We start from the raw sequence: 144,179 nt of genomic DNA, 5'->3' as shown, positions 1-144,179 counted from the left end.
CAAACATTAGGGCAGGAATTTTACAGTTCGCTAACCTTGGTGAGTCTATATCTTTTCTAGCCAGCAGAGTCTCAATTAGGCCATTTAAAAAGAGGGAGAACAGGGTCGGCGCAAGTACACAGCCCTGTCTCACCCCTTTCTCTACTGGAAAGGGGGCTGTCAATTCCCCTTTCTTGCCAAATCTAATTCTTGCATATGTATACTGGTGCAGGCGCTTCAGCATATAGCATAAATACATTGGACTCCCGTATCATGGAGAATGTCCCATAGCTGGTCACACTGCACCATATCAAATGCAGATTTAAGATCCACAAAGGTTAGATACAAACTGCCACCCTCCAAGATCACTGTTTTCCAGTGAATCATTTGCAATCTAAAAATCTGGTCAATAGTTGAGATTCTACTTCTAAAGCCAGCTTGTAAAGGTGTTAAGATGTTTTCATCAATCCATGATTGCAAGCGTCCCAGGACAACATTTGCAAATAGCTTTTGGGTAATATCAATTAAGCTTATAGGGCGATAATTCGCCGGATTAAGGGGGGAGCCCTTCTTGTAAATCGGGATGATTTCTGCACCTGCCCAGGTCATTGGTAAAGCCATCGGTTATAGGATGGCGTTACATAATACGCAAAAATAGGGTGCCCACACAGAACCTGTTATTGAATAATTTGCGCCAGGACGCTCCTTCGCTGTAGCAGCTGTGCGCACAACAAATATCGATAACATAACGATAACATAACATAATGGTTCCCCAATCCTCCCGACTATTCAGGCCATTTAGTATCAAACTTAACCATAAACCATTGTTCCTGTTGTTTTCTACGCTGTGTGCAGTTCACTACTCTCCTTTGTTCTACAATTTTCTCCAAGACTACCCATTTAATGTCTGCTGCATTGTGGCCCTTTTCATTCCAATGGTTCACAAGGAGTGCGTTTTCCTTATTGGTATTGATTGCTGATCTATGTTCACATATCCTGAGGCGCATCTCTCTCCCTGTCTCACCTATATATCCTTGCCCACATAGGCACAGGATACGGTCTATAAGGTTTTTGCTTCTGCAGTTATTTAATGTTTTAATTTCATATTCTACCGAATTCAAAGTTATACATTTCGTAACATGACAGAGACTGCAGATACTGCAATTACCACATTTGTGGTTCCCAGTGGCTTTACCGCCAGAGAGTGTTAATTGTTTCCTCATCTTATCTTCTCTATAGGTGTGTACTAGAGTGTTGCGTAGATTTAAGTTTTTTCTATATGCAAACATTGGTTTTGGTAAATTTGTAACTTCTCCATCGTTAAGGATTTTCCAATTGTGGTTAATAATGTTCTTAACTCTATTACTTATATTGGAAAATTGGCTGACCATCACAATTTTATCCCTAGAATACCTTAGTTGGGCATGCAATCTGCACAGCAGAGTAGTAGTACTAGTAGTTGTACTAGTATTAGTAAAGGTCGGACCAATGTATTCTCTGATTCTTACAGTACCACCACCACTAGGAAGTCCACAAAATATAAGGGGAGAGGGAAAGCTGACAGAAAAACCAGAATAAATTATAAAGCAAGCTACAGACAGACTAATAGTAGTACTAAGTCAGAGGCAGTAAGATTGGTGTAAAAAAAAAGACAGACACTAGAAATATAAATAACTAAGTTGGAAGGTGATGCAGAGATAACAAGAATTTAGAAACAGATAGATCGAAGACGAATTGGTAAAAAATAGAATTAGGAAACGGAAATAATAGTTAAAAAAAATAAGGTGCAGTAAAAGTTAGGGAAATATAATTATTAATATTAACAACAGGAGGATTAACTGGGGCCAGCAGCAGAGCCATCTGTAGTAGAGGAACGATCCTGAGAGGCACCTCCAGGTACCACCTCGGCAGTTCCCGTCATCTTCTTGCCCCTGGATGCTGATCATGTAAGAAATAATAATAAAGAGACAAAAATTGATTGGTGTTTAACAATTAATAAATATGAAAAAAATCGATCCAAAAAGATTTTTGGACAGGAAACGGCAATTGCAATAAAATTGACCTATCTAATCAGATCGACTAGTAGTAGTAGACTACTATCGCAGTCACAGACCGTCCTATCTATTTATTATTCCACTGTTCCATTTGGATTCCAGAATTCTAAACTTAACTAACACCTATCCAGTCTATTCCAAAGATTTTGGAATGAATTGCCAAAAATTATATTTGCTTCTTTTAAGTTCCGATCTCATTCGCAATCATCAGTGAATCAACCTCCTTTGACAGGCCAATTCACTAACTCTGCATTTATTTTAGTCCTCAGAAATGCATAGATAGACGCATGCATATTGTATACACCAAATTGTTGGTTGGTTGCTGATGCTGAGTTGCTATATTATTCAGTCACTAACAAACTACAAAAGGTTCTACTAAGGTGTAAGCAGCACATGACGGAGGATGCGTCACGCGGATGGCTAAAAAATGACCAACTTATGCTAAGTAACTACCTAGAACTACCTACCTACCACTATCTTAGTGCCAAGACAAAGGAAAGGAGTCTTTCTAGTCCGCATTACCTAACTTAAGTTCTCTAACCTCTCTTGCATAATCAGCCCAAGCGAGCGCAAAGTTGCAAACAAGTAAGATTAGTAGCGCTGAGCACCTGTCTAGAAGAATAAATTAACAATCACATAATATGTTATAAGAGACTTATAACGTGCACAATTACTCAGGAGTATCCTGGTGCGATACGGACTCAGACGTGCGGAAGGAGAAAGATTAAAAAGCTTGATTAAAAAGGTGGATTTTAAGAAGTCTCTTAAAGACACAGAAGTCCTGGGTGTGGCGCAAAGCGACGGGAAGACTGTTCCAGAGCATGGCTATCTTAACCGAGAGTGACTGACCCCCCAGTCTGGAATGCCGGAAGCAGGGGGTGGCCATCAGACGGTGTGGGGCAGAGCGTAAGGATCGGTGAGGAGTATAAAAGGCCACACGTTTCCTAATGTAAGAGTGTCCTGAATCATGCAGAGCTCTATGAGCTAAGGTGAGGGTCTTCAACTGCACCCGCTGGGCCATAGGCAGCCAGTGAAGGTCGTGCAGGTGTGTCCTTATACTGGATCTCTTAGAGATGTTGAATAAGAGTCTGGTCACCGCATTTTGAATCAATTGGAGTTTATTCACCAAATATCCAGAGATGCCAATAAAGAGCGCATTGGCATAGTCCAAACGGGACAAAATAAGTGCCCGAGCCACCATTTCCTTCGCTGGCTGAGGGAGCAAAGGGAAGAATCTACTAAGTAACTTGAGTGTGCCAAAACAGACACCCCTTAGTCTCTTGATGTGATCGGAGAACCTGAGATCCTCCCCGAACCAAACTACCAAGTTTTTAGCCGGACCTCCCTCAGAAAGTGGACGGGGAAAATCAGAGGGCCACAGGGCATCCACAAAGTGTGGCGGAAATTGGCCGTACAGCAGAACTTCCGATTTCCCCTCATTGCACTTTAGCTTAGCCTGTGCTAGCCATGTAAACACGGCGGCAAGGCAGCTCTGAGCAGCCCCAGTGCACAGGTCGGGTCCATTCCAAGTGAATAAAAGCTGGGTGTCATCGGCATAAGCCATGATTTTGGCCCCCAGCTCTTCAGCCAGGGAGATCAATGGAGTCAGATAGATGTTGAAAAGCAAAGGGCTCAAAGTTGACCCCTGGGGGACTCCAGTCGAGACTTCCCTGGCCGAGGATGAGAAAGGAGGTATCCAGACCTGCTGAGTGCGGGCATCCAAAAAGGACTCCAGCCAGGTCCACACTGCCCCCGAGATGCCAATGGCAGACAGGCGGGAAAGAAGAAGCTGGTGAGGAACCGTATCGAAGGCGGCAGAGAGGTCCAATAAAATCAGAGCCGCTCTGCCGCCTCCATCTAGGCACTCCCTGATTGCCTCTGCCATTTCCACCAGCGCTGTCTCTGTACTATAATATGTTCTGAAGCCTGACTGGGCCGGGTGTAGAGCCCCAGAAGATTCCACAAAGGCTTCTAGTTGGCGGAAAGCCACTTTTTTCGCAGACTTTAGCCAATGCTGGTAGTAGAGATATCGGGCAATAGTTGGCTGGTATAGCGGGATCCGCCGTCGGCTTCTTGAGGAGAGGAAGAAGCTTGGCTTACTTCCACTTTCCCGGTACAATCGCCGACTGAAGTGACCAGTTGACAATGGTCGTTACTTCAGTGCATACAATATCAGCCACTCCTGGTAGGACTCTGGCCGGACACGGGTCAGAGGGAGAGCCTGACTTAAGAGATTTAAGAATAGAAAGAATGTCAGACTTCTCAGCCAGAGCAAACTACAAGAGTAATGTGTTGGAGGGGATACAGAGAGGGGGTATTGGGGGAAGAGTTCAGAAGTGGCACTGATAGACCCAGGCTTTCTTGAATTAATTGTATCTTATGAATAAAAAATACTGACAGCTCCTCACACCATCCTGAGGAGACTGGAGTGGTCTTATGCTCCGCACAAGGTGACATAAAGCTTCTAACAATAGAGAAAATCTCTTTACCGTTGTTGTTGGCTTTCATTATTCTATCAGTATAAAAATCGCTTTTAGCTTTCTTGACAGCTGTATAGTAAAATCTCTGTGCTGTACGCAAATCGGACTTAGCTACTGGACAGTAGGCAACCCTCCACTGACGTTCCAACTTCTTGCAGCCCATTTTCATCTCCCTTAGGATAAGGGAGTACCAGGGCTTAGAGGGAGAAGGCCGGTGAGCCTTGGTAGGTAGAGGTTTGCCTGTGGATTCGACCCCCCGGCTAACCCAGGTGTTGAACCGGTCAACCGCCCCCTCCAGGTCAGCAGCAGGGTCAACCTGAGAGTGACTAAAGGCCTCTTTTAACCCCGAAATATTAATCTTACGGGTAGGGGGGCCAGATGGCAAAGATGTCCTGCGAGAAGATTTCCCCATATCCCAAGAGAAGGTAATCAGGGAATGGTCAGACCAGGAAACAGGCAATGGATCTTCCGTATGCAGTTAGAAATTAGAACATACCAGATCAATCAGATGGCCCCTAGAATGGGTAGGCTTGGAGACCCACTGGGTCAGCTGTGTCTTAGACAGAAGGTCCAGTAGAGCCGTGGCGTCAGGGGCCTCCGGGTTATCTAAATGGATGTTGAAATCGCCCAAAAGGAGGAATTTTGGGAAGCGCAGAACCCGTACAGCAATGGTCTCCCCCAGAGTCTTTAGGAAAGCACCAATCTGGCCTGGGGGGCGGTAAATCAGCATGCCCCCCAGCGTGAAATGGGGCGATAGGGTGAATGAAAAATCCAGAGCCTCACCCTCCAACACCTCGGCAGAGGATTCGCATGTAAAGGCCCAGTTTTCCCTGAACACCACAGCAGTTCCCCCCCCTCTCCCCGTCGTGCGGTCCGCCCGAGCTATACCCCCGGGGGACAGCGAGTTCAACCACGGGTTCACACGACTCCCTGAGCCATGTTTCGGTAATAAACAGTACATCGAGCTTATAGTCTACAATTAAATCAAAAATATTTTGATATAAGATTTTTAAACATAACTTACCTGCCTGTAAGCAGCAGCAGCACACTTGCCATTTGGGAAAAAATTTATATTCGCATGAACACTGAACAGAACACACAATAGTAATAAAAATTAGCTACTCACCAAGCCCCACCATCTTAACACCTAGCAGGTCCAGCAGGTCCTGCTCCTTGTCCAGGGTGTTGGACCACCGGTGAGTCAGTTGGTTGTGGGTGCTCCGGACCCCAGAGCAACAAAACACTGCCCGGCGCATCCTCACCCACTGGTGGTGACGCTCCTGGATCCCACAGCCTGAACCAGGCCTGCTGCCAAGGTTAAGGGGAGGTGGCGCTGCACAAAAAAACTAGGGCAGCCACCTCTATCTCCGAGAATAAAGGCCCCTTCTGGGCGCTTCCTTCCGGTGGCTCCTGGTTGCACTCTTAGGCTTAGAACTACTCTTAGCCTTGGTTCTGGTGGCCTGGGGCGGAAAATAACATTTTGAAATAAAAAATAAATTTAGGAGAAGAAGTAGGGAAGTAAAAAATAAATAAAAAGCAAGTAATACAAAAACAATACAAAAACATAGTAAAAGGAGAAAAAAACGCAAAATATACACTTAGGAAGAGAGAGGGATAGATAATAAATAAAAAAGATCAGAAAAAAGTTTCAGAAACAAACAATTGAAACGATATTGAGAGGATTCAAAACGGGCCCCAGAACTATAACAAAGAGTGGAAAAACAAGATGACCAGGCCCATTGGCGACCGCGTGGTGAAGTTTGCACTATGTTTCTCCCCAAACACGCAATCCGTGTTGCCGAACATCAGAAACGTCTCGTGAGCATGTAGAACAAGCAACTCCGCATGCTTGCGGAACTCCGTAGTGTTGTAGGGTTTTTTTACCACTTCGCAAAGTTCTACATTGGCAACTACGTGAACTATGCTCAGGTTTGATAAAAAGCACACTATCTGCTTGACATGCACAGAAACGTTAAAGCGTTTAGAAGTGAGTTCCATAAGATCATGGAACTCACTGATATCTGCAGGTGCAGAGTCGGCTGGACGGGAAGTAGGAGAAGGTGGAGTAGGAGTAACATAGTCGTCCCACTAATCATGGATATCCTGGCCCAAATGCAGTTCCCTCTTCTCTAGTTGCTGGTCGTTGTCATCCTGACTTTGCGCAGAAACGCGGTAACGCGGTAATTTCCACAGGTGTCGGAACGGTCTTGCTCTTCTGCAATGGGGGTACAGCCAGCGATACAGGAGTGGGGGCCTCCTGACCGGGAGGCAGCTGTGAAACAGAATTCGCTTCAGGAAATCTCATATAATAATCGTTCAGCATTAACCGAAGATCAGTTTCTAATGACACAGGGATCTTTTTGGAGGGTTCTTGAGCTTATTCTTCCTGTTCCTCATAAGGAAATGCATCCAAACGTTGACAACAGAAACGCCCCCTATCTGAGAAAGAATAGTCCCCCTCTGTTAGAACCGGGAGTCTCTGGTTGGCAGAGGTAAGTACCTTAGCCCAAGTAGGGACCCCTGGTTCCGGTCAGGGCGACGGAATAACCCTCTGAGATAACCCCTGCTCACCCTCTAGGTAGCATGGCGCGAGCAGTCTAGGCTAAACAGAGGCAATGTGGATAACATTTGCACTTAACACAACAATAATCCCCAATCCACCACAAACTGAGACCACACAGGTACGTATATTTTATAAAAATATATAGCTTTATCTAGTTTCAGCATGTAAATGAAGCAGTTGCATGATAATCACTTCTTTAGACAACTTAGCATTTCATCTTACAGGTTGCACTTAATTTCTAGGATGGTACTTGTAAATAGGCAGTTCTTGTCATTTAAAACAATAGTCTCAGGTTCCAAACAAAAATTAGTCTCTAGTCTCTCAGATCAGGAGTCTAAAAATAATGCTCCTGATTCCTATTCATTCCACTCTCCAAAACGAGCATTAAAAAAAAAACAGTGCCAAAGCGAAGTTATCCACCACCAACCTTCGTAGGCGCTTAGCCCCCCAAGCGCGGCAAGCGCGCCTCCCCCGGTATCCGGGGGACTTCTTTTCTGCGGTGTGGGGGCTTCCGCGTGCACCGGATGGTCTCAGGCGCCTCGCGCCTAGAAGCGCACACTCGCTCCTTGCCCCGGCCGGTCCCCTGGTGCTCTCCCGCCCGCTCTCGACAATCCAACGAGCGGCGGGGGATGCAGCACCTCGGGGGACGACAGGCCCGGGGCGGGGAACGCACGCAGACTCACTCCCTCGGCGAGGATGGGTCAGCCAGCTGCTCCGGCGGTCGGCTCCTCGCTGGGGGGGGTAATCCGGTCGCGATTCCCTCGGCGGCTTCCAGGCTGCTCCACGCTGCGGCCAATCAGGTCGCGGCCCTCTGGTCGAGCCCCTTCAGTGCCCGGGAGTCAGCCAATGGCAGAGCGGCTCCCGGGGCAGGCTGGCAGTGACGCTCCGCTACTTCGGCCAATCACGGCCCACTACAGTTGATGACGCTGCGCCGCACGGGCCAATCCCGTCGCGGCGTTAGTGAGGGGGCTCGGCTCCCTCCACCAATGGGAGCACGGCGCCTTCGTTCTTTGGCGCTTCAGCTCCCCTTTGCTGGGAAATCCACGGAGGGTGTTTTCTGGCCCCGGGCCGCGTCGGTGATTTGGCGGCAAGGTTCCCTTGGGTCCTGGGATCGCTGCAGGACGTCTCTGTGGCCCCCCCAAGCATTCCACAAACCCAGGCACACAGAAAGGTTTAGACAAGAGAACAGCCACTTTCTAAAAGTGCTATTCTCCAACACAGGATTTAAAAACACCCTTCACTAAAAGATGTGTCATTAAATTCTGAGTTCAGGGATATCTTTCACTTATGTCCCATCTTGTTCCTATGGGAAGATAGGCTGGTATCACATGGGCCCAGCCTCCTCCATGTTACTCTATGGAGCAAGATAGCCTTACAGCAGTGAGCACATAGAATGGCTGCAGCCCACTACCAGAGCATGTGACCTGCACTAGTACATGCTCTACCTTATCCATACACTGCACCCTGCCCAGGGGGGTACCTTGAGCCTTCCATAGGGGTGACTGATGTGCACAGACAGGGAAGGGTTAGGCCTAGCCAGTGGGGACACTGGCCAGGCTGACATGGCAGTCACTGACTGCACACAGGCTCTGCGCTGGCAGGCCTGAGTCACCATTTTAAAGCTACTCATGTGGGTGGCGCAATCTGCGCTGCAGGCCCACTAGTAGCATTTGTCATCACCAGCCCTGGCACACACAGTGCACTTTACTAGGGACTTCGTGGTGATACAAATATGCCAATCAGGTATATTCCATCAATATCACAATTTACAGAGGGAGCACTTACACTCTGGCACTGATCAGCAGTGGCAGAGTGTCCAAAGCATCTAAATCAGCAAAAACGAAATCCAGCACAGCATCAAAACACATGAGTCAGAGGCAAAAAGATGGGGGAAGAACCACGCCAAAAGGTGTCAGGTCTAACACGTGTCCCCTCCAGCTGAAAGTGGGGAGAACTACCCAACCTCTTGGGAGTCCTCATCACTAAGGCGGAAGAATCTGGACAGACCGTCAGCATTGGCGTGTTCTGTACCAGGGCGGTGCTCCACCGTAAAGTCCATCCCCTGTAGGGAAATGGACCACCTCAACAATTTTGGATTCTCACCCCTCATCTGCATTAACCATCTGAGGGGCCTGTGGTCGGTCTGAACACGGAAGTGAGTCCCAAACAGGTAGGGCCTCAGCTTCTTCAGAGCCCAGACCACAGCGAAAGCTTCTCTTTCAATGGCACTCCATTTCTGTTCCCTGGGGATTAGCCTGCGGCTAATGAAAGCCACTGGTTGGTCTCCGCCCTCATCATTAATCTGTGAGAGCACTGCTCCCACGCCTTGCTCTGAAGCGTCAGTTTGCACAATGAACTCACTGGAAAAGTCAGGTGCCTTAAGCACCGGTGCTGTGCACATGGCAGTTTTGAGGGTGTCAAAAGCAGTTTGACAGGCCTCCGTCCAATTCACTTTCCTGGGCTGATTCCTAGATGTCAGCTCTGTCAAAGGGGCCACGATGGTGCCATAGCCTTTGACAAACCGTCTGTAATACCCGGTGAGACCTAAAAAGGCTCTCACCTCAGTCTGGGTCTTGGGGGGTTCCCAAGCCAGAATGGTATCAATTTTTGCCCGTAGGGGCGCCACCTTGCCGCTCCCCACCTGGTGTCCCAAGTACACCACAGATCCCTGCCCTATCTGGCATTTACTGGCCTTGATAGTGAGGCCTGCCTTCTGCAGAGCCTTCAACACTTCAGTGAGGTGTTGCAGGTGTTCCTCCCAAGTGGAGCTGAACACCGCAATGTCATCCAGGTAGGCTGCGCTGAATTGCTCCAGCCCTGCCAGTACCTGGTTGACCAATCTCTGAAATGTGGCGGGGGCATTTTTCAACCCAAAGGGCATGACACGAAACTGGAAGTGTCCTTCTGGCGTTGAAAATGCTGACCTCTCCTTTGCCCCGTCAGTTAAGGCAATCTGCCAGTACCCTGAAGTCAAATCAAAAGTACTCAGGTACTGGGCAGCTCCCAACCGATCCACCAGCTCATCAGCTCTGGGGATGGGGTGCGCGTCAGTCTTGGTGACCGCATTGAGCCCACGGTAGTCCACGCAGAACCGAAGTTCTGGGGTGCCACCGGGGGTAGCAGCTTTCTTAGGCACTAAGACCACTGGGCTAGCCCAGGGGCTGCTGGAGGGCTCAATAACCCCAAGTGCCAACATCTTGGAAACTTCTTCCTTGATGCTAGCCCTGACCTTGTCAGCCACTCTGTAAAACTTCTGTTTCACAGGCAGACTGTCTCCAGCGTCCACGTCGTGGACGCACCATTTGGTGACACCTGGGGTCAGGGAGAACAGTGGGGCGAACTGACCCAAGACTTGGCGACAGTCATCCTGCTGCTCTGGAGTCAGGGTGGGGGAGAGGACCACACCATCCACTGACCCATCTTGCTCTTTGACTGCCAGGAGGTCAGGGAGAGGATCACTATCCTCCTCCCCTCCAGCATCTGTAGCCATGAGCATAGTCACTTCCGTTCTCTCAAAGTGGGGTTTGAGGCGGTTCACATGCAGCACTCTCAGGGGCTGCCTGGGAGTCTTCAGGTTAACCAAATAGGTAACCTCGCTCTTGCGCTCCACCACCTCATATGGCCCAGACCACTTGTCGTGGAGCGCACAAGGCTCCACTGGTGCCATCACCCACACTTTCTGACCAGGTTGGAACTCAACCAAAGAAGTGTTCTGGTCATACCACCTCTTCATTTCCTCCTGGCTAGCCTCCAGGTTCTCTTGAGCGAGCTTCCTGAAGCGCTTGGTCTGGTTGCGGATGGCCAGCACATAGCTGAACACATCCTGAGGGGTTTTCCCACGGGATTTCTCCCACCCCTCCTTCACCAGAGTAAGAGGCCCTCGGACAGGGTGGCCATACAGCAACTCAAAGGGACTGAACCCTAAGGATTTCTGAGGCACCTCCCTGTAGGCAAACAACAGGCATGGCAACAAGACATCCCATTTCCGCCTCATGGGCTCCTCCAGGCCCATGATCATGCCCTTCAATGTGCGGTTGAATCTCTCAACCAAACCATTTCCTTGAGGGTGGTAAGGAGTGGTGAATTTGTATGTCACCCCACACTCACTCCACAGGGACTTCATATACTTAGAAATGAAGTTTGTCCCTCGGTCCGAAATGACCTCCTTCGGAAATCCCACCCGGGAAAAGATCCCCATCAGGGCACGGCCCACCACTGGGGCGGTGACGGTCCTGAGCGGAAGGGCTTCCGGGTACCGAGTGGCATGGTCCACCAAGACCAGGATAAACCTGTTGCCTAGGGCTGTCTTGGGATCCAGGGGCCCCACGATGTCAATGCCCACCCGCTCAAAAAGGGTGCTCACCACGGGAAAGGGTTGGAGGGGGGCCACGCGCTTCCCTCCACTCTTTCCACTGGCCTGACAAGTCTGGCAAGATTTACAGAAGGCAGAGACGTGCGTCTTCATCTGGGGCCAGTAAAAATGGGTGACAAGCCTGTGATAGGTCTTGTCTTGCCCCATATGTCCTGCGAGAGGCACATCATGAGCCAGACCCAGTAGGAAGTTCCTGAAGCGCTCCGGTACCACCAGCACACGGGCTGCACCGGGCTCAGCGAACTTAGGCTCACTCTAAAGTAAGTCATCCTCCCAGTAGATCAAATGCTCCTTGGACCCCAGGCCTGCGGCCTGGCCGGCAGCCTGCTGCCGCACACCAATGAGAGAAGGGCACTCCTTCTGAGCCTGGCAGAATTCCTCCCTGGAGGGGCCACCCTCTTGCTGCCACTGGGACAGCTCAGGTAATTCCCCTAGTTCAGCCACCTGCTCCCCTGTAGGTTCCAGGGCATCCCCTTCCGGGTCTGCCTCCTCCTGGACCGTGGGAACAGTGGGGGCCGGTTTCCCGCACCCTCTACCCCTTCCTCTCTTGGCAGGTCCCTGGGCCATTGTTCCAGGCTCCAGTTCTGCTAGACCGCCCTCTCTGGCTGTCATTGCACGGGTGGACACACAGATCCACGCAGGCAAACCCAACATCTCCAAGTGAGTCCTGTGCTCCACCTCCTTCCATGGGGAGCTCTCCAGGTCATTACCTAATAGACAATCTACAGGCAAGGCGTCACTCACAACAATCTCCAAAATACCGGAGACTCCTCCCCATTTAAATGGAACTTTTGCCAACTTGCAGTAGCGCACTGAACTGTCAGCTGCCACCACAGGCCGGAGTACCTGGGGAATAATTTGCTCTTCAGACACCCACCGACACCTGACAGATGTCACGCTGGCCCCTGTGTCTCTCAGAGCCTCCACCTCCTGTCCATTGATGGTCACCTTCTGCCCGTATTTCTTAGTGTTTTGGGGCAGCAAGGTTTCCTGGGCCATCTCTTGGTCTCCTAGAGAGACAAGGGTCATCAATGCTAACCCCTTCTCCCCACTAGAAATCAAATCCCCTCCCAAAGCTACACTGGCTAACGCCGGAGCTGGAGCTGGAGCACCAGTGGGTGCAGATTTCTTCTTTGGACAGTTTGGAGCAATGTGCCCCACCTCCCTACATGCATAGCAAGTGAGGGTCTTCTTGTCCTGCGGGCCCTTATGGGGCCAGGACTTCTTAGGCTTGGGGGGTTGAGACACCTTCTCCTGGGAACTACTTTGGGGCCCTTTAGAAGACTCCTTTTGATTACCCGTGTCCCCCCCACTCTTCTGCTGGGGACCCTGTCCACCTTTGGCTGGGGTACTTACCACCCCCTTGTGGACCCTGGTGCTAGTCCACCGGTCCGCCTCTTTAGCAAGCTCACTGGGATCAGTTAACTTACTATCCAAAAGATGCTGGCGCAGCTCTGGGACACATAAACTACTTAAGTGCTCCCTACTAATCAAGTGACACAACCCCACATAATCAGTAACCTTGCTGCCCTTCATCCAACCTTCCAGTGCACGCGTGTACATGCTCAAACACTCCACCCAAGTACTTGAATCAAGCTTCTTGAAGTTCCTAAACTTCTGGCGGTACTGTTCAGCAGTGAGCCCATACCTGAGGCACAAAGCCTCCTTCATGGCGGAGTAGGATAAAGCATCTTTTGCTTCTAAGGGTGCCAAAACATCCCTCCCTGAGGCCTCAAAATGCTTCCACAATCCTGCTCCCCAATTCTTCTCAGGCACCTCATTCATCTTTAAGGCAAGTTCATACGCTCTGAACCATGCATAAATATCCTCACCCCTCTGATAATTCTGTACCAGATCCTTTGGTATGTATACCTTACCCGCCTGTACTGGTTGTGCGCTGCCACCATTAGAACTGGACACCCTCTCTTTATATTTGAAGTCCAACTCCTTCATGCTCCTCTCATGAGCCAATTGGAGCTTCTTTTCCTCCAAGGCGAGAGTATGTCTTCTCTCCTGCGCCGCTCTGTCCTGCGCCTCTTTCTCAACTTCTAGGCGCAGTCTCTTCTCATCGGCTTCCGCTCTGAGCTTCAAAAGCTCAATCTCATGGGCCCTAACTCGCTGATTCTCCTCTATTTCCTCTGGAGACATACCCCTACTGGAGTGGTCGCTGCCGGTCCTAGACCCTGGCTTCCTCACTGGCAATTCACTGGGCAAAAACCCATTCTCCTGTGTCTCCCTCTCCAGTAGCCGCTTCCGGGGCACCATGTTTGGCCTCCCACCAGGCCCTCAGAGCTGTCCGTAGCTCTTCCTTGTTTGCGCCGCCCCTTACTGGGCATTCAAGCTGTCTGCAGACTTTTCTCAGTTGCTCCTTGTTATAGGTGAGCAACTCCTTGATGTCAAATTCCACTTCCACTTCTACATTCACGCTTTGCGCGTTCTGAGACATGGTACTTCCTACCCTTTTTCGACTAAAAAGGTTTCACCAAAAAAGAAAAAATCTTGCGCAACCTGTTCTGCTAAACTAGACTAGTGATGTACAAGAAATCACTGCAGGTCAAGTGCAATTATTAGTTCAAAATCTGCACCGCGAGCCACCAATGTTAGAACCGGGAGTCTCTGGTTGGCAGAGGTAAGTACCTTAGCCCAAGTAGGGACCCCTGGTTCCGGTCAGGGCGACGGAATAACCCTCTGAGATAATCCCTGCTCACCCTCTAGGTAGCATGGCGCGAGCAGTCTAGGCTAAACAGAGGCAATGTGGATAACATTTGCACTTAACACAACAATAATCCCCAATCCACCACAAACTGAGACCACACAGGTACGTATATTTTATAAAAATATATAGCTTTATCTAGTTTCAGCATGTAAATGAAGCAGTTGCATGATAATCACTTCTTTAGACAACTTAGCATTTCATCTTACAGGTTGCACTTAATTTCTAGGATGGTACTTGTAAATAGGCAGTTCTTGTCATTTAAAACAATAGTCTCAGGTTCCAAACAAAAATTAGTCTCTAGTCTCTCAGATCAGGAGTCTAAAAATAATGCTCCTGATTCCTATTCATTCCACTCTCCAAAACGAGCATTAAAAAAAAAACAGTGCCAAAGCGAAGTTATCCACCACCAACCTTCGTAGGCGCTTAGCCCCCCAAGCGCGGCAAGCGCGCCTCCCCCGGTATCCGGGGGACTTCTTTTCTGCGGTGTGGGGGCTTCCGCGTGCACCGGATGGTCTCAGGCGCCTCGCGCCTAGAAGCGCACACTCGCTCCTTGCCCCGGCCGGTCCCCTGGTGCTCTCCCGCCCGCTCTCGACAATCCAACGAGCGGCGGGGGATGCAGCACCTCGGGGGACGACAGGCCCGGGGCGGGGAACGCACGCAGACTCACTCCCTCGGCGAGGACGGGTCAGCCAGCTGCTCCGGCGGTCGGCTCCTCGCTGGGGGGGGTAATCCGGTCGCGATTCCCTCGGCGGCTTCCAGGCTGCTCCACGCTGTGGCCAATCAGGTCGCGGCCCTCTGGTCGAGCCCCTTCAGTGCCCGGGAGTCAGCCAATGGCAGAGCGGCTCCCGGGGCAGGCTGGCAGTGACGCTCTGCTACTTCGGCCAATCACGGCCCACCACAGTTGATGACGCTGCGCCGCACGGGCCAATCCCGTCGCGGCGTTAGTGAGGGGGCTCGGCTCCCTCCACCAATGGGAGCACGGCGCCTTCGTTCTTTGGCGTTTCAGCTCCCCTTTGCTGGGAAATCCACGGAGGGTGTTTTCTGGCCCCGGGCCGCGCCGGTGATTTGGCGGCAAGGTTCCCTTGGGTCCTGGGATCGCTGCAGGACGTCTCTGTGGCCCCCCCAATCAGCAGGAGGGGAAGAATCCTCGTTAAAGGACCACACCATGGTCTCTCCTCGCTCCTGGAATCTGTGCCGATGAGCACAGCGAGCTCCAGACAGCTGGCAATTGGGACCCACGGGTTGGGGCCGCTCCCCACGCGATCTTTCTGTAGTTTATGGCAAAGCTTCAGGAACCTTTAGCCCTGGGTTCCAAGAAGGAGGCCAGCTCTTCTCAGGCCCTTGGAGATTCAAGTTGCAGACACAGCACACAGCAAAGTCTTGGCAGTTTCAAGTAGGCAGGGTCACAGCACACAGCAAAGCCCCTTTCTTCTCCTCAGCTTCCAGGTAGACAGTAGAACAGGTCAGCCCTTAGAGCACACAGCAAGGCAATCTTCCTTTGGTTCTCTAGCCGTCCTCCTTCCAGCCGAGGTTCCTTCTTGGTTGCATAATTTCAGAATCTAACTTCTGTAGTCAGGGGTCCTTTCCTTATACCCCTCAATGTCATTGAAGTTCTTTGAAGTCTTTGTGCATGGAGGCCCTTGGTCCAGTCTAAACCAGTTCTGGGGGTTGCGGAGCACTGAGGTGTCTCTGGTTTTCTTCTTCCTGTCAGCTTCAGGGCCAGAGGTGTCCGTTGACCATCAGGAGGGAGCTAGCATGGGGGAGGTGGCCGGCACAGCCCAGTACTTATCAGGCATTCCTTCCTCCCACCTCCCAGGCAGGCAGATGTGCCCTTTCATCCCCGGGCTGGCTCCGACCCTCTCCCCCGGGGCTCTGCAGCCCCCCTGTCACACCCAAGCATTCCACAAACCCAGGCACACAGAAAGGTTTAGACAAGAGAACAGCCACTTTCTAAAAGTGCTATTCTCCAACACAGGATTTAAAAACACCCTTCACTAAAAGATGTGTCATTAAATTCTGAGTTCAGGGATATCTTTCACTTATGTCCCATCTTGTTCCTATGGGAAGATAGGCTGGTATCACATGGGCCCAGCCTCCTCCATGTTACTCTATGGAGCAAGATAGCCTTACAGCAGTGAGCACATAGAATGGCTGCAGCCCACTACCAGAGCATGTGACCTGCACTAGTACATGCTCTACCTTATCCATACACTGCACCCTGCCCAGGGGGGTACCTTGAGCCTTCCATAGGGGTGACTGATGTGCACAGACAGGGAAGGGTTAGGCCTAGCCAGTGGGGACACTGGCCAGGCTGACATGGCAGTCACTGACTGCACACAGGCTCTGCGCTGGCAGGCCTGAGTCACCATTTTAAAGCTACTCATGTGGGTGGCGCAATCATCGCTGCAGGCCCACTAGTAGCATTTGTCATCACCAGCCCTGGCACACACAGTGCACTTTACTAGGGACTTCGTGGTGATACAAATATGCCAATCAGGTATATTCCATCAATATCACAATTTACAGAGGGAGCACTTACACTCTGGCACTGATCAGCAGTGGCAGAGTGTCCAAAGCATCTAAATCAGCAAAAACGAAATCCAGCACAACATCAAAACACATGAGTCAGAGGCAAAAAGATGGGGGAAGAACCACGCCAAAAGGTGTCAGGTCTAACACCCTCCAAATAAGTAAACGGATCATCCATTGTCTCTTCTTCCGCCGAGTCCTGGCACTTAACCCTGAGTTGTGAAGGACTGTAAGCAGGACCACGAGGCCCATTATCTTTAGACTCCTGAAAATCCAGAAGACGAGTAGGTGGTAGAGGAGAAATGTTTAAAAAGTGCTGCTGAAGGGCAGGCATTGGTTTTAAAAGTAGACATACTTTTTCCCTTGTCGACAGGATGTCGATGGGACAACCGACTGTGGCGGTTGAAGAGTCGTCGACGGTGAATGAACCTGCTGAACTGTTGACGGAGAACCTCGCCAGCGGAGATGGTCTAAAAGCAGCCGACGACGGTGACCCCACCACTGCCGTCATCAACGTGGCTGCTGTCGTCTTGACCATTGGCGTAGTAGGCATCGCTGACGAAACCAGTTGCAGTGGAGAAGGAGGCCGTAGACGGTTATTTCTTCGCCAATAGGGCTGTCGACAAGTGTTTTCTGTCAGCTGAAGAGTCTCTGGAAGGAGTATGAGGCGTCGACAGAGGAGCAGTACCCGACCTCTAGTGAGAAGAAGAGGGACCGAGCTGGGCTTTCTTGGCTCTTTTCTCCTCAGTCCTCTCCTTACTCTGAGATCTGGATTTTTTTGTGGTCCATAAGCAATGAGTAAGACCTTTCTTCTTTTCTCTTCCTAGAGGAGGTATGGGGCTACTCCTCAGCCTCAGAGTATTTTGCTGCTTTTTTCTTTTGTAGCCAGGGAAGCAGCTTACCCTCATGGTTCTTGAGAGTTTGTGAGGAGAAAGTAGGACAATACTTGCATTCTCTGGGCTGGTGGTCTGGATGCAGACAGTAAAGACACTCCTTAGGTGGGTACCCTGAATAAAGTCTAGAATTTCCATGAATCTTACAGGGAGTAAACAAGCCTTTTTTAGATTTTGACATTATAAATGAAAATAGGTCCTCAGACTCCTGGCCTGAACCTCAGAAGAAATATGAAGTGAAGAGATGAACAGCGAGCTGGAGTTCAAAAGGGCAACAGTAGAAGCACTGACTGAGCAGACCTCAGGAAGACTCCCTAACAAACGACGTGCGGTAAGAAATCTGAGCTATAGAGGCCCTGCAGGGGAAGGAGACTCTATGGTCTATACTCTGATTGGCTAGAGTTTGGATGTTTTATAACAATGGTAACAGATTTCTAAAAGCTAGTAAATTCTTATTGGCATTTGAATGTTAACGTTGTAATACTGCTATTTTACTGATACCGTGGGACTCCCACCATGACAACGGGAAAGATTCAAGCATGTGAATCTATAAAAGATACAATACAGGAGAAATACATAACATCACGAATAAGGAGCAGACCCAAAGTCTACTCTGTATTTTATTGCTGATAATGACTACACACGTACCCAGACGTGGGTCCCTGCTCACATGCTAGCCTGGCTGAAGAGGGGTGTTACCCCGAAACCGATCCCAGGATGCTTGATTCTGGTCCAGGGAAGACATGACTTGGCAGTTCTGGCTGGACTGTTCCCATGAGGCACAGGGCCAAGACTGATTTGCATATAGCTGTGTCTGAACTGGGGTGGCATAGTGAGCTAAAGAATGATGATGGATTCAACCCAGATCTGTGATGGGGAGTGAGTGCCTGAAAAGTTCTCGCGCTCCGTCCATCATCTCCTTGTGTTTGCTTTGTATACCCTAAGTTGGCAGGGTATGACCAGACGTGGGTCCCTGGCTCACTTCGCCACTGCACTCAAGCAAGCCTGGCTGAAGAGAGGTGTTACCCCGAAACCGGTCTCAGGATGCTTGATTCCAGTCCAGGGAAGACATAGCTGGCAGTTCGAGCTGGACTGTTCCCATGAGGCACAGGGCCAAGACTGATTTGCATATAGCTGTGTCTGAACTGGGGTGGCGAATTAGGCTAAAGAATGATGATGGATTCAACCCAGATCTGTGACTGGGGTGAGTGTCTGAAAAGTTTCAGCGCTCCGTCCATCATCTCCTCGTGTTTGCTTTATTTGCCCTAAGTTGGCAGGTATGCCCAGATGTGGGTCCCTTGCTCACTCTGCCACTGGACTCAAGCTAGTCTGGCTGAAGAGGGGTGTTACCCCAAAACCGGTCCCAGGATGCTTGATTCTGGTCCAGGGAAGACATGGCTTGGCAGTTTTGGCTGGACTGTTCCCATGAGGCACAGGGCCAAGACTGATTTGCATATAGCTGTGTCTGAACCTGGGTGGCGAATTGAGCTAAAGAATGATGATGGATTAAACCCAGATCTGTGACTCGAGGGGAGTGTCTGAAAAGTTTCAGCGCTCCGACCATCATCTCCATGTGTTTGCTCAATGACTACATACGGCCTGAGCTGCTAGTAGGCCAGACCTAAAAAGGGTGGTAGAGGACATGAAATTAAAACAAACTGTAACGAAAACCTCCACCATTTTATCAGTAGCAGTTCACCAGCCTCAGGTCCTTAATTACTCTTGTGCTTGGAATAACCTGATCTACTTTATAGTGAATTCACACGAGAATTGGAGGTCGAACATCATAGTCAATGTCCCTCGCACACAAGACATATCCCTCTGAAATGTTTCCTTTCATGCTAATGCTACAGGTGTGCCTGGTAGGTGATCCCCTTCATGGCATGAACTGCCATCGGATCTTTCCACAGTGTGCAAAAGTAACTTTCACTAACAACAGCTTTCTCATCAGCACCGCAAGCCCCCCTTCAGCTTACCATCTGGACATCATCTGACAGAATGCTAGCATTGGGTAGCAACCCAATATGCACAAACATCCCCTTTAGTCACACTAGCAGTTCCTCCAGAAAGAACATCTATGGGAAAGAGTAAACGTCTTTGTACTGATGTAGCTCCTCAGTCGGTCTGACAATTCCAGTAGTGTGCAATCCTTGCATACATCAGTCGTGTTGGTCCTGTTACACATTTATTTATTTATTTAGTTTGAGTTTTATAAAGTGAAAACATTACCTGAAGTTATCAGAGCGCTGTACAGGATAAAGCATGGAACTATAAAGAAACGAGTTACCCAGAGAGTGGTTGGGCCTAGAAAAACACACACACCAGAATAGATTACAGTAGCATAGCATAAAATAACTTGAAATTTCACCTTCACTCAAGGGTATTGTGGTACTGAAGAAAAGATGTTTGTTACCCACACAATGGTACTCATTGTACCGACCTCAGAAGGATGAAAGACTGTGCGAACCCTCAGGGATTTGAACCTGTGACCATATGGCCGAACACAGGCCCCAGTGGCTTAATTAGTCTACTAAACCTCCACCCCCGGCATGGGTGCAGCTGGTATAGCAGAATTCAAGATTGCTATGGTAGTCCATACCTGCTCCATTTTTATGTTCAAAACATAGATTAATGTAGTATTTTCCAATCAGTAGTGCTTTCACACGCTTCTTGAAAACCAGATTGGATGTGCTTGTGCATATCACCGGTGGCAAAGAGTTCTATACCCTGGGTGCGCTACCAGTGAAGAAGCAAAAGTAGGATCCTTCTTTCTTAACACCTTAAGAGCATTGTAAATCCCTCCCCAGTGCTGCGCTGTCCATTGGAACTAGTGCTGAATGGACGTCCAACGGTCGCACGCAGCACTGGGGAGGTAGTGGCCGTGACGACCGTTGGCCGACGGCAGCAATTAAGGGGTTAAATTGAGGTGGCTATAGGTGTATGGAGTATTTCAGTGTTCCATGGTGTAACACTGAGTATGATATTGTAGTGTAGTTCCTATATCCCTAATAGGCTCTGAGCATTGGAATAATATACACTATAGATTTGACATAGGACTGAGGTCAGTATGTCTCTATCGAGTACATTAAACTTAATTGAGTGTGCCAGCTAACTCAGAGGTCACTAGAAACTTTCTTGAATAAACAAGAAGGGATTAGTCTCTGACAACCGCATAAACATGACAACTTTCTCTTAGAGTCTGAATAATATCTTCAGCGTCGTGGAAACATCTGGCCTAAAACTTGACACCCTACTAGCTCAGATTGACAATGTTGCTTCTTGCAGAGTTCCTCTGCCCACTATCAGTGACCACTAGAACTGCTGCATCATATAGATGATCAGTGGATTGCAAAGTAACAAGCCGGAATAGTTTGGCTTATATGTTCATGATAATGGCCATCCAGGGCATGCCCCTCCTAGTGTTTGCTACAATTCTGATGAATTGTTCTTCTTTTAGAGCCTGGATATTGTTCCAGGAGGCATGGTTATGAGGGTTCAGTGACGTTTCTGTAAGGTCTTCTATGTTGCTTGTATTGGCTGCATGACTGGCTTTGAGGGTGCGGATGAGCAAGGAAGGTTATCCATGTGCATGTTAGTAAGAGAGCGTTTTTAATAAGTGGAATGTGGTTATCTCTTAATCGAGACTTTATGTCAGTCCCATGATGTAGGATTGAGTCCACTATTTCCGTCCTGTGTTTGGCTAGTGATCGGCAGTTGCGTAGCTACATTTTAAGTTGAATTTTGAAGGTACTGTAATATAGTCTGATTCATCTGAAGCAATGGGTATGCTGATGCAATAGCTAAAAGATCTGCTCTATAGTTTCCCTTGCTTGTGATTATTGGATCTCATGAACACTGAAATGCTGTAAGAGTTCAGGTGGGGGAGTTTGGTGTCACTGGGCTCGTATAAGATGAGGAGAGAGTCAATGTTTCCCTGTGTGAAGTTATTGGCAGATTTCTTGGGTCTGGTACTTCTTTGCATAAAGGTGTGTTGAGCATGGATGATCTTAGGATGCAGAATGTTCTTTTTGGGCTCAATGATAGTGTTTCCAGTAGATTATTGCTATTAGATAGTGTGTTTGTTCGAATACATGTTGTTGCATATCATTTTTCTCTTCTTTTTGTTAATGCATTAGCTTTTTAATTATTTTTAAGAAGGAATAGTTGTGATGCGGAGGAGGTTGCGTTGTATTGTTCCGTGTGACCCTTCAGAGGGACACAGGATAGAATGGGTCTGCGGAAAGGAGGCAATGACTATGTTCTGTTATGCCTAGTATGGGTACATGTGTCTTGTGACATTGGGTGATACCTGGAAGGTTAGTGAGGGCAAGATCAGGAGGGTGGGACCAGGTGAGCTAGAGTGGAAGGCCTCTTTATCATGGTGTCTGCCATTGTGTAATGAAGTGTATGTGAGAGGGCTGCTGATATGTAGGAGTGGAAGGGTTGGGGTGGAGTGTACCCTTTTGTGGATCAAGACTGAAGAACGTCAGGTGTTAGGGGTGTTCTGGTTTAGTGGTCAGTCTGGATTATGGGGAGCTATGGGTGGTCTAGACTTGTGGTTCCCAGTCGTGCTTGGTGTGGGCAGTATTGTCTGGCTCTTATCATGTTGATAAGGTGTGTGGGATGTTTGGGAGAGGGCGGAGCCAGCAGTGGGCTGGTTCACAGTTGTAGGACAACTGATTAGGGTTGGATCTCCGGTGGGGGTGTATTTGGTGTGGCTTAGTGAGAGCTAGGGATTTGGGTAGTTGTAGGTCTAGAGAAGATGTTGGGGTGAAGGCATGTTGAGTATATCTGGCATGGATAATGCAATAATTGTGTAAGGGGGAGAGGCCTCTGAGATGGTGATCATTGAAGGGTTTAGCGATATGGTGGCCAGGTTACTGCACTGGCTGTTGCTTAAGGAATTCATTAAGGTGGAGAAGTGTAGGTAAGATTTTGAGGCTGTGGTCTGAGGCTTGGATTATGATGTTGCCTTTCTTTATAAAAAGAGGCTGTAATATCTGCATTGAAATTGGGCGAGGGTGAGATAGTGAGTTTGAGGTTTTAGGGCTTTTTGGTTGAGTTCGACACAGTGATTCTTGAGCACCTCTTTCCATTGCCTACAGCCTCATGAGTAGAAAACGAGAGCCGTTTTTTGCATCTTCTTCATCGCAGACGTGGATATCAGTGAATAAGTTCTTTGGGAGGTCTTTTAAAAGTTGGTGTTTTGTAGTTGTTTTTTTTAAACTTTATTTAATGCTTTTTTCCATTAACAGTCAGTCAAGCAGTACAATATCTATTCAGTGTGTCATTACAGTTTCGGAAGCACACATATAGTAAATCATGTATTCTGGAAAGAATTACCCTCACTGGACCCAATTACCCCCCCCCCCCAACATCCTGCCTGCCATGGCCTGCTCTTTGCACTTTATACATTTTGCCATTTTAACATTATAGCACCACATTTAAGTTCTTTGATCCCTAAAATTTACATTGGTCATGCTCTCTTCTTCATCGTTCAATCCTGCTGCCTCTGGGTCTACTGAGCTCTCTTGTTCCGCTGCCCTTTTTACCATATATTCCCTGTATGGACCCCATACGTCCTTAGGCCTACTTCTTTCTGGGATGAGGGCATTATAATTATATATATGTGTGGAGCAGTGTGCTAAGTCAGCAAGCCAGTCTGTGGCCTTCGGTGGTGGTCCTCGCAGCCATCTCATTGCGATTCTCCGTTTTGCCAGGAGAATCAGTTAGCCACCAATCTACATCCTGATTTATGTATGTCCTTGTCATACCCCAGCAGTGCGACCAGTGGTGTCTCTGGGATCGCAAGTTCAAGTATCTGCGTTAGTATACCATATACATCTTTCTAGAAGTCCCGTATCCCTGGGTATTTCCACGCCAAATGTATGAATCCCGCATTCGCCATCCTGCACCTCTGGCACCTATCATTATCTAGTAAGCCATATTTGTGTAATCTAGCAGGTGTATAGTGTACCCTATGTAGATATTTATAATGTATAAGTTTATGTCTCCCATTTTGTGAAATAGACTTTGTGTTAGCATAGCATCTAGCCCATTGTCCATCTGTGTTTTTGATAGGAAAGCTACATGGGTAGCACGGTTCAGTGCATATAGTGCTGTGACGCCTCTCTGTGGGAAAGTAGCCTGCATTAAGTAAGTTAGTGTCTTCCATTCCGGTGGTCCTGCCAGCCCGTCCCCCAGTAACTCGCGCATAGCCTGCCGCAGTCTATGATAATTGTATGCATCTAGGGTATTGGCTTGGGCTGTACCAGTGCTTGTTCCTACTTCTTTACCCCCTCATGAAAAAGATCCCCAATTTGTTCGATTTTTAATTTGTGAAGTGTTTGCTTAACCACCCTTTCCTCTCCCTTAAGCAACCAGCCACACCATTATAAAGGCCATTTAGGTGTATACATGAGTTCTATCCTCTGTGACTTAGCCATATTTTGCAGTTGAGTCCTGGTACAGGCTTTCAGATCTATTATATGCGGGGTGCCCCTGACGCCCTCCGTCAACACTCTGCAGTGGGCTGGGTTTAACAGAGTTTCTTTCAATGTACAATTGAGGTAAATCCCAGGTTCCATGTATCCAATAGTGGGCATGCAACACCTGGGCTGCCCTGTAATACCTTTCTAGATCCGGAGTGTTTAGTCTCCCCCATCCGCATATGGTTTAATAAGAGTATCTTATTAAACTCTCTCTGGTTTTTCCCTGCCCAGGCCAAGGGTATCATGTGGGTTCTAATTTTTTGAAAAATGGACTTTGATAATATAATGGGGATATTAGCAAACAAGAACATAAATCGCAATAGTACGATTATTTTCATTATGGCTATGCGACCCAGTAGGGACAATGGCAGGCTTATCCATTTGTCGATGGACTCTTTTAGTTTCTCGGTTGCACGGCCATAGTTTTCCCGAACTATTATGTCAGGGTCTGTGTGTACCTGTATCCGCAAATATCGCACCGCTTCTGTAGTCCAATCAATGGGGTAGTCTGTAGACACTTGTGTAGTTGACGGGTGAGGGGGAACATTATAGATTTATGCCAATTGATCTTTAGACCAGAGTGTTGTCCAAATAGTGTCACTTCCTTTAACAGTGGGCGCAGATTTTGTTCTGGGTTACGTGTATATATAACAACATGTCATCTGCATAGGCAGCTATGACTAAGTTATACTGTGGGGACCGAATCCCTCTATGTGCATGGTATTTTTGGAAGAGGTGTGGCGCAGCGGCTAGGGTGCCTGACTCCGCACCACGGGGTTCACGGTTCGATCCCCGGCGCCAGGTTAGCCAGCACCATGTAACTCTGTGTAATAGCTCGCTTAATCTTCCCGATGGCCCCCAGCACCGGGACACCTCTCCGGAGGAAGCTGTGCGCTTTACAAATGCTGGTATTTTATTTCATTTTATTCACACATGGCGCACATCAGTGGCTCCGCCACTAAGGCATACAACAATGATGAGAGCGGGCAGCCCTGCCTGGTGCCTCTTGTGATTACAACCTTCGAAGAAAGAACTCCATTTATCTGGACACGCGCTATGGGATTTGCATGTAGCACTTGAATAAGTTTGAGGAAGACGTCTCCCACCCCACTCCGTTACGGACTGCATAGAAAAAACACCACTCTACAGAATCAAATGCCTTCTCTATATCTATAAATAATGCTGCTGCCTTAATCTTTTTATCAATGCGAGCTATGGAGTCAAAGAAGGTTCTCATGTTACATGTAGTCGGTGTTTTGTAGTTTTTAAAGGCATTTTTGATTGGTTGGGTGGCTAGATCTTGAGGGAGTTACAACCGGCTTTTTGGAGCCTGTCCTTCTAGGAGATATCCACAGGAGATCTGTTGTTGTTCAGAGTGGGGTAACTTATTTAGGTGGCCTGGGATAATGGCCTAAACAACTGCTTTGTTGGAACTTTGTGACTATTGCCATGTGGCTGGAATAGATTAATTTCCTCTGCCGTCATCAGGGCGTTCAGAACCATGAGAGTAACCCTAAGTGTTAAATTGGGTAAGTGGTGGCATAGGAGTATACTAATTTATGATCTATGTGGCTAAGTGACTGTAGTTCTGGAATACAAAATAGCTTCGGCCCTGGTGTGTGCTTGCTCTTTAGCCCCTGCTTGTAAGCATAACGTCCGTCACCCAACTGCATTAGGGCACATAAACACTAGTTTGCCCAATAGTGAGGCTTCTGTCTTGGTACTGAGGCCTCCATGGGCTCAGCTCCAGTCAGGAATCCACCACGTGAGGAGCATGTTAGTCACAACTATCTGAAGACCAGGTCAATTGGGGCTACCCAACAGGATAATCGCGTCAGCACTGCGTCAGCCACTAGTTTGGGGCACCCTAGTTTGACTTCTCTGGTCTCTGAGTTGGCTAAGGGCCACCTAGGGTGCAAGCTGAAGTCCAATCAAACCGTAATCAACTTACCACCCGCAGCGTGTCCATACCTGGCTGTGCTAATCGGGGTTCTTCTTTCGAGCAAGAACCAATCTGAAGTTTATGAGGAACTATACAATAAAACACTGGACTGGCTAGTTCGGTGCAAAGGGTTCCGGTTAATTATTGCCAAAGATATATTAATGGTCCACAGGCGTGCTTGGGTTGGACCCGACCTTGAAGACTCCACCAGTGACTGCGTAATCATCAATTTTAGATTCCCGTTTTTAGAGTATAATTTATTGTTTGGCTTTCGCCCGCTCAATGCCCCAAGGAGCGCTGTTACCCTGGTCCTATTGGGCTTCATTTACAAACTGCTAACCTTATATCACCTGAACAGATTTCGCCTTATGGGTCCTCCTTCCAATCAACTTAGAGTTGCTGAAGATTTTCAGGACTTGCTCTCTCCTGGTCATCCCCGCACACTTTTGGAATACTATCGGAGCTCCCTCTCAAGGCCCTGCAATCTCCTCGCAGTGGTCCACTGCACCTTTTAAAATTGCCACAGCGAATAGTTTTGACGTCCTTGCAGACAATGATTGACTTCCACCCGCAGCAAACTTGCCAATTAATATTAGTAATGACCTGATCACTGCCCCTCCTGATGAAGTCTTAGTGGACCACAACGATGTGTGCTCTTATTCACTTTTAGGCTGGAATGTTGAAGGATTCAGAGGGAAAGTAGACAATCCGGATTGTTGGACTTTTATTAGCACACTTGATATTATTGCTCTGCAGGAGATCTGGGTGACTGTTTCCATTTTATTTGATGGCTATTTATGTTATTCGTGCCAAGCAACTGCCTCTCCTTGTGGCAGGGGTATAGGTGGGCTGGCAATTTGAGTCCGTGTAAATCTCTAGTTGGACGTGACACCTATCATCACTGGATCCCCAGCTTTTCAAATTATAAAGGTCCAGGATAGAGCCTCTCGTTTCAGTTATAACATAATTAATTTGTACAACGACTTTGTTAACTCTCTCTATTTATTTTGTTCAGTTCTTAATTGTTTTGTCCCATTTTAAATCATAAAAGGTTAATGTCCAGTCGCAGCAGCCATATATTTTGAGTGGTGATTTTAATGCAAAAATAGCTGGGGAGGACTCCTGGAGGGGAGATCCCAAAGAAAGGGGTATTGAGATGTTAACATGCTCATACTCACACGATCTTATTGATTTAGTTGATCATTTAAATGAAGATAAGAGCCTTCGGCTAACTTAAAGGGGCCACAGCCGCCAATCGACCATTGATTTATTTTTTGTAACCAGAAATGTAATGGATCATTTCTCTAAAGGGGAAATCATACTAACGGAATGGGGTCAAGAAATATCCCTGATAACTCTCTGCTACAATGTAATATTATTGGTTCTGAGTGGGTGGCTCATTTCTCTGATATTTACCATCTAGAAGAAGATGAAGATGTAGTGGACCTTTTACTCAGCAGATTAATCCATTCCCCCCCTTTGATAATATATTTTCCAGAAGTTGAATTGGCTATACTTGAGCATGCAGGGGGGAAGGTCCCTGGCCCAGATGGGACCCCCAATCGATTTAATAAGATGCAATGTTGCTTTTTGGGGTCCCTTGATTACTAATATTTGTAATGGTTCATTGAAAATCCTGATCCCTTAATCAGTAAAACTGGCAACAATCGTACCCATTTTCAAGGAAGGCGATCGGACCCTTAGGCCCATTTCTTTACTAGATAGTACTGTCAAAATTATTGGCAGGGTTATATACAACTTCCTTGCTGCATGGGCCCAGGAACCGCTCATCCTCTCCTTATTCCAATTTGGATTCTGCACATGGCTGGGAACAACTGAACAGTGTTTAATACGATCCTAATAATTATTAAGCGCATCTCAGTCAAACTCTGTCCTCTATATTTGGCCCTTATGGACATTTCAACAGTGTTTGACTCTGTGATTAGGTCCAAGTTGTGACTGGGGCGTCTGGATATGGGCGTTGAAGCATAACCTGCAAGCTGACCAGGTGGCAAAAGTGCATTAAAGCCCAGAAGGTGAAATGTTCCCCGTATTCAGCCTCAAGCGCGCTGTGCGCCAGATGTATTTTGGCCCCCATACTTTTTATTCTATATATTACCAACCTTTGTCCACACTTGACCTCTGTTCAGGTCGCTACCGCTAGAGTCGCTGATACCCAGATGCCTGCACTTTTATATGCATACGATGCGGTCCAACTGGCTCGGACCTCAAAAGCACTGCGTGTACTAGTGGACCACTTTGTCCAGTTTATGGATTGCATTGAACTGCGGCCTATTCCTCATCATGGCCTGCTGACCAAGTAGAATTAATACCCATAGAATTATTATAACTGGATAGCCATTGCATAGATTAAAAGATTTTTGTTATCTGGGTGCAACCTTTAATTCCTCTGGTTCGTGGCAGTCCCACCTGACCAGTTCATGCCTCAAACTTAGCAGGGCAGCCGGAGCCCAATGTGTCCCGGCTGCTAACTGCAGGGTGGGGATATAGAGGTTCCATGAATGTTCCCCCTTCAGCTTGAGGAAAATCACTTATGCAGAAGGTTTTTACAGCTTCCCCTGCCACGACCAGTTTTATCTTACATGCAGAGTTAAAGCAACTCTAAATTAAGAAAAGTGTCCAACTGGCTCCTTTGTTACTCTGTGTGAATATATGGATAAATCTTAAAGCGTAGTTCTGTAGGGATGTCATTTCAGATTGCCTTAGACTGGATAATTAGGGCTCTATTTCCTGGCTGAAATATGGGAGTGTCTTTTTAGGTCTCGCCTAGCAGCGCGCATGCGCTACATAGGCAAAAAGACCTATTGAAATCGCTTTGGCTTTTCAGCCAAAAACGTTCCCCCTTTCCACTGCCTTCAATGGCAAGGCGTGCATTTGTGGCATTTCACTTGCGGGAGCGCGCAGCACAATATGGAAGCAATTATCACTCCTGGCGCTGCACGCTCCCGCAAGTGAAACACTTTCACTCGCCCCCTCCTCTCGCCCCTCCCCTGCTGCCTCATTTTAGCGCGAGGTACGTGCTTTTTTTAATCCTGCAGATAGCGCGGCCGATATTGAATTTAGACACTAGGGGAATGCATAGGGCCTACTCACGGGGTGCGTTGCACATACAAGTCCATAAACAAAATGTATGCAATAAAATGCAAGGAGATTAATTCAGGGAGAGACGTGCGCCATCCAGGGACTCAGGAACACAACGAATACAGATCTTCTTCTGGGTAGGGGATTCTGTGCTTGCGCACTATATTGGCATTTCGAAACAAGCGGTCATCCCTCAACTTCAACTTTTGTCAACAACTCCATTGAGTTCACTCTTGCAGAATGTGACGACTTGACTTCTGCGCGGCTTCTCGTGGATTAGGCGCTTGTTGATTTCTCTCTGGTGAGCAACTATAAAAGGTGGACTTTCAGTCCGTTACACGGTCCGACTGCGGATAAACCAGCACCCTGTACTGCGCGGGTTGGAGAGCCACTCCATCCCTTCCTCGGCTCTCCACGTCACCTTCCCCGCGTCGCCTTTCCCCACCCTCTCCAAAACACTCGCCTCCGCTGCCCTTCCTTCCCCAGTCCCATTATTCCCCCACCTACTTTTGCTTAAAGCAGGTATATTTGTGATATGAAGAGACGAGTAAGCGCCCACGGGTGAGCAGCGCTGGTTTCACCAAAGCTCGTAATTGCCAAAAGAGCAGGGACGCACCTCCGCTTCACGAGAGGACCTGGACCAGTCCTCTGAACTTCCCTCTCATCGTCTAATACTCCCTGTCAGATTGCCATTCGGTTTGCATTTCAGAATATATTGATGGGGCGTTGAGTGGCATATTTATACAATGCGCCTGAAGACTGTTGGATACCACATAATAATTCACACACAGCCTTCCAGCCATAACGCATCTAGAAATAACTGAAAATTCAGCACCCTGTGCATACAAAGCTAGTGAAACCGGTGAAGAGTTCGGCTGACCGATAGCTCCTGATTTTGAATAACCACCTGCAGCAAATATGAAGAAAGACAACCCAAAGTGAATAATTATCAGAGTTAATGTATGTCACCTTAATCTCACATCCTCACTCTTCAGGAATATGACGTAACTCTTCTCTAAAAGTTTGTAATAATAATAATTGTAATAGTAACAACAAAAGCAACAATAATAAAATAATAGAAACAGCAACAATATGTACTTTTAATACAGACTTTCTGCAGCAGTTCTTTCGTTTCTTACGTCTGTAAATGATTACAAAATTGAAAGGTACTTATTTTAAGGGCCTTCAGCCAGATATAAACTCACAGACGTAGGCTTAAAAATACTCTAGCCACACCACTCGCCGCACAGCCGCCTGACTTTTCAATGAATCCAATATTTTTTAAAAAGTCCCTTTGTAATATAAATCTCTAAGGAAACTGAGCTCCGGGTGGGGTTGTTAAAAAGAGCAAATACATTCTTAGTACTTCAACTACCAAGTGGGTGCTAGTATTAAAACACTTTCGTTGAGCTGGCAGCCATTGGAAGTGAGACTACAAAGCCATCCTAATGACAAATTGTCGATTGTTTTTATATAGCGCTAACGTCCCGTGATGAGGCGTTGAAGCGGTTCAGATAATAAATCTAAAGGGGGGCAGGCAGGACACTCTCTATTACCACCAAGTAATTAAGCCAGGAAGTGCTTCGAAGCGCTTTGTGTAACACGTGCACGTCATGCAGACTCTCCCTGGTAGTGTGCAACTGCCAAGTGGTGCGCCTTAGAAAAGCGGATGCCCAGAGCACACTATAACCACCGGTCAAATGCAGCTTATGTACCCGTGGTCAGGGTTTCAACCCGCTGAGCTGTTGCAGCGGCTTCATCCCGTCAATCCTTTTCTAGTGCTAAGCGTTCATAAGGTAGAGTTCGTTATTGTGTTTGAGCCGAGTGAATGGATGTTGTGCAACTTGTGTACCAGCGGTCGGGGTGTTAACTCGCTGAGTTGTCACGGTGGCGTCATCCCACCTGGCCTCTTCTAGCGCTAGGATGGCCTGGCGACCTTCTGTATGCACACCTCCTCCAGGGCCCGCCCCTGCAGTGAGCCACCGGATCAATGTGGGTGTACAAGTCAAGAGGCGCTCGTGAATGTCACGGGCTACACCGTGTTTCTATCAGCCCGAGATGCAAACCCTCCAGTGCCTTTGTATTTTTTTATTTTCACGAAAGCAAAATGTGGATAATTAGTTTGTGCTCCTTGGACCTCCACCTCCTGGCATCCTACATATATAAGATAAAACGAGCCCTGTTACCTTGTATATCTCACCCGAGGGGGCGCAACGAGGTGGCGGAGAGCGAGCCCCCCTTCCGTAGGGTTTGGTCCGAAGGAAGCAAATATCCCAGTCTTGGACGGTAAACTCGTTTCTTCCTTATTACTTTTGGTGGGCGGGTGGGGTGCAGCAGCTCCATTCCTTTGAGATGGTCAGATAGTGCCAAGAGGCGAACCACTCTTCCCCACCTTAGCTCGTGGTAAGATGCTTCTAGGCGCTGATGCCTCTATGGATAGAGCTATGCAGAGGAGGATTGGTGCGGACACGGAAGGCGAACACATGAAGGAGGCCTTCGTTGAGTGAGGGCGTGTGGGTGCCGGCACTCCCGGTGAAGTCCATGCAGCAGCCTCGTGTGATGGGACAGTCTTTAGGTGGGCCGGGTACAAGCCAGTGACACGCATGGGCCAAGCGTTTACAGGCTGGTTCTTGAGCACAGGGAAGGCCGCAATGATGTACCTTGTCTAACACTGGGTGCGTTTTTCATACCGGTGCATGCGTGGTTTCACCACCGCACACATTTTCAAGTGCCATCTTCCGCTAATACGGAGCAGGCCAGGGCCTCAGACTCTCACTGTGCACTCCTCGAAGCCTCAGGCAGGATTAAATATATTCAGGAAAAGAACTGAAGACCAAATGGTTTAAAAGAAGGACCCCTTCTCAAAACTACCGGGCCGCCCTGTCCAGTGCCCCTCGATCAGTCCGACCAGAAAGCTTCGCATGAGGCTCATGTACTCCCTGTATGGGCAGGGGGTGGTGAAACCAGACCCGACCTGTGCCACCACAGTGCCTTCAGAGATCTTTTTGTTTTTTCCCCAGGTCTCGGTCTGGTGGCTCATTGGATTGATGCCCCCACTATTGCCTAAGTCCTATGTTTGACCTCATGGTCATAGGTTTAAATTTGTGCGTATCCACTCAGCTTTTCATTCTTCTGATGCCGTTAAAATAAGTACCATTGAGCTGGGTAACGAACAAGTTACTTACCTTCGGTAACGCTTTTTCTGGTGGATACAGTATCTGCCTGTGGATTCCTCACCTTGTGAATATCCCTTGCGCCAGCAGCATTCGGAAATTTTTTGTAGCTCTTCACGCCGACGACGTCACAGAAGACCGACACAAATATGTACAGTATACATAGTACATAGGATTTGAAACAATACGCACAGTGTAAAAACAATTCAGAAAAACACTTCCATTGAAAGTAAAAGTAAACAATATCAACATTGTAGGTATACAAGGGTGGACAACGGGGAGGCGGGTGGGCCAGTGAGGAATCCACAGGCAGATACTGTATCCACCAGAAAAAGCGTTTCCGAAGTTAAGTAACTTGTTCTTCCGATGGATACATCTGCCAGTGGATTCCTCACCTTGTGAATAGAGTCGCACAGCAGTCCCCAGTCCCGGAGGAGGGTGTCCACCCTTCTATAGCAGAAAATCTTGAAGGACAGAACGCGCAAAGCGACCGTCCCTCCTAACTTCCGAATGTAAGCAGTAATGCTTTGCAAAAGTGTGGAGGGAGGGCCAAGTTGCCGCTCTACAAATGTCCTCTACAGGAACACCCATAGACAAAGCAGATGTTGAAGACATTGCTCTAGTAGATTGAGCTCTTATACCCTCTGGAAGTTCCTTACCGGCCAAAGAGTAACAGATCTTGATGCACAAGATAATCCGTCTGGAAAGGGTGCGCTTGTGCACCACTCTGCCTTTCCTGCAGCCAGCAAAGCCACGAAGAGCTGATCAGCCACACGATAGTCTTTAGTCCTTTCGAGGTAAAAACTCACCGCCCTCTTAGGGTCCAAGCGATGAAGCCTCTCCTACTCCTTGGAAGGATGAGGGGGGAGGATAGAAGATAGGGAGGGTAATAGACTGCCCCAGATGGAAGGGAGTTACCACCTTAGGCAGAAAAGCAGCCCTGGTCCTGAGTATCATTCTTTCAGCATGAATGGTCAAGAATGGGGGTTTTGAACTCAGAGCTTGAAGCTCACTTACCCTCCTTGCCGAGGTAATGGCAACTAGAAATGCTGTTTTAAAAGACAACAATCTCAAGGGACACTTGTGCAAGGGCTCAAAGGGAGAACCCATCAAGTAGGTTAAGACAAGATTGAAGTCCCATTGAGGCACAATAAATGGAGTGGGCGGAAATTTGTTGGTAAGGCCCTTAATGAACCATAACACAATAGGCGATTTAAACAAAGACGGCTGATCCGGCAAGCAAATGAACGCCGACAAAGCCGATAAATAGCCCTTCAAAGTAGTCACAGCAAAACCCTGCTGGGCTAACGAAAGGGCAAACTGAAGGATGTTGAATGAACGAGCCTTTAAGGGGGCAAAAGACTTCTCTCCACACCATGAGACAAATTTGGACCACCTATACGAATAAATAGACTTGGTGGAGTGCCGTCTGGCCGAAAGAATCACATCCACCACGTCAGGTGGGAGAGAGAAAGAATTCAGATTGCCCGTTCAATCTCCAGGCATGAAGGTGTAAGCTCTTGAGGTGGGGGTATAGAACCTGCCCCTGCAACTGCGAGAGGCGGTCTGCCTGAGTTGGAGACAGAGCGGAGAGCACGAGGAGAGGTTGAGAAGATCTGTGTACCACACCCTTCTTGGCCAATCCGAAAGGATCAATATGACTTGGGCCCAGTCTTGGCGAATCTTCCTCAGAACCTGAGGAATCGAGGGTATGGGAGGAAACGCGTAAAGGAGTCGCGAGTTCCAACTCAACTGAAATGTGTACCCCAAAGACCCCCGCATCGGATACTGGAGACTGCAGAATGAAGGGCAGTGAGCATTCTCGTGAGTGGCAAACAGGTCCACCTGAGGAATTCCCCACGTCCGAAAAACATGACGAACCACATGCGGATGAAGCCTCCGCTAGTGATAGGCAGAGAACTGTCGACTGAGACTGTCTGCACGCACGTTGTTAGACCTGGCACCATTGCCGTGGGTCTCCCTTCCATTTTTGTTGCTGTTGCCTCATGTGTTTTGCTGGTGTTAGCTGCTCAGAGCCCTGTGCCACTGCCAACCAGTGCCATAGTGCAAGTGCTCCCTGTATAAAGTGTATACATTGATTGGATTCCATGATTGGCTTATTTGGTTTACTGTCAGACCTCAGTAAAGTGCACCAGGAGTGCCAGGGCTTGTAAATACAAATGCTGCTGATGGGCTTGCAGCACTGGTTGTGCCACCCACCGAAGCGGCCTGGTAAAATGTGTATAAGGTCTGCCATTGCAGAACCTGTGTGCAGTCTGGTACTGTCATGCTGACTGCGCAAGTGCACCTACTTGCCAGTCCCTATACCTTCCCTTAACTTCATATTAGTCACCCCTATGGTAGGCCCAAGGGCAGGGTACATTGTAAGCATAAGGTAGGGCAAGCCCTGATGTATGTGGCATGTCCTAATAGTGAATTACAGCCATTTTCGTTTTTCACTATTGTAAGGCTACCTGTTCTCATAGGCCAGAATGGGCTGTTGGAATTATTATATTCTACATTCCCAACAGACTCAGGGAACATGGTAGAAATTCGAGTTTAGTATCCCTGAACTCAGAATAATAAAATACATCTTTTAGTAAAGTTTATTTTAATGTTCTGTGTTTGCAAATACCACTTTTAGAAAGTTGGTATTTGCTTGCCTAACCTTTTCAGCCCGCCTCTGCTAGGATGTGTATCTGCTGTCTGGTTTCTGTGTGTGACAGGGCTGGGGAATTCCAGGAGACAGGCTGGGCAGCCAGGTGGTGAATAGAAAGATTACACCAGGATGGGTGGGAGGAGTGCCCCTTGGCTCTGAATAGGGCTGTGCTCTGCCACCACAATGCTGGCTCCACCTCCTGTGAAGCGTCCGATGTCTCTGCCCTGCACACTGAAAGCGGAAGCCTGCATCATGTCAACAAAGTACTCAAGAACTGGACTGAACAAGGCAAAGGCCCCCTGGCCTGAAAGAACAAAAGAAATGCAGTATAAATATAGGAGCCCTGCTCCTAAGAAATCAGATTCTGCTTCAACCACGAAGAGCCTCTGCCCGACAAGAAGGACCTGGAAAAGCTGAAGGAGGAGTACTGTCCCTAACCTGGGGGATTGGCATGCAGTGGGTGCCTTACTGTGAAAGGAGAGGAAAATACTAAAAGAGACTTTGCAAACTTGTGCTTCAAACAATCTCCAAGGGCTTGTGGGTGAGCTTGCCCCCTGAACAGAGTCCCAGGACTATTGGACTCTCCCCTGCCTTCCCCAGTAGCTGCTGGAACTGCTTGTGTCCTTGTGCCACCGGAGCCGTAAGCAGAGTGCGCCTCGTGAAACCCTGTCCGCTTGAAGCAGTGCTGTTGCCGCCGCGCACTGTGTGTCTCCGTTCTCCTACGAGCCGTAGCTCGCACCGTACTTCAGCCGGGCCACACCGCACCCCGCTTCCCCCTCCCATCTCTGAGCCGCAGTGCTTGTTGCCTCCTGCCGCTGGGGATCGAATCGCACCACCCGGTCCAATTCGGCCCGTATGCTCAAAGCGTACCATCCGCCGTGCAACACCAGGGTGAAGATTCCCCGGCAGTGCCGCACCTGAGGAGCTGGCCCGTAAGCACCATACCGCACTGCTCTCCCCGCACCACCAGCCCCGCTCCGGAAGGTACAGCTCGAAGGCCGCCTAAACGCAGTGTACGCCTCGAAGACCCAGCCTCGTTCGCCTCGCTCCTCGAGGCCCCCCCGGCTCTACGCCTCTCACCGGGAAGCCTACAGAAGCCGGGGCCCGGCTCGCAGAGGAGCCGTCAGCGTCTTTGGATTGCCTGCACGTCCCGTACGCCTCACTCGAGCCGGACTCCTCATCACCTAAAGGTACTGTCATCGCGACTCGCACTCCCTGTGCATACGCCTCGGGCCAGAAGGTCCGCAAGGCCTGAGCAAGCCTTTAGACATTGTTTTATTACCCTGTGAGAGTCGGACAAAAGTGCGCGAAGCGCACAGATAAGAGAACTACGCATTTTTAAAGAACGCTTTGCCTGAATAGTATTGTGGCCTAATTTTAAAACGTAATTGGTTCTTGTGCTAAGCCTTATATAAAGTAATTATTTTTGATACCTTGTGGGATATCCCTTTTGTGGTGTTATCCTTGAATTACTGTATGCACTTACAAATGCTTAACCCTTAACGCTCTGAAATTTAGCCTTGTCTGCTTGCGCCACGCAGCCTAGAGGGTGAGCAGGGGTTATTTTAAAGAGTCTCCTGCCCTGACTAGGGGAGAGGGTCCCTGCTTGTCACAAGTATTCACCTGTGCCAACCAGAGACCCCCAATTCTAACACACATTCAGAACTCCGGCCAGATGATTTGCTATCAGACAAATCTGATGGTCCTGAACCCAGGACCAGGGACGCAGAGCATCTCTGCAGAGACAATGCGATTTTACTCCTCCTTGCTTGTTGACATACCACATCGCTGTAGTGTTGTCCATCAGGACTGTAACCAACTGACCGCAAAGGGAAGGGAGGAAGGCCTTGAGCCTCAAACATATTGCCCACAACTCTAGAAGGTTGATGTGAAGCAATCTTTCCTTTGGAGACCAAAGACCCTTGATCTCCAGGTCCCCCAGATGAGCACCCCACCCTAAGGTGGATGCATCCGTTATTATTGTGGCCACCGATGGAGGCAGATAGAAGGGCTTCCCTTGAGACAGATTGCCTTCCACGCTCCACCAAGTTAGATCTGCCGCAGCTTCTCTGGAGATCCTCACGGACTCCCTGAGATCTCCTTTGTGCTGATACCACTGCCTGCGGAGGCACCACTGGAGCGCCCTCATGTGCCAGCGTGCATGATTGACCAACAGAATGCAGGAAGCAAACAGACCGAGCAGGCGAAGGACCTTCAGGACTGGAACGACCGTTCCATTGTAAAACAAAGGAATCATTTCCTGAATGTCAAGAATCCTTGGCGGAGGAGGGAATGCTCGACAGACAGTAGTGTCCAGTACCGCCCCTATGAACAGGTCGGCTGAGAGGGCACGAGGTGAGACTTGGGCACGTTTATCGAAAAACCCAATTTGTACAACAGCCACTTGCAGATGATGAAGCTCCTTCTCTGGCGACTCCGCTTTGAGCAACCAGTCGTCCAGATAGGGGAAAACTGGAATCCCTGATCTTCTGAGATCGGCTGCCACTACTGTCATCACCTTGGTGAAGACTCGAGGTGCAGTAGTAAGTCCAAATGGGAGAACCCCAAACTGATAATGTTGCGACCCCACCGTGAAACTGAGATACTTCCTGTGCGACTTCAGGATCAGGATATGAAAATACGCGTCCTGCAAGTCGATCGACACCATTCAGTCCTCTTGCTTCAGCGCTTGAAGAACCTGCGCCAAGGTGAGCATCTTGAACTTTTCTTGCTTCAGAAAAAGATTCAAGATTCTGAGATCCAGGATTGGATGTAACCTGCCATCCTTCTTGGGTATCAGGAAATACCTGGAGTAGCATCCCTGTCCCCTTTCCCGCTCTGGCACCACGTCTATCGCACCTTTTTTTAGTAAAGCTAGGACTTCGTCCTCTAGGAGAAGGTGGTCCTCCGAGCAAGACCCTTGGCAAGGAGGGTAATTTGGAGGGAATTCCCGAAAGGGAAGGGCATACCCATTCTCCACAAGATTAAGAACCCAAAGGTCTGAAGTAACCGATTCCCAATCTTGCAGAAAATGAGTAAGCCGACCCCCCACGGGACCAACATGATCAAGAATGGTGGATCTAGGGCTGCTTTGCTGTGGCAGGAGGGGGAGAGGAAGAGGAGGAGGAGGGCTGACGGCCTCGTGGGCGACCACTGTTCTTGCCCCTGTAAGATTTGTATAAGGTGTTTTGCTGCTGCTGAGGCTGCCTATAGGTCCGAAAGGAAGACCTCCCAAATCCTCTGTACCTCCTGAACGACGAGCCTCTAGATTGAGCCTGAAGATCAAGAGATTTGGCTGTTGCTTTACTGTCTTTAAATCTCTCTAAAGCAGGATCCACTTTTGTCCCAAAAAGTCCTGAACCAGCAAATGGAAGGTCTAAAAGTGTAGCCTGAACATCTGATGAGAACTCTGATGATTTCAGCCATGCACTCCTTCTAGTAGCCACAGAAGACCCCATGATTCTGGCGACAGAGTCAGCAGTGTCTAACCCACTGTAGGAAGGTAGATCCCTGACTATGGTTGCCCCCAACTTTTTGCCTGGTGTTTTGCTGGTTTTCTGACTTAGTTGACCTGGGGCCCTGCTATTCAGGACCCCAGGCCTACTGCTCTCTCTGTAAAATGGATTCCATGTACCTTAGGTACATATCTCATTGGATACTGAGTCACCTTATCAGTCCCTGTACAGTGTACCTTAGGTACCCAGGGCATAGGTGTACCCAGGGCCTACCAGGGGCTGCAGCATGTATTATGCCACCCCTGGCTGGCCATCCAAATCTGACACAACTGGCTGCTTGACAGCTGGGGCAAGGTGGTGTAATCACCCCTTGCTTTAGATATAGTATACCTATATCTAACCCTAAAATGGGCACACAGATCTCCTATCAGTCACTCCTATGGCAGGCCTTAACAATCCCGAAGGCAGAGTGCTTGGAATCGTGTGAGATGGTGCTCTGGCATGAGCTGAGCCTGTCTGCGGCTTTCGGGATCCATCCCTTAGCCGTTTCCATGATATCGCATACCATATACTCTTAAGTGCATTATAATCCTCGCGGTTATATGCCAACTCTGGTATCGCTTTATCAAAACATGTCGAGTAAGGTGTCATACGAATTGGAATACTAACCCCTCGCCAATTCTGGCGACGGGGTTAGCATTCCACCCTTCTAGAGGGACACGACATGTATGTAACCTGTAACCCCGGTTAAAGTCCAACAGAGCCTTAGCTCCACAAAATGGATGCTGCCACCGAGACACAAGTCTGCCCTCCTGCTGCTGGGAGTCCTCCCAGAGCAGGAGGCAAGGACAAAGGGTTTCCTGCCAGGGGCGGTGCCAGCACCGTCCCAGATAGGATTTTGTGTATCCTAGGTAGGCAGGGCTTCAGAGGAAGGTGACTGCAAGTGGCACCCCGGTGCTCACTGTGCATAGGCCGGCTGAAACCAGTTCCAGGGGCACTCCAGCCCCTGGCCTGGGGAAAGCCCGCCAAAGGAGAGGGGTGTAACCACCCCCCTCCTGGTCCCACCCATAGGGCAGGACTTAGTCGCGTGCCAGCCCCCTTTTCCCAGATAAAGGTAGGAGCAGGCCCCCTTCCAAATTAGATCATCTTTGGAATCAAGACACGACTTTCTACGAAAGGACATCAAGATTTCTTCTTCAAGATTCTCCCTTGTGACTAAGGAGTAGTCACCCTGCATCCGCAGGCACCATCTTAAGAACACTGCGGTCTGCTGCAAGTCCTTCCTCCGGAATCCGACTGCCCAGCTCGACGAGAACCGGCTTCCCTGGCACCTCTGACCTCTACCCACCTCTACAGCCAAGCTGAGAACCGTGGGTGCGACGAGACCTCGAGGGACCGGCCATCTTCAAGACTGCACGACTTCTTTCCAGCACGACCACCGAGGGATCCTCTCGTGAGTGCTTTGGGGTCCGAGAAGCCCCGACCCTGAGCAGCTCCAGCACCGAAGTTCAGCCTCCCAGCATATCCACGATCTGCGTGGGGCCCTTCTGCTTTTTGCTGCTCACCGCGTTGTTTGGCTACTAGCCCGCTGGCTTGTGGCCTTCTTAACGACGCCCGACGACATCACTGCTGCTGGTCTGGTTGCTCCAGACTGGCTCTTGCTCCCTTCCAGAAGAGGAGCACCCCGGACCCTCCTGGTCCACCCCAGACGCCATTTTAGGTCCACCGCGTGGGCTTGAATTTGCCAAGACTTGTTGCCCCAATCCTGGGTCCAGCGACTTCGACAGCATCATCCATCGTGGGACAGCTCGTACCTCCATCCTGGTCGCCGACAACGCCTCCTGGTCCGTGAGACTACAGAGCACAGCGTCGCCCACTCACCTAGTCGAGGTGACTACCATCCGGTGCCCTCCTGGTGCCACCTGACTACTGGCTAGTAGTCACGAACTTGGTCCCCTCTGCTTTCAGGTGTCATCCATCTTCGATCCAGGATTGGATCACTCGAACAATCTTCACTGGTCGCCTGCCAGCAACTCCTTTCCTTCAGGCTCCTGGTTCGTCAACAAAGAATCCCGACGTCTTTTCAGACCTATGCAGCTGCAGCCCCTGGGCTATGTAACTTCGGCATTTCGGTGCCCCAGCATAGCCTCACTATCCAAGGGTCCAGATCCACTTTCGTTTTTGACCTACCTAGTCGGGTTCGCCCGAGAACACTAACTTTGTGAACACTAGCTTCCATAGGCTTTTTCCCGCCTTACGCGTGAGAGTTCCCACTCTGCACGTGGTGTCCCTAGGCCTCCTGCTCCTAACCTGAGTGTTCAGTATTGTAGGCCTAGCGTTCCTAAAGCCTCTGAGAATCGTTACTTACCTGCTAGTAATTCGCATTCCACTTTTAGAGTATATGGTTTTTCGTGCCCCTCTGGCATTTGTGTAAATTGTGCGACTTGAAGTATTTTTATAAGAGTTTTGTTGTGTGCTTAGCTCCCTGTCTCATAAAGAGCCAGGGAGGTCTTGTTATAAATAAATACACTGTTTATTTTCATAACAACTTGTGTGGTGTCCTTTCACTGGGTGTTCAAGGGGTAATGTGATGGTAAAACAGCTGGCTTAACACGCCCTCTAGAGTCTTAGCCTTAGACTGCTCGTATCCATGCTACTAGGATAGCTGGTCTATAAGGTTGACTTACAACCAATCATCAATAAGGGTTGTTTGGACTGATACATAGTGATCACTAGAATAGTGAGCACTGCATATCAGGCCAACTTCTCACATTGTTGAGCAGCGGTTGGGATTTGAGCTTGCTGTTTTACCACACATATCCTAAGAATATCTTGTGAAAGATCACATAAGTACTAAAGGTACATATAACTTAGCTTAGAATACTCTGAGTTCTACTGAACCAGCTGTTGTAGTTCTTAGGGCCTAGCACACCCTAAACTACAACTCTAGCAAGGGATCAGTAGGCAAACATATAGTGTAGGTAAGTGCACCACTTACACCTCACTAGAAAAGCATGTCTACCCAAGGATAATCTACTGAGACTCCCCTTGTGGATGTTGACCCTCCACAGGTCAAATCAAGATATGCAGCTCTCAGTTTTCAGGAGATGAGACAAGTGTGTACCTCCAGGAAACTGAAACAGGGGTCTAACCCCACCATTCCCTTTTTAATAGGTCTCTTAGAGACTTATGATGCGAGAAAGATTTCTCAGCTAGTTGGGAATATGCCAGCCTTAGAGGGTACCTCTGGGGATCCAGACCTCCCCAACACTGCCAATGCAGTTGAGGAGGAGGATCAAGAGGAACTCTCTGGGGATGAGGTAGACAAAGGTCTTGAGGTAGTCAGAAGGCTAACTAGGGCCAACTTAGACCTACTTGGGGAAGGATCTGGGGGACCCCCAGTACTGACTCTAATGAGGCCTAACCTTGGAGTTAGGAGAGATAGATCTCCTTCTAGGGACTCCATTAGATCTCTGCACTCTAATGCCTCTTCTCAGGGGAGAAGGAACTCTCCCCAGAGGAGATTGACTTCCCCTCAGAGAAGAGAGCATGAAGCAAGGATGAGACAAGCTAAACTGAGGATTGAAAGGGAAGAACATGCCCTGGCCAAAGAGAAGCTTGCCTTTGCTAGAGAGCAGCAGATGAGTGGGTTAGCTCCCACTGGTGGCAGCAATCTCCCAAGAGAAAAAGAGAAGGGTTTAGATACTAAACACCTGACAAAGATAGTGCCCCCCTTTAGACAAGGGGATGACATCCAGAAATGGATGGCTGCTTTGGAGAGGGCCTGCACTGTGCAGTGCATTCCCCAGAGTCAGTGGGCAGCTATACTGTGGCTCTCCTTTGATGGTAAAGGTAGAGATAAGCTCCTCACTACAAGAGTGGAGGATGCTAATGATTACCAGGTCCTGAAAAATGCACTGGTTGATGGGTTTGGCTTAACCACTGAGCAGTACAGGTTGCTGTTCAGAGACACCCAGAAAACTCAGTCTCAGGACTGGTCTGACTTTGTTGATTGTGCCACTAAGGCTTTGGAAGGCTGGCTACTGGGTAGCAAGGTTACTGACTTCACAGGATTGTATAATCTTATTATGAGAGAGCAAGTCTTAAATAATTGTCAGAACCAGTTATTACACCAGCACCTGGTAGACTCTGATCTGACCTCTCCACAAGAATTGGGTAAGAGGGCAGACAAATGGGTCAGAACCAGGATTAGGCCCAAGAACCAAGGTGGTGACCAGAAAAAGGAATCAACCAAGCCTCAAGAGAAGGGTGGGAATAAATCTACAGATCAAACCACATCAGGGCCCCAAAAATCCTCTGAGGTGGGTGGGTCCCAGAATCCTAATAACCAGAAGAAACCTTATTGTTACCCCTGTAAGCAGGTGGGTCATTTGAAAACTGACAGCAGTTGCCCAAAGAACAACAATAAGGAGAACATTCCCAAGTAACATTCCCAAGCCTCCTGTTACTACTAGTAGTAATCCCCCAGGTGGTGGGAGTGCCCCCAAGAATTTGGGTGCATTTACTTTGGGAGTTCCTGGGGACTCTGGCCTAACCAGGTCCCCAAACTTAGATACTCTTGTCTGTGAGACTGGCATGGGGTTAGCCAACTTCACAACTTGTCCCAACACTTTGAGGAAGTACAGACAGGAGCCCCTCATCAATGGTATAAAAGTTGAGGCCTATAGAGATACAGGGGCTAGCATCACTATGGTGACTGAGAGTCTAGTCCCCTCAAGGCAACTTTTACCTGGTGCCACATACCAGGTGACCAATATTGATGGAGTACAGAGAGATCATCCCATGGCAGTGGTCAATCTCAGCTGGGGAGGTGTCACTGGCCACAAGAGAGTGGCAGTGTCACCAAACTTGCCTGTAGATTGCCTACTGGGGAATGATTTAGAGCTCTCAGCCTGGGCTGAAGTAGAGCAAGAAACCCATTCTAAAATGGTGAACTTCCATGGTAAGGTTAGTGGAGCAGTGGTAGCCACAGCACCAGTCCAAGATGTCCTCCCTGAACAGGTCAGGAGGGCTGTGCCAGTCACAGCCCAATCTCAGACTACTTCCTTCCCAGAACAGGTTGTAAAGGCTGTGATGGTCACAGCCCACACCCAAACTGAGCCCCCTCCTGAAAAGGTTGGGAGAGTTGTGATGGCCACAGCTCAAACTCAGACAGATGATAGTGTTGTGAAGCCTGAAACTATGGATCACTCCACTCAGACAGAGAGCATTGAGGAGGAAGAGAAATCTCCCTCCCACCAGACTTTAGGAAAGGGTCAGCCTCCTCAGGGAACTGATCTGACCCCTTGTGAAGAAACTGCCACAGAAGTAGTCAGGCCTAGCCTGGCAGAACCCCTGATGTCAGTGGACCCTTCCAAGGTGGGACCCAGTCTGGAGCAGGTAACCTGCCCCTCTCTACCCTGCCTCAGTCAGCCTAGGGCTGTAGAGGTCAGGGAGGCCAGTGTTGGACCCCAAAGGGCCCCCTGTCCAAAAGAATTCCCCAATCAGCAGATTAAGGGCACTGAAGCTAGTAGTCCTAGCCAAGTGAAAATAAAACCAACTCCTGAGGGATCCCCCTTAAATTTAGTTAGGGACCTCCCACAGATGGACACTGTTGGGCACAGCCAAACTTGGGACCTGAGGGCCCCAGACCTGACCTGTCCCTCCAGTAAGCCAAACAGAGGGACCCAACCTCCAGCTGTAGGTAGCCAGAGGTTGACCCTGAGAGCCCAAAACAACTCAGTCTTGGAAAGAAAGGCCTATATGGTGGAAAATGATTGGAGGAAGCTGAGCCCAAAATTAGTGGAGCCTCACTTCAGTACTCCATTTCAGCACCAGCCTTTTCATTTGCCAAAACACACCACAGGTAGATATTCCCTATGGTGGAGACCCTCAGATACCCTTAGGGTGAGGGATTGCTTAGTGGACCATGAGATAGGGGGTAACCATGCCAGTGCTGGTACTTCCTTATATGGCCACTCAGGCAATATAGGCTTACCTGGCAAGGATAGCCTTATCTCCTTTCGTTTGGGGGGGGGGGGTTATGTAGGAAGGTAGATCCCTGACTATGGTTGCCCCCAACTTTTTGCCTGGTGTTTTGCTGGTTTTCTGACTTAGTTGACCTGGGGCCCTGCTATTCAGGACCCCAGGCCTACTGCTCTCTCTGTAAAATGGATTCCATGTACCTTAGGTACATATCTCATTGGATACTGAGTCACCTTATCAGTCCCTGTACAGTGTAACTTAGGTACACAGGGCATAGGTGTACCCAGGGCCTACCAGGGGCTGCAGCATGTATTATGCCACCCCTGGCTGGCCATCCACATCTGACACAACTGGCTGCTTGACAGCTGGGGCAAGGTGGTGTAATCACCCCTTGCTTTAGATATAGTATACCTATATCTAACCCTAAAATGGGCACACAGATCTCCTATCAGTCACTCCTATGGCAGGCCTTAACAATCCCGAAGGCAGAGTGCTTGGAATCGTGTGAGATGGTGCTCTGGCATGAGCTGAGCCTGTCTGCGGCTTTCGGGATCCATCCCTTAGCCGTTTCCATGATATCGCACACCATATACTCTTAAGTGCATTATAATCCTCGCGGTTATATGCCAACTCTGGTATCGCTTTATCAAAACATGTCGAGTAAGGTGTCATACGAATTGGAATACTAACCCCTCGCCAATTCTGGCGACGGGGTTAGCATTCCACCCTTCTAGAGGGACACAACATGTATGTAACCTGTAACCCCGGTTAAAGTCCAACAGAGCCTTAGCTCCACAAAATGGATGCTGCCACCGAGACACAAGTCTGCCCTCCTGCTGCTGGGAGTCCTCCCAGAGCAGGAGGCAAGGACAAAGGGTTTCCTGCCAGGGGCGGTGCCAGCACCGTCCCAGACAGGATTTTGTGTATCCTAGGTAGGCAGGGCTTCAGAGGAAGGTGACTGCAAGTGGCACCCCGGTGCTCACTGTGCATAGGCCGGCTGAAACCAGTTCCAGGGGCACTCCAGCCCCTGGCCTGGGGAAAGCCCGCCAAAGGAGAGGGGTGTAACCACCCCCCTCCTGGTCCCACCCATAGGGCAGGACTTAGTCGCGTGCCAGCCCCCTTTTCCCAGATAAAGGTAGGAGCAGGCCCCCTTCCAAATTAGATCATCTTTGGAATCAAGACACGACTTTCTACGAAAGGACATCAGGATTTCTTCTTCAAGATTCTCCCTTATGACTAAGGAGTAGTCACCCTGCATCCGCAGGCACCATCTTAAGAACACTGCGGTCTGCTGCAAGTCCTTCCTCCGGAATCCGACTGCCCAGCTCGACGAGAACCGGCTTCCCTGGTACCTCTGACCTCTACCCACCTCTACAGCCAAGCTGAGAACCGTGGGTGCGACGAGACCTCGAGGGACCGGCCATCTTCAAGACTGCACGACTTCTTTCCAGCACGACCACCGAGGGATCCTCTCATGAGTGCTTTGGGGTCCGAGAAGCCCTGACCCTGAGCAGCTCCAGCACCGAAGTTCAGCCTCCCAGCATCTCCACGATCTGCGTGGGGCCCTTCTGCTTTTTGCTGCTCACCGCGTTGTTTGGCTACTAGCCCGCTGGCTTGTGGCCTTCTTAACAACGCCCGACGACATCACTGCTGCTGGTCTGGTTGCTCCAGACTGGCTCTTGCTCCCTTCCAGAAGAGGAGCACCCCGGACCCTCCTGGTCCACTCCAGACGCCATTTTAGGTCCACCGCGTGGGCTTGAATTTGCCAAGACTTGTTGCCCCAATCCTGGGTCCAGCGACGTCGACAGCATCATCCATCGTGGGACAGCTCGTACCTCCATCCTGGTCGCCGACAACGCCTCCTGGTCCGTGAGACTACAGAGCACAACGTCGCCCACTCACCTAGTCGAGGTGACTACCATCCGGTGCCCTCCTGGTGCCACCTGACTACTGGCTAGTAGTCACGAACTTGGTCCCCTCTGCTTTCAGGTGTCATCCATCTTCGATCCAGGATTGGATCACTCGAACAATCTTTACTGGTCGCCTGCCAGCAACTCCTTTCCTTCAGGCTCCGGGTTCGTCAACGAAGAATCCCGACGTCTTTTCAGACCTATGAAGCTGCAGCCCCTGGGCTAGGTAACTTCGGCATTTCGGTGCCCCAGCATAGCCTCACTATCCAAGGGTCCAGATCCACTTTCGTTTTTGACCTACCTAGTCGGGTTCGCCCGAGAACACTAACTTTGTGAACACTAGCTTCCATAGGCTTTTTCCCGCCTTACGCGTGAGAGTTCCCACTCTGCACGTGGTGTCCCTAGGCCTCCTGCTCCTAACCTAAGTGTTCAGTATTGTAGGCCTAGCGTTCCTAAAGCCTCTGAGAATCGTTACTTACCTGCTAGTAATTCGCATTCCACTTTTAGAGTATATGGTTTTTCGTGCCCCTCGGGCATTTGTGTAAATTGTGCAACTTGAAGTATTTTTATAAGAGTTTTGTTGTGTGCTTAGCTCCCTGTCTCATAAAGAGCCAGGGTAGTCTTGTTATAAATAAATACACTGTTTATTTTCATAACAACTTGTGTGGTGTCCTTTCACTGGGTGTTCAAGGGGTAATGTGATGGTAAAACAGCTGGCTTAACACGCCCTCTAGAGTCTTAGCCTTAGACTGCTCGTATCCATGCTACTAGGATAGCTGGTCTATAAGGTTGACTTACAACCAATCATCAATAAGGGTTGTTTGGACTGATACATAGTGATCACTAGAATAGTGAGCACTGCATATCAGGCCAACTTCTCACACCCACTTTGTATTACTTGACGTGCAGCCGCTTGAGTATCTTGTAATACTTCATCAAAATTCTTTCTATCATTTTCGGACAACTTGGACGCAAGCTGTTTAGCCGAATCCATTAAAGCATGGCAATATCTACCCAAAAGACAGGTGGTATTAGTCGACTTTAGGGCCATGCTTTCCTAAGAAAATACTTTCTTTGCAGACTGGTTGAGTTTCTTCAATTCCCTGTCAGCCGGAACTTGTGGAAAGGCCCCTGAAGATCTTTTTGAACAGGCAGCTTCAACCACTAGACTCTCAGGAGAAGAATGGGAAGATAAAAAGTCAGGATCCGGGGGAGGAGCCGCGCCAGCGACCAAGATGGCCGCTTGAGTATCGGCTCCGCCGGCTGCCACATCCTGACCGACTATCCGGCACAATATCCTGAACCCCGTTCCTACCGACGGGTGTGGGACCAGTACCTGAGCCGCCAGGTGAAATTCCGGCTCGTTTGGCTGTTTTGGTGACTGAACATCCTCGACGGAAGGATTTGGGCCTGTGGTCTCGGGGTACAGGACCCCTGGTTCGGAGCCATACGGGGTGTAGTGCAACAACATCGGCCTCCGGGACCGGAAGTGGCCAGTCGGATCTTACTTTGTCACCTCCGGGTGGTGGCCGAGACGTCTCGGGCCTCTCTATCCTGCTCAGAGGTCACCCATCGTAGGACCCGCCTGCACTCGACTGAGGAGTGGTGGGTTTCTCCTGCTTTTGCGGTCGAGATGGCGTCGAGTGATCTTGAAAAGCCTCCGCCGAGATCTCTGAAATCTGCTCGGCAGGTCCAGTCGAATCGTATTGACAAGTATGCCGTTTCCAAGGGGTCCCCAGTTGATGCGAAACGAACTCCGTCTGGGGGTGCGGATAGGGATCCGGACGGTGATGACCCCACCATGAAAGACTTAATGGCTGCTATCACTGGGGTTCAATCTTCTTTGGGCAAGATGGACACAAAACTGGACACTGTCACTATTGAGGTGGGTCTCATCAGGGCTGACCTCACCAAAACTACTGAGAAGGTTAAGAACCTTGAGATCAAGACGGGGAGTCTCCTCGAGGATGTTTCGGAGCTCCAGAAGGAAGTGCGTGATCTTCAGGCGGCCCGACTCAAATTCGATGGGAAGCTCGATGAGTATGAGGGTCGGGTGTGACGCAACAATGTCCGTAACCTGGGGGTTCCGGAGCGGTCTGAGGGGGTGACCCCAGACCTATTTGTTGAGGATCTCATCCTAAATCATCTCAAGCCTAAGGGCCTCCGCAATTTCTTCACCGTGGAGAGGGCACACAGGATCCCCGGCGGCCACCCGAAGGTTGGGGCGCCTCCGCGTCCCATCATTGCACCGGTCCTGAATTTTCAGGACCGGGACGCTATCCTGCAATCAGCAAGGTCCAAGGGCCCGTTGGCCATGAGAATGCTTCGTAGCTATTTTTTCCGGACTTCACTCAGTCGGTTCAGAGACAACGGCAAGGGTTTCTGTCCATCAAAGGGCGACTGAGGGACCGTGACAAAGTACTCTATGATGATTTGTTTTGGACTGTATCGATGGCGCAGAGGGGTCTGGTAGGGGTTGTCCAATTCCCCCCCCCCTCTGGACTATTTTTGTTCATGACTCTTTCTTGTGCCTTTACCGGATGGGGGGACACAGTGGTTGGTCTGGGGGGTGGGCGGCCTGTTGTAAGGTCCTCCTCCATTTTTCTGCTTTTAGATAATTGTAGTTAGCTGGGGGCGACAGGCACACTGCGAGTTGGGGATGTGCATTCGTTGCATGCAGGGGTGCAGGGTGGGGGGTTGGGGGCCTGGGTGTTGGGGGTGTTTGCGGTTTGATTTGTTTGTTTTGTATGACCAGGGTTTGCTATGGGTGCACTCGGATCTCCTGTGTTTTGAAATGATGTATGGCTTCTGTTAGACAGGTAAAAGTAAGGACAAGTCCCAAGGTAAACACTAATGTGTGATGGGCCCAGGAAGTGTGTATGCCGTATATTTCAAATGATTCTATCTAACATATGAACATCTGAGATACAGAAGATAACAACAATATCAGCCATGTGAGTTAAAAACAAGCATTTTATTCACAATCATTAAAACAATGTTTATGCCCAAATGAATATACAATGTTAAAAAGTTTTAGACAGATTCATACAGTTCCATATTCTCTAAAAGAACAGATATATAATATACACAAATTGTAAAACAGTAAAAAATTGTTGTAGTTGTCGACGCAGCGTTTCGGTGTACCAACGATGTCACCTTCTTCAGGACAAACAATTTCTAAATGGAACAACATCATAATTAAAATCATACCTTGAACTATACAAAAAAAGGCTTTTCTTCTATATTACATACATGGTTCATTGTTCATTTCTTTTCCGTCACAGCATTTGGGGCTATAGTTAATCTACATATCACATGGTAGTTTGTTTATTAACTCTGGTACAGCAATTTGGAGCTAGGTGTAATATGCATATCACGTGGTAATTCTTTTGTTAACTCAAGGGATATGGAATTCACCTTATTATGTTACAGAAGGATTTGAGACATAGCTGGCATTACACATGGGGCTTTACAAAGTAGTAAAGGGTGCAGACCTTTCCTACGTCAGAGAGAAGAATTCTCTGGGAACATACCTGTAGAAACACTTTTCTTTCCACAAATCCGTACTTTTCAATTTACTCGGGTTTGTGGTTCCAGGATGGTTCGAGTTTTGTAGGTGATCTGGTGTCTTAAATTCCAGATAAATAGGCCTTAAACAAATGAAATTGATCTTGTAATATTATGTACAAAAGGCTAGGACTAAATAATCAATACTCAGTTCTGTCTCCATTTACCTTAATTCATCAGGTGATTTCTTTAGTAGGAGGAACTGGAAGGGAGCCACCGTATTTTGTTATGTTAAAAAACCGCTATGGATTAGAAAATAGAAAATCATAAAGGCTCATTTGTAGTACCCTTATGTTTTGTAGGTTTATGAAAGTTTCAACCGTACTAGTTCCATTACTAACTAGTGTTCCTATATTACAAGAGACGGGGCTACTGGAGTGTATTAATAGAACTCACCAAAAAATAGGGGGTTAATCGTCCCTTCAATGCAGAGCCACTGGATGCCTTCAATTCAATCCACGGTGTCGGTGTACTTGCGTTATCAATAACATTAGCATGGAGGTTCCTTATTTCCCTCGGTGCTGTGTAAAATTAAATGAAACACACAGTCTTACTAAATACTTGTTTATTCAAACTTCATTATTTCATTTAGGCTGTCTTCATGGATTTAGACGCCTAGAATGCGTTCTATTCTGACCATATTTATTAAATGTAGTCCATTAGTAATGTTAAATTATATTTATATGGAGTAATCCTAAATGATCATTACTTATGGGAACAGAACCCAAAACAGACACATGGGCCATCCCATACTATTCCTGTCAATTGCCATTGGGTCTATTTTTTCATTTCCCATTTTTTTCTTATTTCCTCAGTTTCTTGAACCGTGCAGCATTAACTCCTATGGTCTCTCTTTAGGCTTCTTAAGTAATGCTCTGCCTAACTTAAGCACTCTCTGCAGAGAGCAAACACACAGCACTTACCTATCGTGTGAAAAGCGGCCTCCCTGCTCCCCTCACAGTCCTGATCTCCTTCGACGTCTATCAGCCAGTGTTATTACTGGCAACACCAAGCGTCTTCCTTTTAAAGGAACGAGCTTGGCGGGAAGCGGGACTAATTGGGCTTATTATTCAATTAAGGCAGCCGGGGAATGTCCGGACTACATTTGTAGTTTAAGCACTGATGGTGCTTATACTGGAGCGCTGGTTAGTCGCAGGTAACGCGTCATTACTACGCGTTTTCCTTTCTTAGAACTACAATAGTAGTTCTACGGACCCCGCGTTTCCTTGTTGTCAAGGTAACGCGTCATTTTTATGCGTTCTGTATCTTCGGACTACACTTGTAGTTCTATGTTACTCGCGTGTTTATCTAGTATGATCTACTATACCCCGCTCTGCACTAGTAGTTAGATGTTTCTTGTGCGTTCTCTTGAGCATTAGTATTTCATTCTATGCCCTTGTTGTACTTAGTGCGGACCAAGACTATGTCGATCCGCATTTGTCATGCTATATTCTTTGCGTGACGTTGTGGTGCGTTGTTATGTTCCCGGACCACAATAGTGATTTTATTTTTATTCTACACTTGCTAAGTATCAGGAGTGCGTTTGGTGCTCTAGAGGTTAAGGACGCCAACCAATATAAACTTTGTATTGAAGTTATATTTAAATTGTAGTTCGCTTAAATGATTTTTTGGCAAGGATATGTATATAGAACCCAATAATTTGATTACAGCGGTTCCTATTAAAAAGAGGGTTTATAAAGGGAACAGAACACGACAACTCCATAATTAGCTGCAGTGCAAAAATACATGCAATAATTAAAGCAGGACTAAAGGTTGTGATGAAGGGGATAAAAATGAAACTAAACTAGCACCTCTTTAGTTGGTTCGAATACAGAAAGTGCAATCAGATGCCCGGATATTTTAAATATTGAGGCTCATTTTTAACAGACGTTAAGTCTCGATTCCCATTTCTGTCCCCCGCAGGACCCTCCACTAGTATTTTGGGCATATTATTATCAGTAGGAAGAAACACTGGTTATAGAATTTTTTCCCAGTCTTCCCTGGAGTTCAGGCCGTCATTCACTGAATTGAAGCGGGACATAAAAAATTGCTCCCGTCTTTTACGTTTCGTATTAATGTCACCTCCTCTCATATTCTGAGTGACAATTTCCAGGCCGCACCATTTTAAGTCTTCTATTTGATGTCCTGTTTTTCTCCAATGTTCTGTCAATGGTGCTCCTACTTTGTTACATCTGATTGCTGATTTATGTTCGTTTAATCTAATTCTGATTTCCCGGGATGTTTCGCCGATATAGACCAGCTCACATGGACATTTAATAAAGTAGATTAAATTTTTGGTTCTACAGTTGATAAAAGATCTGATCTTATGTGTTCGTTTTTTATGTTCAACTGTCTGACCCTTAATTATACTACTGCAGTTAGTACAGTTACTACACGAGAAAGTGCCAACAGGTAAGGGGTTGTTATGTATCGTTTTCTGGGTTGACTCTAGTTCTCTATAGGTGTGGACCAAACTGTTTTTAATTGTACGATTTCTTCTGAATGCGACAATTGGTTTAGCTATTGGTTGACTGTTGTCTTTGTTAGGTATCAAATTCCAATTGCGATTGATGATGTTTTTAATTTTATTACTGACCCCACTGTAGTTAGTCACAAAAACCAACCTTTTATCCTTTGTCGTTGGTATCTGTTTCTTTTCAAGGAGGTTATCTCTGTTGAAATATTTAGCTCTTTTTAATGATTGCTTAACCATTTTTTTCGGGTATCCCCTATCTGTCAGTTTTTTTTATAGTATTTCTGCATGCTTGAGGAAATCCTTACTCTCTGTACAGTTGCGTTTTAGTCTCAGAAATTGTCCGAATGGGATATTATTTTTCTGACTTGGGGGATGGTAGCTTTGGTAATGGAGCATGGTGTTCCTGTCTGTTTTCTTGGTAAATAGCTCGACTTGTAAGCTGCCCGAGGAGTGTTTAATCACAATATCTAAAAATTCACACTTTTCTGTACTGTATTGGCTTGTGAAATTAAGGTTGTCATCACCAAGGTTAAGCCAGGTAATAAAATCATCAAGATGTTCCTTGGTTCCTGTCCAGATGAAAAAAATATCATCTATATATCTTGACCACATAGTGATATTTTCATAGAATGGGGCTAAGGGATTGTAGATGTGTCTATCCTCAAACTGTGCCACATAAAGACATGCCAGGCTGGGAGCACAGGTGGCTCCCATGCTGGTGCCCTTGATTTGTTTATACAATTCTTTTCCAAACAGGAAAATATTATTTTTCAGAACTACTGTTACGCAGTCTATGATGAATGCCGCATGCGCATTGGGATCCTGTTCATCTTCACATAGTGTCTGTTTAATAGTTTCTATGGTGTTGTCTTGGGGGATATTAGTGTATAAGGCTTCTATGTCTAATGTGACTAAAAACTGTGTCTCTGGGTTAAATGGGAAATTCTCAACTTTTTGGATAATAGCCGCTGTGTCCTTGATGTATGCTTTTTGTTTCACTACATGTGATTGTAGAAAAATATCGGCATACTTACTTAGGGGCTCGGTAAGTGAACCAATGCTAGACACTATGGGTCTCATTGGTGGATCAGAGGTGTTTTTATGGACTTTTGGTAGTCAGGGCCTGGGGTTCTCCGTCCTCAGCTGGAATATGAATGGTTTGGGTGACAAGATAAAGCGAACCATGGTGAGTCAGCTCATTAGACGACACATGCCAGACGTTGTATTGTTGCAAGAGACGCATCTCATGGGAAGGCGATGTATGGCGTTGCATAGGGGCGGTTACAAACTTGTTGCACATGCTGGCTTTACATCGGGCTCTAGGGGTGTGGGCATCTTAGTGAGGAACTCCTTTCACTTTGCGGTCCGCTCGACCTGGTCTGACAATCGCGGCCGTTATGTAGCTATATCGGTCTTTGGGAGGGTAGGACTGTCACACTTGTGTCTATCTATGTTCCCCCGGCGCTGGGGGTTGATACGTTTCGTGATTTGGGCCGGATGATTCTGACTCTGCCTGTCGGAACCACGGTGCTGGGCGGGGATTTTAACGCAGTCATGGACGGGGAGCTTGATAGGCTCCCCTCCCGAGTGTTGTTGCCCTCTCGTAGGTGGTTGCCCGACTTTATTTCTGTGTCGGGGCTGGTAGATTGTTGGCGTCTCAGACACCCGAGTGCTATTGAGCCTCAGCGGCGCATCACTCCCTTTCATTTTATTGCCAGCGGCACAGGCGCCCATTGTTCGGGACATGGCTCACTTGGCGCGGGGGGGGGGTCTCCGACCACTCGCCGATCTGGCTCCGGCTGTGCATGGGACAGGGTGATGTTGGAAGGATAGCCCCTATAAATGCGTGGTGTCTGAAAGACCCTGCAGTAAAAAAGGAGCTGGTGCGGATTACCGATAGTTATTTCCTTGAAAATGAGGGCTCGGTCACCTCGAGATGCTCCCTTTGGGAAGCGTATAAGAGTCGTGAAAGGGGAGGTGCTCTCCCTTGTATCTGGGCAGAAGAAGAAGAAGAAGAGGGCGGAGTTGGATAGAGTGGAGGCGGATCTCTTGGCCTTGGAAACTGCTGTTTCCTCCGGGGGTGACCCTGGGGAGAGCCATCGCCTCGAACTGCTACAGGATGAATATAGGACTCTGACACGTGACAGTGCGAGGGCACAACACGCCACCACACAGAGCAGGATCTATGAGCACGGGGACAAGGCAGGGAAGCTGATTGCCTGGTTGGAGAAGGGCGACTGGGTGTCTCGATTGGTGCCGGAACTGAGTATTGCGGGCTCGGTGGCCACGTCAGACCCCCAGTTGATAGTTGAGGAATTTGCTCGATACTATGAGGAGGTGTATACCTCGGCCGGAACGTTTACTGAGGCAGATAATGCTGAAATGATACGGGATATACCGATGCCTGCCCTGTCGGATGATCATAGGGAATTATTGGACTCTGCTCTCACGAACGACGAGGTGGCGATGGCCATTAAGGGGGTCCATTCTGGTAGGGTCTCCGGCCCTAATGGTCTCCCCATTGAATTGTTTAAGCCCCATGCTGACCGATTGGCCCCTTATCTGAAGGATATGTACATGGAAAGCCGTGATCGTGGGGTGTTGCCCTACGATCAGCGTGTTGCCAATATTGTGCTAATTTACAAGGAGGGTAAGACCAGGCTGGATTGTTCTTCATATCGCCCGATTTCTTTGTTAAACGTGGAACCTAAGGTTTTGGCCAAACTGTCGGCCAGTCCGGCTTTATGCCGCGGCGCAACACTGCACTTAATCTTCGTCCGCTGCATGGCGTGGTGGCGAGTGCGTCTCGCATCCACGAACCGACAATGTTATTGTCTTTAGACGCAACTATGGCCTTCGACCGGGTGGAGTGGCCCTACCTTTTTGCGGTTTTGACGAAGCTGGGGTTTGGCCCAGTATTCATCGATTGGGTACGTCTTCTGTATTCTGCCCCCTTATCTCGGGTGGTCGTGAATAATCATAAGTCCCGTGACTTTTCTCTTGGACGGGGAACACGTCAGGGCTGCCCCCTCTGGCCTCTTTTGTTCGCTTTGGCCTTGGAGCCGCTCGCGGCCTGGGTGCGGTGGGACTGATCGATTAGAGGGCTGCGTTGGACTTCGGAGTGGGAGGCCAAGATCTCGCCCTATGCTGACGATATTCTGTTGTACCTGACCTCCCCCCGCAGTTCCCTCATTGTATTCATGGATGTCCTCGCTAGCTTCGGGAGGTACTCGGGCTTCGCGATCAACTGGACGAAATCAGTCCTTTTTGTTTTGAGTGGAGATCCCCCTAGGGTGCCTGGGAACTGCCCCGTGAAAGTGGAACCGGTCAGTTTTTGCTACCTCGGGATTCATATTTCTAGGGATCCTAAGGTACGCTTTTGGTTGAATTTGTTGCCCCCTTTGGCTAGACTTCGCGCTGATGTTGCGAGGTGGAAGACGTTACCGCTCTCTCTGTTGGGCCGCTCTGTCCTTTTCAAGATGATGGCTCTTCTGTGATTTTTATATGCTCTACAGAATTCCTTCGACCCTGTGCCCCCGTCGTATTTTGGAGAGGATGAGTCTTTGCAGCGTAGCCTTCTATGGAAGGGGAGGCCGCGTATTGCATTGTCGAAGTTGATGCTGCCTTGGTATGACGGGGGCATCGGTCTGCCCAATATCCGGAAGCACTACTGGGCGTCCCAGTTGGCCCCTATCAACCACGTTATTTACGGCTCTCCGGTTGATCCGGGGTACGCGATGGACCGTGGTCAGGTGCCGGGGGGAGAGTACACCCGTGTGCTATATGCGAGGCGTGGTCATTCTCCGTTGGTGGGGCCCCCCTTGATCTCTACGAGAGTGTGGCATGAGGCCAACAGGGACCTTAAATGGGCTGGGCGCTTGACACTGGCTACCCCGTTGTGGAGTTCTGAGAAGTTGGGGATGCTTTGGAAAACGAAAGGGTTTGACCGCTGGGATTTGATTGGTATAACTCAGGTGCGTGATGTGTGGGGTAAGGGCAGGATGTTGACTTTTGAGGAGCTGCAGGCTAAGTATCAGCTGAATGAGACGGAACGGTTTCGATACCTCCAGATTAGCCATGCTCTATGTGCTGTTATCCCCAGAGGCGAAACGCCACCGGTGGCCGACCCACTGGAGGATCGTTTGCTAGATGGCCTTGTCCCCACTAAAACGATTTCCTTTACATATAGCAAACTGATCAACCATACTGAGGACCCCCTGGTGCAGTTGCGCGAACAATGGGTTGCTGATGGCCTTGTACTTGATGAGGAGGATTGGAGGGAGGCGGTGTCGGCCCCCAAGGAGGTGGCAGTCCCTATGAGGCTTCGATTGGTTCAACTAAGGATTTTACACCGCTCCTATATCACGGGTCCGCGATTGCAGAGGATTGGTTTGGCCGGGTCTGCTGATTGTAGAAGAGGGTGTGGTTCGCCTGGGACGTTCCTGCACATTTTGTGGGAGTGTGAGAGGGTCCATGATTTCTGGACCAAGATACATTCGAAAATGAGCGAAGTGTGGGGAGTGAGGGTCGAGATGGAGGCAAGAAGATGTTTGTTGAATGTGTGGGAGCCTACGGACCTGCCGAGCCATGGTAAGATCTGGGTGGCTCTCGCTTGTGCGGTTGCTAAGCGGAATATTGCACAGCTTTGGGGTGCTTCTCGGGCACCTCGAGTTGGGAAATGGATGGAAGACCTCGACTGGTGTATGTTTCGTGAGAAGTCTGTATATGTGTCCAGAGGACGACCCCGCAAATGGGTCAAGATCTGGGGAACCTGGAATGCCTATCAAGGCGACATCTGTGAACCACCGGAATTAGATCCTGTTAGTGAGGAACAGGAGGATGCCTAGGTCCACTCCCTTCTTTTAATTGATTGCTTTTCTTTGGAAGTCCGCATCTAAACATATGTAACAATGGTCACCTCGTGCACTCTGGTCGATGTTTGTATATGTATTGTTTGTTTCTTTTTGTTAATAAAAAAGAATAAAAAAAAAAAGTCAGGATCCCCTGGAGCCACCCTGTATCTCCGTGCAATGGTTTTAGAAACTGCCGGAGCCGAAAATGGCTTGCGCAAGTCTTTCATTACAGGCTCAGTGATTGCCTCATTGAATGGCAGTAGAGGTTCTATTACAGAAGAAGATGAATGAAGAACTTCTGTTAAAATGTTCGATTTAAACTCAGTAGTAGGAAGCTGAAGATCCAAAAGCTCTGCTGCCTTTTTGATCACTGTGTGATAAGGGGCCACATCCTTTGAAGGAGTATCTTGCTTTCCTCAACTCAGTAAAATAGTCATCTGAGTCTTCATCCATTTCCTCCAACTGATACCTCTGTTCCTCTATAATCCTCTGGGCTTCTCTCCTAGACCTTATTCTAGGTACCGGCGTCGATGGAGCCAAGACCGACTCCGTCGGAATCGGAGCCGGCGTCGTACACGGATCCGTCGGCACAGCCTGCGCCGAATGAGGTCGAGCAGACGGCGCCGGAGAAGATGGAAACAGTGTCAATGTCCTCGGTACCAGGAAACTCCAAGACGGTGCAGTCGGAAGAAATGGCATGAAAGGGGCCTGGGCATAGGCCTGAGGAACCCCCAAATTAAAGGCTAATCGACCCATGGGACCCGAAGGTGCTCCAGAGGGGTACATAGCTCTATGGAAAACTCCATACATAGCATTTAGATAATGCGATGAATCTTGACCCGGGCCAGGGAAAGGAGGATAGGCCCCCGGGACAGACTCTGAAGCAGGTGTTACAGTGTTTGGGCCAGCTGGCGCCGACGGTGGAGCCAATGGAGTCGCCTGCTCATCCGGCACAGGAACCTCTTCTATTGGAGCCTGGAGAATGTTCCGAAGTCGGTGAAGGAACCGGCGTCGGAGATCGAGGTGGAGAGGGTGCAGGAGAAGCCGATTTTGCAGGAGAAGCTGGATTTGAGGGAGAAGGAGACACAAAGTCCTTACGGCGTCGACGAGATGGAGAGGTCGACTTCGGCGCCGCTTCTTTATCAGAATGGTGTTTTGATGAATGCCTCTTCTCCTTGTGCTTCTTGGCTCTCAAGGCATGCCCCGACGTCGACTTCAAGCCCGAGCTCAACCTCGACTTGGAACGAGACATCGACCTTCTTCTGCCTCTTTTCTCCTTCCTCATCCTCGCCATGAAGAGCTTCACTTCTCTTTCCTTAGTGCCTTCGGATTCATTTTCCTGCAGCAGGCACATCCCTCGACGTCGTGATCCGACGACAGGCACCAAACACAATCCTCGTGTGGATCTGTAATGGACATATGCCTTCCCACTCCCTGCAGGACTTGAACCCGGACTTCCTCGACGACATCCTTAAAAGGAAACAAGAAGAAGCATAGGAATACAGCCAGAAACACAAAGTATCAAGCGAAACTATGGAGAGTCCTAGAAAAACCGTTAGCGTTGACGGCGTGGAAAAAAGGGAACTGACGTCATCACGCCGACGAGGCTCTCTTGAGTCGCGAGCGGAGCCGGACTTCTGTGACGTCATCCTCGTCGGCGTGGAGAGCTACAAAAAATTCCGAATGCTGCTGGTGCAGGGGATATTCACAAGGTGAGGAATCCTCTGGCAGATGTATCCATCAGAAAATAAACGTCTGTTGTTCAGCACCATGTAAAACCCGGGCTTTGTAGTCCGTATATATGAAACGCCATAGTTTGTCTCCATGCCCCCTACATCTATGCAGAGGGTCGGAGGGGCTCAGGTTGTCGCACTATGTAATGCGAGGCTTTTAGTAACACCCTTTCAATGGTCTCTCTAGCCACCCACACAGCCCTTTCATATTACACTTTGCCTCAATCTGTGATACATGTAACGTAATCCTACCGTAGGTCTGTGTCCATGGGTTACGGATACCAGCACGATCTGACGTCTTTACCTTTTCTCATAGCGTCTTTTACCGCACTTCAGGCCATTCTAAGTGTTATACAGATGCTGTACTGTTACTGACAAATGGCATCGTTGGGCCTCTGACGTTGTTGAACGATGAACTCTCCGCCGGACCGGCTGTGTCTGTAGCCGGGCCCTGCTGGTCCTGTCGGCTTAGAAGCCAGAGTGGGCCCTGGCATACATACCTTAGGTGACTGCCAATGACCTCCAGGCACTGAGGATGGCAGAAAAAAGGTTCATATTTATTTTGCTGTTAATTCTCAAGTGTATAGCTGTAGAACGGTGAACAGTTTTTTGTGGGGGTGGGGGCGGTAAATTATAGTAGGGTGTCTTGAACATGCCGCTTTGTGTGCTCAGCCCTGGTGCCAGTTTGTGTAGTTGTGGGGAGCTACATAACTTTATAAATAGGAGTCTAGACCTTTGACCTACTTAGTTTCTAAGCGCTATGTGGAGGCTGGGCGCTATAATCCACCAGCACGTCTGTATTTATATGCTGGAGTGGCCCAGGCACGCTGATTTCTTTTTTGTCGCTGATTGTCCCTTGTTACACATCACCCTGGGATGTACAAACAGCAGATTCCAAAGTTGAGGCTATTGTGGCCCGGGCTAATCTCACTGTTTGTTACCTGTGAGTTTCGGACGTTCATAGCGCTGCGCACTTTCACAATAACTTTCCACTACTCCTATCTAATTAAAGTACTATTTCAAACATTCACCCTCCCGTTGTTTATATCCCACACCTAACAATGAAACCATAAGACAAAAAAATTAAAAGAAACCAGGAAAAATGTACAGCATTGCATAAAGTTAAACTACACCAGTTGGTGTTAATTCTGGTTTTTAGTAGGATACTTCTGTTGTATATAATATTTTTTGGGTTATATATAAGGTACAAGAAATGGTTATAACACTATTTTTATTATAACTTATACATTTTCAACATGCTGCACAACAATCACAATGCTCTACAACACATATCAAAAATGTTAACAAAGCCAATAGCTCTATCTAAACACTTATAACGTATCAGCTCCCTGGTTCTCAGAACACTAAGGCTCCTTAGACAAGAAGTAAGGAGACAGGAGCGCCTATGGCATTCTAGCTGGGACCAAAAGGATAGAGAAGTCCACAAGATCCTGTTAAAAAGACACAAGCTGGAAGTGATTAAGACCAAACAAGAATACTTTACGGTCCTCACATCCTCACTCTCATCTCCTAGAGAACTTTTCAGGATTGTCGACTCTCTTACTTCTCTCCAGATCCCAGATTCTGTTGTTGCATCTCAGGAGCTCTGCAACAAGATAGCCTCCTTCTTTCAGTCCAAAATATAGGACATTTACATTGCCTTGGAGTCGCAAAGATCCTCTACCGCCGAGCCTCCGGTGCCCGCTGTCCTGGGCTCTAATTCTGTAGAACTATCTCGGCTCGTGGGTCTTGAATCCTTTCCTCCTCTCTCTTGCCAAGATCTTGAGATTCTCCTTAACAAAACTAAATCTGGTTCTCCGCTAGATGTCTGCCCGCTAAAGATCCTTAAGCAGTGTAGAGAATCCCTCCTTCCCCCTTTGGTTGACATCATGAATAGGGCGATGAAGGAGGGCATTTTTCCCCAGCAGTGGAAAAATGCTGTGGTTAAACCACTGCTCAAGAAGCCCTCTCTTGACCCTGGGGTATTAAAAAACTTTCTCCCCATCTCACTGCTCCCGCGAAGATGTTAGAAGCCTACTTAAATAAACATCTGGCTGCCTTCGTGGAGAGTTCGGGCTGTCTGGATCTATCCCAGCATGGATTCAGGAGGGAACATAGCACCGAGTCTGCCCTCAACATAGTGCTTGATAACATCCGCACGCGGGTAGATGGGGGACAGACCTCCCTTCTGATCCTTTTAGACCTCACGGCTGCCTTCGATACCCTTTCTCCCTCGGTATTAACATCTCGACTGAAGGAGATTGGGGTTCGGGGGGCGGCCCTGGGGCTCCTTTCCTCTTTTCTTGATCATAGAGAGCAAAGGGTGATGCTGGGTCAGTTTCTATCTCCATCCCTGTCTGTGCAATGTGGGGTCCCTCAAGGGTCAGCGCTTAGTCCTACCCTTTTTAACATTTATGTGACCCCCTTGCCAGACTTATTAGATCTTTTGGGATGGAGGTAGTCTCCTATGCGGATGACACCCAGATCCTCGTCTCTCTCTCCCAGTCAGTTACGTCGACTGCCGCCAACTTTAGATCTTGCATGGAGGCAGTCGGCCAATGGATGATTCACAATTCATTGAAACTGAACGGGGAGAAGACTGAGGTGATGGTGTTTGGAGGAAAGGAAGAGATCTGGTCAGCTGAGTGGTGGCCGGATTCACTGGGTGCCTGCCCTGATCCTACCTCCTCGGCTAAAAATCTGGGGGTTATGATCGATCCTATCCTTAGCATGTGCCAACAGGTCAACAGGACTGTATCGACCTGTTGGGGTATCATCCATATACTAAGGAAAATCAGGCACTATCTCTCTTTGCAGGCAAGAAAGAAACTTGCCGTTGCGCTCCTGGGCTCTCGTCTGGACTACTGCAATGCGCTGTATGCTGGACTGAATAAAAGTCAGCTACAGCGCTTGCAGGTGGTCCAGAATGCAGCAGCCAGATTTGTTCACGATCTACCCCGACGTGCCTCTGCCACCTCTGCCCGGAAGCAGCTTCACTGGCTTCCCATTGTGGACTGTATCTTTTTTAAGATCATGTGCATGGTCTACAAGGCTTTAGCTAAAACCAGCCTCACTGGCATTGGATCTATTCTGTCCCATTATAATCCTGGCAGGAATCTTCGTTCCTCTAACAGACTTCTTCTTTCCGTTCCTCGTATTCGGAAGACCAGATGGGGGGGTAAAGCTTTCTCCAATCTGGCCCCTAAATGGTGGAATGCTCTCCCTCTTGAAGTAAGGTCTCTCCCCACTCTACAAGCTTTTAGATCTGCCCTAAAGACCCACCTCTTTGTACGCGCATACCTGTAGTGGTGCTTTGCAATTTCGACCTTTTGATAGGCGCCTTGACACCTTCGGGTTTAGTTTGCGCGATATAAATGGCATAATAAATAAATAAATAAATAAATAACGCCACAAAGGCGAGACCTATTGTCTATGCCACTGCTTGTTTGTTCTTGTCCCCTGTATTTGAAAGAAAGCAGATAAATCATGGGTAAAGAGTTTTTTGGGGAATCGTGTGCAGGAAAAAAGGCTGCATCAGGAATTGGTGAAAAGCACTGGGATGTGCTAATATCAGACTCTATGTAGTCCGGAGCCTGTTTAATACCTTTCACTAAGGTCTCTCCTTTTCCAATTTAGATCTGGCTCAGTGCGACGCCTATTGAGCTTCGGAAAGCTTGCTGATGTCTTGGGAGGAACTGTCTGCGCTTGTCCTTGTGATGGGGTCTTATACAATCACTACTGCATTATATGTTCTTTTGAAACTATTTTAACCATTCAGGAAGACGTTTTATTAAACTGCTATTAAAAACGTTAGGGTACCGTAGATGTGTGAAGGCTCTGCGCCAGTTTCAATCACTGAACACGCCAATTATTTGCTTTAGGGTGACTACATTTCTTAAAGCTGCTATTCGAGCCAGGAAAACAATGGAAGGGTAACATTGTGTGTTTTAATGATGTAATGGCCCTTTAGTTTTAGATATCTACTGTTTTTGATCATGCACCGTGCACTTTTTAGGTATGCTGCTAGTTTGATTTATAAGCTGCTGCTATATTCTGCCGAGTGTTTTGCTTGTATGAAATAAGGGTTAGCACATTATTTTAATGCTATGTAACAGTGCAGGAGAGGATGGAGCTGTTCATTTTAACCTGTTTTATGATCATTTTCTGTGTATTGTATGGATATGAGTCTTATGGCCTCGATTGGTCGAATAAAGATTCCTTGAATTGAATTGACACAAGTCTGATTGTCAATATGATGCCCAGTTGGGAGTGCGCACTAACGCACAAGTTACTTACCTTCGGTAACGATATATCTGTAAGAAACAGTAGTTAGTGTTGATTCCTTACCTTAGAATATCCCCAGGCGTCAGACTGGATCCGGAAAGTTTTGCGTAGCAGTACCCCTGCGCGTCGGTAGGCTCGTCTATGGCTCAGCGTCAGTCGTCATCGTGGTCGCCGGGATGATGTCGTCGGAGCACTTAGATGCCGCCCTTGCGCGCTAACGTCAGTTCTTGTACATAGCTTTCCGCGCCAGGAATGCAGAGCCATGCCAGAGACCGACACTGGTGCCATAAAACTAGGGCCCTCAAAGGGAAATACCTGAACCCTAGATATCGGTTCGCAGAACGGGGAGGATGGGTGGGGCGGTAAGGAATCTAACACTAACTACTGTTTCTTACAGATATATCATTACCGAAGGTAAGTAACTTGTGCATCTGAAAGAAACAGTTTGGTGTTAGATTCCTTACCTTAGAATAGATACCCCAGCAATACCAACCCCGGTGGTGGGTCTGCGGACCAAGATCACACCAGAAAGTCCTGGAGAACGGAACGGCCGAAAAAGCTATCTCTCCGGACTTGGCTGTCCAGGCAGTAGTGTCTAGCAAACGTGTGCACCGAGGTCCACGTAGCTGCCTGACAGATGTCCTGCAAGGGGACTCCCTGACCCAGGGCAGTAGTAGCCGCCATGGCCCGAGTGGAATGGGCCCTCAGCCCAACAGGGGGCTCCTTTCTAGCCAAAGAGTAGCATACCTTGATACACAACACGACCCACCGAGAGATGGTCCGTTTGTGCACCGCCCATCCCTTCTTCGCGCCCACGTAACCAACAAAGAGCTGGTCGTCCACCCAGAACTGGCGTGTGCGATCAAGGTAGAAGGAGAGCGCACGTTTTGGGTCCAGACGGTGGAGCCGCTCTTCCTTCTTGGAAGGATGCGGATGCGGAAAGAAGGTGGGCAAGGTGATGGACTGCCCGATGTGCAAGGCTGTAACCACCTTGGGCAGGAAAGAAGGACGTGTTTTCAATACAACTTTGTCCGGATGGACAGAAAGAAAAGGAGGCTTAGAAGAAAGAGCCTGGAGTTCACTCACTCTCCTGGCAGAGGTGATGGCAACCAGGAATGCAGTTTTAAGAGTCAGAAGACGAAGAGGGCAATTGTGAAGTGGCTCAAAAGGAGCGCACATCAGATAGGTTAGGACAAGGTTCAAGTCCCACTGAGGCATCATCAAAGGAACAGAAGGAAACAAGTGTGTGATGCCTTTCAAGAATCTATTTACAACAGGGGACTGGAAAAGAGAAGGCTGATCAGGAAGCCTCAATAAGGCAGAAAGGGCAGAGACGTAGCCCTTAAGAGTGCCCAGAGCAGAGCCCTGCTGGGCAAGACAAAGAAGGAAGAGGCAAACCTCTAAAAGGGGGGCAGAGAGAGGATCCACAGCCTTTGCTGTGCACCAAGCCACAAATTTGTTCCACCTGCAGGCATATACCGATTTTGTGGAGGGACGCCTGGCTGCCAGAATCACATCACAGACTTCAGGAGGCAAGTCAAATGGCCTCAACTGCCGCCGCTCAATCTCCACGCATGGAGGTGGAGGCTGGACAGGTTCGGGTGGAGGACCGTCCCCTGCTGCTGCGACAGAAGGTCCTCCTGACGAGGCAGACGAATCGGGGGATCGACTGACATGCTGAGTAGCTCGGGATGCCAGTATCTTCGTGCCCAGTCCGGAGTCACAAGGATGACTTGGGCCCAGCCGCGCCTGATCTTCGTCAGCACTCTGGGCAGAAGTGGTATAGGCGGAAAGGCGTACAACAGACCGCAGCTCCACTCGCAACGAAAAGCGTCTCCAAGCTTCTGTGCCTTGGAAATTCCAACGCGCAGAACTGATGATATTGCGCGTTCTCTTCGGTGGCGAATAGATCTAACCAAGGCTCTACCCACTTCCAAAGAGACCTTGCGCCACGCCAGAGTTCAGATGCCATTCGTGATCCATCATGCACCGGCGGCTGAGTTCGCCCACCCTGGCATTCAGGGAACCTGCCAGGTGTTGTACCACCAGGGTGGCGCCATGGTGTTCCAGCCATGTCCAAAGGCGCGTGCTCCGGTTGGGGTAGGGAGAGAGATCTGCCGCTGACCCAATCGAGGTCCGTGAGCCACCACTGCAACTGTCTTACAGTGCCCTCTGAGATCCGAACGTGGTCGGACAGACTTCCCTGATGCTGCGCCCACTGAAACTTTAGGTCCCACTGCAGAGCCCGCATCCGCCACCTGGCGTGATGCACCAGAAGGATGCAGAAGGCCAACAGCCCCAGGAGCCGCAGCGTCAACCCGGGATAAAGGCTGAAAGATCGGCATCCGAGCCTGAATATCCCGAACCCACTGTTCGGGGGGATAAACCCAAAACTTGGCCGTAGTCTGGAGGTGGGAGACGACTGTCTGGGGCGAGCCGCCTTCAACAACCAACCGTCGAGATAGGGGAAGACAAACCCCTAATCTGCGCAGATGAGCTGCGACCACCGCCATCACTTTCGTGAACACCCGTGGGGCGCTGGTATGGCCGAACGGTAAACTGGAAGTGCTCGTGGCCTACCGTGAACTGCAGGTAACGCCGGTGGGCTGGCAACACGGGGATGTGGAAATGAGCATCCTGCAAGTCCAACCCTACCATCCAGTCTTCTGGGTCCAGGGCAGCTAGGACCTGAGCCAAAGTCAGCATCTTGAACTTCTCCTTCCAGAGGAAGTCGTTGACGTTCCGTAGGTCCAAGATAGGCCGTAGGCCCCCTTTGCCCTTCTTGGGTTACCAGAAAGTAGTGGGAATAGCAACCACGTCATACTTCTGGACCAGGAACGATCTCGACAACCCCCTTGGCCAAGAGGGCCATAATTTCCTCTTGGAGAAGTCGCAAGTGATCCCCCGACATGCGGTGGTACTGCGGTGGCATGGCTGAAGGGGTTGCCTCGAAGGGGAGGGAGTAGCCCCTTCGGACGATTTGCAGCATCCACCTGTCCGATGTGATGGAGCGCCAGTGGAGGAGGTGATGGCGAACCCTGCCCCCAACTGGCATCGAATGGGCCTGAAAACTCAACTAGGAGGATTTTGAGGCAGATGCTGCAGCGGCGGGTATGGACTGACCTTGCCGTTGTCCCCCGGCACCGCCACCGCGGTTACCACGTCCGCGACCACATTGAGGTTGATTCTGCGGCCTGTGGCTAGCTGGATGTGTGGGGGCGCCCCTTTCTTGGCCACGAAAGGGGCGAAGTCTGCTGGCGTTGGCCGAGGCCCAAGGACTTGGCCGTAGCCCTAGAGTACTTGAAACGCTCCAGCGCGCTGTCCGCCTTGTCGCCAAAGAGGCAAGGGCCATCAAAGGGCATGTCCATAAGGGAGGCCTGGACATCGTCCGAAAAGTTGGCGGACCTCAGCCAGGCGTGGCGGCGAACCGCCAATGTCGTTGCAATCGCCCTGCCTAGCGAGCCTGTGGTATCCAGTCCACACGAATAGAATATCGTGCTTGCATCCCTTCCCTCCGCAAGGGCTTGGGTAAGCTTTGCCTGGACCTCCGCTGGGCACTGCGGCAGCACTTCCTCAACCGTATCCCACAAAGAGTGGGAGTAACGGCCCAAAAGGCAGGCGGTGTTGACAGACCGCAACCCCAAACTCAGTGAGGAGCTTCTTACCGAACTGGTCGTACCTTTTGGATTCTCGATCCGGAGGGGCAGTCGGGAATGCGGTCTGGGAAGTTGAGGCCTGGATCACCAGGCTCTCAGGGGTGGGGTGAACAGATAGGAAACTGGGGTCGCCCGGAGCCGGGCAGTGGCGTCGGGCCACGTTCTGATCTACAGGGAGGCCTGTAGAGGGCTTGGGCCAGGTGCCCAACAGAACGTCAGAGAGGGCTTCATTGAACGGCAGGAGAGGCTCCGAGGAGCTTGCCTGCGGTTTGAGCACCTCAGTGAGAAGGTTAGTCTTGATGGCCTTGACTGGGAGCTCAAGAGCCAAGGCCTTGGCTGCCCTATTCAGCACCACGCTATAAGCAGCCCCCTCCTCCGTAGCCACGGTAGGAGGGGAGACAAAACCAGTGTCGGGGGGAGTGTCCAGACCACTGGCCTCGCCCAGTTTGTCTGCCCAGTCCTGGCTCAATGGGCACTGCAGTGCCAGAGGGTCCTCAGACCCCTCCCAATCCCCCTCGTCATCCATCTCCTGAAGGTCAGGAAGAAATGATGGAGCCGGGTCGTCGGTGAATGGCTCACTGATCGGCTGCGAAACGGCGCCGGGCGGCGCTGGTCCGACGCCGGATCCGGACCAGGGTGGGGATCGGGGACGACGCTGCCCGAGGACGGCGCCGGGGGAGACACCCTTGGTGACATCGGCGGAGAGGTCGTAAGGTCGACCGGCGTCATCACGGATCCAGGCCTGGATCCTGAGGAACCCTGCGGCGTGGGGACCGGAGTCATCGACGGTGCCTGGGCCGAAGCCGCCGGCCCGCTTGGGCTCCTAGACGGGTCCGTGGGGCCGAAGGTGCCTTGGCGGGACCAGACGGAGGAAAGTGCGACCTCATGGCCGTAAGGAAGGCGCTGATCTCCTCCGGCATCGCGTTCAGCCCAGGGACCGCCGGGTGTGGAGCTTGACGCAGCGCTTGCGGCTCCGGCGGAGCCGCATGGGCGTTGTCGCCCGAACCCCCGGCCGCGTCGCGCGAGCGTTGGGGGGAGTCAGAAGAGCGGTGTCGCTTCTTCGACTTCTTGTGCCTCGACTTACCTGAGGACTTCGAGCCCGATGAGTGGTGTCGACTCGCCGAGCTGTGATGACTGTGGCCCCGCGACCGGTCCCTCGACATCCTCCTGGACCGGGACCTGGAGTGGCGCCGGGCCGACTGCCGGAGCTCGAGGAGCTTACGGGACCGCTCCCGCCTAGCCTTCGATGTCAAGGCCCAGCAGTCGGGGCACGACTTATCATGGTCGGCCCGAGGCAATAAAGGCACCGACAGTGGGGGTCGGTAACCGGCATCAGTCGGCTACAGTCGTCGCAGGGTTTGAACCCGGGCATCCCTACCAGCACCGGAGTCGAGAATCGACTCGAGAAGATCAAAAATAGATCGAAAAAAGTTAGTCAAAAAGTGACTAGGAGTACTGCTCTTCCCGGGTCTGCGCTTGCTGTCGCGGAAAAAAAAAAAGAACTGACATCAGCGTGCGAGGGCGGCGTCTAAGTACTCGGACGACGTCATCTCGGCGACGACGGATGCAGAGCCGCAGACGACGCCTACTGCTATGCAAAACTTTCCGGATCCAGTCTGACGCCTGGGGATATTCTAAGGTAAGGAATCTCACACTAACCTCTTTCTTTCAGATAAATTATATTGTGGTCCTTTAAGGGAGCCATACGCCTGATGCAATCATCCAAAATGCTCCAACACATGTATAAACTCCACTTTGGTCCAGCTTATATGTCACTGGCTTCATGGACTGTGGAGATTAGATTTAACAGTAAGAGTTGTAGTGGTCCCCCCACTTCTACACCGCTCGTCGTAGCTCATCTGACTCAGGTGGGATTGGATTGAGGCAGCGAACATTGATACGGTTTGCTCAGTTTCTATGAGAACCCTGGTGTGCACTGAGTTCTGCCGAGCAGAAGAAAAATCCTTGCAGTGATGAAGAGTGGAGATGGCACCTGCCAAGATGGACAATTTCATGGTAGACAGATCTTAGTGTAGATGAGGAGATTTTGGACTCACCTACAGTTTCTCAAGTTGTCTGCAGTAGCTCTCTTTAGGATGGGCAGGCAGGGTAAATGGGAGTGTAGATGAAAGGTTTGCTGTCCCTTCATTTCTAAATAGACAGCTTCTGCGGGGTAAAGGGCTTACTGGTGCTTGTCAGGTTAGAAGCGCATTTGTTAACTTCCAGTTAGACTTGAATTGGGGTGTGTATATTTATTACCTTAGCAGGCAGGCCCAGTTTTTGCACAAGGTTAGTTAATTTCAAGGACCAAAGAGCGGTAGTCCCCTTTTTAACTCTGGAAAGATTACTTGGAAAGGTAGACTATTTTCTCTTTTCAATCACTTCCAGACTGTTTTTTTGCTGTGGTTGATGTAACTCGGCAGCTCTGTAAAGGATCGAGGGCTTTCTATCGGGTAACGCCGGAACTGTTGGCGCAGGCATGTCAGGATCACCCCTGCCCTTTGACAGGGGACCTGCATAGGGATCTGGAGCAGTTGCATGTGTGGCTCACTGAGAGGCTCGACGATCTGGCCCCGGTGAAGCCCCTTCGCGACGCTGTAAAACGGGTGTCCGCACCCTGGTTTACGGAAGCGCTGCTGATATCACGAAGGCAGTGCAAGGTCGCCGAAAGAGCGTGGTGTATGCAATATGACCCCGCTGCTAAACTGGCCTACCGAGCCGCGGTTAAAATTTATCATCGTGACATTCTAACTGAGAAAAGAAGTTATTTTTCCAGGAGAATTGAAACTGCTTCCAATTCCTGTAAGGAGGTATTTGCCATCGTTAGGGAATTTATGGCTCCTCGAGCCTCTGAGACCCAGACACCCCCTACGGAGGCGTGGATAAGCGCCTTGGCTAATTTTTTCACCTCCAAGATTAAGCTGATCCAGGACTCTTTCCCTCCGAAGGGACCGGAAGTATCTGGTGACCCGGAGGATACTTCTGCCATTCCTGCCAGCACAGGCCCGGTTCTGGCTGATTTTCCATCACTTTCCGATACGTCATCGTGGGAATTGATGGCCGGCCTGAAGTCAGGATCACCTCTCGACGTTTGTCCGGCCAAATTTCTGGCTAAAATGGCCGAAGTCCTCAATCCCATCGTGAATCCTATTTTGAATCGCTCTCTTGGAGAAGGGGTGGTTCCGGAGGTCTGGAAGCAGGCGATGATTATCCCTTTACTTAAGAAGCCCGGACTGGATCCGGAGGTGTTGGCCAATTACAGGCCCATTTCGCTTCTGCCTGCTTTTGCCAAGATCCTTGAGAAGCACGTGCACAGGGTGCTCTCGGATCATCTGGAATCTTGTGGTAAATAAATAATTAATTACCGGTACTATTTTTCTATGCATTAACTGAAAAGGATAGCTCAATAAATAAGAGGCAGAATCCGTGGTATCTGAGTCGTATGGGCTTTAATCAGATGGCTCGAGCCAATGGACCATCGGGTTCCATCACCTGCAAAGGTTCAGGAAGGGACAGACACAAGGGAAGAAAAAAAGCCTAATGTCATATTAACATCATACAGTATATATAGTAAAACAGTACAATTGCATTGCATACAGTAGGCGTAACAAATGACAAACGAAAGATAAGAACATATGGGCGTGCAAAGAAGGCGTGCACAGGGCGTGCACGGAGACATGTGATGTAAACGTCACAGAAGTGTCATAAGTGGGTGGACACATGGAGGGGGCTACCTGGGCAGCTGGAACCTTTAACCTACTGGTGCGCGCAAACGAGCCATGACGTGTAACTGGGGAGAGCTGGGGGCTCTGACTTCTGGCACTAGAAGAGGAGACTAAAGTCTGGGATGTCAGGACGACATGTACCTATAGCATATCTGATATCTTGTGTTTGGAGTACATGTTGCTTGAATCTAAAAGTCATCAGGGCAAAGGCTACTTGACACTAAGGCTGATGCATGCATATATTCTACATGTATTGCGTGTGCTATCAATCTTCTATGGATACTAATTCAGTAATTCTCTTGCATGGAGACAGGAAGACTAGACTATAGATGAGGATGTTTATGCGGTTCGTTAGCTTAGGAATGTGAAGCCGGGGAGCTGAACTGATAACTGTAAGCATAACATATTCTTGGCAGACAGGCAGGCAGGCCAGGCCGGGCACCGCGCTGCTTGGCAGGAAGTAAATGAAGGGTCAGAGATGCGGGGGGGGCTGCATCGCTCCTTGGAGTGGTTTCAGGAGACTTTAAGCTTGAATCTGGTGTCCGGGCCCTATGAGGCCTAGAAACGGGGACAACTCGATGATTTATCGTGCACAATGGAAAGACGTTGGCAACATAGGCCTAATACTCGTTGCTTTCACGAGGACTGGATAACTGGCATACTAACGTTGGACACAACTATAATTGCGTCTTTATTCGGTCAAGGGGGTAAATATGCATATCGATCATGCACATATAACATATAATGGGGAACACGTAGGGACACATGACAGGGCAAAATTCAATTTTCCTCATTCCCTCCTTGTTCCCTACGTTTCCTTCAGGAAACATCAATATTCATAAGACCATCTATCTGTTCATATAGCATCATTTGCTCGTCTCTTATCTTCTTGGAATGGGACTTAGGACTTGGAATACAAGAGGTAGCGCACAAGCCGCAAATCGCAGGGCCACACTGTAAACATAGACAACAACTGAATATGATCATTACTACTATTCCCAGGAATGACAGTACTTTCCATCCCCAGGCAGATATTATACTCCAGAGCCAACCGGACCATGTCCAGGTGCCTGGATTCTGGTGTAGCTGATGGGCTATTTTATGAAGTCTTGTTATTGCTGAATATACAGACGGTGCGTTATTAGGAATGAAAATGCAACAACTAGATCCGATGACTCTACAAGCTCCGCCCCTATCGGCCAGTATGACGTCAAGAACAAGGCGGTTCTGAAGAACGACAAATCTCATAGCAGACTGTTCTTCTGTTAAGTTACCTAGAGCGGAAGTAGTCTCATTCACTACTGCTTCAAGGGTTCTGGTTAACCTACGTATTAGCTTACTATTCTGGACGGGACCTATGAAGAAAAAGAAACCTTTATTGAAGTCTGTATACTGTTCTAATGCAGTTTCAGTTTGATCGACAATTGGGGACTCGATCTCCCTTCTATGTCTGACGTGTACTAGATGTGTATTTCTGTGATAATCGGATGGGGCTAGGAAAACTGGTGGCAGTAGGAAGGCAATGTAACATGTTCCATCCCAATCTAGGGGCAGACGTACATATGCGGTCTGACCACATACAAAATACGAATGACGTGAGGCTTTGAAAGTAGATTTCCTACTGTCACTATACTCGACCACAGTAGTACAATCACTGTGTCCTAGATGTACTGAACCATTCTTTCTAACACATAATTCGCCTTTCACTGGTAGAACTATAATAGCAGGCAAGTCTGGAGTAGTCTCGGACTGAACATTCAAAACCATAAAGTTCGAGGAGTAATTACCTAGATCATATACTTCATTTTCTAGATCTAACCCTGTCCTATGGGAAAGTCCTTCCTTGTCTGGGAAACATGTTCTATTCAAAAGGGACTTATCATCTGAGGATGACGTTATCGTAAACCATGCTCCACACGAACCATTGTGTGAAAACGGATAGGGAAAGAGTGGCAGAACTCCCTTCGGTGTCTGGAAAGGGGGGAGTCGACCACACACCCAACAATTTGTGGCATTGCTAGTCTGGTGTGAATAGTGTAACATTCGTATAAAAGTATTGTTGCGCATGGCAAGTCGATAGGATAACTCGTGAGGAGGTAGTTCACTAAAAGTGTGCTCTACTGTATCATTAGAGGAAAAATGTACATGCGAATCAATAGGAGGAAAAACTACATGTAAAACATAACTTATGCATGTAATCGTAAGACTCAGAAATAACATAAACAATAAAGTAATAACGCATCTGCTGCGCAGATTCTTACAATAACGTATTTTCTTGGAGTTTCGTCTAAGTCTCTCACTATGGGGGTCTATCTCATACATGTCAGGAACCTGTCTAACCGCTTCACCCGAGAGGGACTTAGACAATTAAACTGTCTGACTTGCTAGACCGTAGCTTGAGTTTATACTCCTGCTGCGGAGTTTTCTCTAACAGGGGAAGTTTAGAGTCAGTATCGGGGCAGTCCTTGAGAAAAGTCTTTGGACGGAGTCCATGAAAACGCTTGATGTGGCTGGAGTGTAGCCACCCCTTTCGGCCCTCCAGTTTCACAGCGGTCCTTGTGGTCATCAGAACAAGTTTCGGCTCTTTCCAGCGGGGCTCCAGAGGGCTTGAACGAGCAAAGTTCCTAACAAGAACGAGGTCGCCTGGAATGACCTCGTGCGGTTTCACTTGAGTGTTGTCTGGAAAGGCAGCCGTGACCTGTGAACGACAAGAGAGTAGTGCAGACATCAAGGAAGCTAGGTAATCTGTCAGAATATTACTGTCAACATCGGTAATTTTACGTGGCATAGGTGTACCCCACATGTTTGGAGGACGACCGAATACAACTTCAAACGGTGACAGACCTGAACGGGAGTGAGCGACCATTCTCATGTAAAAAAGGGCGACTGGCAGGGCTACCATCCAATCTACGCCTTTCTCGGCACAGACCTTTGCAATGCGGATTTTCAGAGTCTGATTGTGTCTCTCGACGAGGCCAGCTGCCTCGGGATGTCGTACACAGTGGAACTTCCACTGGTACCCTAACAGAAGTGATACTTGTTTCATGAGTTCGGATGAGAATGGCTGGCCGTTGTCTGAATACACGACCCTGGGCAAACCATAGGGGGGAAAAACTCACGAACCAACTGCCTGGCAGTGGTCGCGGCAGTGTAATCTGGGACTGGATATGCTTCTGTCCATCTGGATAAAGCGCATACAACTACGAGGACATACTTGAAACCTCGACATCGATCCATCTGAATATAATCCATCTGGAGGACTTCAAAAGGGTGGTCAGGGGGATGGAATCCACCTTGTTCCACCGGAACACCTTTACCTGGATTGAACTGACAACAGATCATGCAGGTACGCACTTTCTGCTTTGCTGCTGCTCGTAAATGCTTGTTAAACCAAAGGTTCTGGATGCTGTCTAACATGGCTTTTTCCCCTAAATGTGCTGGACTATGTGCGGTGTTAATAATGACTTAACCCATAGAGTCGGGGAGAAACCATGTGGCTTTTCCCTTCGTCAACCATCCCTGATCTGTCTGGACCCCTCCTTGTTCAGACCATTTCTTGATTTCGTCTGGGGTAGCATGTGTCTGTATGTCTAGTACATCTTGTGTAGGGTCCTTCACTGTCATACAAGTCGTCTGATCTGGAACATCTGTCTTTGTCGTGTTAACTGGAATGTCTGGAGTCTGAGCTGTAAGCTTGGCTATTCGATCTGCTAGATCGTTACCTTGGGAAATGGTGTCAGTGGCTTTCGTATGTGCTTTGCACTTCATAATGGCAATGGCTTTCGGCAAATGTATTGCTTCTAACAGAGCTTGAATGAGGGGACCATGCTGAATCTTGGCTCCATGAGAGGTCATGAAACCTCTTTCTTGCCAGAGTACTCCAAAGTCGTGTATGACTCCGAATGCATAACGCTAATCTGTATATATGTTTACTTTCAGGTTCTTAGCTAGTATGCAGGCTTGGGTCAGAGCGATGAACAGTGTAGCAGGATTTAAAATGTTGCAGCGTCTGATTTCTATGTGTGGTTGAAACAGTGTCAGTTCATATCCTGTTAAACGTGCAATTGTCAAGTGCTGAGTCTGTGTTCGGTTTAAAAGAACTTCCACTGAATGTGGAACTTGTACTGTCAGGGAGTGTCCTAACACTATGGAATCACTTTGTCTGATAGATAGAGCTGTGGCTGCAACTGACTTGAGGCACGCAGGCAGAGCCTGGGCTACTGGATCTAATGTGCTAGAAAAATAAGCACAAGGCTTGTGTTGTCCTGCTTGATCTTGCGTGAGAACAGATAATGCTGTACCATCACGTTCAGTAACAAAAAGTGTAAAAGGCTTACTGTAGTTTGGTGTCGCTAATACAGGTGCATTACATAAAGCTTTCTTTAACTCATTGAAAACAAGTGTATGTTCCTGGGTCCAAGGGAGGACAGTCGATGTGGCTGCCTCCTGTGTCGTTAACTGTATCAGTGGTTTAGCTAGATATGCGTACTGAGGAATCCATTGTCTGCAGTAAGAAGTGAGGCCGATAAAAGCTCGTACCTCCTTCTGTGTCTTGGGCTGTGGAAGATGTGCTATTAACTGGATACGGTCTGGTGTCAACTGTCTACCCCTCTTGGACAGTAAGTGTCCTAGGTATACCACTTGCTGGACACAGAATTGTAGTTTCGAAGGGGACACCTTGTGCCCCATCTCGGCCAGAAAATACAGGACTGTAAGTGACGCACGTTCGCAGTCACGTTCTGTACGGGCTGTGATCAATAGATCATCGACATACTGGAGCAGGGCAGTGTCAGTTGGCATGTGAATACTGTCTAGTTGTCTTTTAAGTGCTTGACTGTAAATACTAGGACTTTCTGTGAAACCTTGAGGTGCACGTGTGAATTTATAGCTTCTTCCATTTAAACAGAATCCGAAAAGAAACTGGCTGTCTGGATGAATGGGGACACTAAAGAATGCGTTCTTGAGATCAATAACAGTAAAGAACGTAGCTTCAGAATCAATGGCAGTCAATAGGGAAGAGATATCTGGAACCACTGGGTACTGGGGTATGATACATTTATTAAGTTCTCGGAGGTCAATCACTAATCGATAAACTGGAGGTGCATTTGGGTCAGTACGTTTAAGAATCGGAATGATAGGAGAATTACATACATTGGAGTCAGTTTCTACAACTACTCCTTGAGCAATGAGCTCGTCAATAATTTTCGATAAGGCTGCTACAGCCTCGGGTGGTAATTTGTACTGTCGGATTCGTGGTAATACAACACCTTGTTTCAGAGTGACACGATAGGGTGTAATGTGCATACAACCTACATCAGTTGGACCTTGCGCCCATAAATGCTGTGGTACATTCAGTAATCTTGGGTCAAAATCACGTAACACATAATGACCTTTAAAATTACGTAAAAACAATCTCACTCCTTCCGGAGAGCAGCATATTACGGCACCTAACTCTTTCAATGTTTTAATACCAAGTAAATTTTCAGGACATGATTTCGTAAGTAACAAGTCTGTAGTTCGGGACAATGGACCAACTTCTAGGGAAACTGGTTTCGATATTTCATTAACAAATCGGCTTTCCTGAAAATCCCAGGGAAACATTTCTTGAGCCTGAGAGTGGAGCCCCTGGAACCTCGTCATGACTGATGGTAGTCCTACTTGCCCCTGTATCAATCAGAAACTTTCTGTCTTTCCCTAATACTTGACTGTGTACATAGGGACCCTCTTGATCTACAGGAATCTCGATGAGAGGCAAGCCAACCTCCCTCTCTAGGCTGTTTCATGAATACTGCTGATATTCTGGATAATCTGACTGTGCGTACTGGTACATTTGTTGTGTAACGTGTTGTGTGGCAGCTATAGGCTGCGGTACTGTAACTGTCTGTTGTGCGTTCTGCGGTGGTTGCGGATTCTGCGGAACATGTTCCTGTCTAGGAGGACGCGGTCTCTCTTTCGTCTTACCTGTAGCTATGTTGTGTTTCAGAACTGCACATTCGTTTATATAGTGACCTGGCTGTTTACAGTAATTGCATGTCCCTTTAACGGGAGCTGCAGAATGAGTAGTCTGATTCGGACCCCTCTTCTGACTATCTGGTGGAACAGACTGTGCAACTAGTACTTTCATTTTCGTGTCCTTCATACGTCTCCTTTCGTGTTCTTGCTCTTCCCTGATTCTATTCTGGTGATACTGTAACATCTGTAGCATTTGGGACGGGGTATTAGCTTGCCAAGTACTCTCGACCTTCAATACTCGATTTTTAACTTGTGGTAAGGAATTCTCGACTAGTTTGGTAACAAAAAGATGTGGATACGACTCACTACTTGTTTTCAGACCGCTATTAATAATGAAACATTTCTCAAATCTGGAATAAAAATCACTAGTGTCTTCGTCTTGTTTCTGTTTACAGGCTGAGATGGCATCCCAATCTTCCTTTTTCGTGGCTAGTAATCTTGGCAAGACTTGTATTAACAGTTCGGGCAAATCTTTGGCTTTTTCCCCAAGACCAGTACCTGGGACTCGTGTGTTATCTTCGTTCTCTAACGCGGTCCAGTCAATCTTTTTCTCTCCCACCTCCCATTCTTTTTCTTTCAGTTTTTCATATATGCCCGCAGGCAACAGGACCTTTAACATTTTGATGATATCAGGATACGTGTATTCTCCCATACGGAGCATGTCTTTTAATTCACGGTGGAACCCTGCTGGATCTTTATCGTGACAGGGCACTAACCTTTTCATTTCTAGTAGTTCTATTTTCGTTATAGGGGTGTAAACAAATACTCGTTCGAGCGCACCCCCCGTTCCCTTAACAGGATGTACTTCTCGCAACGGATTCTGTCTATCTATATAGAATGGGGGTGAAACAGGAACAAAATGCGGAGTCAGGAACGTTCTGTATTTGTGGCGCTGTTCTAAAATGACACTAATTAAATCGGTACCTAGACCTTTCCATCTGTTTAGGAGTAACTCGTTTAATACATTATATAAAGGACCTGGATCAGAATGCTGATCCTCGTACAGTGTGATGAGGTGCTGGATCATGTACATACCCACCAGTCGCTGTTCGCCTGGGGGCAGCTTCAGAAACATTTGAGCCACTACTTCGTCTGAATACGTGGTAGAATCACTAGTCCATCGGACTGCTGAACGGGCTAGTTCTTCTTCATGCATGGTACTAAGCTCACTATAACCTATTCGTAGTTTCAGAACTTTATCGGTAGCCTGGAATAATTGTTCAAGAGAACACTGTTCTGGTACGGGAGGAGGAAAAGCTTTCTTGTAATCTAGGCGTGTGTGTCTATCAGAAGGTCTCGTTCTACCTACATACGCTATTCTGGTGGGATTCTCGTTGTCTACCTCTTCGTCTGAAGAGTCATTCTCTTTCTCGGCTACTCTCATTGCTTCCTCCTTTTGGTGTATACTTATAATTTCTTTACGAATCTTTCTGTACATGGTTTCTATACAATTTTGTGTTCTGTGTTTTCCTTCTGCTATATTGTCACTCCATCTTGTCAGGACTTTCATATCTTCTTTGTTTTTATCAGGATAATCCTGTTCTCTTATTAAACAATTTATTAAAAATTGCAAAATCATGCCTTGAATCTCGACTTTCCTTTGTACCATAGCTTCGTGAATACTTTCTGGTTTCTCCCCTGTACGAATGAAGTGATATATTCTGTCTAGATGTTGTTCCATATTTGATATGGTAACCAAGAAGCTTGCAACTCGTCGTAAACGTATGGAATATATTATCATACTATCTTCGCCTGGTACTGGGTCATATCTACAATCAGATCCACACTCATTAAAATACTTTTTGAGGGCTTCGTACGTAGTCACTTTTGGCGTACGCTGTAACGCTGCATCTCTCAGCGTTAGTCGCTTTGTTTGAGGCGGGGTGATAGGAATACCTCCCCCTGCTCCTCCTGAACTGGAATTGTCAGTTAATACTGAATGTGCGGCTGCTGGTAACGTGACTGGTAAAGCAGGAGTACGTAATGTGGGTTGATCCTGGGGTACTGGCAAATGAACAGGATTCCCGGGACCAACGGCTAGAGGCACAGTAATTTCATTATTAATGGGAGGTGGAAGTTGAACAGGCGGAGTAGGATTCGTATTAGCATATACTGGGACAGTGTCGTCTAAATAGGACGAAAGAAAAATTTCAGCTGCGGTCGGTTTATGACGTAGCTTAGTCGGGACCAAGGGTGGCGGTAAATTACAGAGTGTTTCCGGGGTCGCCTTCGGCAAACCCTCGGCGAGAAGGGGATACATACCTTTAATAAGGGCATTTCTCTGTCTGTCTGACTGTTCTGCTCTAACTCGTTCACCTTCTTCTAGTAATTCCCTTTCTTGGGCTTTTTCTGAGGATTCTCTACTTAATTCTGCTTTTCTGAATTCTTTCTCTGCTCTTTTATGGGATTCTTTACGCAACAATTCTATGGCATCTTTCTGGGATTGTCTGGCTTTCTTTTTCCATAATGCTTCTTCTACTCTCATGATGCACTCAGCATCCCATGTTCCTGAAACAGGCCATCTATATTTCTCTTCAAGATCCTTCGTGTAGTCAACCCATAAATCTAGATACAGTATGGCGTCTAAGCCATGCTTATGATACATGAAATGTCCAGGACTGTCCCTAGGAGGAACAGGAACTGATTATTCGAGTAACCCTTTTCTGGTTTTTATCTGACGTAACTTAGAAAACAGCGGCATATTTGAACTGTACTTGAACTTGAACACAATACACAACGAACACAGTAATGAATAGCAAAACAATCATTCATACCACGACATCAAGAACACATTAATAACAGTTCGAACAGAATACTACCTGATACATTGAAAACACAATACTTGAACTTCTCGAGAATAGACTTACTAGAATTACTGGATGCACTGCTAAAACAGTACAGAACATACCGGTCTCCTAAAGAGACACGTCATACCGTATCCACCTAGGTGAACACGTCGGACCGGATCTGTGTACCCAAACCCGTCGGACCGGGCACAAATTAATGAACCCGTCTAGATACGTCCCAGCAACGGTACTCACCGGGAAGCAAAACTGAAGGCCTCGGACTGGACTGGACTGCTACGACGTCTGGTTACTGCTACGCACTACGCATGCGCCTCGGGCTTCGGGCTTCGGAAACAGGTGGGCCTCCGGATACCTCGGACCTTGCTCTCTCGGCTTGGGCTCTGGTCGGGACGATCCGCCTTCCTCACCGCCTCGTCTGGATGTCGGACCGCAGTCTCCGTCTCCTCCGTGGGCCTGAGGGAGACTTGAAGCAGAAATATCTGCATGTGCACAGTAGGGTTCCGTCACGGCTGTAGAAGGGTCAGGGGGCCTGCGTTACATCGCCGGCACGTGGGGAAGGGGCTCGTCCCTATTCGGGCGCCATTTATGTGGTAAATAAATAATTAATTACCGGTACTATTTTTCTATGCATTAACTGAAAAGGATAGCTCAATAAATAAGAGGCAGAATCCGTGGTAGCTGAGTCGTATGGGCTTTAATCAGATGGCTCGAGCCAATGGACCATCGGGTTCCATCACCTGCAAAGGTTCAGGAAGGGACAGACACAAGGGAAGAAAAAAAGCCTAATGTCATATTAACATCATACAGTATATATAGTAAAACAGTACAATTGCATTGCATACAGTAGGCGTAACAAATGACAAACGAAAGATAAGAACATATGGGCGTGCAAAGAAGGCGTGCACGGAGACATGTGATCTAAACGTCACAGAAGTGTCATAAGTGGGTGGACACATGGAGGGGGCTACCTGGGCAGCTGGAACCTTTAACCTACTGGTGCGCGCAAACGGGCCATGACGTGTAACTGGGGAGAGCTGGGGGCTCTGACTTCTGGCACTAGAAGAGGAGACTAAAGTCTGGGATGTCAGGACGACATGTACCTATAGCATATCTGATATCTTGTGTTTGGAGTACATGTTGCTTGAATCTAAAAGTCATCAGGGCAAAGGCTACTTGACACTAAGGCTGATGCATGCATATATTCTACATGTATTGCGTGTGCTATCAATCTTCTATGGATACTAATTCAGTAATTCTCTTGCATGGAGACAGGAAGACTAGACTATAGATGAGGATGTTTATGCGGTTCGTTAGCTTAGGAATGTGAAGCCGGGGAGCTGAACTGATAACTGTAAGCATAACATTCTTGGCAGACAGGCAGGCAGGCCAGGCCGGGCACCGCGCTGCTTGGCAGGAAGTAAGTGAAGGGTCAGAGATGCGGGAGGGGCTGCATCGCTCCTTGGAGTGGTTTCAGGAGACTTGAAGCTTGAATCTGGTGTCCGGGCCCTATGAGGCCTAGAAACGGGGACAACTCGATGATTTATCGTGCACAATGGAAAGACGTTGGCAACATAGGCCTAATACTCGTTGCTTTCACGAGGACTGGATAACTGGCATACTAACGTTGGACACAACTAATTGCGTCTTTATTCGGTCAAGGGGGTAAATATGCATATCAATCATGCACATATAACATATAATGGGGAACACGTAGGGACACATGACAGGGCAAAATTCAATTTTCCTCAATCTCATGACCTGTTGCACCCTTCCCAATCTGGCTTCCGCGCCAATCTTAGGACCGAGACGGCTCTCCTGGAAGTCTCGGAGGCTGTTAAGGAGGTGCTGGATTCGGGTGGTAAAGCGATGCTTGTGATGTTGGACCTGTCGGCGACTTTCGACACCGTCCCCCATGAGGGTCTCCCCGCCAGGCTTTTTGAGATCGGTCTGAGGGGGACGGTGCTCGGCTGGTTTAAGTCTTTTCTGGCCGGCCGGCAACAAGCGGTCTGGGCCTCCACTAGCTCCGCCGCAATGCCGTCGTTAGGGTTCGGAGTTCCTCAGGGCTCAGTGCTGAGCCCGACCCTTTTTAACATCTTTATGACCCCCCTGGCGGCTTTGGCGGAGTCTTTTGGGGCCCAGATCGTTTCTTACCCCGATGACACCCAGCTCCTTTTCACCTGCCAGAAGGGAGCGGACTTCGATGGTGAGAGTATCCAGGGTTGCCTTGGGGCTGTTTTTAATTGGTTCCATCTAAACAGCCTCAAGTGCAACTCGGATAAATCGGAGGTACTCTTTTTTGGCTGTAAAACAGATCCAGACTGGCAAAAATGGTGGCCTGTGAACATGTTCCCTCCTGCAGCCTCCTCCCGGATAGCCAAGAACCTGGGAATTAAGATAGATGATGGTCTAACTCTGCGTCCCCAGATTCTAGGGCTTGTTGGCATCTGTTTCGGGCTTCTTCGGATGCTCCGTAAGTTTCTGCCAATATTATCGGAGGAGCACAGGAGAGTAACGATCCAGGCCTTAATTGGCTCGAGAATGGATTATTCCAACATTCTCTATCTTGGCCTGCCAGAGCATCTGCTTCAAAGGATGCAGGTGGTCCAGAACTCGGCTGCACGGGCCATTTATGGCTTATCTGGCCGTGCTAGGGTTTCGGGCCTACTGCAATCTCTCCACTGGCTCCCGATCCGGAAGCGGATAATGTTCAAGGCGTTGACCTTGGCCCACAAGGCTTTACACGCTTCTGGAGCTAAATACCTTCAGAGAAGGCTTTCCTTCTACCATCCGGCAAGGTCTCTAAGATCTGGATCTCTGTGCCTTGCCACGGTCCCTCGGATAAAAAGGGCACGCATTGGAGGCCGGTCTTTTAGTCTGCTGGCTCCGCAGTTGTGGAACACCTTGCCAGTGCCACTGCGTAGTACCTCTAATTTGTTGGCGTTCAGGAAGGGCCTGAAAACTTGGCTTTTTACCCTGTAGGCAGCTGTCGCACTTTTTAGTTAGGTTTTTCTGTTTATCTTCTCTGTTTTGTTTTTCCCTGTTATGTTGTGATTTCAGTTACAATAAAGCGCCGGGACAATCTATGAGTAGCCGTGCGCTATACAAGATTCAATTAACATAACAATTAACATAACTTGTTTTGAAGACGTCCTCTTTCTATTCCCATGAAATAGATTCTTGCTGGATAAAGTTGTTTGTAGGCACTGGGACTTGGCTTCAGAGTGAGAAGATTGTAGTTAGCTTATGTAGGGGTGGTGGGTCGAGACCGTTGTTAGCTTATGTAGGGGTGGCGGGCCTTGTTTCACAAGGTGGGAGATTTGACTACCTACATTCTTGGCAATATTGAACTAAACAACCCACGGTGCGGGTGGTGCATAGAAGGGTCCAGGATCCAATAAGCTCCTCCCAGCCTCCTCCCTTTCTACTGCAATGAAGTTCCACCATCTGACACGTTTCAGAGATGAAGCAATAAGCTCCTAAGGACGGAGACTTTTGTGGAGTCTACCCACGACATGAAGTCCCACTGTCACCAGAGGAGCAACACTAGCCCAGTCGAAGTTCGAAGAAGTGGGACTGCCCATACAGCATTTCCCGACATCTGGTTGGGTAGGGCAAGAGCGCTTGCAGTGCCTACCCTCACCTGCTCACCGGGAGAGGGTGCTGCCTCAGGCGTCTGTCAGCACCACCAACAGCTGCAGCAGCACCTGCAACAGTCAACAGGCTGCAGCTCTCCCGGACTCCGGACAACCATGTGAAGGATGAGGGCAAGATGAGACAACATCGCCCCTTTCACTATGCGGACCAAGAGGCTTCAAAGTCCTGGTTATCCATAGGTGAAATGGTCTTAGAGCAGGGATCACCACAGATTGTGGACCCAGACCACTAAAGCCTCTAGAAGAAGCGCCCTTCCAACTGCCATCTTGCCACTCATACCTCACATGACCAGGAAATTTGATCAGGAAAGTTGCCATGTTGCCAAACGTGTGGTCTCCAAACAGCTGTTGCCTCCATCAAAAACAGAAAGAGTAAAGTCAGGGGAATGGTCTCTACTGCCTGCTGCCCACCAGCTGCCAACTCAAACCTGCAACATAAGTGGGATGGATGGATCTAAACCTACATACAGGCAGCAGGGACACGTCATGGACAACAGAGGCTTGAAGATTCATCAGGTTGTTTAAAGGTGATATCCAAACACTGATAACTAGACTTCGATCACCCCCAATTTCACATCCCAACATCATTTGATATCATATGCACGTCACCAATACCCAGCTCCCAGTACATCATAACAGTGTGCCATATCTAGGGCCACTGCACTTGTCCAATACTGTGGCAGCAGCATTTTCTGTGTAAAATATAGATTTGCCGCACGTTACATATTACCGCATACACACAGTATAATTACCAAATTATAAGAAAATAATAGTCTCTAGATCAAACGGTTAAAAGGTAAACAAAAAAAGACGCTGTAAATGATTAACGGGTCACCTTTCAAGCTGTTGACTTGCATTCAGGAATGTGAAACTTTTTGAGAAAATCCCCCAGCCCCTGGTGAGAAGGGCTTTGTTTGCAGCAGTAAATATGAAAACCTGCACACTAAAATGGCTGGGAAGGATTAGTCTTTCTTACACCTAGATTCATCAAAGTCCCGTTTTGCGAGTCTGTAATAGCGATTCATAAGGAATCGCTATTAAGGACTTGCAAAATGGGATCCATGTAGGAATTGCAAAAAATATTGCGATTCCTACATCTTCCTTAATTGAGATTAGCAAATTGCTAATCGCAAATAAGGAATAACTTCCCATTCATTCCTATGGGCCTACAGGCCCATAGGAATGAATGGGAAGTTATTCCTTATATGCGATTAGCAATTTGCTAATCGCAATTAAGGATGCGATTTCAAGGGTGCCAGTGGTGTCCAAAGGACACCCTGTAGCACCCCTGAAATGCAAATTTACACAGGTGTTGCGCACACACATGTCCAAAGGACATGTGTGTGTGTAACATGCAACTGAGAAAAATGCACTAAAGTGTTTTTTTCTATTATTTCGCTATTTACCACGAAGTCAGACTTCGTGGTAAATAGCGGCCAAATATTGCGAATTCGCAATTTAAAATTGGTTAATGAATTGCATTTAAGGAATCTCAAATAGAGATTCCTTAAATGCAATTCCTCGCAAATATGCGATTTCGCAAATAGCGATTTTTGCATTTGGGATGATGAATCCCAAATGCAAAAATCGCGCTCGCAAAGGACCAGATTCTGAGAATCTGGCCCTTTGCGAGACGATTTTTCGTTCATGAATCTGGCTACAAGTCATTAAAATATTTTGTTTCACTATTCATAAATAATCTTAATGTAAACAGGTGAACAGCGAGTAATTCTCTAACTGAAGGAAGGTTTTAAAAAATAACTGGGACGTATAAAATAAGAGAGACATGTATGGTCTTTATTACAAGATGTGTGCACATGGCGGCTAGATTTCAACTCGATATAGTATTGTAGAACAGAGAGGGTTACAAAAACGGCATGCCTGCGCTTCCTAGCAATTCAAAATCACGGTCAGTGAATACAATTTTAAATAGGAACTGAAGAATGTGTAATTTTCTTTATTTTCAGTACGCTGCATATCATTGCTATGCTTTGTGTATCAGTGATTGTTAAAATGTACAAATAGCCAGACAGCTGCTTAACAATGCCAGAGTATGTGAAAACAAACTTTCTTTAAATTCCATCTGTCCAGTTTCCTTGCTGCTTAGTTTTCCTCTTTGCTTCGTACTTCCTGTAAAACTGCTGCATATAATTTCTGTGACCCAGTGGTGCTTCTCGCTGTGCATGATTTAGGATCCACCTGTCCCATTCATTAAACCACCACCAGCAATTCACAACCGCCACTGGCCACAGACATCACTCAATCTGTGCCTAAGTGGAGAGGGAAAAGCATAGTGAAGGAGGTGGAGTATTTAAGGAATGTCTTCTCTTCAATATTGTGGGCCACTAGAATTATGTCTGCAGCACCATTAGCCATAACTATGGCTTTGCCATATAATCATCTGCAGCATAATCTGCAGATTTTAGCAAAAAAAGTTTCTAGCTCAAAGAAGATCAAACGTTACTACAATTGCTGCAACACATGTTCCTGTGTCTTCGAAGGCCCTGCACAAAGGCTGCCTTGCCTGGTCACCTCTTAGTTGCTTATTGCTGTATTTGGGTGTTACGCTGGTATTAATGAGGTGAAACCTCTTTCTAGACGGTGTTAACGTGTGTAGAAAAGGCACAATTATTAGGCAATACTATTACAAAATGTTTTGCAATGAAATGGAATCATATGCACGTCGCCAATACCCAGCATAATTTAGTCAACCCTGCCACATAATTGGATCCAACCCTGCTGCATAATTCCAGTGGCCTGGTTTAAATGGGAACCCTACCATTAGTAGGCTGCATAGCAGAAGAGTAAGGCAATAAAGAGAAGAGGAGTAGTAGGACACGCACTTGCTGTACGCACCTGGAATGTCCATAAAGTTGGCCCTAACTAACCTACCCCGTCTGGAGCACAAAACAGGTCACCTAAACATCTCCAAAATACAACTTCTAAACGTCTCCAAAATACAATTTCATAAATAATGTGCCTGAAATACAAGAAGACCTTTTTAACGTACACTCTCTGGGAAGAAGGCCGCGCCTTGATGCAGATTAGGAAAGGTCAAAAATCCATATAGGTAGCAAAACAGCATTATGTTATGTTATGTAATGTTAATTTCGATTTATATTGCGCCAAATCACCGACAGGGCTCTTAGCGCTTGCTTTGGGAACCCGTCCTGGCTTTCCCTGCGAGATAACCCCTACTGGGCATCCCCAAGGTGAAGACCAGGCATCCCATCGCAGTTGGGCCGTAGTGGAGATTAAGCAAGCTATTGCCCAGAGTTGCAGAGTGTGAACCCATGATTCGAGTAGGCACCGAGGCGAAAATTATCGAGTCCGTGGACATTTTGAGCTCAAGACCCTGCCGCGTCGGGAATTGAACCCTGGTCCCGGGTCTGACCTCTGCATCAGGGTCTGCCTCCTCTAACCAGTGAGCCACACTTCTCCATTAGACGACATGGAAAAAAAAGAAGCAAGGTGCAAGTTTATTGCAAACATTTACGGTGAGGTTTAGGGCCTTTGTGAAATACTCTGCGATACAAGGCCTTATTTGACATCATTTGAGAGTATTTTTTCAGCGTGGTCTAGGTGGTTGCACTTGCAATGGTTTCTGATGAAAAGACACTGCCAGGCCTTTCAGTATGGCACCAAAGAGAGTGGTACAGGCAGGTTACAGGCGAAGTGTGGGTCCAGTGTTTTGTGAAGCACCGCCACCTGCACAACGAGAAGCACCCACAGACGCAGAAAGGAGTTTGGGAGGACCGTGGGGGATAGGGGTAGGTATATGGGGGTAAAGTGCCTATGATCACAGGAGGGAATGTAAACAGGCACAAGAAGAAATAACAAAGTGCACAGAAAAACAGTAATGAGAGGCATTTCACAGTACAAATGGCTGTAAGTGAGGACCAGGTCCAGTGGGAATTGTGGTGAGAGTAATTAAGCAGGAACATAGGGCCCCAGGGGGAGGAGAGGGAACACACCAGAGTAACGAGGATCACAGACTGCCCTGTTGAAAGTCAGTGTTCTGAATCCAGACTTGCTGGTTCTTCTCCGGTAGTACTATATACAGAACGACTGAATGTCACTTCTTAAGTCATGTGTTGGGCAATGAATCCATAATAGAGGCCCCCCATCCATCAAGGATTCAAGAATGGAACAAAGGCCACAGACATCACTCTGGCCCCTCAAGCAGAACACTTCGTTTTATTAACCAGTGAGGTCTTGGAAAAGCATCCGAGATATTTTGCTTCAAGGATGGTAGATCAGCTTGTCCAGTCCTGTATCATCTATGAATTAGCAAGCTTTGGTCAGGGAATCCCAGACCCTCGCCTCCTCGCAGAGCAGTGGAGTACAGTTTGCACCACCATAAAAAAATCCAAAGGCTAGAAAACCAAACACAGCATCCTCCACCTCTCCTTCAGAGGGGTACATAAGGAGTGAAAATAGATTGTAAACAGTAACTGTTGAAGAACATCTCAAATGGAGAGAATTAAACCGCAATTTCATGAACCAACGAGTTGCTGTAGAATCAAAGATCATTTCCAGATGCTCTTTAATTTGTGGGCCATACAAGTGATGGGAAAAGCACATTAGCATGGACGAGGCAACCGCAATGCATTCAGAATGACCAGAAACTGAGACGATTGTTAGCATCTTAATTTTAAAATAGCAATCATGATGAATTTTTTTTAGCAAACTGTTACCTACCAATTGAAAAGGTCCACTTTAAGCCACGTCTCAGAAAGACTGAAATGCCAAACCCACTGTGTCACTACTAGAACCAGCAACCACAGGGTTTGAATAAATTCTACAACTTTGGATTTAATCTTGATTCACTGCAGTGGGTAGACTGTCAACTAACTAGAGATGCAAAGGGAATGACATTTCCACTACTGGATCATTTGGCAGTGGTCAAGCACTAAGAGATCATGGAGACTGTGCTCTCACCTAGGCCGTGGGATGTGAAGCTAGAAAAATCTCATACAGTAAAAGGAGGCAGAAAGTCTAACAAGCTGGAGGCTATTGTCCATGGTTCAGCTCTCAATTGGCGAAAATCTCTCCCATAGGGATCCAGATGTTCTTACACTGGGTAGCATGGTACAGAAACTCCTCCCCAGCACCCTGCTCTGGGTCCGCCCAGTTCCGCTGGGTCCCATAGTTCACCCAAGTGCGCTTCACATTCTCTGCTGAAGACCACTCCACAAACTTGGAGCCCTGAAAATGGGTGAAAAAGGAGATTTCAGTTCTATCAAAGAAAATTAACTATTGGAATTTTGGAACAACCACCAATAATAACCCTCTTCTTTCTTACTTTATTAAAGCATTCACTATCATCACCTCATCCTACCACAAAGAACAATTTTCTATCTGCCTTGCAAATACCTCATTTCATTATGCAGGCAAACCTTCCCCTTCCAACCTACTCATGGGTGGTATAACTAATCATGTTCAGTCTAGAGTAAGCACATACTTCAAGATGAGCTAATGAGGCTGTGCATCTTCTATCCCAGATAGCAAAAGAGCTTGTAACATGCTTTGGCCTATAATAATCACCTAACCCCAGAGTGAATAATCACGGATGAACCTATATCTACCAAGCTAACTGCAGACAGGGTACCAAGGTTAGGCTTCGCCCAAACCAGTCTAGCTCAAGCCATCTATCACCAGGTCTACTAACATGGCTGGGTCTCTCCTCTCCCGGATCTTGCCCAAGATCTATATGGACCTACAGCACATACCTCCAGATTGAATAATCCTGGATGGACCCACATTCAAAAGCTAACTCCAGACTTGATAACAGGGCTAGTTCTCCCACGACCTGATAAGCCTAGGAACTCATACTCTGGTGATATATCTGCCCATCCAGCTAACTGTAGATTGCCGCAGAAGGCAAGGCATATCTTGCCAAGGTAACAGTAAATCTGGGTATATGATTGGGACTTTTACTACCCAACTAACTTCATATATGATAAAAGTTATACTCTTCCTAAAAAACGAACCCTATATCTGCTAACCTTGACGATTAACTCCACCTAGTTGATCCCAGAGTTCTGTATTACAATTAGGTAACATTGCCCATTCGTTTACACTAGAGTGATAAGTCAGACAGTGCGTCTCCACAATGTGTATCCAATCAAGGCCCATTTCCCATTATAACACAAGTATTATAATGGGAAATTGTAGCACTTACCTGGTCACTACCAAAGTACCACATCGCCTGCACATCCTGGTGCTCCACTAGGAACTTGGTCAGGTGATCGCGGCCTCCAGTAAGGATATTCACAACACCACCTGGAAGGTCTGAGGTGTCAAAAACCTAAAATGTAATTAGACAGAATTAACTATTTCAGTACTCCATATATGAAGGAGAGGTTAGTGAAATACCCTCTCATAAAGCATCCATTTTAGAAAACATGTCAGGAGCCCTGCATTGTGCTGGAAAAAACAGAAACGTCAACTATTGCAGTATTGTAAAGTACATCAATGCCAAAAAAGAAATACTAGAAATGCAATATCTGCCATCTTAAATGCCCTGCCTCTCACTTCACCCATCTAAGACAGATGGAATGGAAGCCGTAATCTTTGTTTTCACCCGCTGTCTTTCATATATGGAGGATACACAGTAAACATATCAACAGCTTTAAACTAGCTAATCTAGTTTCACTCAAACTTGCATGGTATTATCCCGTTTCAAGTATGATGGTTGCATCCCATCACACATTCGTAACATATCAATATATATATAAATACTCTAAACTAAACATATATTATATAAATAGGTATATGTATTCTTTGAACTCTGCATCGAGGAGGAGTCTTGTAAAGACCAGGCCCACAGACTTCTAAGAAAGTAAAAAAGGATGTCTGCTTGTGGATCTCAATATATAGTTAAATCCAGGGTTACACATGTCAGTGTATATACAGTACTCCTCATCATGGCAATATGATGTATCACTATTTGCAGCTGGCCAGCAATAGTGGGTAGTGGTGGGGTATATAGGGGCCGCAGTGAGTTGGAGGAGCATTTTACAGTCCACCTAAGGTATATACAAACTCTACAGTACAACACAGTACTCCTCTATAGTCGTCTGATCTATGGCCCAATTTTAGCTAAGGATAAGCTTCCTGTGCATGAACCAGGGTCTACCTTAGTTTTGAAGCCCACCCTCTTTGCCAAATCTCTGAACTTGCAATAAGCAGCAATGGCTTGGCATATTAAATCTTTCATTTTATTTTTAAATAAGAAGTGAAGTCAGCAGGGATTGAAAAAATGCTGTTATCATAGCTCACTCTCTGTGAATGGGTTGATGTTTACAAACCTTTTTATTCTCCTTTTTTCTCTTTAGGGGTATTACTATATCCTAAAGAATACATTACTTAGCTAATCCGTGGCCCATCCCTCCTAGGGTGCAAATTGACAACGAAAATGTATGGACTTCAAACTGATTTTGACACACTTGAAAAAGTTTATACAATAAGGCTGTACACACAAAACTACATGACAAACTTGAGAATTTGAATACCTAAAAGCTGACACTTAGGCATATGTTAAAAAAGTGCCAGTTATTTTTGTATACAATGAGAAATTTAAGAAGACCTTTAGCTTCATCTTAAACAATGTTTTAAGATCTTGGATGGTTTTATGAATAAATACTACTCACGCAGACATTAAAGAACTCTACAAAGAGCCTTGAGAGTAAAATCACAGAGTAAAGCAGTAAGCAATGCTAAGACCGTCCTCAATAATATTCCAGCGTACCATTGATTAATTTCAGTTAATTAATCATGGTCACAATAGAGACAAAATACAAATGAACACTGTGCGAAACAATAAAGAGATTGTCTACCAATATCATTGGCAGTATAGTACTTGCAATAAACACTCAACACAGGGTCAGAGCTCCCACAACAAGCACTATGAGGAACTATAAGCAATCAGTCATGTTTTCATATTCCTCATTTGATTATGACAAGCAAAACTGGCCAAATAAAAGCACCATAGGCTACCTATGACTAACCCCACCTCAATTTTACAAAACCAATAACTTTTACAATTTTCTTTAGGCCAATGAGAACCCTAAAGGAGAAGCAGGAGACTGGGCAGGGACTGACGGTGATAGAGACCAATGCTAACTCGAAGAAAGTTAATCCCACAACCTGTATTACATCTGGCAAGCAATGCCACCATGCAGTGTAATATCTCCCCTATTTTCAACATCTTATCATACTTTCTGATCCATGATGAATACAACGCGTTCAGCAGAGGCCTTGACTTGGTCCTCATTGAAAGATCTACTTCTTCCAGCTTAAGTGGGAAAAGTACCAATTCCTCCGAAAAACACAAGACTCTGCCATTTCTTTTTCAACAAACCACAAAGAGATACTGTTGAGGTCACAAGCCTCCATCCATCTTTTACCCACCCTCACATACGATGCCAGCAAATATTCTAGCTTTTGAGTACAGCTTTGTAAATATAGATTAAGAACATGGAGAAACAGAATCTCTATATTCCCTCGAATGCCTAAAAGGCAAAAATAACTAATAGATCACAATAAAACCGGCTGACAAATGTTATGTTATTGGTTATTTATAGAGCGCAGGATCACCAGGTAGGCTAGGAAAGGAGGTGCCATTATAAAACAAGACGCCACTAAATATCATATGGAGAGCAGGAGACAGCTAACAATGAATACTATCAGAGGCTGTCTGAAAATCTGCTCCATGACTTGCAGATTAAGTATGTAACAGAAATAAATAGGATTGGGTGGTAAATTAAGAATTCCTTTGGGCCTGTGGCACTGCAAACTGTGCCACCTACATATGGATTTACAGATTCGGTATATTTACCGATTCGGAAAAATACCTAAGCGGTAAATTTACCGAATCGGTAAATATACCGATTCTGTAAATTCCGAGCCACCTACATCTCAAAAACCAATTACAGGTCGGTAACGGCCGAAATCGGCCGGTACTGACCGGTAATTGGCGACCTACATCTGGCCCTTAGCGTGTTAATCGCACCCATGCAGCTTTAAGAGAAGAGGTCTTGTAGTGTTAATCACCGCCCTTCGCCCGGGAGTTTCAGAAAGAAGAGAGCATTCGAGATGGGATGTCCACACAAAAGGATGAGTCACATACCTCTGAGCAATAAAGTCATTCATTCATTATCATTAATCGTACATACATAGTTAAGAGGTCAATCCTGATTAGCGAGATGTGTGTTCTTTTTGCTGGCAGGTCGCTCTGAAGATATCCTAAGATCGATCATCGCCAAAATGAAATGAATAATGAGGATCCAATGTAGTGCAGTAACCGAAGTATTTATTTCAATAGATACGTTAGGAGCGAACCCGACCAGCGCAGCCGGGAAACAGTCACACACTTTGGCCACACACGGAACACCGGGATCGAGAACCACACACACCGCCAAGTCCACGAGCCAGAACAAAGACCACAACATAGGTAAGTATTACAGTAACTAAGACGTCCTTTACAACTAATATCATCAGTAAGAAAGAATTCGAGTTTTTGAATAGACCATATTAATGTACACCTGAGATATACACTTTGCGGTAAAAGCCTAAAAATTCCAGTAAATACACCAGGGAGTACAATTGTCTCTGGATGTAGTTCAGTCAGGAATTTTTTGATGAAACCACTGGTATAAACACATGACCTAATTCATCCGAACAGCATGGACTTCCTGAACAGTGTAGAGAATTTACGGGGCTACTGACATAATTTACACTTGTGAATAAGTTACTGTTTGCTTTCCTGTATACACTACCAAATGGAGGCATCGACCCCAACGGCAGAATCTCTACCTCGAAAAAAATAAATTGCTTTTAGATATCTATTTTAAATGTAGATCAAAAGAAAAAATGTTGTAACACTATTAACTTAATTCAGCATAACATCTTTAATTTAAATATATTAAATTAAGAATATTTGGCAGAAGTTTAAAATAAAATCCTGACTGAAGTAAATACAAATTTTAATTATGCATTTCTAAATAAAAAAAAGTTGTGAAAATATTTTATATATCTTTTTTAAATAACCAATTTTATTGTGTTTATACAGCAATCACATCCATCATCATTGCCAATAACAGCTGTGCATTGGGAAACATACCAAAACATGTCACCATCTCAGCAACAAAAATCAACCATTTTACACTGACAAGCCATAAAAGGAACACCATTTCCCTTACACCCTATTGTGTTTGTGGGGACATCCACATGCAGCATAAATAGTTTTTTCTTGCTGGCACACCAATCTACTCCCATGCGCCACCGCTGGATTGAGGGGGGTATTGGCAGTTTCCACGTGCAGGCCACATCTCTCTCAGCCACCAATAATGCCACCCCGGGGAGGGTCCATTCAGCACGGGGGTCTCTCAGTTCCTCCATCAGCCCCAACAGGACAGTACAGGAGGTCAATTCAAGAGAAAGTTCAAGGACCGCTGAAAGTTCCCACCCTATGCCATTCCAAAAGGAACGCAGTCCCAAGTCATATGAAAGAAATCCGCGGAGGGAAGTGCGCACCGCATGAAGCTGCCAGGGTAGCAGGCGATATTCGTTGCAGGCGGTGTGGGGAGATATAGGTTACATGGAGATTATTTACTTGAGTCATGAGCAAACAGAAGGAAATTGCCAGTTCTCGGGGCGCAAGACAGGCCTCCCTTCAGTTATCGTCGTCTAACTGATCCACCGAGTTCACCCATTTCTGTCTAAGAGAGTCAAAGCAATCTGGAGCTTGGATAATCAGGGAGCAGTTGATCATAGAGATGGCTCCCTTCCCCAGGTGCCCAAGGAAATCGTGGCCTCCAATGGGCTATACTCAGTGAGGGGAGTATTTGGGGGCATGGGATGTGCGACCTCAGAGCATTCCGCAACTGAAAGAACCGTAAGAACTGTATATTAGCTAAGGAATATTAGTCTTTCAATTCTTGGAAGGGCATCAAATTGTCTCCCTTGTAAACATTCCCATTGTATGCGATGCCTATTAAGTCCCACTGGGTGAAGCCCTCAACGTGGAAAGAAGGGGAAGCCACGTACCCTGCCAAAGGGGGGGTCATGCCTGTCAGGTGGTGGTCCAAACGAATAAGGCGCAAGGCCGCTCTCCAGCAAAAAATCAACACCCGAGTGCAGTAACGTGTGGGGCAGCAGAGTTCTATAAAGGAGACCGAGAATTTCCTCAAAGCCCATCAGGTGAAGTTCTAGACGGTAAGCAGGATAGTCCTAACCCCGGGCAAACCAGTCGTTAACGGGTACCAGTTGTGCCACCAGACAGTCGACATAAATGTCAAGCATCCCAAGGTCTCTGTCAAAAGGTGATTTGCGCGCCAAGTGGAATGCCACTCTGTGAAGTTTGCCAGCCCATATAAAGGTCATAGGTGTAGAGGTCCGGGAGTGATACCACTTACGAAGGATAGGATAAGGAAATTTCGCCAGGACATACAGGTACGAAGGAAGACACCGCATCTTGAAGAGTGCGATGCACCCCATGGGGTTGAGGGGTAAGTTATTCCATTGGCGGAGGTCCCGATTGAGAGCTTCGGCTATGTAGAATTGACATTCAAATTGGAAATAATAAGGAAGAATTGCATCTTGGCAAAATGAAGAAATATTTAAAACAATCCTCGGAGAAAAAACTTTCAATAGCTTATGAAGCTAAACTAATTTTACACCCTCAATTGTGTCTGAAAATCAGTGTGAGAAAAAAACAATATTTGTATGTATTTATAAATTGCCAACCAAGCCAGGGGCAGTGGTGTGAAAAGCAGGGACGCAGCAGTATTACAATCCAAGATCATTTACAAAGTTGAGGTGAGGGAGAAACCTAAGGATCTTTCAAAGGTACAGAGGTGCAGTGTTTTTTAAGAGATGAATCTTCAGTGCCTTTCTGAAATGGAAGGCCATACACAAATCTCCTCTCTCAAATAGTACAATACTAATAATTAAGGATCTATGCCAGGTCCTGGAGATGAGACATGTGGATCCCCAATTATTTAAAGTAGTTCCGCCGAAGAGGGATGTCTGAAAACCAGCATTGCTCCTTAGCGTCACCCCTCACCTCCACAAAGATGAATATGTTCGTGTTGAGTTTGAGGCCCAAGGCTTGACTGTAAAGATAAAGGATCTACAGGCATCGAAGGCCTGAGGCCTGGGGGTCACCAGGAACAGGAGGTTGTCATCTGCCTATAGTGCTATGCGGTCTTCAAATCCACTCCCCCATTTCCAACCACGTATCTGTGCGTCGCAATGTATGAGGGGCGCCAAGAGCTCTGTAGCTAGGTCAAATAGTAAAGGGGAAAGAGGGCAACTCTGGTGCGTGTCCCGCTGGATTGGGAAAGAGGCAGATAAGATAATGTTCACCCGAACCTGACCCTTGGGGCCACTATATAGAAGGTGGAAGATCCTGCAGGAAGTAGCCCCCAGATCCACCTGTATGAGTGCTGCATCCAGGATGTCCCGGGAGACTATGTCAGAGGCCTTGGAAAAATCTATAAGGAGGATGGCAAAAGTACTGCCCAGGACCTGCATCTCGGAAAGAGCACTCACACTCGACGAATGAAGTGGCAAGTGCTCCTGCCTTGCATACACCCTTACTGGTCCAGATGGACAAGGTATGGGAGAGGACGGGTCAGCCGGGTGACCGAGGCCTTTGCAGAGATCTTAATATCTTAATTAATGGGCAATTTAGGGCGATAGGAGGAGCATTGGTCTGTGAGGAGGCCCTCTTTAAGAAGAACCACGATGGAACACCTGGGGAAATGATCCCTGCTGTATCGTAGATGTGTGGAAATTTAATAAATGGGGGGTTAATATGCAATAGAACTTCTTGTAATACTCGATGGATAACCATCAGTGCCCGCGGTTTTCCCTGATTGAAGGTCCATTATAGCCGAGTCTATCTCCTCTGCGGTCAATGGTTGGTCTAATTCTAGGGATAGAGAAGTTGGGACAAAGGGTATTGGGATATCTCGGAGAATGGGGTTGTCTGCTTCCATTGGAGGGGCTTGCATAGCGGGTGTAGAGATTTTGATAAAAGGATGCAAAGGACTGGGTGATTCTGGGCAATTCTTCATGAAGGCGGCCAGTTAAATCCTGGATGGTGGGCACCACCCTGGTGGAAATGCCATGGGTCGCCAGCCAGTATAGCAGTTTGCTGGATTTATCACCTGACTCTTAGACTGTTTGGGTGGAGGCCCTTCAGCATTGTTTTGCCTCCTACAAGGAGACCTGTCGCAGCTCAATGTGTGCTAGGGCCAGGAGGTGACAAATCTCCTCTGTACTGGAACGACAAGAGCGGGTTTCCAATTGGAGTATCTGAATTTCGAGGTCCATCACTCATGCTTGCTGGCGAGACTCACACGCCCTTCATAGCCCTTCAAGAGGCCCCTCAGAGAGGGCTTGGTTGACGCTCAAAGCATTGTTGCTGAGGGCACCGAGCCCTCAATGAGTGGATAGAAGTCCTGCAGTTCCTCGTCTATGAACGAGCCGCAGTCAGGAGCTTTCAAGTGCCATGATCCAAACCTCCCTACTTGGTGCAAGGTTTGGGGGCGGGAGCCCCATTTCATCAACTAGGGTGTGTGGTCAGAAATGCCCTGGGTGAGGATACAAATGGACTGAGGAGAGAGTAGGCCCGCATCTGGCAACCACAGCAAGTTGATCAGCGACTCCATGTTGTGGGCTGCAGATGAATGCATGTAGGCCCTCATCGTTGGATGCCAGGTGTGCCATGCGTCACAAAAACCCATTAAATCCAAGGACAAGCATGCCAAGCGAGTGCACCAGCTTGGATGAGGGGTAGTTGAGGAGTCCAGCTCAGGATCGGAAACCGCATTGAAGTTACCACCCACTACAGTGGACCCTGGAGGGAAGGCTAAGATCAAGGACCAAAGCACCCAGAAGGTGGGCTGTAGCAGCGGTGGGGGAACATAGCAGGAAACAAGATTATAATGCCTTGCACCCATACATCCCTCAATCCCCACGTTTCTTCCCTGGAGGTCCCCATGGACTCTAATCACTGTCAATGGATGGGATTTGTGCAACAATATAGCCACCCCAGGAAGCTCCTCGTAAAACCGGAGTGAAAAACTCCATAGCCGAACTGGCCAAGGAAGGAACACTGCAAACCCAATAAATTGTTTCTTGCAAGGGGATGACTACCAGTTTGCACCTCTTACTGTAACGCAACACCACAGATCTCTTGATCCGGTCTAGGAGACCGTTGGTGTTCCAAGAGAATATCGTCAGACCTGGGGCATGCATTGTGGGGAGTGGAGGGCGTCCGTAGGACTTGCAGAGGACATGAAGAGTCTAGGCAGAGTGGACCAAGCCCAGTCAAAAGAATTCTCTAAAGTATCCAGGAGAGCTGTTTTAATACCTGAAGGATAATAAGGTTAGAACAAAGACCAAGGCCCAGGGGGGGCAACTTGAGCCCCTCCCTCCCGCCAACTACCCCAACCCATACTTCCTCCCGCAAAGCATCTGTTGCCCTTAAACAAAACAGAGGTAACAAAGAAAATCAGGGGGAAAAGTCAGTGGTTTCTTAGGCGCACATAGAACAGGACAGCATGGAGGTAAGTACATAGAGCAAGGTTGGAAGGCACCAGGGATCACTGCACAAGTCCGAGCAGAAGACGCTCATCCATCCCATCAGCCCACAAGGGTCAGAGCCAGGTCCCACAGAAACCCATGATATGCTAGTGGGCTGCAGTGTTCTGGTTTGGTCATTGCTCGATAGTCAGACTCAGTGTCTTTTGATCCGAGAAGTGAGGGAGGTCACGGCAGCAGGTCTGGACCATTATCAAAGGATCGAAAAATCTGCGGAGTGTCCACCAAGGTGTTGCCGCTTTTGCCAATGCCGGACCCCTCCTTCGGTGCCAGGCATGGTGAAGTGGCCACCTCCCATTAGCCAGCTTCCGTCCTTCTGGATCAAGAACTTTCTCCCTTGGTCTTTCGCCCAGGAAGCGGTTGAGAGCACCCTCCTGACTCCGGAGCTCGGTGTTCATCCGGTGCGTTTCGCCACAGAGGTTGCTGTTCCATAGCCCATTCTGAGACCTATACCGGGGTACCAAAAAAATATGTGGAAGACTGGAAGATGAACTTCAGGCATGCCGGGAAGAGGAGCATGCACCGCCCTGGTGTAGTCAGGAAACATCAGGACTCTAGAGTTCAGGTGTCCGAGGTCCATCTGGGCGTAAACTTTGCGCAGGATAGTGTCCCGGAAATTAAGTATGCACAGCATCGCCGGTTGAGGTATTGCCACGGTGGAAGGTTTGGGAGCAAGAGATTGGTACTCCCTTTCGATGACAAACAGTTAGTAGAATTTGCCAGCCAGGACCCAGAACCAGAAAAAAAAATCAGAGTCTTGGTGATGTTCGAGGCTTCCAAGGACTCAGGAAGGCCGACAAAGCAGAGATTGTTACGCCTTGAGCGGTTTTCGGTATCCTCTGCCCTCACAGTCAGGGTTGCAACCAAGGTCAGCATCTTGGATACTTGACGCTTGAATGTAGTAACTCCATATTCAATTGTATAGATCTGTGTCTCTGCCTCAATCACTATCAGCTACATTGCGCAGGTCCTGGTGCAACAGTGAAAAGTCCACTTGGAGGCAATCAACTTTTGATTCCACGGCCTCAGGTGAGTACTTGATGGCTTTAAGGATCATTCCTAGGGTTGCAGTGGCAAAGGGCGCGGACTCCTTGATGGGGGCCCCAGCGGTTTCCCTGATATCCGACAGAGGGATCGTGTACTGGTCCATTTTGTCTGGGTCGGCATGGGTCGAGGGAATATATTGATAAAGATTTATGATCTGCCCTGCCCTAGTTGACAATCTGAACTCTGCTGCTTTATCCAATGGCTCAATATTCAAGCAAGGACTTTGGATTTACTCTACATCACAGCAAGGAGGAAGTGAACTACTTCGACCTAGTAGTACACCACAATAAAAACAATATTATACACACTGCTCTGTACAAGATGTCTATGAAGAGGAACTCATTGCTGTTGTACAAAAGTCACCATCGACACTCTCTTAAGAGACAATTTATCAAAATACAATGCAGTTAAAAAACAAGGACGATTTCTTTATTGAATTCAATGATTTTTATCAAAAGCTTATCAACAGAGAGAACTCAAGAACCTTTGTTAAACGTTCCACAAAAGGGCATAGTATTGTTCCTGTGAGACATAACTACAACCTAAAGAAAGAACTATGTCAAAATAATGTCTTATTTGTGTGAGCACATTCATACAATACCATTAACAAGCTGCAAAAAACGATTCTTATAAGATGGCACATCTTGGGAGACCTTACATCCAACCATCCCCTCTTTACATTTAAATGCAATAAGAACATCAGTAAATACAATCGGAGGGCACACAAGATCCCCATGACTGCACCCACTGTAACTATGCTGTGGGGCGTATCATAGATTGATAAATGTCAGGACTGTAAATTTACATGCAGCACCAAAGTGTCTGAATAAATTAACATTAGCACATTCTCGTCGTTCTCCAACTGTGATACAAGAATAATCTGCTGTTCCAAATATTCTTGTCATCTGGCTTACATAGGTCAAACAACAAGAATGATTAAATACAAAATATTCCAGCACAGGGACAGGATCCATTGTTCAGTAATGAATTCCCAGTTGGTTGAACATTTCTCGGCATTAAATTATACGGCAGATGATATTTAATGTCCGGTGATTGAGGTCATTGATGCAGACTCTAAGGGTGGCAATATTGCTAATCTACTGGTACTGAGAAAATGATGATGGTTTGACCGCTTATATACCATCAAACTTGGGCTAAATGAAGCCTCAGAATTAAGCGATATCACACTCCTATGATCTCCGTTATCCATCATTTACTTTTCAATGTGTAAAATAACCGAGACTGTGTCATGCAGTACCTATAAACCTATATAGGATCTGCGAGTTTAGACAACATAGACTGTGGGATTGGTGTTCAAACTGAATCCAGACACCCCCACCGGGTATGTTAGCTTGTATACCAGCTAGCACACAGTGCCACCAGAAACCCCTCTTACCAAGGAGAGAATAGTTCTTGGCAGCTATCTAACATGACAACCGTGATCCCTCAGGATTGTTGAAAAAGTGCAACACTTTTCGCTCAGTCACTCGTGCTCACTTTGTCTCAGAGAGATACACAGAATAAACTGTGGGGAAGTTTTTCAATATGCATTTATTGAGCAAGCGTCATCTAGTGTGAAATAGGTGTGCTGAAACAATCATTAGACAGAAACAGATATCAATGATTAGAAGCACTAAAATAGTAAAAGGATGCTAGATTTCTACCATCGTGCTAAAAGAATGAATACAGGCAAGTATATAAAATACATAACAGTAAAATGCGTACTCCTATGATGCGACCCTAAATAGATGTACCTAGTATGTGTGTAGGTGTAAAGCCAAGAATCCCTCTAGGATAAAGTCAACCCCATTGCCTGAAGTGAGAAACTGTGGAACCCTGTCTTGGTCTTGAGATGGACACGCCGCAAGGGATGTCAGACCACTGCGAGCAGGAGTGTCTGCGTGCAGGAACCTCAGCGTCTCGCATCAGTGTATCGGCATGGAAGTCCTTTTCTCCTCTGACTACCTCAGCAAGATATGATGTTTATATACCCGAAGTGGCACCCTCAGGGGTTAAACCTTGCTGTGTCATGTCGGACTTAGGATGACGGAAGGAATGAACGTTATTCATAGTGATTATGCAGGAGATGGTAGTCCTGCTGAGTTTACAAGAATCTTCATGCATAATGGATGAGGCCAGTTTTCAGGGAAAACCCTATGTCTTGTAAGCAGTATCGTAACTAGGTAAAATGTCAGTCACAAGAACCGTAATGGTAGGGGAGAATATAGGTGAACGGTTAGGTGACTACCTGTGCCTATATTGGGGTACCTATATGAAACATTACAAGTGAGTTACACACAGATCATAATTCACATTCTACTGTATCAGTTCTGTATATACATTTTATATCCAGAACAGAAAACATTATTTACTTAAAAACCACTGCTGGACATCCTATGTTTTGACTTGCATAATACTTCTTTGGATGTAGATGTTTATATACGATGACATCTTTCAGTAAATTCAAGTTGAATTTTTGACACAGAATAATTGCACAAACACGCCCGTTATAAATCAGCACAACTGTTTTTTTTAAGTCACAAAAATTGTACAGCCCCATGGACATTTCTTGATTGCTTCTTTCATTGTTTCACTCGGATGAGTGAAGCTTGTGAGATAACATGCAAGCTAAGCTCAGCTATGTTTTTAGTATCCTCTTCCCTCTCTTTGGTTTATGGAGGTTAACGCTCTAGTGGTATCATGCACACTGATTCCAACAGCCTGTCTTCCAAATGGCTGCACACCAAAGACGTGGCCTGTGTCTATTAATTCCATGAACACTCCATGTAGCCACCTTTACTTTGATTAGGCAACACTTGCTCTGAAGAGTTTTTCTTCCACCAAGTGTGTATCAGATGTGGACATTAAATACTTTCATCCACCCTCCTTACCTGTCACTGTATCAAACATCAGTAGACCCACTAACATAGATGTGTCTCTATTATTCCCCACTTAAAAAAATTATTGACTGAATGGGGTATATCTTCACAGATACTAGAACAGTATTTCCTACACACAATCCATAATTTCTCTTATGCCCAACAGGGGCAAGAACTCCGTACCCCTGTTGGTTTTCCATATATAGCTATACATTTCTATAGATTAATTTGTTGTTCAGTATATTTCCAACAGACTGATGTATTGATGGATCCTCGTGATGTGCATCGGCTGATTTAAATATCTGTTTTTTCTATCCTTTTGTATGTAGGATGTAAACTGACATGTTCCTACCCAGAAGGGACCAGAGACTTCACACCTTATCAGGTGGAAACATCTACTATATTTGACAGGACTGAGATCTTAAACTAAAAGTCATAAGTAGTTCTGATGATTTACTACAATATACTATTTTACAATACTCCGTCTCAGCCTTCAATACACCTTTTGCACTTATTCACTGCAAGTAACCAAAATTGTTTATTTGGAAATGAAGGTCAACACATTTCGGTTGCGTCCACTCAACCTTGTTCACGATACACAAAGCCTTTTTCATATGTGCAGTTTAAATACCTTGATATCATCAAGTGTTAATTGAAACAGAAATAGGACTGTGTCCTAGGTATTACTTTGGTCACCATCTTATAGCATTATATTCTGCTATTGAAATACATTCATTGGAATTGTGCCTACCGAATAATCAGGCAATCGAATCAAAACATGTCATATCCTCAGACATACAAAGGAATGCCAATTTATGCTTCCGCTAGACTTCTGTGGTATTAAAACTCCCATGTGAACCAAAACGGCATGTTTATCCTATGTAACATCCTTTATCAACATTGTATCTGTGTCAGTACATCTAGATACTGGGAAACAGTGGGACATCATAATTCTTGTAAGCAAAATCAAATATCCTGGAACAGTGAATTAAGTGCGATTTAGTAAAGGCACGCAAATATTTGTATACTTAATCATAGTGCCCAGGTGCGCTGCTGTAAACACATTTTTATGAGTTCATAGATCTGTCTAAAAAGCAGAATCTGCTTTTGTATTATTAAATTTGGTGCAAAATACATTCAAAATGAATGAATAGCTTGCATCACTGCAATCTAGGTACTCAAGAGGGTAATATTCTTTAATTCAGGGGACATGCTTAAATTGGGCACTGAAATACAGTGGGGTAATACTGATGCCTAACTTCATGTACATTTGCAGAATATGAGTGTGGAGTCTTAGTATTGTTCATGTTCTGGAATGGAGTGTACATTTTGATGCCTTAATATGAATATCATTATTTGAAGATTAAGGATTCTTTTTAAATATATATGGAAACAAGGAAATATTGTTGTAGAGAAAGACAGAAATGAAGTAATTATATGAAGGTAATGCTGATTTTAATATTGAAAAGCGCAACAGCACTTTCCATTTAACTATTGCACTTTAGTATGATGCACTTTAGGTTGGTTGATAATGAACTGTTCCAGATGTTTATCCCATGTAGCACTTTATTAGTATGATGGAAAATAAGCATTTTTTTATGAAAACATCTTACTAAAAGAAATTACACTATACGTTTGCACTTTATGTTAAAGCACTTTCTTTTGATGGAGAGTGCATTGAATTGAAAGATGGCAGTGGGGTGATTCAGTTATACACTATACACTTTTAATGGTATATGTGCAATACAAAATGCAATACATTAAGAATCATATTATACATGTGCACTTTATGTTAAAGCACCAAGCACTTTCCTTGATGGAGAGTGCATCAGATTGAAAGATGGCAATGAGGTGATTGTGTTACACGCTGGTCACCTTCAGGTGGATATGTGCAATAAAAAATGGCAGGAAGTTTTCATGTGTTATAATGAAAGCCAGGGCTGTTAGGTGATTCCCATTGGGAAACTGTGTATAGTTTGTCAATACAAAACCTCATGTGCTATTATGGTCAGTAAATCCCGGATTAACAAGGGTGGAGTTGCACATATTGTAGTGAGAGCCAGGTGTCTGAAGGTGGTTTCCGCTGTGGATAATTTATAAATAAATACCTGAGGTATCATCATGGTTATAAGAACTATTTCATGTTACACTGACGAGATGATTAATTGGGATTAAGCCTGTAAATTTAAACACCATTCTGAAATATAAGCCTTTAAATCAAAAGTGTCACTTATATGGTTTAATCACAAAGCTGAATCTATCTGACCATAAATATATACAAGTTAATAAGAGGGAAACACATTTATAATGTTTAAGATTTTAAATAGATGAATGGATATGTTATAATGGCAAATGGATTCAGACAGGTTCCAATATTGTATTGTAGTTTACATCATAGATGTTGTTGGGTCATGGAAAGTAAAGAGGGCCATGTGTCTTTATAGAGTAGGAGCCACGGTATTTTACGGATACGCCCGGTTGAAGGAGTCTTGCCGAAATGAGTCAGCCATGATTTGTCTGTTAAAGTACCTTTGATGCATGAATGAATGAAACAACAATGAAAAAACGAGTAAAACATTGGAATATAACTTGGAATAAAAATTGGATGAACTTGGAGAAAATATGGATTATGTGTGAATATCATTTACATTTGTGCATATGGCTGTGCAACTCCTCTGTGGCACGGACCACCCGTGCCCTTTACAGAGCTGATTAATTCAGATGCTTGTTTGGGACGGAGCATTATGGAGTGCTGCACGCTAAAACGGAGAAAATATCGACAGAAACTTTAAATCGGATTAGGCAAAAGAAAAGGGTGTGCTGCAGGACTATTTACAGTGCAGTTTATTGAATCATGTCCCTAACCCTGCCAGAGCACCCCGCTGAACATAGTATACAGATTACAATTGGAGCCACTGAATATTCACGTCAAAGACTCATTCTTTGAACATGAAGGAGCAACATTTCTGGAAATACCAACAACGTACTTTGGTTTTAAGTGAACACTCAGAGCACTGATTCACAACGTGACACTAATATGTTGTTTTTTGAAAATCTTGTAATTCATTCGATTATCTCAGCGGTGATTCATATTGTTTATTTTCATGTTCATGTTCAAGTTTATAAATGCAGACAGGGTATGGGGAAACTGTTAGCACAGTACATTTTGAGTTGCAGGGCGATTGAAGGGGAGGGTGCACTTTAAGAAACACAGCGAGGCGCAGAAACCACGTGATAAAGAAACGAACACAGGTGGGTGGAATGGGTTATAAACCGTTATGTAGAGAGTTAGGAAAACTCAGCACGCAGTTGAAGGGAGATGAGGAAAGCGAGGTGGTTTAACATTCAGAACGGTTGAGCAGGTATGTTCAAGGATTGATGGTGGGTTTAGAAAGGCAGACGTGGGTTGCACTTTAGTAGATTGTTTACTTTAGTCTCAATATATTGGTCTCGAGCGCGAGGGTCACCGAGAGGGCACATTATGATCATGTGAAATGGGGCAGTCCTCATGGGCTAAGTTTAAGAATACAGGACGGGGTAGCCAACAGCGCGCGCAAGAGTTAATATACACTGTTTAGTTGTAGCACAGATGAACTAGGAGAGACACTTGGATGATTTGGTTGTTGTTGCATTTTTACTAATGGAGCTTTTATTAATAGAGCGTTTATTAAAACCTGCTTTTAACATTGTAGATACCCCCGAAGAAGGTCAAGTCGACCGAAATGCATTGGGTAGAAAGGATTGTTCTGGAACCTTGAAGTTTTAAGCAATTGCCTGTGATTAAGCCCGGATGGGCACTCTCAGAGTATTAAGATGCATAAAAATTTGAAAACTTCGTGTCTTTGACGTGATGGTGAAACAATGAAAAAACGAGTAAAACATTGGAATATAACTTGGAATAAAAATTGGATGAACTTGGAGAAAATATGGATTATGTGTGAATATCATTTACATTTGTGCATATGGCTGTGCAACTCCTCTGTGGCACGGACCACCCGTGCCCTTTACAGAACCCCTTTATAGAGTAGGAGCCACGGTATTTTACGGATACGCCCGGTTGAAGGAGTCTTGCCGAAATGAGTCAGCCATGATTTGTCTGTTAAAGTACCTTTGATGCAATCGACATTAAAATAAAAGCTTGGCTAATGTACCTGGACTCAAGGATTACAATAATCTCCCCCGAAACCCGTGCAGCTGAAGCTGCCAGGGTAGAGGACCTCTGAGCGGGAGGAGGCGGGAGGAGACGTATTTCTAATCACACGAAATTAGCTGTCTGTTTTTACATCTTGGATGTCAGTAACTGGAATTGATTTTTTTTTTTAAATACTTCTTTATTGCCATTTTCAAATCAATCCAACAGTTATCAAACCACCGGCAAATAATGGCAATTAGATCAGCATGTAGAACAGCAAAAATCGCCATAAAAACAAATTCACAGTAATGTAGCATTAAATTATAAAGCAATATGGAGAAACGCATTGTGTATATGTAGACCTGACTTCTATTGTTCAATGTTTAGCCCCCTAATAAGGGATGTGGGTAAGGGCAATACAGTTCCAAAATTCACGCTAACAAAATATATTCATTCTACAGCAATGATAAAAAATACACAAACTCAAACATGTTTAAACAATCTGGGAAACTGGGGGCAGCCATGGGAGTTAAATGGTACAATCTATATGAGAGCAAAGAGAAAAGCTATGTAGGGGAAGCATAGGAGTGGGGCGGCAGTTATGGGTGGCTATGTGTAGGAGAGCGCTCTCAGTGTCGCCCACCACTAGAGCGTCCAGGAGTGAAGTCTTTCCCTGTGTGCACAGGGCAGTGCAATCCCATTGCAGGTACTCCCCAGAGCTGATTGCTCAGCAGCCAACCCACGCAGCGTAAGAGCCCTAGGGTACTTCGAACTATGCCTGTGATCAAGTAGGGGCATTCAGTTTGTCCTGCAGCTTGAGCACATACGTGTCCCATAGGGTGTCCGCAACCCATCTCCCCATGTATGTGAGTCATGTGCCATAATGTCAGCCTCGGAGTCGCCCACCTAAGCACAATCCGGAGCCAGCAATCGATAAAGGGGGCTGCACTGCTTTCCATGATATAAGTTGCTTGAAGAGGACCATAGCCAAATCAGCCAGTTTTCAATAATATTTAGTGCATTTCGTGCGCTTGGTGATTCCAAGTAAGCAGAGCAGGGTGTCAGACGGGAGTTGCACATCCTTTGCTCCATTGTTTTCAATGAAGATCTCAACATTCCAAGGGGGCGTTGCTAGCTAGCCAACATGGCGGATGCACGCTTCTAGAGCTCCGCTCCGAACCCCTCGTTTATCCTGCACAAACACTGCATTCCCGCGCCATCGTAATGCACAAGACGAGGCAGCGGGTCGGAAAATAAGTGTAGGCAGCAATCCTAGATTGTGAATCCGAGAAGTTACAGATTGACGGCGGACCGGGCCCCCGAGGCCTCATCAGTAAGCATCCGCTCGCCACCGTCGAGCACACACACAGGAGACGGAACGCAGGAGGCAGTGACTCCAGTGGATGAGGGGGAGACCCGCATGCTGGCGACAGCTCTCGTGAGGAGTGTGGAGCGAGCTGGAAGCAGACACTTAGCAAGGCGCGCTGCTCGAGGCCTTTGCGAGATGGCGGCCAGAGGAAGTCGGTGAGAGGGCGCTACTCACCTGCTACCTTGATGCCCGTGCATGCGAGGACCTGGAGACTTGCGCCCCCAGCTCCCAACACAGCGGAGGACTCCAGCCGGAGGTACTGGGTCACGGCGGGCGGATTAGCTGCTGAGAGAGGCGCAGAACGACGGGGAGATTAGGTGCACCACGGGGGGCAGCATTCACGGACCCATACTTCAGCCTACAAAACGGGGCACCTTTACCCCAGCGTGTCCCACTGAAAGAAACCTCTCCAGACCGGGTAGCCTGACTACAACATGGCGACCACATTCGATCAATAATAGCCGACAACTCCAGCAATACAATGTGGTGCAACAGGAACCTATGATCTTGTACATAGCCTTTGGATACCGGCCTATCTCTGCTGTTCAGGCCTTAGGGAGTACCCAAACCTGCCTGACTTCAGGATGACGCCAGGTGCTGATTTCCAAGTGAGAGTCATCAGCTTTAGGTCAGGAGGAGAGATGAGTAGTGATGGATGATGCCCATGCTGCACAGAGGATACAAATACTACAACAAGTGGAGTGGTCATCGACCTGAACTCGTGCATTTCTCCCATCCGACCACCCCTATCCGGTTCACCTTTCTTACATTTAATCTGTGAACTTGCCACTGATAGTGGAGACCAAGCACTTTGGCGGATGTAGCTACCTCAATTGATGCAGAGGAGATGGGCTATGGACCTCCCCCTCAACCGTCACCTACCCCCCTGGACATGGGACAGTCAATTTCCTTCGGCCCCCCGCCGTTTCTCACTCCTCATGTCCCTTTTACCCTTACTCTCCTTACCCTCCCTTGCACCATTAATCTTGTTTTATATGCTAATTAAATCGGTCTAACTACCAATGTAACGCGTACCTGATCTAATCAAGAGACCTAGCCATCTGACTGATGCCTGATGGAGCTACCCTGTGAGCTAAAGAGGAGAGAGGCTGTGGACTCCCTCCTCGACCATCACCTACCCAGTCGACCATTGAGCAGATTTTCCCTTCGTCTCTTCATACCGTCTACTCCCTCTTCCTCTCCCTTCTCAATCCCCCTTTGCCCCTATCCTCTCTATTTCCCTCCCCTTCTCGCTCTTCAATTTGTTGCATATATGTATCTATACCCTCTTACCCTTCTTAGATCCAAGTACTTCATCTTCTATCCTTCTGAAATGTTCCTCTAGTATTGATGTAATCGTGTAACTGATGTGATTTGTTATTTATGTTGAACCTTATGTTTAGCACTCCCCCCCCCCCCCTGTCCGCTGTACAGCCCCCACCGCCCAACTGTCCCTTATCGGCCTCCATGATTGTGCCCCTTGCCAAAGCACTCCCTCTCCACTTGTTGGGGAGGGTTCCAGCAGTATTGCCTCGGAGTCTCAGAGTCCCCTCTGAGAGAGTCCACTGTGTTAAGGATCTCACACATAATGGAAACAGGCCTTAATTGGCCTCCTTGAATGTGCCTCTTGCCAAAGCACTCCCTCTCCTCTTGTTGGGGAAGAATCCTAGCATTCCAGTCCTGGAATCTCAGATACCCCTCTGAGAGAGTCCACAGTGTTAAGGGATTCTTCACTTAGCGGAGGTCTGGGATAGTTCCCTTTATCTCTGTATGGCACCCCTTGCCAAAAGCACTCCCTCTCCCCTTTTTGGGGAAGGATCCAGTATGTAGGCATTGTAGTCTCAGCGACCCCTCTGAGAGAGTCCACTGCGTAAAGGGAACCTCTCGCAACAGAGATAGGGAAATTATACCACTTCCCCTGGGATCACAACTTACTGGACTTTGGACGCACCTTTGACTCGTCTACTGGTTTGTGTCCCCGTCACCCTCCCCCTCCTCTTTCCATGCTGTGTCTCTCACCCTCCCCTCCTCTTAACCCTCCTTCGCTCTCTGTCTACCTCCCCTGCTCCCACCCACCTCCCCTGAATCTCTCCCCTTGCCTGCATTTTCCCTTACGTATATGTCATTATTGTCTATCTCGCCCTTACATGTAACTATGTTGCCATGCTCTGTGTAACCTTTGTAAAGATGTAACCTGCAACTATGGTCTGATACTCAGGTAAAGTGCTCTGATACCTCCGGGTCTAGCCAGCGCTATATAAAACCTTTTTAAATAAAATTTTAAAAAAAGACGGAGGTGGGCCCACCCCTTGCTTTGGGTATTGATAAGGCGTGTGCGGTCCCCGCAACGGCGCAGCAGGCGGAGGCGGCAGAGGTAAAGACTTCCCCAGGGGAAGGAAGGAAAAATCAGCAGACGTACCGCCAGCCTCAACTGCAAGTGGCAAATTGTGTGAGAGGCTCAGGGGCACTGAGAAGAATGCAGTGCAGTGCCACCAGTCCAGGCAGGCGGCTGGGACTCCCAGATAAGGCCGCAAGCGCACAGCGTGACAAGGCCGTCAACCAGGCAGTCCAAAGACCGCCACAGCGTGCAAAACCAAAAGGGGATCGGGGGAGATCGCCAGACAGGAAGAAGTTGAGAGCTTCCCAACACCCCGAGTTCTGCAAACTGGGCAATATCCAGACTGCTGTGGGCCTAAAAGACAGGCCCAAATCTGGGCCGCTACTTGTGGGGGACAGCTTGTCCGTAAATAGGTGATGGCAAGATAAAGGCACAGAGTAGGCCCTGCAACTTGCGCTCCCGTCCAGAACTTGGCTTCACAAGTCCCAGGGGTCAGACCAGGTCCAGGACGCAGAAGTGGGAATGAGAGACAGCCATGTTGCCATGCAAATCGGAGATGCCAGCACAGGGCAAAATGCAAGGGCTCCTTCAAGGCTCCCGGTGTTGAAGGCTGTGGCTTAAGGCGGGACCTGGGGCAAAACGAGAAAGACCAGAGAGGGAGATATTGGGTCACGCCCACGCGTCCCGCAGGCATCACACTCATGCTGTGCCCCAACTGAGCCCCACTAGGTGTAGTGGTTGGCCTGGGCCTTAAATCTGTGACGGAGAGGCAGGTCCAGCACGGGGGTGGAAATACACCAGATACTTGCCGCCGATTTCGCTACACTGCCCTCCCCGGCCTGATGTGCTGTGACGCAGCGTACACACAACAAGCACAAGCAAGCAGGCCTTGATAGCAACCTTCACTTGACTGCCGACACATTTCGGCCTGGTGCCACAGCCGGCCTGCACACAACCGAGGCAGACACCGGACACCTCTATCGAAAGCTCTCGGCACAAAAGCTAGCCATGGGTCGCCTGCGCACGAATGTGCAGCAAGTCAATGCTTGCTCCGGTGCCCCAGAGATAATGCACGCGGAAGGGGGCAGCGCCGGAGAGGCACCACACACAGCGATTTTCACCAAACTAGATTCGGTACTGATGGCAGTAGAGAAGATAGGGGCCACGTTAGATCAAACGATGACCTCTCTGGAGTCTAAAATAGATAAAGTCATACGTGCTGACCACCACAAGTTGGTTGAAAAGGTCCACTCCCATGAACAGTCCCTAGTGGAACTAAAGCCAACCAGGCAAAGTCACACAGCGGCCCTTCAGGACCTACTTCATCATATGCACAAATTAGAGGAAAGAGTGGAAGACGCGGAAGGGCGCTTGCGCCGCAACAACGTACTAGTAGTAGGCCTACCAGAAGGAGAATAAGGACGCAATCCAGAGGAATACGTTGAGTGCTGGTCAGGGAGCTGCTGCCAACTGGCATACTGTCGCCGCATTCCGTGGTTGAGAGGGCCTACCGGGTACGGGCCCATAAGCCTCCCGAGGTGCCTGCCCGTGGCCATTCATATTCAAACTGCTCTATTACTGAGACCGAGATACAATACTTTGTGAAACCCACAAGCTCGCAGGAGTCCAAGGCAATCAAGTCAATGTGTTCAAAGATTACACATCACATGCGCAGAGGCGTAAGAGCACCTACACTGCAGTGAAGCGGCAGCTCAGTGATCTAGATATCTGCTATTACCTGCTCTACCCGGACAGACTACAGGTAGTCGTGAAAGGCGCCACCCATTTCTTCGACTCACGCTCTGAGGTCCGGGACTGGGTGGAGGAGTTGGGCCTGCTGAGAGGACCCAAGCCACGCACAGATGACACTATGGTGCGGCCTGGCAGGAGAAACTGCTGCTTCGGTCAACGAAGGGGCCCTAATGATGCAACACCGTTTTCTACAGCTCATGACCCTGCGCGGAGGAAAATGGAGAGGCAAGAAATAATACAGGTGGCCCCAACAATTGGGACTGCAACGCTACACATGGACCGTGACTTGAGCCCTTCCAGATCAACAAAAACCAGTGGCTCAACGCCATCCAGACTCGACTACCTCGACGGACCACACTCATCAGATGTCACGCCACAGACGGCAGATAACATAATATAACTGTATAAACGCAACCCTGAAGTGAAATGCTCAATGCACAAGTACATAGCAACTAGCTTGACATGTCCTACTAAGGTACTCGGCAATCCATACGCACAATAGTAAACAGGGGCACTTTATATGCTAACACACATAGCAGTTACATAGTAACTGCAACATGCGCCATATAAGCCTTACATATACTTGCAATAGCAGGTCAGTTGGGATTACTAACAATACTGTCACAACATAGAGGGAAACCCAACTTCATGCAGTTGCATATCATGCATACCCATAACTGACTGTGCACTAGCACAAAGTGGGGTTTCCCAGTTTGGACGAATGTCGTCCTTGAGTTCACCCTTTACAGTTATGCACGTTATAGTTCAAATTTGTGCTTTATTTTTAGTATTGATATCTCGGAGTACATCCACCAACTACCTGGCTCGCTGCGTCCTGCTCACCCTTGCTCGCACTAAACAGCACACTGACTAGATATGGCACAAGCAAACATAGTCACATAGAATGTGCGGGGCATACCCACACCAACGTGCTGATACTCTATATACTCCTATTTGCACTGTAGGTCCACCAGTGTAGCTTTACTACAGGAAACACAAATGACACATGCGCGGGAGGTGGAGAGGTCAAATAAATGGCACTGCCTACTCTGCCCATGCACGCGGTGCCTTAGTATAGATAAGGGCGGGGTCCCATTTGTGAGGGAGGAAGAGGCAATAGATACTGAGGGCAGATATTTATTTGTGAAACGGCGATTAAATGGTCAAACACTGCTAATAGGCTCGGTTTATGCCCCAAACATAGATCAACCCTCCTTTTTAAACAACTTAACTGGGGTGCTGGCCAAGTGGAGTGGAATACCACAGCTCATGGGGGGGAGGGGGGGACTTCAACTCGGTACTTAATGTAGACCTAAATAGGTCATTCCCGCACTCTCTCAAGCACCCCGGTAGTCTGCAACTCGCAGGTCTTAGCGGACTGGCTTGCTCACAGGATGTTATCAGACATCTCGCGGGCCCTCAACCCCAACATACGGGTCTACTCATACTACTCCAGGGTGCACAAGCTCCATGTGCTGCATAGAGGGTTTGCATGCCCTGTTCCCACTTGTCCGGAAGATAGAATACTTGAGTCGGATACACTCCGATAATAATCCCCAGCTGCTGCAACTAACCTGGGAGGCGGTCCGTTCCCCGGTCCCCACATGGTGACTTCGGCCAGCTGCGCTGGAAGACCCAGACTTTCGCTCATCCTTTGCGACAGTAATTCTTGAATACTTTGAAACCAAAGCGGGCACAGTATGCAACACATTACTGGAATGGGGAAGCCTTCAAGGCAACTGTCAGGGGACACTGTTTGGGGACCACTTGGAATATATGCAAGCAACTACCAACTCCCTTAAAAAAATAGAGCACAGCTGCTGAGGCACGAAATAAGTGGGGCAAGGGGAGGCGGGGGAGGTCAGGGCCTCGAAACACTACGCAGAGAACATGCAGAACAATTAAAGTGGCTCCGATGCCATAATTACGCAACACACACAGCACGCACGCATGCCAGGGCAGATTGGGCGGGTCGGACGCTATCCTGGCTTATATAACAAGAACATGCTCGTAAACCCAAAGGTGCGTTGCAAACCGACACGGGCCATATGCTATATACCCAGCACGAAAAACACACAGCCATGACACGCCATTATGCCTTACTATACCAATCCCAGGGTCAATGCTGTGAACAAAGCCTAGGGACGTTTTTAGACACCATACAATTGCCTGAGGCGACACCAGAACACAGGGAAAAGCTGAACGAGCTGATTTCTTGAAGGATATTAGGGACACATTCGCATCCCTAGCCACGGGGAAGACACCAGGGCCAGATGGACTACCAGTAGAGTATTATGAAGCATACCAGGTGTTGCTCAGGCAGCGCCTGCATACACTGTATGAGACTGCTCTGGATGGGCGGCAGCTCCCTCCATACCTGCAAGAGGCACATCTGGTGACATTGCTAAAAGCCGACAAAGACCCTACGGAAAACGGTTCGTACAGACCTCTAGCCTTGCTCAATAGTAATTACAGGATAGTAGCAAAGGTTCTGGCAGACACACTCGGGCACGTGGTTCCCATGCTGGTACATGCAGACCAGAACGGCTTCGTACCATCCCACAGTACTTAACTTACGGCACTTCTTTAAGATTACATCCGTTTCCACACACACTTGGCCGCGCGCAGGTTGTTAGTGCTGGACATTTGATTCCCTGTAATGGGAGTTCCTGTTTGCGGCACTGGAGAAATATAATTTGGGCGCCACATTCCTGCAGATGACACGCCGGCTGTTACTAAGCCGACTGTTAGTGTCAAAATGGCCCCTTACATATCAGACGCGATCCCAGTGCGGAGAGGGACTAGGGAGGGGTGCTCTTTGTCCCCCCTCTTCGCACTCGCCATAGAGCCACTTGCAGAGACAATCCGCACTCAGATGGGAGATGGTATTCTCTTAGGAGATGGCATACATAGGATGTTGCTATACGCAGATGATCTGCTGGTATATCACAGTGACAATGAAAATGCGCCTCTGCAGCTGGCGCAGACCCTGTGGGGATTTGCCGCTCTCTCGGAGTTGAGTGTGAATGCTGATAAATCTTGCATATACTCATTCAGCAAAGGGAATCGTGACCCGGGTCTTGTCCTTAATGGTGGGAGGGTACAGTGGAGGGAGGACACATTCCGCTATTTAGGCATAAGAATATATCAGCAGTCTGCAGACTTGTTTGATGGCAACATGGGTAGAGCGCTAGCAGCGAATAGTTCCAAGATGCGATCCCTGTAGCAGGTTGAGTGGCACTCACTAAAATGGTGACTCTTCCGAGGTTCCTATACTATTTCACAGATCTGCTGCTATATATCCCCCTTCCTTTTTGGGCATGATGGAGAAAGTGATCAAGGATTTTATATGGGGCAGCGCCCAGCACAGAGTAGCGATTAAGTAATTGTGTCTTCCCACAGACTGGGGAGGCTTGGCAGCTCCGAATTTTGAACAGTACTACTTGGCTACCCAATACCGGTGGATAGCTAGGTGGATGGCCGATCGCCAATGTGATGATACCGCAACCACACAACCGCCCTACACACTGCCATAACTGCTAAAGCTATTTCATTCCGATGCGAACGTAAGACCTCGGAGTCCCTATTACTCAGGGTGGGGCATAAGTGCTTTCGTAGATGCTTCTACATAACTAGACATATATAACACACTATGCGCCTGCGTTGCCTCTGGAGGGATCTGCCAGAGGCCAGACACAGATTACAGTTGCCGAACTCCGGGACTGACATGAGGCAGGTGTTCAATCCCCAGGAGACTTGCACCGCAATGGGGCACTCATCCCATATACATTAGTAGAGGAAGAAGGGCTGCCCCTGGGTCAATTCCTTTTGCACCGCTCACTAGTAGCTACACTCGCAACTAAATCGGGTGACCTCACAACTGAGCCACAAATACACATCACCATGCAATATGGCTGTCTGTCTGTCCGTCTACGTGTTTGTCTCACTATCTGTACATTCATGCCTTTCTCCATCCGTACACACAAGCATGCTAAAATCACGTTTCACAGAGAACCCACACGCTGCTGCCTCGGCAGAAAAACACAAAGTCTGCCAGGATCCCCTTGTCCTCCCCGTGACCCCGTGCGCCTCTGCGCTCTCTGTGCCTGCTTCACAGCTGTGCGGAAGACTTCTCTTATCTGCTTGTTAAATAAACAAGCCGATAAGAAAAGTCTTCACGACAGCCGCAAAGCAGGCGATGTTGTCCGGAGGGGCCATCCAAAAAACGGACAGGGCGGCAACCAAAAGCCCTCTTTTCCAATGGGAAGCCAGCGTTTACCATAAACGCTGACACTACCCAATGGAAATGAGGGGCGGGGCTTAGAGTCCCTTTTAGAAATTCTCTGTTTACAATATCTCTCGCAGGCGAGAAGCGCATGTGCGCTCCAACGCCAGGCGAGACCTAAAAAGGAAATCTACCCAGGCTCGCTCTTTTTCAGGTAATGCTCCCAGCATTTTGGAACGCCCTCCAAAGGGACCTACGATGCATCCCCCCCCCACCCACCCCCTTCCTGGGCCTCAAAAGAGACTTGAAACACCATCTCCTCTATAAATATTGGAACCCATGAACAAACTGAACTTTGGTTCAATTAGGTTCTCTTGATCAGTTCAGATGCCTTTGTTCAGTTGTCTGTTTCTTTCTTTGTGTTTACCCCGATTGTTCCAGATGTCCTTCTCTCCATGGACTCTAATGTGTTTTGAATGGACCTCATTTCAGTATTTTCCACTCCATGGCCATACCATTTTTTTCTTTTTATGTGTTTATATTCCTGGGTGCTCCTCATGCTCTGTAGAACTATACTTCCCTTGTTTTATATTTTATGTAACATGAACCAATTATTATTGCACGTCTTATGACCAGTGACAGATTATTGCCTTGCTCATGATTCTGTAAAGCTCTCTGATACCTCAGGGTCCAGTTAGCCCTGTATAAAACCTTTAGAGAAATAATCCCAAAATTGGCCTGGTTTGAAGGCTGGCTACAGTTACCATTTGTCCCAGAATTTCGAGAACAGTCCTAGATTTCAATGCCTTGTCTCTAACCAACTGGTGTGCCTGAAAAATGTACTAGACTTTGGGACCATCCATCAGATAACTAATCAAATACTGACCGTTCAAAGCTGAGTCGGGTCGGGGACAATCGGTATTTGCCCGGCGGTATTGCCTCTGTGACCCTCTAGTTATTTAATCAATGAAGAGGCAGGCGCTGGAGACTGGAAGGCAGGAAACAAGGTTTTTTTATTCTCTCCGGAGGAGAACACAACAAAACGGGCAGAAGGTATCGTTCTGAGGTGCTCTAGCTACATTTCTGAGGCCTGGCCTCTTATACACTGTTTTATGACTTTATTGCAGATTACATATTCATGTTAAAGCTTTGATGTATGGAAAAGACATTCCCGGAACTCCCCTTTGGGCCCGTTCCCACACACATTTACAGTTGAAGTCCCCACCCTAGTCACAACAGGTGATGAGTATCGCGCAGCTGGATACTCCGCCGATTCACGGAATGTGGGGGGTTTGATCGGATCTCATGGAGTGGGGGCTTTGATCAACCCGGGGATCCTTTGGTGGGGGAAGCTTTCTATTGTACGGGGAGGGGCAAGGAATGGTATCGGCAGTGCTGGGTGTCGGCCTGGGAACGGGGAAGACAAACGGGCACACGGGGGAAAAAAGGGGGGTTTGCATCTAAGGGCCGGGGATCGAGAAAGGGAAGAAGGGAGGTGTCGCGCTGGGAACAGGATGAGGGCCTGGGGCAGAGCAGCGCCGAAGAGGGGTTTATGATTCAAGGCAGGTGCAAGCAGGGGGTTGGTCAGCGTGCAGGCTTAGTGAGGGCGAAGGGCTATATCAGGGGCCAGCAGCATGCAAAAGGGTTCGCTCTGATCAAGGCATCTTAAAATGGCGGGTGCGCACGACAAAAGTGTGGCATCAGGGGAAGAGGCAAGATGGCGCAGATAATGTTCACCAAACCGTACTAATTTTCAACAGTCCTCCCTTTAACATATTCAAGACATCTTGCTGGTTCATTTTCTACTCGGTTCTATTGTGGTGGGCATGAGAAAGAAAACGGTAGGAACCCTAGATGAAAAGAGTTGTAAACAATACATTTTAACATTTCTAGTTTTTAGGAGGTGGACCTATTTGATAAACTTTGATCAATTTGTTTTAGCAGGAAAGTCATAAAAATGTAATACAAAAAACGGTTCTGTAGCGAGAGCAGCAAGTACATTTCATAACGTGAACTAGTAGGTTATTACATATATCAGATTCGGATTGGAGCATGATCAATACAATGGCGGCTGGGAGAGAAATGAGGCATAGCAGAAACGGTGATTGAGGATGTCAAATGTTCGAAGTTAACGAGTTCTCATTATTCTTTGTTGTCTTTCGTTGGCGCTGTGGAGCACCGGCGGTGGAGCTACAAGTCCAGCTCTATTTTAAGTTCTGCGTTGCAGGGCACGACCCTTTCCTCGCGTTTCTGGTCGGAAAGGTCCTTTTCGCCCTGTGTCCTTTGAGGTGATTGTCAGAAAGTTCAGATGGAAGAAGAGTGTACAAAACAGTCCATAGGGTAGGTCGGAGAAAAAGGGGGATGGAGCAAGGCCAAATTAGGAACAACCGAGGGGAACGAGAGACTTCAGATGGGCGGGCTCATGACCGAGTCTGGAGAGCGGGGACCTTTCGGCACACATTCGAACATAGAGCGGGGGCATCAGTTTAGCCCTTTCTTCTCACTTTGCTGGAGGTAGTGCCTCGTCCTGTAGCTCTGTTCTGTCGCGGTCTCGCCTTGGCCCATGTCGTAGGTGTTCCATAGTCTGCAGTCAGGCCTCGTGCTCCCACATCCGGTCCTTCTCTCTCCTGACAGCCGTACCCTTAAACGAGTTTGAAAAGACAGTCTTTAGAGAATTTGTAGAGGAAGGAAATCACAAAAGTCTATTTCTCTCCCAGCTTCAGATAGAAATGAAAACGTCCGTTATTTTAGGGTTCACAACTAACATATAAATGACCGATGACGGGCCTGTTGGAGGTATTATGGCTTTCCTTCATAATTATTTATTACAGTTTCGACAGTTTATCTGATGGAGACCCACCTTCGTAAGACGGGCTTGACAAAGTTATGCCGTTCTCTAGGGCTTTATATTTACCAAGGGTACTGTGTGCTATCGACATGGTACTAAACAGATATTTTGCTGTGGGACGAACATAGGCTAAACAGTTCTTTTTATCAATGCGTCCTGTTTTTCAACTAAACAGGGTTCATTTCAACGACTTCTTCACTTTGGTCTAGTCTTTTAACCTTGTAAAACATCATTCTGGTTCCTACGTAGCTTCCTACGGCCTGAGTACTTAATCAGAAAAGACAGGGGTTTTATGGGAGACAACTAGGGGCATAGAAACTTGTGGTAAGGGCGTAAATCGACCCATTCCTCCCAACCGGGAATGAGGGGTAGTTTCATAACTCCAGTTTGGAGCGGCTGATACAGGGGATGTAACAGGGGTGATCATTTTTCCTGTTTGGGTATTGCGACAATTCGGGGCGGGGAGGGTCGCGTATTCTGAGGTCCTTGTTTTATACCATAGGAGCCGTTGACATGTAGTTCCCTTATTACGGGCCAGATTAGGGGACCTCTGTCGTCTTACCTGTCCTTTCCCTTACGGTCCAACCTCGGTTCATTGACTTCTAGCGGAAAAGGAGAGGTAATGACACGGTCTCAGGGTGATTGTATTAAAGACAAGTTTTTGTGCAAATACTGACGGTATTTGAAGCCAATTAGGTGGTGCGCTAGGGGTGGCAGTCTGCCAATTTCGGGGCTAATCGCTCGGAAGAGTGGGAGTGCAAAAAATAGAGAGAGAGAGAGAGAGAGAGAGAGAGAGAGAGAGAGAGAGAGAGAGAGAGAGAGAGAGAGAGAGAGAGAGAGAGAGAGAGAGAGAGAGAGAGAGAGAGAGAGAGAGAGAGAGAGTGCAACGGCAGGCTAAATAGTACACGTGCAACAGAGAGGGTGGCAGTGTAGTCAAGAAAGGCTATTTAGTGCATTACACAGTAAAGGACATTCACGGGTCTGCGTTAGGATCTTGTAATCATGCAGTTTGAGTATTAGACAGGGTAGAGGGGACGTGCCTTGAGAAAAGGAAAGAAGAGAGGAGGTACCATTTTGTCGCATTTTCTCGCATTCTCGGTCCTTCGACCAGTTGGGTCAGCGCCTCGGTCACACACACACATTCTCTCAGTTTCGCATCATACGTGACATGGGTTCATTCGTCCGGTCTGGTTTAAGGGTGATCACTTTTTATCAGGTCGTGCTAATTTTTCGGGTTTGTTCGATACGTGAGTAGTTTGCAGGCGTGCTTAGGCACCACCTTGCGGCGCTAGTCTGCTTCGTGTATTAGACATGGCAAGGCTTCAGATCTTCGCCACACCTCGGCTGTAATTTCTGATGTAACCTGCAGAGGGAGGAAAAAAGGGGGGAGGGGAGGGAACAGCATTCGCGCATATTTAAATACATGTATTCAAGAGTCCTTTACTCACCTCTCACTCGTCTTCCCTCCTCGGGGCAGAGTCCGGGGATATGGTTTCTGGAGTCAGGGGGGGGGGGCAGTGTGTCCATATAGGTCGTGTGCGGGGAACGTGAAAAGGAAACCAGAGGTGCCTAGTGCGAGGTATCTAGTCAAAGGACGTATCTCACTATCGGGATCCTTAAACCTCCTTCAACGCTGTGGCGTTCTAAGGTTCTTCGGTTCTTGGGTCAGCTCCGTTCCCTGATACCTTGGAACGTTGTACTTTATAACGTTTACATCATTTCATTTCACCCTCCTTTTACATTCCCTCATTTACACCGTTCGTTTTACCCATCCTTGGAAGTCAAGGTCTTCCTCCACGCGAGAGTTCATGAGTCAGTCGCGTACTTTGAAGGCAGAGTGTCGTGTTGTCGATCCGATCCGTCCTCCAGGGCTGGGCAACCATCTTCTTTCAACCTTAAAGAGAGAGCAGAGTAGGGTGCACAGAAAAGAACTTTCCCACCGATCCCACATTTTTTTTTTTTTAAATAAAGCATGCAATACCCGTCCATAGTTTCGAAAACCTTTATTTCTCGGAATCATTTCAATGCGTGGATGATGAGGGTGCAGTCGTATTTGGTCGGACATGGCAATGGTTAAAGCGCGTACAGTGGGAGTGTCGTCTTGCGGAAACAAATACATTGGAAAGTTTTATTCATTCATTTGCAGGAAACTAAAACGTCTATTAATTGGCTGGGGGTTCGGGGGCATTTATTTCATAATTTAGAAGCATAATCATAATAGTTGCAATCAGATTTCCTATATGCATACTGTATGTGTGCGTCGTAGATGAGGTTATACATCAGCTATAAAAATATAATACATTGTACATTTGTAATCAACATTTTTAACGGGATCCTTTCATACTGTTCGTCGAGTGAGCTCTCCTTGTCTTTTCTAGCCAAGTGTACAAAGGATCATATAAAGTCTCAGAACATCAAGTTTATATTAGTGCGAAGGAACACCACGAGGTGTTCGCAAGTCCCTCTTGATACCGGCGCCATTTTGGGCGGGGCCGGCTCAGTCCGGAAGTAGCATCAGGGGGAAATGTTTCCCATTACTGGCAGTTTGGACCAGAGTCCTTTTCGGCAGTTCTAGAATTCATGCTAACAGAAGGAGTGGCAATGTCATGTTTATTTCGTTGGCGGTCAAGGCAGCCGTCCCTTACCGGAAACCTGCAGAGGCCGAAGGTTCCGCCGGGGACTTTTGTAGGATCTTCAAGGCTGCGGAGATGCTGTCGGAGATGGGGGCTCGTGCCCCAGTGGGCAAATGTCCGAGTTATATTGCTGGTCAAAGTTACTCTAGTGGCCGGGGCCCGCCTTCCAGCGGACCCAGACGCCATTTTGAGGCCCTACAGGGGCCACTCTCGTCGAGTTTGCAAGAGTGGAAGAGATCCTTCGGAGTGAAAGGAAGAGGTCCCTGTTGTGTGAAAGCGGGACGTTCAGCTGGGGTGCAGCTGTGATGCCCCCACCTGGGGGGGGCGAGGGAGACTCGTTCGCGCCGTCTCCTTCTCCCGGTGCACTCCATGCTGCTCTTTTTCATCGCCCCGCATGAAGGTCTCTCCACATCCGGTGTTCCCCAAGTCTTGTGCTCAGTGCTGTGGGAGTATGGCCACCTGTGGCGCGCATTCGGCGCGGCACGAGTATCGGTGCAGTCATTGCAGGTTCGGTGTTCCGAAAATATGGCCACCATTGCACGTTCGGTGCTGCGCAAATACTGGGGTGCCACCATGGTGTGTTCGGTGCTGTGCAAGTATGGGCACCATCGCCTGACTGGGGGTGTTCGGCGTTGGGCCGGGGGCTGGGAGACCTCCTATCGGTGGAGGTGGGAGAGGCTCGTCCGCGTCGCCTCTCCCTCCCGGCCCGACCTGGACGCATTCCTGCAGGGGTATGGACAGGGCATCCGCCGCCCAGGGCTGCTGCGGCTGTTGCGGAGGAGAAAAGGAAGAGGTGCCTCGCTCTTCTCTGGACATGTGGCGGGACTACTCAAGTCTATCCAGGCCCGTTGCGGCTGGGCCGAGGAGGCATGTGGCGGGACTACCGGAAACTACCTAGGGCCGTTGCGGCTGGACTCCGCTGGCCCCTGCCTCTCCTCCGGCTTCCCCATATGTTAAGATTTCCTGACCAAGAGTTGGCAGCGGGGCCCGCCTTATATGGGTTGCCGCTGGTTGGGCGTAGCCGTAACCCTGCCCTACTTTGGAAGGTTCCAGAATGGGGGGGGGGCGAATGTTCTGTTTGACTTTCATTTTCTACAGTTTACCGTTATTATTTCTTGTTTGCTGTGTTAAATTAAAAGTTCAAGTTCATCAATGGTCTATGGATTTTGTTGTACCATTTCTTTCTTTCCAGGTTGCTTTTATGCTAAGTTTCTGCTTAACAGAGGTTGAGTAACACGGAAACACGTGTAGAGGGATGACGCAGATTCGTACATTATATACACACAAACTCAGACGGGGGGGGGGCAGTACAAGTACGACATACAAAGACCCAAGACGAATATAAAACAGTTATTGGTCATAATTATCTCTTTCCGTTTGTGAATCTTAAAGCGTGGCTGGGTTCCCGTCTTGACGTTGCCCGACCTAGGAGAACTAGAGCATGCCGCTGAAATTGTCCTGGCGAAATCTGTGCCATCGGGCATAATCAAACGTGGTGGTTCTATCTGGTCTGTCTATGTAAGTCGGGTTCTTCTTTGTCTCGCGCTTTTTCTCATACTGCCGATCTGTCGTTCCTGTCGGCCCTTTGCCTTTACTCACGCTCAGTAGAGTCGGGCATTGGGCTTTCCAGTGTCCGACATATCTACAAAAAGCGCATTGGTCTGGCCCTAAGTCTGGTCGTCTTTTGCGTAGTGTCGGGGGATAACTTGTGGGTAGCGGTGTCCTGGGGTTGTCCTGTCGGTATATTTCTCTACTTGGTTTGTCCTCGTCTTTTCTCTGTCGTTGCATAGCCTCTCTGCGCCACATACCGAGACTGTCGAGCATAATAGGCGTTGTCTTATTATTTCGAAGGGCTATTTCTAACGTTTCTATTTTATCAAGGTCAAAGGATCCTGCCAGTGGCCACTGTTTGTCTTGACTTTCTTTGGTATACCTGTGCCACAATTTATTATAGGCTATGGTAACTAATCCATAGTTTATGAACATGTCCTTATTAGGGGTGCCTTCTAGTGGAGCTATATGGTCCACCTCTAATACACGGTCCGGGCTGAACCAATTATCAATCAATGGGGAGAAGACAGACATGACGGCTCGTAACGAGGGACTAATAAGTCAGCAGTGCCTATCTTATCACTAGGTGCAAAGACTAGACAGAATATTCCTATTCTACGTTGTTTGCAGGCAGTGAATACCTCATGAACAAAAAATAAAAAAGAGTAACCAAGAGCGCGGAACAATCAAGCAATTAATAAATAAATAAATAGGATAGAAAAAGGACAATGGGGAGAGTAAGTAGGGCGCAAAAGTCTGCGTCCTCTACCCTTTCACTAACCGCAAAGAGGAAGCTGTTGTTTCCGGTTTGCAGACAGAGAATCTCCAGAAGACAATCTGTGAACAGTAGTCCGGGGTTAAAGAACCCAGTTTAATCAGTGAGGGAGAGGGGAGTCTCCCAAAAACCGTTAAGAAATAATAGAGTCAGTGGGGGAGAAAGATAGGCGCGACGGTTACGTTACCTATCCTTCACCGTTTGCAAAAGAGAAGGAGCCTACTGTTTCTCCGTGTGCAGACAGTGAATCTCCAAATAGGTCAAACAAAGAGTAATACTAGTATTTTATGAATAATCAAGCAATCAAACAATCAAGCAATCATTTCGCAACTTGTCGTGATTACACGACCTTACCCGGACCATGTGGACAGTTTCTTGTCTTCCGAATCCAGCGCCCGTTCGTCCTCTTTTTCTCGTATTTCTCACGGCACTCCTAATGGTTCCCAGTCAGGACCGTAGATCACTCGAGAGAGGTCTGTTCGGAACTAGTGAAGTTCAGATGATCGGCTGCCAGACGAGGGTCTATTGGGCAAGAGCTCTCCCGATCGTTGCAGTCGTTCACTCTGTCGTCGGGACCTCTCCCACTGGATCCACGAGTCGCTGATGGGCCCCACGTTGGGCGCCAATTGTTAAAGCTGAGTCGGGTCGGGGACAATCGGTATTTGCCCGGCGGTATTGCCTCTGTGACCCTCTAGTTATTTAATCAATGAAGAGGCAGGCGCTGGAGACTGGAAGGCAGGAAACAAGGTTTTTTTATTCTCTCCGGAGGAGAACACAACAAAACGGGCAGAAGGTATCGTTCTGAGGTGCTCTAGCTACATTTCTGAGGCCTGGCCTCTTATACACTGTTTTATGACTTTATTGCAGATTACATATTCATGTTAAAGCTTTGATGTATGGAAAAGACATTCCCGGAACTCCCCTTTGGGCCCGTTCCCACACACATTTACAGTTGAAGTCCCCACCCTAGTCACAACAGGTGATGAGTATCGCGCAGCTGGATATTCCGCCGATTCACGGAATGTGGGGGGTTTGATCGGATCTCATGGAGTGGGGGCTTTGATCAACCCGGGGATCCTTTGGTGGGGGAAGCTTTCTATTGTACGGGGAGGGGCAAGGAATGGTATCGGCAGTGCTGGGTGTCGGCCTGGGAACGGGGAAGACAAACGGGCACACGGGGGAAAAAAGGGGGGTTTGCATCTAAGGGCCGGGGATCGAGAAAGGGAAGAAGGGAGGTGTCGCGCTGGGAACAGGATGAGGGCCTGGGGCAGAGCAGCGCCGAAGAGGGGTTTATGATTCAAGGCAGGTGCAAGCAGGGGGTTGGTCAGCGTGCAGGCTTAGTGAGGGCGAAGGGCTATATCAGGGGCCAGCAGCATGCAAAAGGGTTCGCTCTGATCAAGGCATCTTAAAATGGCGGGTGCGCACGACAAAAGTGTGGCATCAGGGGAAGAGGCAAGATGGCGCAGATAATGTTCACCAAACCGTACTAATTTTCAACACTTGGAATATATGCAAGCAACTACCAACTCCCTTAAAAAAATAGAGCACAGCTGCTGAGGCACGAAATAAGTGGGGCAAGGGGAGGCGGGGGAGGTCAGGGCCTCGAAACACTACGCAGAGAACATGCAGAACAATTAAAGTGGCTCCGATGCCATAATTACGCAACACACACAGCACGCACGCATGCCAGGGCAGATTGGGCGGGTCGGACGCTATCCTGGCTTATATAACAAGAACATGCTCGTAAACCCAAAGGTGCGTTGCAAACCGACACGGGCCATATGCTATATACCCAGCACGAAAAACACACAGCCATGACACGCCATTATGCCTTACTATACCAATCCCAGGGTCAATGCTGTGAACAAAGCCTAGGGACGTTTTTAGACACCATACAATTGCCTGAGGCGACACCAGAACACAGGGAAAAGCTGAACGAGCTGATTTCTTGAAGGATATTAGGGACACATTCGCATCCCTAGCCACGGGGAAGACACCAGGGCCAGATGGACTACCAGTAGAGTATTATGAAGCATACCAGGGGTTGCTGAGGCAGCGCCTGCATACACTGTATGAGACTGCTCTGGATGGGCGGCAGCTCCCTCCATACCTGCAAGAGGCACATCTGGTGACATTGCTAAAAGCCGACAAAGACCCTACGGAAAACGGTTCGTACAGACCTCTAGCCTTGCTCAATAGTAATTACAGGATAGTAGCAAAGGTTCTGGCAGACACACTCGGGCACGTGGTTCCCATGCTGGTACATGCAGACCAGAACGGCTTCGTACCATCCCACAGTACTTAACTTACGGCACTTCTTTAAGATTACATCCGTTTCCACACACACTTGGCCGCGCGCAGGTTGTTAGTGCTGGACATTTGATTCCCTGTAATGGGAGTTCCTGTTTGCGGCACTGGAGAAATATAATTTGGGCGCCACATTCCTGCAGATGACCCGCCTGCTGTTACTAAGCCGACTGTTAGTGTCAAAATGGCCCCTTACATATCAGACGCGATCCCAGTGCGGAGAGGGACTAGGGAGGGGTGCTCTTTGTCCCCCCTCTTCGCACTCGCCATAGAGCCACTTGCAGAGACAATCCGCACTCAGATGGGAGATGGTATTCTCTTAGGAGATGGCATACATAGGATGTTGCTATACGCAGATGATCTGCTGGTATATCACAGTGACAATGAAAATGCGCCTCTGCAGCTGGCGCAGACCCTGTGGGGATTTGCCGCTCTCTCGGAGTTGAGTGTGAATGCTGATAAATCTTGCATATACTCATTCAGCAAAGGGAATCGTGACCCGGGTCTTGTCCTTAATGGTGGGAGGGTACAGTGGAGGGAGGACACATTCCGCTATTTAGGCATAAGAATATATCAGCAGTCTGCAGACTTGTTTGATGGCAACATGGGTAGAGCGCTAGCAGCGAATAGTTCCAAGATGCGATCCCTGTAACAGGTTGAGTGGCACTCACTAAAATGGTGACTCTTCCGAGGTTCCTATACTATTTCACAGATCTGCTGCTATATATCCCCCTTCCTTTTTGGGCATGATGGAGAAAGTGATCAAGGATTTTATATGGGGCAGCGCCCAGCACAGAGTAGCGATTAAGTAATTGTGTCTTCCCACAGACTGGGGAGGCTTGGCAGCTCCGAATTTTGAACAGTACTACTTGGCTACCCAATACCGGTGGATAGCTAGGTGGATGGCCGATCGCCAATGTGATGATACCGCAACCACACAACCGCCCTACACACTGCCATAACTGCTAAAGCTATTTCATTCCGATGCGAACGTAAGACCTCGGAGTCCCTATTACTCAGGGTGGGGCATAAGTGCTTTCGTAGATGCTTCTACATAACTAGACATATATAACACACTATGCGCCTGCGTTGCCTCTGGAGGGATCTGCCAGAGGCCAGACACAGATTACAGTTGCCGAACTCCGGGACTGACATGAGGCAGGTGTTCAATCCCCAGGAGACTTGCACCGCAATGGGGCACTCATCCCATATACATTAGTAGAGGAAGAAGGGCTGCCCCTGGGTCAATTCCTTTTGCACCGCTCACTAGTAGCTACACTCGCAACTAAATCGGGTGACCTCACAACTGAGCCACAAATACACATCACCATGCAATATGGCTGTCTGTCTGTCCGTCTACGTGTTTGTCTCACTATCTGTACATTCATGCCTTTCTCCATCCGTACACACAAGCATGCTAAAATCACGTTTCACAGAGAACCCACACGCTGCTGCCTCGGCAGAAAAACACAAAGTCTGCCAGGATCCCCTTGTCCTCCCCGTGACCCCGTGCGCCTCTGCGCTCTCTGTGCCTGCTTCACAGCTGTGCGGAAGACTTCTCTTATCTGCTTGTTAAATAAACAAGCCGATAAGAAAAGGCTTCACGACAGCCGCAAAGCAGGCGATGTTGTCCGGAGGGGCCATCCAAAAAACGGACAGGGCGGCAACCAAAAGCCCTCTTTTCCAATGGGAAGCCAGCGTTTACCATAAACGCTGACACTACCCAATGGAAATGAGGGGCGGGGCTTAGAGTCCCTTTTAGAAATTCTCTGTTTACAATATCTCTCGCAGGCGAGAAGCGCATGTGCGCTCCAACGCCAGGCGAGACCTAAAAAGGAAATCTACCCAGGCTCGCTCTTTTTCAGGTAATGCTCCCAGCATTTTGGAACGCCCTCCAAAGGGACCTACGATGCATCCCCCCCCCACCCGCCCCCATCCTGGGCCTCAAAAGAGACTTGAAACACCATCTCCTCTATAAATATTGGAACCCATGAACAAACTGAACTTTGGTTCAATTAGGTTCTCTTGATCAGTTCAGATGCCTTTGTTCAGTTGTCTGTTTCTTTCTTTGTGTTTACCCCGATTGTTCCAGATGTCCTTCTCTCCATGGACTCTAATGTGTTTTGAATGGACCTCATTTCAGTATTTTCCACTCCATGGCCATACCATTTTTTTCTTTTTATGTGTTTATGTGTTTATATTCCTGGGTGCTCCTCATGCTCTGTAGAACTATACTTCCCTTGTTTTATATTTTATGTAACATGAACCAATTATTATTGCACGTCTTATGACCAGTGACTGATTATTGCCTTGCTCATGATTCTGTAAAGCTCTCTGATACCTCAGGGTCCAGTTAGCCCTGTATAAAACCTTTAGAGAAATAATCCCAAAATTGGCCTGGTTTGAAGGCTGGCTACAGTTACCATTTGTCCCAGAATTTCGAGAACAGTCCTAGATTTCAATGCCTTGTCTCTAACCAACTGGTGTGCCTGAAAAATGTACTAGACTTTGGGACCATCCATCAGATAACTAATCAAATACTGACCGTTCATACAACTTCATGGGCTGTATGTGGGCTGAAATAAGCAGCAGGGTGACAAATGCCGCTACAGTGTAGAAGAACTGCCATTCAAACTGGAAATCATAAGGAAGAATTGCATCTTGGCAAAATTTGGAAATATTGAAAACAATCCTCGGAGAAAAAACCTGCAATAACTTACGGAACTAAACTAGAATTACACCCTCATTTTTGTCTGAAAATCAGTGTGAGAGAAAACCAATATTTGTATGTATTTATAAATTGCCAACCAAGCCAGGGGCAGTTGTGTGCAAAGCAGGGATGCAGATTACAATCCAAGATCATTTACAAAGTTGAGGTGAGGGGGAAACCTAAGGAGCTTTTTAAGGTATCGAGGTGCAGTGTTTTTGAAGAGATGAATCTTCACTTCCATTCTGAAATGGATGGTTTCTAAAGTTCTGACCAAACACACATTTCCTCTTTCAAATAGTGAATACTAATAATCATGTAGGGACATATCACATGCCAAAATAATACAAAATCAACATTTAAATGTTACATGTATGCAACCTCCAGTATGCAAAATCCCAATCAGAAACCATTTTCAGTCTACTAAACACACTAGAGATGTGAAACACAAGACCATCATCCAACTGAAACTGTGTTCTAATACAGTCACAGACACATCGAGACAATTTCAATAAGATAACGAAACTGAAACATAAGGAAACAGTGAGATTTGCTCGGAATCACGAAATTGGAAGAATGCAGAACTAATGACTTAACACGTTTCCTCACTCCAAAGTCTGCAAGTTAGTCACCATATAGCTGGACTACACCTACAGAGTTGGGAACTACAAGGTTTTTAAACACATCACCCAAGTGCACCCTCAGATCATAACTCTAATTCCTCTTCTTTTGGAGCAGTTAAATTAAAGATAAAGGATGGAGAACTTCTAAATAGTAATTTCTTTTATTGATGCCCTTCTTTGGTAATTTTGGTATATTTCTTTGAAAAAGCCGGCCAACTTGTGTTTTGTGACATTTTCACTTTCTCAAAACAAAGCTGCTGAAAAATAGAGCCAATATTGGTTTATCGTCTTTATGCTGTATTTCAGATAAAACGGGGTGCTGGAAAATATCGCCTATAAAAGGCAGCGATGTGCTAGGAAATTAATCTCCAGAGTAAGGACAAGAATTTCAATACTTCTATCACACGTCTACTTAGATGCTTGATAAGGGATTTCTTCTTTTTCCTCACATTGTAGTTGGTTTTCTGAACAAAATACAATAGTGTTATCAAAGAAGGATATTAGTAAAAAAACAAGCATTTGCAATGCAATAGGTCTCGCATTTATGAGAGTTTGAGTTATTGGCATTGTAAATGACAATGCCTTTTATTTATGTGTTGTTTTTAAAACAGATACCAGGCAGTGTCATTTACAATGCCAATAGCTTAAACTCTTGCAAATGCAAAACCTATTGCATTGCAAATGCATACTTTAAAAATAAAGAAAAGCGTTAGGCAAGAGCATGTCCGAAGCTACTTGAGAAAATAGTGCACGTAGACTGTAATTAAAGCCTACAGAGCAACAACACACGTAACAGGCAGTGTCACCATGGGAGGTTATAAAATGAGACAAGGCCTTAACAAGGAGAGACTACTAAGTCTTTTCACCAATGAACAGCCACAGTTTACAGTGGACAATGACACACGCCAATTAGTAATGTGGGCAGAGAGTGGGCGGAGCTTCAAGTCCCTACCTCAATGCAGCATGCCTCGCAGAGCAGCGCATGCGCTGCCCAGGCTCGCCCTAAAAAGGACTATTATATAAGTGCCTTCATCCTTTGCCGAAGTCTATCCTACATTCCCACTTAAAATTCCTTACATTCCTTTGCTGATGAAACCAAAAAGACAAACAAATGTTGTAGCATCTGGATGATGGAGTGGAGAGGTAGTCACACGATATGTGGCTGTTATTCATCAGGGCACAGAATTCTAGTGTTGCGCTGCCTTTCTTAGCTCAACATTACCTTTTTTGTATATCCTGTTTGTTTATGTCATAATAATGTCACTGACTTGATGACATAAGGAAAATGGTAATGCTCTCAATTATCTGTTAGTAGTGTGTAGTGCTGTAGATTCAAATGCAATGCATACTCCTGCCATCTAGTGTTAGACTTGTACGTTCGCAAATTGTTTTTCATAAAAAACGCTTTCAAGTTACCAGGTATGCCTTAATTCCTATCTTGATCCTCAACGCACGTGGAAACAGACCCCATGATAGATTTTATTTGGACAGTGGGAACGAATGTACATGGTGTGTTGAGTGAGCCTTGTGTGGTGCATCATGCCTATTGTACTGTCTATCTACTGAATAATTAAATGTGAGATTTGCGGTGATCACAAGCTTCTGGTGAGGAGAATGGTTGCATGTGAATCTACAGCACTACACACTACAGATACTTACATGGTAATATTTAGCGTAGTATGTGTGGCTGTTGATATATATAAAGGGGTTGCATAGATTTTAAAGCAGTGCACTCCATAAACGCTGGCTAGCGAGAAGATGATGGAGATGTCTGGAATAAAGTCCTCAGAAGTGTCTGGAGGACTAAGATGTTCACCCAGTAGTGTTTACTAAAGTGTGTGGTGTTGACTAGGTGGAAGTTTTGCAGACGTCAGCTAGCAAAATGTTACTTAAGCCATGCATGCCCATCTCTCATGGGTGGATTATGCCCAGAGGGACAGGTAAGACTCTCTTAGCTTTGTGGTTGCAACTTTGCAATGGCCTTCTATATCCACCTTGCTGTATCTGCCTTAGAGATGGATGACCGTTGAAGGGTTTCATGAAGGCTTCAAAGAGCTGCAAAAAGAGTTTCTGAAAAGGCTTGATCCAGTCAATGTAACACATAAGAGCTCTTTTGTCATCTGGTGCGGCTAAAGACATTTCCACCACTGAATCTGGTTAAGGAAAGAAGCCTGGAAGCTCTATGGTCTGACTCAGATGAATTAGTGAAACCACCTTTTTGAAAAAACTTGGGATTGGTACTGAGAACAACCAGAATGAGTACCTCTTGTAAGGCGAGTAATTGCAACTCGCTGATGCACCTGAGGGAAGGCAATAATGGGCAAACTTTTTCCACTTTGCCACGTAACAGGCCCAGGTGGTGGGCTACAAGCTTACTGCACAATGGTCATGTATTCCTGGGGAATGGTTAGATGCCAGATCGCTGGGTTGTCTCTTAGTGAAAAGGTCTAGCCTGAGCAGAAGCTTCTTGGGAGGGCTGATGGAGATTTCCAGATGCATCCTGTACCAGGGCTCTGGTTTAAGTGGGAGCCCTCACAGGAGAAGTGGGAGAGGAGTAGAAACGTAGGCAAAGATCTCTGACCAGTTCATCCACAGTGCATTGCATATGGACTGTGGGTACAGGTACCTGGAGGCGAAGCATGGGCCTTTTGAGTTTTTGGATGTGGCAAACTTGTCTATTTGTGGGGTGGAAGTAGGACTTTTTCATGAGTCTTTCTGAGAAGGCCTGCAAAGTCGTTGAAGTTCTAGGTAATTGATGTGGTGGCACTGGTGTTGAGGGGCCCACAATCCCTGCACACATGACAAGCTCTGCAGCCGGTGTGTAGGATATCTGTGTTAATGGTCACATGCGGATGAAGATCTGAAACAAGTATACTCTGCAACAATTTGTTGCTGTACCACCAATGCAGAACCCAGTAAGTGCTGGCCTTTAACATGACTAGATCTTTCAAGGGTGGGTTTGGGAGTCACCACTTAGAGGTGTAAGCTCCTTTACTGGAGCTACATTTCCTACCTGCTGTTGAAAGGTGTATTGCGGTCATTGATAAGACTGTGGCTGGTTTGAGAATTTAGCTTTGGCTCATCTCCTGGGCTGTTTGAAAAAGGTGCCTCTTGCAGCTGTAGTTTACAGAGAACCTATAGACTGTAGAATGTTTGCCTCCATTTTTATTTTCTCTAGCATGTCATGAAACTGAGATGCTCTCTGCTAAAAAGGAGACTGAGGAGATGCTGCTGGTTGGGTTTGAACTCGGAGATGCTGAGCCAGGTGTGTCTTCTGAGGAGGACATTAGTATTATTGCCCCTGAAAAAACAGTGTCTTCTGAGGAGGACATTAGTATTATTGCCCCTGAAAAAACAATCTGCAGCATTGAGCGTGCCATAAATGTCGCCATTCAAGATGGTCTTGCCTTCAGCAACTATTTTTTCCACTTTTTTCTGTACTCGTCCGGGAGTTGTTTAACGAGTTCAAGCATCTCCTCCCACTAAAATATGTTTTACCCGGAAACAAGTTCAACAGAATTGGCTATGCAACATAGTGTAACTTCCCCTACTGCTTCTTTTTGGCTTTCTGTATCGAGTCTTTTGCTCTCCTAATCGAGTGGAGGGATATCCCCTGTGGCTTGGATGGAGGTTCTCTTGCGTGTGGTGTGCTTCCCCCCCACCTCACCCCCAAGGAACCATAGTGGTCCTGTCCCTTGATATAAATGGGTCACTGGGTGAGGGAATCATATTTTATTCTATCCTAGGTGTCACCAACTTAGCGTTTACTGGCTCTTTAAAGCTGTCTGGGGTACATTTGAGCATGCCTTTAAGCATGGGTAGAAACTGCGTTCACACTTAAAAAGAGTTTCCACTATGAAGTCCTTTTCCTATTGTACCACATTCATGCCCACTTTGTGGTGTCTAGCTACCCTCTGGAGACCCGTATGCTAGGCATTGCTGTTGTCTGGTGAGTATGGCATAACTGGATAGTGGTCCAAAACTGTAGTCTTCCTAATGGTCATCAGCTGGATCTGGATCTAATGCTTGTCATATGGGCTAGTGGGGTCATATGGACTGCCAGAGTCAGAATAACTACGTGGGAACCCCCCCAGTGACTGTTGGCCATGTGTGTGGGGGTGTAAATGGTGGCAGAGGTGGGGAAGGAGGTGGTGGTTGACAAGTTGAGAGAGGGTTTGTGCCCCTATACCTGTGCTTCTTGGGCACCAGGTTTAATGGATTATCCGGCGTGGCCTCTTCTTAGATGACAAGCCTTTTCTTACAAGGTAGTGCCTCTAAGGGCTTTGGTGGGGGTGGTTTTGCTGAGATCTTTCCAGTGAAGGAATGATGCTTTGCCTGGCTTCATGTTCCTCCTGTAGTTTCTGTACCTCTTAAGATCCAGCAGTCGATGAAGCTTTTGCAGTATATGGGATCTTCAGTTCAAGCTTTGGTGGTGCCTTTGGCGTTGACTTCTGGTGTGGGCAAAGGTGCTTTATCCCCATAGATGGATGAAGGTTCAATGGCCGGAAAGGATAGATGCCCTTCAAAAGAGGTTTGGTTGACTCCAAAATATCTTCTCTCAATGCTGTCTAGAACCCGAAGGCGGCGAAGGCTCTGGATGCGTCTTTTGTCCATGCTTGAGGCTCAAGTTCCACAAGAGCGATGCTTTACCTCAGCATGGAACTTATTATTTAATCTTGGTTTTGTTGCATAGCGCTTGAAGATGTGTGTGGTACTTACGACCTTGAGCACCTTCTTGCCTGGCAGTCTTCTGTGTCAGTTTGAGTTCATCTTCTTCCACGTGCTTGAAGCTGCTCTATGGAACTGTCTCTAGACTGGGCGTTCGCTCGGCTGACAGGAAGCCAGTTGGACCTGGGTCATTGCCTCCTTCGACACCGAAGCTATCCTATTCTCCAAAAATGTTCGGAGCTTCAGAGGATATTTGTTGGTACATTTTGCAACGTGCCCAGCGCCTCTCTCCGCTGTACCTTAAGGTCTTCTTCGAGAGCTAGTAGGAGGTGTTGTCATGGTCAGCGGAGAGACAGATAATGCATACATTGTGTTATTCGACCATGGATACTTTAAGTTTCACCGGGGCCAAATGTTTCCAACGGCGGCCACTAAGTGTCTGCGTTGGAGGATTCAAGACCCTGATTTTCTTCATAGGATATGGTCCTGTCGAGTGCTGCGTGGGTTCTGGTCGGACGTTGTCCGGGAGTTGGAGGTGTTGACAGAGCGAACACAGTGGGACACGATTGAGGCATGCATTTTGGGTTTATTCCCCCTCCTAGGAGGGCTACATTGTTACGTAGATTTGCAGGGCTGGCTCTGATGTTGGCAAAACGTATGATTACACGACGCTGGAAATCTACTCAGGCGCCGCGTGTGGGCGAATGGCACGAGGGGATGGGCAGATGGGCAATTGCAGAGAGGGTGGTTCTATACCATGAAGAGTATAGGGGACTGCAAAAGCGTCCAATTTCTTTGGATTAGGCGCACATAGTGGAACAATTCAAGGCCATTGAAGAGGTTGAGCCCTCTGGCTCGTATCCTAGTGGGCGGGAAGGTGGTACAGTGCCATAGGAGCTGATGGATCCATGCTTACCCACGCTTTACCTGGGGGTCTCCTTTTCTTTTCTACATCAGTTTCCCCCTCTCATTGCTCCACTTTGTGCTGCTTCTCTTCCCTCTCCTTCTTTTTTCCTCCCTCCCCCCCCCTCTTGTGGGGATATGCCCCTCTCCAGGGTTCTCAGACTCGGTGCGCACTGGACACAGAACCATCGGCACGGTGTGCAGACTGTATAGCAGCACTTGCGTTATGAGTTTGTTAGGGTGTGTTTCGGGGAGGGTTGTTTGGGAGGGGGTTGTAATGGGTGCTGTACAAGATACCACTCATTCGAATTCAAGTTATCTGTCCAGATTCATGGATTGGACATTCTCTGTTAGATGTATGTACACCTTAATTTAATATGCCAAGATCCGGGTAGCCATGCTAATATGCAAGGCCTTCAAGTGTCAATGATTTACCGTATATACCTATGTATGATTGACAGTGCTCAATAATTAAAATTTAAAAAAAAAGAAGTTTCACCAGGGCCAATATTGGATGGGTGTCCATTGCATCACCCTCTGCAATCTACATTCTATGATACTGATTGTTGAGGAAGGACTTGCCGTCCCCGATGGTTACGGGGAGGCCCTGGGTGTCTGGAGAGTCAAACAGCAGTCAGCGGTTCTTTGAATCTGGTAAAGTACTTAGACACAGTTGTTGAGGCGTGGATTGTTCTTCCAAAATGTTGATTTCAAATATGAACAGCATGGGCCTGAAAAACATTTGAAGGACATGCCAGATTCTGACCCCTCCCGCTGTAAGTCTGAAGGGGGTGAAATAGACCAACACGGAGCGAATGCCCATAATCACTGTTAATCAAGGAATGAGCCACAGCAACTCTCGTGACTCAAACGTCTTCAGAGAACAACGCAAACATCCGAGCCCAACAGTAGGTGATAAGAGTATTCAGAGCACCTGTATCTACAGCCACACATGCTATGAACATAATGTTTCTTTGAGAATATAAACAGTGTCCTTGTTGAGGAACATGAATATTGATAAAATATTTATTGTTATAGACCAAAATAATTGAAAAACATGTTTGAGGATTCACAATTTAATGGTTTTACGAAATTGATATTTGTGAGGGGGAAACGTGCAAATTCGGTCTCTCGTTCAGTCCACTTATTGTTCCTGTAGAGAAGTAATGCATTTTGTGTCTTTAATGTGGTGGAGTGCTGGGTCACTTTGACATGGTTTAACATTACTAAGAAGTGAATGAAAGCATTGGATGTGAGTGAGAGAGAATTCCACAAAAGCCTGTGAGAAGAGTGAGTGGAAATTGTGCTGAATGTGGAACACTAATGCAGAAGAACAAGCTACTTCTCTTTGGTAACTCTCTTTGTGATAGATACTTCCAACTGCAGATTCCTTGGTTTGTGAATACCCCTAGGCACTAGACTGGAACCAAACTTTTTTCTTGCAATTCCTTTGTCAATTTGACAGAGGATAATAACTAAGTGACAGAGGTTGTTAACTTCCAACTCTATGCACAAAGCTCTCTAAAAGTGTTAAAGGTATTGAATACATCTATCGCAAATTATAGTATGGGGCAAAACATCAGGATGAAAAACATATTCATGGCTGTCAGAATGCACAGCTGGCCACCTAAAAGATCGTAAAACTAAATCCAAAGTAGTTTTAACTCACCTATGACCAGTAATGGAAGAGGCATGACACATTCTCAAAAACAACTGTAATTCCTTCTTGAGAACAAAAACAGTTCATTGGCTGAAATAAAATTAATTCCCTCAAGCTAGGAAGGTCTTTTAAAGACTATGTTCCCGCTCCTTTAAATACATCTGTTCTTGAGCCGTCTACACTTTGTCTAAGAAAGACTGAACAATTCCAACCACTCAATGGTATAAGGCATTTGGTAGCACATTCCTTGATCCATGAACATCGGTTACAGTGAAATTGCACTGGATAAATGAAAATCCCCATCTGGCTTGATGACTATTTTTGCACTGAAGCTTTGGCAAACACTGTACATTCGGATGGTCCATTTGAATTTCAAATGGCTCTCTAGAACCCATCAACAGATGCCTATACTCCGTAGTAGTCATCTTTATAGGTTAGAGATCTTTTAAAAGAACTGAACAGTGCCATTCAGATTCTGACAAAACATGAGATAAGTAAGAAACTGAATATCTGTGTTTATCATCTTCTTGTTTTTGTAAAAACTGCTCCAACTACTCTGAAGGAGAGATCTTTTTCCACAATAAAAGTGAGCCAAAATCCTCCTCAGTTCGATTGTATCAGAAAAAACCCTTCTTCATATTCTCTTTTCTCAAAACACAACTGATGTCAATTATTATCTCAGCAAAGTTCTTGGCAAAAGGATGACAGATACACACAACTCCAATCAAACTCTGGGTCTCTGTAGGTGAAGACCAATCCAAGATAGCTGGAACTCTTATACTCCATGGAATGGTCAGACATTTTCAATCTAAACAAAATATATTTAATATCTTGTTTTTCAATCTTAACTTATCAGGTAAGTTGCTGTAGTCTTGATAACACCAAACTGACATGTTCCTATGTTCCTTCTGAATCTTTAAGAACTCCAGGACGTCATCCAAAGACAGAAATACAAACTTCTTTAAGGCATCTGACAATGAAGAAATGAAAAATGGCAAGAGCTCCGTACAATCCAAATTCCATTAAATGATACTCAAATGTCCAAATTGTACTCGGAAGGATGTTTTCCACTCATCTCTCTCTTTTATTCTCAGCAGATACGTGCTAATTAAAGCACGTTTTGGGAAAATTCAGGTTTCATGAATTAACTCTATAATGTCCATTCTAAAAGGCAAAGAATATCGATGTTGGATCATAATCAGACTTAAAACTCTGTAATCAATACAAGGTTAGAGATCTTGGTCTTTCTTGGGTACCAAAAACAAAGGGGATCAATCAGGGGATCAATATGGTGAAATTAAACCATGTTGCATGTTCTCGTATTAATACGCCTTAACAATCTTCTTCCCTCTCTCAGTCAAAGACTAAATGTGTATAAAAGGAACGAAGGTGCCAGGTTAGATTGGCATGACAATCTTGTGAGAAGGAAGCAAACAACCTTCATGTTTCTATGGAAGACAAACGCATGATACCGCAGTGGTGTTGAGAAAAGGTTAGCCGCAGTTAAATTTAGAGATGGAGTCATTTATCTAATCACTTAGAGACCAGAAGCTTCAAGACATACAACAATGACAAAAGTGATGACAAACACATTATTCAAGTATACCAGACGACATATGCATTGTGCCTCTTCAACCAAGAAATTGCATTACTTGCAGCATAATGATCTCCAGATGAGACCTGCAATGAAGCAGAAGTCTCATGAACTGGTACTGAAGTTAATCATGAACCACCAATGGTTCAAATAAATTCAGGATTCATTCTAACTCTCTTCTTTTTAGCAGCCAAGTACTGAGTAATACATTCATTACCTGTACCACCATCTAACAATGTAAATGTAATTACGATCTTTCCATTAATTCTCAGGACATCATAGCAATCAGTAGAAGGAATAAACTATTATCAGAATAATTCACAGAAGAGTCAATATAAGGGCGCCAACATGCACCCATCTTCTCAGACGGTAATTGAGATTTTTCAAAATTCTTCAAAAGACTTTTAACATAGTCCTGTATCACATGTCTAGCTTTTTATTTAAACATAATTTTTTTATTTATTAGGGTTTCACAGTAGACATAACTTTAAGTTGCAAAATTGCAACAACAGCACAGCGTATCAGATGTATGTGAAAATTGTACATGAGGTTTACAATGTGGGTGCACATTCTACAAAGCCAGGATCATATGATATACATTAAGCATTTCAGCTCTAACAGTCGTGTTCCATTCCTCCATGTAATCCATGGTTCTAGTCCCCCGCAATTAATCTCGATTAGCACACAGAGAGAGAACAATTTGCACATACAGCTCCGCACCTAAATCAGCAGCTATCACCCCCTCCAAACCGGAGGTATGTCTAGCTTTAACACAATATAAACACGGCCCTTTCTTATGAGGGCATTCCTTTTCACTCTCAGACCAAAGAAGTTGCAGAACCCCTACTTACATAGACTCTTCTCAAGCCAGCAGGCCCACTCAAAATTTTCATCTACCAGATGAAAAAACTTCAGAAGAACGGACATAGCCTTCTCCAGACTTCCTTTGCTCCTGTAATCTACACGCCTTTGTAAGCAAGAGCTCAAAAGACGGCATTCACGTCAGTTTGGTTGATTTCCATAGAAAGAGAACTACTTGCTTTCTTCAGAACCGCTGAGGTGTCTGAAATCAAAAGTAAAGCACACATGGGCACTAAATTGGAAGTTATGTGGTCTTTACTGAACTAGTCCAGGACATGCAAGAAGAAAGATTATGGCATATTAAGGCAGTAAAGAAAAGAGTGCACCAGCTGCAATGTCTGGATACCTTGTGCTGATTTTTGTAGTCATGGACGAACATTAATTATACGTCTGTGTCATGACATAGGCCTGTCTCACAGATTGCAGTCATGTTGCACCGAGACAAATGCTCAAAATGCTACCCTCATTGCGCTGAAATGCCAGGTGTTATGCAGCACAAGCGATGTGGTGGTAGCATACCGTGTTATGATCAGTAGAAGTGAACTGGCATTTTAAGTTGTCCCACTGGAATGAGGTCTACAGGCTCACTCATGTAAAGTTGAGCTGCTGTGTGCTTAACTCGCAATTGGCGTGCATCAGTTTAGTATGTAACACTGTGCAGCATGCATGTGGCTAAATGTGTGTATTGTGTATATGTGTGCGTGTGAGTGGGAAAATATAAGGAAGATTCTGGGTTCCATTTTCAGTGGCCCACTACTGACTGGAGGATCATGTATCCCCCCAAACAGGTTTGTGGATTGCTGCAATCCTGAGAGATGGGTGGGACACAAACTGGAAGAAGGAGAGCCAGGCTCTTCAGTTTACTTCAAAGGTTGCTCTTTAATTCAGGAAGAGGTGACTAGAAAGGGGCCTTGGCAAATCTCAAGAAGGATATTGTAATGATAAGAGAATCATAAAGATTAAGAGTGGGGTAACCTTTTTGATGCACATATCACTGTGGCTGACATCCAAGTATGAACCTTTAGTCGCTCCCATGGACTATGTTGCGGGACTTTGGAGACAATCCTGCTGTGACAGATTGCCTTCTGGAGAAAGGGTAGGACAGAGTGGGCAATTCAAAAGGAAGCAGACCCCATCACAAACGTCATGTGCTGTCTGGAAAGGGACCATAATACGGGGAGCTCGAGGTCTGAAAAATCGTCAACTGTCAAGCAGTCAGTCGGGCTGTATACTGAGGAGGAGAAGCACCAAAACACTTTTGCCTCTGACCAGGACAGAAGGCTAAGGTCTGCCAGCCTCCCAACTGGGTCATCACCCAGGGAAATGCAAGACCACCTGCCCTTGGAGACTGGAGGACCTGTCGCTTTGCCAAGACGAATGTGCAGCTTACAATGAAATATGGAAGCTTTCACAAATTGAAGAAGCGTCACGTTTAAGAGAAATAGATCAGGCAAATCTAGAAAAGGTACTTGCTGTTGTTGACAATAGTATTAACACACTGTCTTCCCACATCTACACATTAGATAATATTGTTTCATCTGTTGTTGATATTGTACGAGATGAAGTGTCTGTGTTATATCATGGGCAAAATCAATTGCGTTCTGTAATGCAGTTTGCATGGACTAAATGGGTAAAGTACCATGGGATTATTTAAATGTATCTGCTTTGTTTTTACCGTTTAATTTGACAGACACACATCAGTTTATGTCCATGAAAGATGCCACATACAGTCTTCTACATATAGAAAAGATAGACCCTTTGCCTTTCTCCGAGGCTGAAACAGACTCTGCTGTCTGGCTCATACACAGCGTTATCACTTTACTATTCTCGTTGTTTGAATATAGCCCCTGCATGAAGCACTATATGCTAGGACGCCATGAACCCTTAGGGAACACGTTTCTGCATGAAGTGTGGTCCTTGCTTTTAACATACAGATGCCTGCAGGATGACAAGGAGGTATACCTTCCAGGGGAGACCTGTGATTCTACAGTAGATCGCTCCCTTGTTTGCAAAAGCATACAATTACATGGGGCCTGCAGTGTTACCGCCCTGAACCTTGCATGTGTTTTAAAAGATATTCCAGCTCCAGCTATAAAATCCACTATCACCCTGCTTGCTAACGGCAGCTATCTTCTTTTAAATAATCAAGAATGCTGCAGTTTGCTGGCTGGCATACCGTACATTGTGACAGTTTCACAGCGCGTAGTTCGCTGTAAAAATGTGCTTGGGAAGCATGATAACTCTATTTGGCCTTCCATACCAACTTTGAAAGCAGACTTCAATAAGTTGAGCAGAATAAGAGCGCTAATATTCCAACAGGAAGTCCGCCTTACTTCTGCGCACAAGACTTTCGTGCTGCAGGTGGCTAGACCCATTCCGAGATTCAGGCCTTTCTGAATACTAACTTCCCATTGCATTTCGGTGAATTGATTCATCGCATTTTCAATGTGTCTGATACACGCAGCCGTGCACATTTATTTAAGGTTGTTGGCTCTGGCCTTGCGACCACCTTTCAGACTATATTCGGTGTAATACCGGCATTTATTCATTCTATTTTTTTTGCGTCTTCGGTGGTTTACCCTTAATACTTGCCATAGCTGCTGGAATTCTGCTATTGATTTGCCTGCTACGCAATGGCTGCTCCTCTTGTGGTCCTGTGCAACCCAGGCCGGCAGCAAATGCTCCAGAACCGTGCGCTTGAATGCTTTGGCACACTGCAACTGGCGACACTCAGCGTGGCTTATGGATTGTCTTTCCGCTTTGCGTACTACACTTGCGTGCAACCCGTCTTCGGGTACAACCTGTTAATGGGTCCCTTGGTGGCCCATGAACAAGAACTTCCGGAGTTGCACTAATGGTGCGTGCGGCTGCACTTGGAGTGTTGGCACAATGGGATGTCTGTGCGGCTGCGCAGAATCTCTAACAACACAGCTACATTGAATATCACGAAAGTTGTCCTGTGATGCTCTTGGACACACCCTATTGTGAGGAACATGCATGGTCATTCAGCTTACTGAATTGGATGGCGTCACTTTTTTCTTCTGATGACAATGATTTCCTTTTGCAGGCTGTTGCAGTGTATTGTGCATACACTCTGATGGAATAAGATGGCTGGCTTACCGTACACTTCTGTGCCGAATTATTTTGAATTTTTTAGCAATTTTTTTTTTTGCCTGGCCCCTATTTACAATTTCTTTTCCTTTTTCAAAAATTAAACAAATTCTAGATGCTCTTGAACTATGCACTCACTTGTTGAACTCTGTGTTCGTCCTATGTCGACATCCAATGGACTTACCAGGGGAGGGTGTAGTGAGGTTGGTGTATTATTTGTCAACATTGCTAACTTAGCACAAGCTTGACGGCCATGATGCTGTTGCTTACGTTACTACATGACTTTGTTGTCACAAAACTCTGGTTCTGCTTGTTCACATGAGAGCTGTCTGCTTTTTGAGTTCCTTGCTGTACTCTGTGGTTTGCGTCTGCACATGATGTACAAGGTCGAAAAACAATGCCCCTTGTTATTCTGCTCTGCTCAGTCCCCCGCATCTAGACAGAACACGAAACACAGCTGCACTGCTGAAAATTGAGTGCTTTTAATATTGCATGCATGCATGCTAGAGACACTTGGAGAAAAACCTTTCCAAAGAGAAGAGCTGAACTTGTCCGGAGATGTAAACCTTTGCATCTAGACTTGGAGGTATGGGGTCCCCTGACAAAGCCCAGAGGCCTTTTTGTTTTATAAAAAACTAGTTCCAAGCTCGGGGAGGGTGACAAGGCACAGTAGGCTGTTTTCCACTTGATTTATAAAATAATATCCCCGTTCATATTCTATGGAATTGTAACAATGCTCACTATATTGTGATATGCATTCTGCTGTTTAAAAATAGCCCATGTACCGCATTTTAGAGCACGTTAGTTAAAATAAACATTTTAAACTATACCGTTTCTCTGATTACTCATGTTGTAGACTGAGAGAGTCGGAGTGACATGTTCTGAGTTGTCTAATCATTGGTAGCTTCGCTGTAGTACGGAGAACGAATGAGACACTATAGCTAGTTGGATTGGGATTTTGGGCACTAAGGTGGGTAGTTGGTACACCACTATACACAGAGGTCCTGGTTTTTCTGCGCATAGTTCTATGTATGTGCAGAAAGCCTGCAACATGGCGCACCCAACGTTTGGTCTGGTTCTCATCTGCGAGACTCTTGAATAGTGCTTGTGCTTGTCCACAATGCCCTCACTTCTGTTTCCGGAAACAGCTGTGACGGTGTAACCTCCTATATTGATATTTTCATAGGTTCTTTCAAGATTGAGGTTATTAAAAGTGTTTTTTATTATTTCTTAACCCTTTTTTGCGCGGCCACGCATTAGGTTGTTAAACCTTCTTTGTCTTCATGGCTGCGGTGGATATTGCAGTGCAGAGCCGCGTTGCACTCCGTCAACATTTGACCGCATATGGAGTGCCAAACGAGGGTGTTGATCTTATCTTTGTTGTAGAAGCTGATCCAGCTCACCACTTTGAGGTTTTTTATTCTTGGGTCACTTTTCAGGGGGTGGATGGAACTGTTAATTTGTTCCATGAGTACACTGCCACGGCCCTTCCTAATGTTTATCGATCCTATAGAAATATTGAAGTTCCGCTAATGGCATAGCAACACCAGATTTGGTTTAATGGGGCCCTCCCACACCCAGTGACTCCGATCCGTTTAGGCCCTTTATCAATTGCAGGGGCCACTTGGCCCGTTTTGGCTGGGTACGCCCCACACCCACAAATATCTGGCAGTTCAAGTGGTGGAACTCCGCGTCATGCACACCTCTTTGATACGGCTGCACAGAGCTGGATCTGGCGGTTTTACTATCAGTCCTGTCATGGTTAATTTTGTAATTTGCAAGTGTCCTCAGAATAAGGATGATTTACCTTATTGGCTTTCTGAGAAATTTGACCAGTTAGAGGCAGTATTTCCGAATACTTCTCCTGTGGAGAAACATAGGATTTTGACTATAAGTTTGCAGAAAGACTTGATTCCAGAGTTGACCAATTGCAACAATTGGGGTAAGGTGTTCGCAGCAGTATATGCGAAGTGTTTCGGCACTCCCTCAATGACCCTACTCCCCTCTGGGATTAAGCGTGTTCAAGATGAGCACGGCCCAGAAGCGGCTGTTGAGTTGGGGATGAGGTTAGTGGGAGTGTTCGAAGTAGTTGCTTATCTAATCCTTGCAAACGTGGAGGGGGATGCAGTCAACTTTCAAGTAGGTTATGCTTTAGCTCTCGTCCCAGAGGATGAGAAGCCACGCGAATTACCAAAAATTATTGCACAGGCTTATAAAACCATTAGCCGCAATAGTTCGGGAATTAAACCTTTCGCTAAAATACCACCGCAAACACAACAGAAGTCTCAGTCTGATAAAGACGAGCGTTCAATCTTTTCTAAAAAGAATTGTAGAACTAAGAAACAGAGAAAGCAACAACAGAAACATGGGTCACGCGCTGCGTCACCAATACCTGAAGCTTCTGAGAGCACTTATGATTTACGCGACTGCGCGAGAATTAGGCCTCCTGATAGGTTTCAGGTTCCTGATCAGCGTTCTCCCCGTTCTTTGCAGGAAACAGGCTCACAAGCC

Source organism: Lissotriton helveticus, chromosome 7 (assembly GCF_964261635.1).
Source record: "Lissotriton helveticus chromosome 7, aLisHel1.1, whole genome shotgun sequence".
NCBI lineage: Eukaryota > Metazoa > Chordata > Amphibia > Caudata > Salamandridae > Lissotriton > Lissotriton helveticus.
Note: the sequence above shows the minus strand (reverse complement) of the source record.